General features: G+C 40.0%; 2 protein-coding genes and 3 non-coding genes across 5 annotated transcripts; all 5 read right to left on the bottom strand.

Moving 5' to 3' along the window:
* Window positions 1-39,906: 39,906 nt before the first annotated feature.
* Window positions 39,907-39,978, bottom strand: trnap-agg (transfer RNA proline (anticodon AGG)). Its single transcript has one exon. It is a non-coding gene; the product is annotated as a tRNA-Pro (tRNA).
* A 2,432-nt stretch (window positions 39,979-42,410) lies between these two features.
* Window positions 42,411-42,482, bottom strand: trnap-agg (transfer RNA proline (anticodon AGG)). The gene has a single exon. It is a non-coding gene; the product is annotated as a tRNA-Pro (tRNA).
* Window positions 42,483-53,782: 11,300 nt separating this feature from the next.
* On the bottom strand, window positions 53,783-53,854 carry trnag-ucc (transfer RNA glycine (anticodon UCC)). The gene has a single exon. It is a non-coding gene; the product is annotated as a tRNA-Gly (tRNA).
* A 4,932-nt stretch (window positions 53,855-58,786) lies between these two features.
* Window positions 58,787-62,078, bottom strand: smfn (small fragment nuclease). The gene is made up of 7 exons (XM_076161294.1): window positions 61,746-62,078; window positions 60,617-60,700; window positions 60,461-60,538; window positions 60,134-60,245; window positions 59,943-60,051; window positions 59,478-59,531; window positions 58,787-59,285 (listed from the first exon to the last, which is right to left on the bottom strand). Exons 1-7 carry the CDS (start codon window positions 62,049-62,051, stop codon window positions 59,168-59,170), a joined length of 861 nt encoding a protein of 286 aa, XP_076017409.1. The 5' UTR covers window positions 62,052-62,078; the 3' UTR covers window positions 58,787-59,167.
* An 18,502-nt stretch (window positions 62,079-80,580) lies between these two features.
* On the bottom strand, window positions 80,581-134,284 carry LOC143009246 (kin of IRRE-like protein 3). Its single transcript, XM_076161305.1, has 14 exons — window positions 134,152-134,284; window positions 131,083-131,240; window positions 117,831-117,981; window positions 109,693-109,798; window positions 96,783-96,931; window positions 96,252-96,379; window positions 95,313-95,439; window positions 92,149-92,249; window positions 91,187-91,385; window positions 89,630-89,737; window positions 89,047-89,115; window positions 87,178-87,287; window positions 86,879-86,965; window positions 80,581-82,142 (listed from the first exon to the last, which is right to left on the bottom strand). The coding sequence occupies exons 2-14, from the start codon at window positions 131,092-131,094 to the stop codon at window positions 81,675-81,677; spliced, it is 1,815 nt and encodes a 604-aa protein (XP_076017420.1). The 5' UTR covers window positions 131,095-131,240; window positions 134,152-134,284; the 3' UTR covers window positions 80,581-81,674.
* Window positions 134,285-144,179: the final 9,895 nt, after the last annotated feature.

Raw genomic sequence — 144,179 nt, 5'->3', positions numbered from 1 at the left:
TCGGTAGGTGTGCTGGCAGGAAGGTGGCTAACACGGTGCCACTGTGGATTTAAAGTATCGCTTGAAGACAGTGATAATTTACCTGCAGAGCACCAGACTGTTCTGGAAAATAACCAAGTGACGTTTGCGTACGTGTGTGACGAGAGTTCCCATCTGATGGTGTGGAACAGGTGGGTCCTACAGCGGAGTGTGCCAGCACTGCAGAGGTTGTGCAGATGGAGGAGGAGGAGGAGGAGGGGAGGAAACGTGGGAACCTTCCGCACAATGAGCCAGAAAGATCAGAGCTTGCATGACACCTTTATCTCTCTCCTCGCTAAAAAGCTGTATCCTCTCTTTTTCTCTTATCTCTCAGTCACACCTTCATCACACTCCCTCCATTCTGGTGACCCCACCCTTCACTCCTCTCCTCTCTTATCTTTGCACCCCGTATGATTCATGTGGAGGAAGCGTGATGAAAGATGGTGTGCAATGGGCAGTAAAGGCCCTGCGGGGGCCCTGAAAGTGAACGGCAGAGGTCTTTTCTTAACGAACAAACATGCAAATGAATCAGGCAAATGAATCAGCACAGCATAGTCACACACAGAACTTAAAGGATTGAATCAGAGTTAAGATGAGTTATGTACTGTATAGATGTTGACTCTTTGGTCTACACCCTAAATTTCACAGTAAGCTATGGTTTTGGAGAAAACTAACTGACTAACAAACGGCACTGAATGACCTCATAGGTGGAGGCAAGAGGAAATTCAGTTTGCCCCAAATCAGCTCACTTTGGCTCAGTGTTTAAGCCGTACAGTCGAGCAAATGGAAAACTGCATCACTGAGCTCATTGTGAGCTCAAAAACTATTGGACACGTTTCGCTGTTTTGTTTTCAAGTTTCAAATGCCAAAGTGAGCTATAACAATTTACAGCTTGTCAGCTTTACATTTTAGCCATTTGGATCGAAAAAACCCACAACATTCTTTAGGTATCTCCCATCTCCGTATCTGTCTCAAAGCATTTCTACAGACAGCTTTAAGAAATGAGAGAGTTTGACTTGTTATTTTTGTGTGATGGATTCCAGATGGCTTCATGGACCTGTACTGGCTTCTCAGTGGTAGTAAAGGTTCAGTCAGTGGTCACAGCTCCACATGACGGATATGAGCCTGACAGGCCAATATAGGGCTACCAAGCAGTGTTGTGCGTTGTCTGTAAGATTAAGCAACAACTCTAATGTTCATCCCCAATAAACAACTCATTAAAGTGTAGACCTCCGCTAAGGTCAAGCCAGCCTTGACATAATCTTGCTGTGCACACTATTAACCCCTTACTTCCATAGGGAAATTCGTCCTCGTGCATTTGACGCATCCTAATTATCAGTAGCAGTGGGCAACAACGACGGGGAGGAGATGATGGAAAGCGCACGGATAACGGAACAGGGTGGGCATGGAACCCAGGACCCCCCTGCTGTGAGGTAACAGTGCTGACCCCTGCTCCAACATTTACTATCCAAGAGACAAAGTGACTGTAGTAATAGGACCTCATCGCTTCTTTGTCACAAGATGTAGTCTATCATAGAGGTACTACCTACCTGATCTACCCACACCTGCTGAGCTAAATAAGGTGAGATCTAGAAAGCACCAAGCCTTTGAGGTAGCAGATAAAAACAGGGTGGTCCTCCAGTTATGACTTTGTCTCTCAGGGATGAAATGTCACAGGTTATTGACTGGATCATGATCAACACCCCCTAATTCAATCATGAGATTCAGAACGTTTTGACAAATAAGCCACACCCACTCAACTTTGACCGCCATTATAACATTTGGCCGGATCGGTCCGGACATTCTACACGCAGAATTTTGTGACAATTGACCCAAAGGTGTAGGAGGAAGTATGAAGCAACTGAAAAGTGGAGACATTCTGCTTACAGACAGACAGAGAGATGGACAGACAACTGAAAATCAGGTTGACATCATCCTGTAAGTTCTGTATGTACCCTATGACATCATTGCAACTCCAGTCTACCTGTACTCTACCTCAGGGTCTATGTATAAAGTTCAACAACAATAGTAGGGATAAGACAAGCGCCACCCTTCTCTCTATCTCTCTCTCTCCTCTTTCCCCTGTTTCTATATAAAAAACGATCTCCAAAATATATATAAAAAAAAATTAATGCAGGTGTATAAATATACATTATAGATATGTTTAAAGCAAGTAAGTGTACATAAAGTATCTTGTATTGTAGTTGTCTTTGGTGTGTATATGTGTCTGCCACTACCACAGCTTCTAATTAGGTGCTGAATTGACATTTTCCCTGCAAAAAATCTATTATTCCATTATTGAGTGTGATGCATCAGAGCTTAGGTTTAGCAGGATAATCATCCTCAGTAGCAGCAGCAGCAGCAGCAGCAGCGTCCTTACAGTACACACAGCAGAGATCAAAGTGTGCAGTAAATGGCTGCATGTGTCAGAGCAGCCAGTTAGAAATAAAGTCCTCTGTATAATTCAGGACTGTGTTTTCATCGGAACGATCAGAGGCATGACACAGGCTTCGTGAGAGTTTCTCCAGTTCTTTGCTCACATGAATGATATCGAGGATGTGTGTGCGTGTGTTTGTGAGTGACGGAGAGAGTGTGTGAGAGAGAGAGAGAGAGAGAGAGAGAGAGAGAGAGAGAGAGAGAGAGAGAGAGAGAGAGAGAGAGAGAGAGAGAGAGAGAGATGGAGACATAGATAGAATGAGAGCCAAGTGAATGAGTAAGCAAGCGAGAGATGCTGAGGTTTAAAAAGAATGACACCACAGTCTCAAAGAGAAATAAAGTGGCGGAGGTGCTGTCGTTGCACTGCCACTCTGACGATTGTGTGTGTGTGTGTGTGTGTGTGTGTGTGTGTGTGTGTGCATGCCTAAATGTGTATGAAAACTAAATGGGGAATGTTAAAGCGGACATTATGATGAAACCTCTACAGCTGCATGTGGTAAATCACAACAGAATGCATGAAACCACTCACAAACAAATGAACACAATGAAATAGCATTATGGAAATTTTAATTAAAAAGTTGGCGATTAATGAAGGTCTTGATTGTATTACCAACTAGCAACTGCTGGAAAATGTCCTCCTCTCCACTGATCCTGTGTAGGGTGGTGGGGGGGCTGAAGTGTATCCCTCGGGTCAGAAGGTGGAGAGAGGATAGTTTGGACCAGGTATGAACACGCAATCACACCAAACTCTAATCTCCTCAAACAATTGTCCATCTTACTCTGCTTGCAGGTGCCAAACATTACCAATAGACATTTGTACAGTTGCCGCATCATCATTAGCTGTTTGTAATGACATATAAGGAGAAATAACATCCAACCAACACAGTGAGCTTGTGGAAATGAAGTGTATCGGTGAAGCAGTGTAAGAACTTCTACAGAACTCGTTTCAGGGCTGCTCACCTAACCAAACACTTCCTGCAAATCAGTCAGATGACACCAAATCACTGAGAATTTTTGATATAAATGATATAAAGCATGAAGAGTGACTACACAAGTAACCACAAGTCAAATGATATCTTATTAAGGGACCAATCAGCTGTTTATAGCTGCTCATGCTGCCCAGTTGGAACCAAACCCCACCAATTGATCGCGCTGTGCCTCTGGAAGCTCTTCACATTTAGTATAACATGATACAAATGCGATGTATCTGTACCACTCAATTCATACTGAAGTTCCTCAACATACCCACGTTCACTTATTTCTAAGGAAAAATCTTAGACCTAAAGATTTTCTAAGAGGTCAGGCTTAGTTTTTGGAGGCAGTGCAGCGATCTGCCTTTAGAAAAGATGAGGAGTAATCCTGTTACCATACAATCAAGCAATAACAAACAAAAAGGAAATTAGATACAGCGCCTGCTCACAAGAGAAATGCTGTAGAGCCTGTGTGTGTGTGTGTGTGTGTGTGTGTGTGTGTGTGTGTGAGCCTGCAGAGTGTGTTTGCTGTGCTGCAGTGCCGCTGCTGTTACTCCTCTATTGTCTAATCTTAGGTAGAGTTGAAAACAATGTCACACTGACATCTCCATGTTAGTCAGAGGGGACCCGACTAGCCAGCAGCACGCCAAGGACACGTGAGCGGTGTGTGCACATATACACACACACACCACCCCCAACACGCACACACACACTCACACACACACACACACACACACACACACACACACACACACACACACACACACACACACACACACACACACACACACACACACACACACACACACACGCACGCAGATGGTTGTTATATAGGCCAGTTAGATTTTATGCAAACTTGAACAACATTGATTAGGGGAAATTTGTAGCAAGTAAAGTACTGTATGTATTGTACTTTTGAGTGTGTGTGTGTGTGTGTGTGTGTGTTAAAACGACACCATAACTGAAATATGTTTCGGAAAGACCTTTAACAACTTCTATGCTCATCTCATTGACCATTCAATTACATTCAACAGAAATACAAGGAATCAGTTTGTTTGTCTTGAAATGAGTGTGTGTTTCATAACTGTGCTACAATGAAGGCTTGTTTAATCTATGCAGTAGTACAGTAGCCAGGAAGAGTCTTTGCTGGGATAATAAGGATTAATATTCCAGCCATGACACCAAATCAAGTCCAGGATCACACTTATCAATGTCGAGTATTGTAAAATATGTTGAAACAGGAAATATGAGAGGCAGCAGAGTCGGTGGGAGAGCCAAAGGGAACGTGAAGAGGCCATCCCTCAAGTAGCAGCAAATTTTTCAAGTGATGCAGAAAATTGAAAACTAATCACCTCTATGCAGCACTCCATCCTCGCCTTCATTTATTTTCCGAGCTCACTTATCCCCGTTCAGGATCACAGACCGGGCTGGGGCCAATTCTAGCAGGCGCTGGGTGGAAGGGAGCACGAAGCGGCACGACGCGGCACAACGCGGCACGACGCGGCACGACGCCCATACAGATTTCTACTCATTCTAATTCTACTCTAATTCTACTTCTTCTAAGTTTTACATATTGAACAGGCACACAAAATCACTCCCTGATTCGCTTGACTCGTTCCTTCACTGGCCTACAAGTGGAAGTACTGATTATCTTTACATGATGTGTGAATAAAGTCTTACCTATTGCCTTCATATACAACTCAAGATGAGGTCAAAAAATTTGTATTCATTCAAGTATTCCTTCATACATTTCTATCATGTTTAATTCTCTACATTAGGCCTTATATGTAGCTCAGAGATTAGCGACTTTGCCCGCATTAAACAGTGTAAAACCCAAACACACAGCTGTTCTCTTGGGTTCATTCAGAAATGCTGCAGTATTCTTTTCCCCCTCACTGTGTCCAGTAGCTCTCTTACCTCTTGTTAGTGGTAATAGAAAAGGTCAGTAACACTCCTGGGAAAACCTTTCTGCCTCTCCCCAGAGACACACTGCATGACCTACGGCCTTTCCTGATGGCAGATGTCCAGCTAATTCCAACATGTCTCCTCTGGTAAAGCAGAGGCTTATTGGTCAAAATCTGTCACGACTTCGACATGTGCAAAACCAGAGAAATCAACTTATTGAGCTCTGAGGGCAGCTGCAGAAAATCAAATCCGGCTCGCATGCCTGTGATGCGGATTCTCTCCTAAAATCTTATTCTCCTCTCCGTCACTTCAAATCTGTTTTCACTCCATTGTGCTGTGAAATTTCTGGACAGCTACCCAATTAATTTCCGACCGCTGGCATGTCAGTCCTATCACAGTAGCTAGCATTACTGTTGACATGTTAGAAAGTGCTTCAGGGACCCTCGCTTCATCCTGCTCCATCGATGGATAAACCCATGTGTGTGTTTGGAGGAGGCAGTAATCCATTCAAAACGTATTTGTGGCCTTCTGCGCGGTGAATCCACAAATTTCTCGCTCCGTGACTCAGGCTGCCGTCACAAAGCGAAGCGCGGCTGGTCAAGGTTGTGAGACGGCAGTTATTTTCTGCTTAGACGGGATTACGGCGTCGACGAGCAAGCAAAAATACCCTGGAATATCTGCTGGGAGGAGATTACCTTGAAATGGAAGTATTTAAACGTGTGAATCCAATGTGCGATAAGACAACGGGAGGCTTTGAAATGTCCTTTAGGATACGTTCAACATGCTACAGATGTTTCTGCCAGTGAAGGCTGCGAGCATGAAGAAGCCATGACGGAAAATGATGAAGGATAAATTACCGTTTGAAAAGCTTCTGCATCTCAACAAGGACTGAATAATGCATTATTTCAGCATAGGCAAGGGAAGGGAAAACAAATGATAAGATGCTGTCCTTTGGTTTTAAATGATGATTTAGACCAAAAGCAGGTACATCGGCACAATTCCACATTTCAAAATTGTAGCTTCTGTCTTCTATTTAGGTGCCTTAAAGCCTGTCAGAAATTATCTACTGTGTTTAACAACCTTTAATCGTGCTCCTCATCAGTACTTCACTCCCAGTAGTGCAGTTTGTGGACTGCCGCACTGTACTGAACACTGCCTGCAACTCCCTCACACTGCTGCAATGCTACACCAGCCTGCTGTTGCTGTACGTATAGAGGGAGCATCTCTATGACTGTATGTGTAGTGCAGGATGTATTTATATTCACTGCATAAATCCATATCTGTAAAGCAAATGACCTTTTAATCTGTAGTGCGGGCTACACCTGCAATGTAAGATGTCATTCCGTCACGCACAGCACTTATTACTTAACATTTTAACATCCCATGAGAATGACCACTCTGTAAAAAACCTGAATCAGACAATAAAGAGAAATTCATCTTTCCTCCATCAAGAGTTTGAGCTGCAAGCCAGCGAGCCTCATGTCAATATGTCCTGTGACAGAACATTGTGGCGACTGAGCAGATCCCCCCCATCAGAGAACACAAGTGAATACATCTGACAGCAGACATTCACAGAAGCAAGAAAGCAGAGGAAGAAGCTGCAGACTGCTTTGGACCTAATAGAGTCTTCATCAGGGCAGATGTAAAATATATTTTGCATCTTCCTAATTTCCTTGCTGTCATGATTTCTATCAATGATAGAAATGAAATAGATCAGACATGTTGATCCTATAATAGCTGCAATTCCGTCCGGATCTGATCAGCTACTGGATATGGTAGAAATAAACATTTGTTTGGACAAGAGGTACATTAACAAATGTGTAGTGCAGTAACAGAATAGGGCTATAACAGGATGTGTAACTGACAGTTTTAGTTGGTTTCCTGTAGGCCAGGATAATATCACACTAAAGGACCATCTCTGCATTTTCAGCCTTGGAAAGAGCTAAAGTAGAGCTATGATGTTCACTGTCTGTCCTTTGAGAAATCAGGTTTTTCTGTATGTTTGTCATCATTGAAGGCTTACAAAGAGTTAATAATGAGTTCCTCCTTTTCTTCATATTCATTTTAACTTCTCACAGACATCCTATAATTTGATTCACACATGCCAGAGACAAAGCAATTCAGAGACCACAGAAAGTCATTCAAATCAGATTATGTATTAAATTCCCTGTATATGGGAATGTGTTGCCGGGGAGGAGCTGCGTTCTAATTGGCAACAAGACTATTAATGGAAAAACAGAGACAGTCCTGTGTTTGCATGTAATGTGGTGTCGAGAGTGCAGTTGAGTGGAGAGAGTTAAGAGGATGGACGCTACGGTATCTCTGCCTGTCAGGTCGGGTTTACATGTTTTGAGAGGTTTGTGCTTGTTACCGCTGTCATGAGAGAGCAGGAGGTGCTTGTTATCTCTCATCATTCTAGTGTAACAGGATTACAAAGTCTACATACTTACTGTGCAGCAATTTTTTAAAATTTGCTTTGCCCTCTCAGGCTTTTTTGCTTTTTGCCTTTGTGAAAGTTGCATGTCTTAAGTAAATACATTGACTTATTCATGTATAAGCCAGAGGTGGAGTTATGCCCCCTTGCATCCAGATACAGAGATCTGCAATGTCCCTTGTTTTAAAATGCATTCTAAATCTGTAGCACCCTGGAAACTAAATCTGAAACACTCAATCTTCTCCTCCTCCTACCTAGCACTTCTGTTAAAAGCCATAGACAAAGCCATGGGTATCACAGAAGTATATAAGTAGTGTAGCATTTGGTCTTTTCATTGTGAACCTTGTACACTGCAGTTAGGCTGCCAGGAACACACAGGCGACAGGAACACCAAGGTAAAGAGACCAGGAATAGACATGAGGGAGCTGGTGGCAAAACTGGAGAAGAAACAACACCTGCATTAGCAAAACACACTCCTGTTAAATCCCAAGCTATGAAAAGTTCAACTAAAGAAAACAGCTGTCCAAGCAAATACTGAACCCAAAGGAAAAGCACAAATGAGTACGAGCGCTAATAGAAGCATTCATTCTAATTTGCATGTCTAACAGAGGATGATTTGGCCAATTAACCCTATTCTCTACTACATACATTTAACAAAAAGAAAGAAATAGGCTTGTAAAACTAGAATTTTTTACGACACAATGGAAAAACAGGAGTAATGTAAGGGGGACTGCTGCTGTGGAAGCATCGTCTAAAATCCTTTATGATCGTTTACATGCTTTTACCCGATAACTTAAGTGCTACAACACACAGAAAAATAGCCTTCCACTATAAATATGCTAGCCAGAACACAACTAGAAGTCTTGCAGATTCATGATTCCTCGTCACTATGATGGGGAAGGGGGGAGGGTCCACATCTGGTTCTACACAGTTCATCTTCAAAAATTCACCATTAGCGGTAACAGACCTGTGAGTGCCACACACCTGGTCATGTGATCCTTCATGCTTCATCTATGATGGATTTGAAACTTTTTTGAGGAGCCTTTGCAGAGGGAAAGTCACAGTGACCTGATCCAACACAGCTCATGACAATGTTGACCTCTAGGGAACTCCTGATATCTTAACATAAAGCAAACTCTTAAGATACAATATTCTGTTATTTTCACCAAGAAATCAAATCTAATGATTCGCAAAAAAAGACCCGTTGGGGGCCATCTGTTCCCAATAGGCAAAATGAGCAGAAAAGAGAAAACAAAGAGGGGATTTAGGGAGAGCGAGAGAGTGTGAGAGAGAATGTGTGTGAGTGAGAAGAAAGCTTAGTTTAGCAGAATAGTTTCATAAGCATAGCAGTTCTCTAACCTCAGCTTAATGGGTGACTTGATCTCCTCAGCAAACAGGGATCAATTCACTCTGTTTGCTTTTCATTCCCAGAGAAAATCGCCGCTTCATTCCTGATATTCTCCAGCCTTTGCGCGGTAACGACGCACTCCTGTGCCTCCGTCGCTCCCACAAATCATTCAGTGCTGCTGCGGTTCAGTCAGACAAGGCTGATCCTATTAATTATATCTGCAACACCAACCAATTTACATTAACGCCTCAATACAGAATTTATTTGGTTACATAAGGTCGAGGCTGTTAGTGTCAAGATTCGCGAAGATTTTAAAACCCATTGTGACATAAAACATTAAGCCGGTTTTATTTCAATTTCCAACTCTTGAGAGACAACAGACAATTTGCAGCCACGAAATTGTGTTACATTCCATAATCAGTTGTCATATGTTGTCAGTCCTCGTAGTAGTTGCCGTGCCAACCAGTTTCTGAGGATTTAATGCTTTTTTTTTTTTTAAGGTAGATTGATTTAGACAGTATTTCCGATTATACAGCCGGAAGTTATTTAGTTCTATTTGCCTGTGTTCTGCTGTTCTGCCACCCTCAGGCGTGCACAAGGGTTAGGAAAACTTTTCAGACAGCAGATGTCCCCTGCAGCAGTGTTGTCAGATCGATCAGATATTCTTGATTTACAGTGTCAGAATCAAAAAACTGCATCCGTCAAGTACCCGACAAGAGAAAAGAATAAATCACATTCAATGCAGTGTTGCTTTGTGATATTTAGAAAAAAGGCCAGCATGTTGGTACACTGGCATAAATGCTGCATTCCCTCAAACGAATATTTGTAAAACTGTCAAAACACAATATGGGAAACACAACATGGGCCCATTTGCCATTTGCAATCCTCAGATGTTACTGACGGCACCACGGTGATCCAGATGAGCGTTAATGAACAAGACAGAGTATCGCCTGGGGGGCCTCAACCAGCGTGACACTTGTCTTACATGACTGTTTACTTCAGACAAACCCCGCGTTTCATTCGCAACCAAACTCCATGAGCGGCACACTAAATCACTGCGGCGGCGCACACTCAAGAAAAACGCACCCACACGCATGACTGAGCAGCTTGTAAATCTGCGGGGTGGGTGGAATTCATTATTGCAAGACAAATATTTTGGAAATGAATATCAGCCTCATTTTTCACAGTGAAAACACGGCGAGCATATGGTCTCCATTATCGTAGAGCGGAGTGGTACGGGCTCTCGCAAGAACGAGCGAACGAGAAGATGGTTGCTGCTCTTTGCAGACGCTGAAGGCGCAAACTCAGCTTTAAAACATTTTTGCTCCATAACACAATGAGTTACTCTGTCGTTTAGAGGGGGAAAAAAATCATTTTGAAATATTAAAAAGCGCCCTGAGGCTATTGTCAATGAAATACAGCGATTTGGGAGGATTGGAGGGGAAATGACTCGTGAAATTTCAGCTGACAAATATTTCACTTTTTGTCAAGCCCCTGCAGCTAGAAAAACATCACCACTGCAGCTCAGGGTATCACATGACTCCTAAATAAGCTTTAGTCTGGCTGCAGTCCATGTGCGGTATGAATAATGTGGTTACAAAATAATAGTACCTGCACTCAAGTCTATATTTGATAGAGATGAATGAAAATTGGTCAAACATTGCCTCATGTTTCCACCAGATACGCGGTTTCTAGTGAATAAACACCGAAGGGAAATACCTTTCCTCAAATACATGATTAACACAAATTCCTCAAGGAGAAGTTATGTAAGTAAGCCAGCGTACAGAGGAGTTGTTTATAATGTTTGTGCGAAAACAAAAAGGCCCGAATGACTTCCATGACTGTGTAGACGGCTCCCTGTCTACACAGCCAGTGGCTAGTATGGCTTACATATCTCAGCGAGAGAGAGAGAGAGAGAGAGAGAGAGAGAGAGAGAGAGAGGGGCTTGGTAGTATGGAGAGGTGTAGGTGTTGTCAGCTGGCTGAAGAGGCTCTCAGGAAGAGAAGCTCCCCTATCATCCTGTGCTCAACTGATACAAGCTAACAATTTGTACACACAACACACACACACACACATGCAGAGGCAATCCCAGGCAGATCAAGAAAATCATGTTGTATGTTTGATACCAGACGTTTCTTTTCCTTTCAAGCAAAAAGGTTAATTCAGTTCCTGATCCAAATTACTGACAACTGAAACCAACAGGCTGACTGGTTGTTGTTTAACATTCAGTTCGAGCCATCAGATGGATTTCTGACACAAATGTAGGTGTGAGAAGCTTTACCAGCCAATTTCTCAAATCAAGAAATGAAATCATACATCTGTGTGTCGACATGTGGCCCTGCTGTTTCAAATGGAATATTTAATGCTTTCTTTCAAATCATCAGTGAATAAAATTGTGTGAGTATCCCATCATGGTTTACTGAGCTATACTGTGAAAATGGAAACTGCAGATTATGTTCAATATGGGTTTCGAGGTAATGAACAAGATTATTTGACTTGCACAATATCTGCTTGACTTTAGTAACAGCTTAGTGTTTATTTGATCTCCTTTTCTCATCACCTTCTATCAGAATAGTTGCAGCGTATTACAGTTAAAAGAAAGTGTTTTGCACCACAGGCTGCCACTGCCCAATATGGGTCACAACGCTGATTGCAACACTGTGCATCAAGCTGGGTTTCTAGAAACCACAGGACCAATTAAAGCAATTTACAAACCAAACACTTGACCAAAACTACATCAATAAAATCCACCCTGATAAAACAGGAAAGGCACACTGCAGACCACACTGCTCACGTTTATCCTTACAAATGACACATTGTGCAACTACACAGCTCTCCTACGAAACACACAGCTGTAATATGAATATCTGCATCTTCAGTAGTAGTATAGTAGCTTGTTGTAGGATCTGGTTCACTCAGTGTTTCTCTTCAGCTCTGTCTAAAACATCAAATATCAGGACAATCCTACACCACAAATCCAAATAACAACAGATACAAAACCACTTATGTAGTATTATGAGCTTGACAGTCACTTCTGAGACAGTGCGGCAGAAAGAGGAGGAGAAGGAGGTGGAGAGCGGAGGAAAAACGCGGGGGGAAGACGAGGGAGGGTGGCTGCCAGTGATTGGAGGCCAGTGATTGGAGGCCAGAGCCACAGCAAGATGTCACATCCTAACCTCTGGCACTGGAGACTTCTGTCATACCCGCACTTGACAGATCCCTCGGCCAGCCCCCGGTGTTCAACTCTATAAATAGGAATGTGGGGGAACAGATACTTCTTAACTTGCTGTTTACATGATCAACTCAATGAAGTTGCATTAAGGATGTGACACAGTGCATGTCAGACGATACAGCAGGCATGGCCCTCAGCTGATCTCGGAGAATCTCTGCGATATTTCTGCTGGGACGAACCGCGCCAAGAAAAAAGGGAGGAGGAAAAAAAAGGAGTATCATAAAGGTCACTATGAAAGTGTACTAAAAATAGAGTGTGAAACACTAAGCAACTGGGTGAAGGAGACAAATCCAAGGGGAGAGCTGGAGAGTTGGTGTCCGTCCAGCCCAAAGGACACGAAAACCTAATTTCCTCATCATCTCCTTAGTGCAGATATCCTCGGATACTCATTCATTCAGTCTCTGACAATTAGAAAATCAATTTGTTTCCATCTATAGCTAGTTGTGCTGTTAAATGGAGGATGGGGTGAAATATGAATGTAAAAAAGGCTCAGGACACTGAATTAGCCTCTATTTCATTTTCAAGGTCACAGAAGCAGGCAGTTGTTGGATGATAATAGCTTTCCGCACAGCATGCCTTGGAAATCTTCATACGTAGGTTGTGAGGCTATGCAGCTCTGTCCTGAGGTGAATCATCTCAAAGTCATCACTGCATTGGATGCAAGCAACCTAAAAATCTGTTGCAAAAAAGCTGCATAGTGTGTATCTGAGTATCCACTCTAGGTAATGTAAGGATAAATAAGGACAAGAATGAGGCGGTGCCAAGAGGTATAGCACGCTGTTTTTGCCATGGCCTGTTGAACTCACTCCCATAATGCAACTAATGAAAGTGTGCATCACCCCATGGACAGCTGGACGGCGTGCAGTGGGCCGCCCTGCACTGTTGTGATGGTTTGGGGAGTTTAGGACGAATGGACAACGGTGAAAGTTGTTTTGAATGTAGTAAAAGAAACATTCTCAGAGCGGAGACTGGATGTAGAGCAGTTGCTGGTCCACATTGGGTTTCTGGGTCTAATTTGGGGAGTGACAATGTGCTCACATGTCTGAGATGCACTTTTCAAAGGGTGCTTGTAAGTGCTTTGTTCTAAATCAGTAACTAAATTGTTAAACATTGCCTTTAAACCTTGGTTGAACTGACCCATGGTTCACACTGCTGTAATTAAAGCGCCACCATCAGGGCGATGATCTGTCTTTCTTTTTTGCATGAGTAGTGAGTGCACATGTCAACCAAGTGTGGTTACAGTAGACAAATTTTAAAATGGTAAGGAATATCACAAAATAAAGAGAAACCCCGTTTTCTTGGGGATTTCAAACTCAAAAAAGTTTTAAAATCTGTTTCATGACATTTGGAGTCATCCTGCTGTTGATCAGAGAGGTCAGAGGTGCAACCATAAACTACTACTACTACAACATAAATATATCAACAAAAGCTATTAAAAAATGCTCCAAAATCCAAACAATAAGAAGAAGAGTATGTGCAGAGATTGCTATAGGACATTGAACAAATACAGACATGACATACAGTACATTCCTAGTTGCACACTGAATTTGAATGCACTTTAAAGATGACATCATGGAAAGATGCAGGCTAACCACCAACATATCTTAAGACTTATTTGTTTAAGCATTATGAATAATGAAGCCATGTCTGGTTCTAGACGAGTCAATAGATCAATAATTCATCTTGTAGTTTGTTCAGAATTAATTTGACGATAAATTGCTGTTCAGACACATCAAAGGAAACAAGTAGGCTCAACATGATATGATTGATCTATATGAATATTAATACAAAATGATCAAACATGAAACTGATATTTTCACTCCGACTGAATGAAAAAAGCAATTTTAGACTGAAATATAAGAGCTTAAGAGAAATGTGAAACCAAGAATAAGATTTTTTCTCTGCAGTTTTCATTCAAACTCAAGGGGGAACAATTCCTGTTTTGGATGCCAGATCATGCTTCTAAGGAGACTGAGCAGCTAATTTCAGGATTTGGTTTCATTAGTTCTTTGTCCTAGAACAGTGTGACTGAGACAAAAAAAGAAAGACAAAAGAACAGAGGAATGAGAGAAACACAATACCAAGGAAGAGATATTCTGTGCTTTCTCCTGGAACACTGATATCCGATGTGAAGGTCCATAAAGGATGAGTTGGTAAATATAGAGAAGATGCATTACAGAGCAGACATGTTGATTTGCTTGGAATAAAAAAAGTGCATTATCAGGATTCAAACCGAACAGCGACATCATGTTATGTTTGAGCTGCTTGTAGACATTTTAACAAACATGTAACAAATCCAATATTGCTTGGATTGCAAGTGGTGCAGCTCAAGGCTGCGCATCAGTGGGACATGACAGGCTGACAGGCTTTGTTCTGTGCTTTCCAGCAAGACGACGGTTAGTATGTTCAATAAGTGGACTCTATCACTTCTCTGATGGGGATTCTTCAAACAGAATCTTGTGTTGTGTGTGTGTCAGGTGTTCTCATGTGGAATATTATACGTTAAGCTCGGCTGGAAAAAGTTTAGAAAACAGGTCCCTGAACATACCACCGTGCATGAGTAGGGCACTGCCAGAAATAACTCACTGTGACAATAAAAATGAGATGCTAGAATACCGACGGTCCTTTCTTTAAAAATGGAAGAAGAGGGACGTTTTCTCCATTGACATTTTGCTTTATCTTGTGAACATTTCAGTTTCATACATCTGCTTTTTTTTATCGCATTTTTCATCTTTTGTGTGGACCTCCTATAGCCATATTTTCTGAGAGATCTTATGGTTATGAATTCATTATGCCATTATTAGAATAGTTGTTATTGCCTTTTAAAGACAATCAACACTGAGTCAACACACGTCATTGTATTTTATGCTATAAATATCCATTTGTGGTATTGATTTATTGATTGGGACCTATTTTGCAGAGTAAGCTTAACCCACCTAGTGGATCACTAAAGCTCCTTCTCCAGAAAATGTAGTTAAGAAATGACTGTATATAATAAAGTTTTGCCCTAAAAAAACACATCTGAGAGTGAACATGAATGTAAAGAGTGCACTACTGACCTCTGATGTCACACGCACAATAACAGTCCTACTCAAACACACAATCACTGATCACAAGTGAACTTACCGAGGAGCAGAGGGGCGAGAGGAGAGGCAGGCATCCCGGTATCCAAGCTAGGACAAATCCCACCAGGAGAGGACGGAGCTGTGGAAGAACGTCTGCGCGGAGAGGGCTGCGTGGACTTTACAGTAAGTGGAGAGTGACCTCAGAGAGGAGCGCAGAGTCCCGCATGTCTCCAGCAGCACGCCGCGCCACCATCCTCATTCACTCTGCGTCTTCTCTCTGCTCAATTCTGTCAGCTTCTCCTTCAAGATCACCCTCAGCTTCATGTGCGGGTGTTTCCCCTCTCCAGGACTCACACACTCCGCTCTCTCTCTCTCTCTCGCTTGCTCTCACACACACACTCTCTCTCTCCTCCTCCTCCTCTTTTTCTCCGTCTTGCCCTCTGCTCCAATGCATGGGAATCAAAAGAGGAGGTGCGACCAAGGTGTGCTCGCAGCAGCAGCAGCAGCAGCAGCAGCAGCAGCCGGTCAAAGGGGGACCTCTGCAGTTGTAATGGGTGTGTGCGTGTTACACACTGCGTCCCGACACCGGCATCCTCCTACGGGACAAACGTCACAGTGTGTGGATTCTCCCTCATTATACAGATATTGAAATAAAATGCTGATTTAGATATTTTAAGGATATGTTAAGCTTTGTCAACGTGAGTACTATAAGAGTAGAGCCTAGGAAAGGATGAATATAATAATAATAAAGGTAATACAACATGTGATTATTACACATATTATACATTGTTTAGACTTACAGTATGGATTTATGGAGGGCTAACATTGTCCAGAAAGCATTATATCTAATAATAAATGATATTATATTAATTTTGAGGAGTTTAATATGAGTCAAGGTGATGATACATGGCTTAGCCTAATACGTGTTAATTAGTTAAAACATAATGGGCAATAGCAATGCAAAACATGGTGCTTGTAAAAGAGTCAGACTGAGTGATACAAACATCTTCAGGATAACTTGGAGATATGTGTAACACCAGAAAACATTCAGAAAAGTATAATGAGAAAGAGAGAATTTGTGCACATTTCTGATCAATGACCACATTCGCAGGCGGAGGAGCTTAACTAGCGTGTTGTTTTGTCTGTGCTCTTTTCTCTGACTCCTGGTCCTGCGGGGAAACACGGCCATGCCTCTCTTCTCATTAATTAATGGCTCGTGACACGAAGCACACTCAAAGCTCCATGGTGCAAAAGCTCACAGAGCTCGGAGACTGATAATTCACTGGCTCGCTGTGCACATGCGCACAGTTGGAAACAAAGTGCAATAGCCTCATCAGCAGGTGTGGTCATATGGCTGTAATCACAACACTTTTTGTTCTGCTTGCCATGGAAACGCACTGAAGCCTGTGGCATGAAGCTTTGACCGTGCAATGATTAGGAATGACGCTTGCCAGAGATTTTCCTATATAATATTACAACAATATCTAGTTGCTGTATGTTTTTGAGTGATGTGATTCAATATTATGATATGTTGTACTTTTTCTATGTATTATATGTCTATATGTCAAGTGAATCTTGCTTATAAATGTTAATTGGAGTCGTGTCTACCATCGTTTGACATCTTTTTAGCTATATACAACATTATTGAGTGTCATTAAACGTTACTTGGAAGCATCTTAGTTCGTTTTCTCTGAGAGAGCCTGTCCAAGTGTTGGTGAGAAAGACTGAACCCATAACTGCTCCTGATGTGCAGGTTGGCTCCTTGCATGGCCCGGCCAACAGTGTATGCATTAGTGAGCATGAAGTCATTGTGAAGAGCTTTGGAGAAAAGCACTATTAAAGGTCAGTGTATTTATAAATGTACAAAATACAACTGTAAAGTACAAACAATAAACTCCACAACCCATTAACTGTACACTACATATACACCCACTATCTATTATCCCATTTTCTCTGTATATTTGTGTACACATTAACCTGGGTTGGTTGAACCCCCCCCCCTTATTTAAGATCATCAGTAATTGGATTTTGGCAACATTGATTCCCTGGAATAGATAATGGTCTAAACGTTTGTTTGCAATAAGATTATGATACATTATCGGCAAATTTCTTAGCAATGACTCAGCTTGCCATACTGTATTTGCACTTGTTGTTGGGGAACCACCTCCTAATGGGCAAATTAATTGATTAATTTGGCCCAATTCTATTTAATCAACACAATTCAATCAAATCAATCTCATATCAGAAGTAGTGACATCTCTGTCACATCGACCCTTTGTACTCTCACTTGAGCGCGGTTATGAAATAATCAAGCAGTCTGAATTTCCGATTTATCAGAGCTAAGTGACACCAACACTCTGTGGAATTTCATATCTCTCTCTCTCTCTCTCTCTCTCTCTCTCTCTCTCTCTCTCTCTCTCTCTCAGCCCAGCTCTGAGGGCCCTGATGGTGGGCATGCTGAGCGATGAAGGGGAACCCAGATGAAAGTTTTCAGCGGATTCTTCACCACTAAACTGGTCTGAGATCCGGAGATGGTTGATAGGGCTCAGTTGGAAATCCCTATGACAGGATTTCGAGGCAGTTTTGAGATCAGAAGGTCTTTGAGGTCGATAATTCAAGCTCTGAGTTGCAAGAAATTCAAATATTCTTTGTAATAACTATGAAAAATACTCTCGCCGGCCAAACCAAAATAAATTTCAAGATACTCAGTTTTAACCAAATTAAAAGTACAGTGCTTTACCTGGCTTGGCTTGACTTAACTAAAAAAAACATAAAATGTGAGCAAAAATAATAAAATACAAAAAGAAGGTAAAACTAAGACGAAGACAGAAGACACTTCGGGAAAGGCAGGAGATGGCTAAATCTATGATTGGGTCTTTGTTAACAAGCATTTATAAATATATGGATGATTCTTCTATTTTAAAAATGTTGTAGTATCCTAATAATTGACTTTTGGATCACTTTCTATAAACAATTCATTGTGACATAAACTAGGAATATAAGAGATAACAAGGAATATACAAAGAGTTAATCAGTGAAGATCGCAATTGATCTCCAATAGGGGTCAGTGTTGCTTTATTGCAGGTTTCACATGAATTTGTGAAAATCATAATTTGCCCAATGTTTGTCGTAGAAACTTCAGTTGGATTAATTGTACGTGCGTGATCTCCATGGTGATTACATCCTTATTAACCTCTTGGACTAGCTTGTGTATGTAGCAATTTACGTGTTTAATGTGTTGAATTAATCATCCCGGAGATTCAAATTCTACAGTATGTCTATATAAAATATGAGGTGCGTCTTGGTCGCTTCACCTTTCAGTAGACAAACTTAGAGATGTTCAGGCTTTCATTTGTGCATGTTGGTGCAGCGGTACAGAGGCGCCTCTGACGCCTTGGAACCGTCCAATCTCCACTTGTTTCTCTTGCCCGTATAAAAAGCCAAGTCTGTATTCTACCGGCGTCTTTTCTGTCTAGCAACCAGAACTGAACTACTGCAGTGTAAAGGAATGAACTGATTCATCTGTTTATTTCTGAGTCTTCTCAATTGTCTTGCAACGTAAGAATCTCCACCACAGTTTGACCCCCCTGCTCACAGCGCCAAACTGTGGTGGAAATTCCGGTTCATACTGTAGAATTTGAATCTTCGGGATGCTTAATTAAACACATTAAACACATAAAATGCTCCTAGTTATTTTACCACAACAGACTAAACATAAATGAGACTGTGAAGGTGATAAACACACTTCCCGGAATGTAACAATTTACAATCAGATTGTTCTTTGGAGACAGCGTTTGGCAAGGGGGAACAAGCAACCACTCCTAGTTTTGGGAAAGATAAAGGGGGAGATAGTGTGTTGAACAAAAGGATATTGTGACAACATGTTGACGGTAAAATGTCTTCAAAGGTGTCAGAAAACCAGTTTCTTGGCGCAAAGAAGGTGAAAATAAGTTCAGAGATGAGTTGAAGGTCGTATTACGGCAAGGAGATACCGGTCCTTAATCACATTCTGGAGGGCTCAGTCCGAGTCACCAGATGCTTTCTTAGTGATGTGCCTGTCAAGATTATGTTAATACAGGCCGGTTCCTCCTTTTCAGGATGAAGATTAATTTGGTCACCATCTAGAAAATGAATGAGTGGATGAATTCTTTTGATATATTCCATAATGTCACATCGCCTCTCCTGCAATGTAATGTTGGGTTACCTTTTACTTTATTCATCTTATATCACCTGCCAGCTCACTTGGGTTAGCTGCTGAGATCTTTCATTCTCAGTTTCACAACAGTGGAGGATCGGCCGAGCACTGAATACTGCGCCTGTGAGAAAGAAAAATTTGAGGTTCGGACCTCGGTGACCTCATAGATGGACGTGACACTGCATATAACTAAAGGTTACCAATAAAATCATTAGATCACACCTGGAACAATAATACTAAACTGTATCCTGAGTCTGAATTCTAACAGCAGCACAAAGACAAAATTAACTCCTTAATATTCCTTTTATTTGATTGATTTCCTTACACAATGAAATCAGCAGCCATGGGCAAATGGTGTTGCAGCCTGCAAGACGTTAAATCAAAATTCCCTGCTTTAAAGAAAAGTTGAAGAATTCACAAGTTTTCAAATTGGTTTGGTTCAAGCACATATTACTTGCTTAAGAATCCTTTGTGCCATGTTTAAGATAGATATGAATGTCCTCTGGAAAGCAAACCAGGTATGATTTATGCCAGATTGACATTTTAAGGGTGCAAGAAGATGTGTATCTCTCTTCAAAGCAGACCAGCATATATTCTAAATCAATTATAGTATCATATTCTTATCAGTATAAGGTTCTACAGATCAAATTGTAACCCTTATCAAGATAGTACCTGTGCCAAAGCCAAAAGAGTGGTGAAAACAAAGAAGGATAGGATTTAGAACATGGTTTGAAGAAGGAACCTCGTGCAGTGAGGCAAAAGGTTTTACTAAAGCATCACTGCACTGGCCTATAAGGAGAAAAACTATATTTTCATTAAGAACATGTATAGTGAGACAAATATGCCTGAGTATGTCCTTTAAGATTTGTTTATTCCTTCCAAGAGAATTGACACAAATATTGAAACTCAAGATCCCAAAATTTCCCAAAGTTAAGTAACCAATCATTATAATTGTGGAGTAAGAAGAAGTATTGTTGAGTAAGTAATCCTGCTAACAAACAAATGAAACAAAGTGAAAACAAATCCTCCAAGGTGGAGTTATTACACAAAATGCCAAATATGCTAAAATGTTCCAAGTCCAAACATGTTTCATATGTTGAAAAATGTCAGCCTCCGTCTGCATTGTAATACCTCAAAGATGACAAGTGCGTCATACTGCAGTAGTTTAATATGCAGAATATTAATATGCAATGAGTATGAAATACAGCATGAAGGGAAGTATGGGCGCTGGTCCCAACAAAGCTGTCTCATAATTCTTTTGCCTCCCCATTCTCATACTGGGACTCTCTGGTCAACAGACATATTCTGTGCCAAGCTGCTAGAACACGTATGAATAATGAATGCTGAATGCGCAGTGTGTGCAGTGATGTGTACAGTTTTTGTTGTGCTTTGTTTTTCTTGTACCGCTGCTTTCTGCTTAGAGAGGCAGTAGCCACGAATACACAGAGGGTAAACTGTGCCTACATGAAACACGCAGTGCAAATTGGGGCCAGATGTATTGTTAGTTTGCAATTTGTAAGAGGAATGTCTAAGTTACTAAGGTTGCAGCTAATTATGAATCAGCAAAAGGGCCCGCCTACTTTTTGCATCTGGAGTGTAAATCAGAGTTTACAAGGTGCAGCTGCATGGTGGATTCTGTCCAACATGCAGCCCTCAACAAGCTTGGGAAATCAAATCTAAATTATTTGATATCAAAATAAAAGTACTAATCAATGAAGTAACAAAATCCAAATATTTTTTTAAGGGCAAAATTCAACTTCAGCGATTAAAAGACAAATTTGGGGGTCTACAAAATCAAAGCAACAGGAGTCACCAGAAGAAATACTGAGGAAATACAGTATAAAGATGGCATAATATGAAAAGGCAAAGAAAGGAAAATGTTTTGTGTGATAAATCCTGCGCCACTACAACCGATGGTATTTGTTGAATGCGAGGAAATTGATTTATCTGTTTGTGTGCCATAACCAAATTCAGCATCACGGACAGTGTGCGACAAAATGCGAGCATTCATACAAGTGCGCTAATTTGATTTGCTTGATTTGATTCAGGATTCAGGAGAGTTTATTGTCACTGTGATGCACACAATGGAATTCTGTAAGAGACTTCCAAAGCCAGTGCCAAGTAAAAAAGTAGAAAACGTCCATCCCAAAAGTTCTAAAATATAATAAGACTACAACAGTTCATCAAAATAGATCAAAACTAAAAACAGTGAGTGAACATTAGAGTGCAAACAAGACAAAAAAGTGAAACACCTGGCAAGAAGACAACCACACACAAACATGGTCAACATCTTGTTAACACAACATACACATTTTTATTACATGGCGGCACAAGGACAGTGGTCTAGGTGTTGACTTAAGACTTTGGACATTTGACTTGAGTTGGAGTTGCCTCAGAAAGACTTGATACGTATATCACACCCTGATTTATAAGATTATGCAATAGTGGGAATATGATGGTTTTAGCCATTTAGAGTCAGATTCTTCTTTACAATTCTGAACCGTTTGCCTTAAATTGGGTAGAGCACATTATACTCATATTTCATGGATGACATCAATGTGTGCTGCACTTGTCCCAAATATAGCCTAAGTATCTTTATTTACACTGTACTGATCTAAATCTATGGACTGCATTATCATAAAGCAAGCCATACTCATTTGTTTCACACCACCTGTAATAAAAGTATTCTAACCATTTTTTGTAGATCGCTAACATTTTGTTTCATAATAAACAAATGCTTAAGTAGATGCATTGCTTTACAATGGATGTACATTATCGTTAGTTCTGCACTGACACACACTTGGGATCACACTTGAGACCTTGGAAGGCAATTACTCACCACCAACATAGTAGAAATAAGAATAAGCTTTACAACCTGTGATCTTAATGAAATAAATAGAAATTAAATTACTTCTAAAATCTTCCAAGGCTTTAATTGAAGATCATGTGTCATAGACAGAGTGGAGGTTGTGATAATATACTGTGTGTACCAGTGTCTTAATCCCAAAGGTGCAGCTGTTTACAGCCCTGCAGCTGTATGAGGCTGGAACTGAAGCTGCTGCACTGCTTCAAACGATAATGAAAGAGCCAAAGGCAGACAAAATGTCTATTATTCATTTTTTATTATTAAGTTATTAGTTTAGTTTTCAATTATAACTAATCTGCTTAAGGGGATTTGTTGTTTGAAAGTTCTATGCCAAAATTCTGTATAATGCATTTAATATCTGCAGTTTTGTCTGATAACACCACTGACACCAGGTTAAGTTAGCTAAGGTGCCATTTTATGAGAATAGCCAGACTAATAATGATAACTTGTTGTGCTACAAGGGGTAGTTGACATCATATAATCTCAGATCCATCTTACTTTAGCAATAAGCACCTTCATATCTGTAGTTGGTTTCTGTGTATACTTCACTTTATTGTGTATGAAAAACACAATTTCGCTTTGCTTATTGTGGTTTTGATGAATTCAGTCATTGAGGCCAGGCTCCTTGCTTCTTTTTGCTTTTTGCTTCTACTTTTTGCAGTAGTATGCAGTAATGGCTTTACAATTATAAATGTGCAACACGTAAAGAATGTAATGCTTTAAAATTATGTAAAATTCTATACAAAACTGGCATGTAGAACAGTTAAATAGCACAGCTTTGTGGTCATATGTATAGTATAATATAGAATGTAATAATAATTTAACTTGTTTAGTGAAAACTAATTGTGTCAGGCTGTGTGGGGCTCTAATTGGGCTTCAAATAAAGAAGAAAGAAAGAAAGAAGAAAGTGTTTTGATGAGTTCCCACCGGGTAATGTGGCAATGAAAATGATGCTGCAATGTCACAGTGTGTGCTTTGAAAGACAGCATGTGTTTCTGTAAGTTTAACATTAACTTTTTTTTTTACAAGGCTGCACAAAATCTTTGATGATCGGTCTATGATGAGTGGCTACACTTACAAATCAACAGGGAATGACAAAGGGGACACACCAATCAGTGCCACAGCTGAGTTCAGCCTTTAACAGCAGATGGAACGCCTGCTGTGACATCACTGATTGCGGCCTCCTTCAAGGTTTGATCAAACGGAGATCAATGCAATCATGGCCTGTGTGATTTAGTGTACATGTGCACCTTAAAGGAGTTTCAGAGTACAATCAATGTTACACTTTATAGATATCAGCCACAGTCTGGTGCTGCATTTTTAATGTTAAAAACATTGCAATCGTCATGAAATACCCTCTAAACACATTCAATCGTAATCGTAATCGTATTACTACAAGTATTTACAGAACTATACAAAATCAGCAAGAGGAAATGAAATGAAAGTACTGTGGAGGATGGTAAAATGACTAACAAGAGCAATCAGAAGCAGCATTCACCATTGCACATTAACCAGCAGAGCAGATGGATGATTAGAGTTTATAATCTATCTATCTAACATTAATGACAAGTTATCTGTCATTAATAGTTTCTGAGTGCAAATATAAAGGAACATTTAACAGTTTTGTTCTTGCAAAGACAGAGACAAAGCAAACATTTGTGAAAGAATGCTGGACAAAGGAGTTAGGAATAACACAGTGAAAGTAAACCTCACATCTTTGAGAGTCATTCTCAGAGCTATGATGTTAGACATAATCTAATATTAACCTTGAAATATTAAAATTCCTGGTCAAAGTGATCATTCTTCTTTTTCATGCACCAAAATAACGGAGAAAGATGCGTCTACACGATCAAATGTGTGTTGACTGAAAATCTTCCTGAAATAGCAGCAAGCGGAACAAAGACAGGCTCATTAAAAATGTATCAAGGGTACAGCAGGCCCTGTGTTTCTCCTTGCTCAGGGATTCTTCATGGCTCAATAAAGGCTAAGGACATTATCATCACGTCCTACAATGCCTTTCATTCTACACTTCAATTCCACCATTGTTTCTAACTGCTTTAAGGAGGCTCATCTCGATGTTTAGCACTGTGCCAACAAGATTCTTTTCCATCTGACACTGCAAATTCAACAACAACAACAACAATGTTACGCAATCACTCGTTTTTTATAAATGCATTTTAAGGTACAGTATATGTGTTGTAAATTGTTTGTACTATTCTGAAAAAGATTCGAAAATAATAATAATGATGAATCTGTCACAGTTGGCTTTGAAATTAAGTTTATTTTAATGCAAACTCTTCAGTCCGTATTCGAACACTTCACAAGCTGTCCTGGGATGTAATGATGTTTGAAATGCATCAGTCTGGAATGAACTGGACTGGCATGGTTGTTTTCATATTTGAAAAGGTGCAACAGTGCCGAGCCGAGCATGGCGATCACAATTGTGACAATTTGAAACATGGACGTAGATCAACACAGATGTCCAACCCAGAGGTGTCAAGCGTGTTCGGAATGAACCAGTCCTTGGTTTTTGAAATCTTAACATTATAAAGAAAAAGGGAAATACTCTTTGAGCTCTCTCACTGACTGATAATACTTATTTGAAATTTTAAAGAAGTGTTCATTAGTGACTTAGTCCACTTAGTCCAAGAAGTAATATGACTCTGGAGCATCTGTTAAAGAACAACAAACAGCTGCAGACTGGCATAAATTAACAAACAACTCTGAGGCTTCCTGTCATGAAGGATGAGCACACAAAGCGCCTCTCCTCCTACCAACAAGAAAATAATGCAAGCCTCTCAATACAAGTGAGCAGCTAGCAGGAGAACCACAGATCAGCATGCTGGAACAACAGGATGACTCATCTGAGGAGGAACACTTGCTGCTTTATGCCAACGCAGAAATTAAACAACAAACTAGAACAACAAACAAATCCAGTTAAGCGAGAGAACCATATGCAGAAAATTTGGTTTTACACACAATGGAGTCACATTGATTGTGACTGAATAAACGCAAAAAAACAAGTTAGTCTGCTGCAGCCAGATTGTTTCAGAATGGAATAAAGCTTTACTTTAGAGATTCACTTAATGAATTATACACACATTGAAGTCACACACACTAAACCATAAATAACCACAGGGGAGCACATCATCTCACAATTTATCCAGGAGCTCCAGGTGCTGCTGTCAGAAACTGTACAGACCAGATAGTCATATTATCTGAATATAAAAGACAAGACTGGAAATCAATACCTTAGCTGGTGGACTTAATTAATCATAGCATTTATGCACTGTCCTGAGGTAATTGTTTTTACACAAGTCTATTGTATACTGATACACAGCAGCTCCTCTTTTCGCATTTGAATGTTAATATAATACATGCTGAATGAAGGCTGACTGTGCCATTTCAAGCCAACGGGGTCAGCTGTCCCATTAGCCTGTGAGATTTATGATTGGGTTGGGAGTTGGTTATAAACTATGAGAGCAAATTGTAGCCCAAACCAAAGAGCAGCTCTACGTTTCACTTTAGAGTGATGTAAAAGCTAAGGACAACTGGGCCACTAGGGGACACATTGGGAAAGTGGATGCTGTGGGTTTGTGGCCATGTTCTCAAGCAGTTAGCTGAGCTAGAGTTGTAAAATGGGCTTAATGCTGCATTGGAATGATGTTGAAAATGAGGAAATACCAAATATTCTTCCTGGGAAATTGCAACAACATTTACATTTACGACCTTTTCTGCTTTTTGCGCTTGGAGAAAATGATGCCCATGCTGATGAATGGTAAGTAAACCAGGGGAAAAAAACTTAAAAAAAGTGTTCTTTTTTTTTTCAAAGAATAAAGAAATCACAAAACAATTCTTTATATTATTTCATCGTGGTACAAAAACAGTATAATGATCTTCTGCACCTTCATTTTTAGACTTCTGGGATTTTGCTTTTTCTTCCGAAAATCACTCAAGTCTAGTCAACTCACTGAAGTCTTATGTGCCACTATAACATCTGGTATATACCACCTTCTGATGAGTACACGAATGCAGCATTATATTCAGATATGGATGTGGTCTAGATTGCTTCATGGCGCCTAGGAAAGTAAACATGCAATCTGTATGGCTGGAATACATTTATGAGTTAAAAATCTGTTCTGATATTTACACCATAAGACAAGTAGTTGCCATAGTTTGCCTTTGTTTTCTGATCTAAAAGTGTTTTAGTGGTTCACATGCATGTACTGCAGTGAAAATAATTAGTCTGTTCACTGTTTTTCAAAGTAATGCGCTCAAGATTGATTATTTCTGAAATACTAACAAAACAAACCACAGTTTTCACACCAGTGTGAATCTTTAAATAGCCTCATTAAATGCAGTTGGAACTGACACTGTAAAATTTTACTCTGCTTTTCCTCCCATTGTCATCAGCTTGTGGATGAAGAAAATAATTTTCAATGTAGAAAAACAAGGACAAATGGCACTAAGTGAGTGAAAAAGTACAGCACAATGTTTTTAAAGAGGCACAAACCATGGTTCTGCACAGATTGCAGCATGGATGAATAGCCAGCATCTTCATTAAATCCATGAAACATGACTTTCTTATAAATAAGAATAACAACTGTGGCTGGCTGGAGCCTGGGACACAAACTGTCATGAAACCTCAGAACAATGACATGAATCATTATATTTTGTTTTGCTTGAATCTTGCTGACAATGTTATTTGTCAGGCATTTTTGTCCCGTTTGGAATGATGGACACATTTGTTCCAGTCAGCGAGTTTGTCTTCTGCTGGAATCGTTGTCTTTAGACATCCAATGTTTTATTACGGAGGACAGACATATTCGTTCAACTCACTCAGGGAACATTTCCTCCTCACTTTAGATGATTTTCTCTGTTTTGAAATGGACAACTGCAAAAGCCACAGTGCTTTGGACATGAAGTGAAGATAAATACATGCATATGTGACAACAGTATACATGGATGGTCAATTTGGAATACGTATATTGATTCCTGTTTGATTTCTCTCCACAGACAGTAAGAGTGAATGTGATGAATGTGATTATTCTGAACTGTAAGCCAGCTTTTTTTCCCCCACATACAGCTTTGGAGAAAGTAAGAAGACTTGGCAGTAATTAGTTTAAGATCCTCAGTAACAAGACTTAATTTGCATTCTCATTTAGGTCAGCGGGAACTAACCTCGCCCACCTTTTCACTAACAGGGGATTTTCTCAGCAATTCCCCAGCTAAAACTAGAGCTATTTTATATTCAGCCATCACTGCTGTTGCAGCCAAACCTCACCTCGTATTCTGTTGTCAAACTAATAAGGTCTTAGAATACAATGGTACAATATAAACTGTATGCAATCCATTTTGAGATTGAATAAGTGGCTCAAATTTAAGGCTGCATGAGTGATGTTTGGTTTGGTTATAGCTCCATGGACCTTAAACGACCTGATGATATTAGTAACAGTGGTCACATGAAGCTCCAGCTACTTGGAGATGCTCTTGTAGCCTTTACCTTAACAATGCTTATTGTCTCCCTTGTCCTCTCAGACAGCTGTCTTCTTCTCATTCTCCTGCCCATTTTCAGTTGTTACAATGATAACATCACATCTAGAGTGCCAGAACTGCTGTACAGGGCCATAACCTACCCATTCTTGTTGACAAGCTATAGCATGAGCTCTTATCAAAAGTCATGGACTTAGCAGGAATTTTAAGTGGCATTTGCACTAGATAGATAGAACCTGCTACCACATTGCTAAACATTTAGCAATGTGTATACGACATGGCCAGCAAATTAAGCCGGTCCATGAAAACACACTCATCCATAATTCTCCTCTTGCCATGGTCTTCGAGCAGTGGCAGCGCATCCAAGACACAGCATTGTGTCTCATACTAGCTCATTTATACTTGACTCTGAAGCAAATCTATTGATTAACAGACTGGTCTGGTAGTCATTATAATTGCTTTACACCTTTGAAATTATGATAATTGATTGGGTTGCACTGTCGCTGGTGGACTACAACAGCAGATTTAAGAGGGAGTGTGGTTTCTCACTTAACACAGCAGCTTTACGGCAGCTCTGTGCACTCCACTCAAGGATACATGAAGGAGTCAATCAGTCTATTGGTAAAACATACAGAGCAGAACATGTACCTGTCATTTCACATCACGTTTACACACCATCTTTATCAGTGTGCCTATGAGGGGGAACCAAAATAATACATTTGCTACCCTTTGAATCAAAAGCAGTTCCACGTCTGGCCAGCAGCTGTCACAACTCCAATTGTCTGCTTCCTGCCTGCTTTTCCACCTTTCTTGCCCTGACTGATCATTACTTCCTGTATATATACACTCCATGTTAGCCACTAGTTCCTAGCTCTCTGGTGTTTCTTGCCTTTAGCCTTGACTTCTGTGTTTAGGCCTTATATTTACCTTACACTTATAGCTTTTGCCTTGTCCGCCTGTATTTTTGCCTGATCTGAAATTAGGTTGACTGAGTTTGTGTGTATGTCAGTGTTGAATATAAGAGCGTTTCCGTAGTGACTGTTAGAGCACTTCAGTAGTGAATGTAAGAGCGTTGTAAGAGTATTTCAGTAGTATGCGTGAGAGTGTCTTATAGTCTGTTACTTTCCATCTTATCACTTTGGGAGTCTGCTTTTGGGTCCTTATCCCTGATTCATGTCAGTCTACAGTGCTGCACCAATGATGATAAGAGCTTCAATTCATATGATTCCCATGAATAGATATAGAGGAGGATGCATTTGGGAATAAATTATTTCCTCTGACTATGGCCCTATTAGCCACACACCACCGATCTGAGCAAGTGCTGGTACTTGTTGTTGGCACTGAAGATTTTGCTTTGACCACCAGCAAGATGTCTCCTTTCATCCATCCATCCATTTCCCAACGGTTTTGCAAAGCAAAGTAGCCCAGATGTTCCCTATACCTGCAATGGCAGTTGTGGGGAGAACAAGCTTCACACACCACTACTTTCTTTGCAATCACTCAGCAGAAACCAATAGCGCAACACACTCTCTAGTCAGACTTAATTTGCTCGAGCCACTTCCTGTATCTTGATTGGAGGGAGAGGCTGCGACTCTCTTCTATAGAGGGGAGTAGCATTTACACGACTTTACTCTACCTTGATTATCCAAACAATACTTAATTCATGAGCTAATACATTCATGTGAAGTCGAAGACAACACATTGTAAAACTTTAACAAGTCATGAACTAGCTAGCAATAATGCCAGCTAATGTTAGCCTATTACAGCTCTCAACTTAACATTTGCGGTGATTATGACCACTAACATTATTGTTATAGTCCTTAATACAAACAGATGTCACGGATTTCACCTCATAAGATGCAGTTGACACAGTCAGATTTTACAACATGTAAGCATTTGTTTCAAACCCTGTAATGACATTACGTGGGTATGTCCTTTTGGTCTCTCTCTCTCACTCTCTCTCTCTCTCTCTCACTCTCTCTCTCTCTCCTGTCATCGCAATATTCAGTGATGACGAGCTGCAGCTTGTGGTGATTTGCTTCCTGTCCAGTGGTTGGCTCCTTTGTGCTGAGGTAGACCAGCTTTGCGGTGGCTCCTCTGTGTTATATTGTGAACTCAAAAAGTGCTGCAGGGTGTGAATCCTTGTTATTTTATGATGATGTTGAGACAGGAACTATAGGTAAGAGTCATTGTATTTTTGTTTCTTTATTTTGTTGGGTAAGAATATGCATTATTTAAGCTGGTTCTGTTTATGATTTTAGTACATTCCGTACCTGAAGACTGAAACTCCCTACAGTATAATGTCTGCATGGTTAAATCCATTTCCTCGAGCATGGTTTGAAACCAAAAAAACATATTTGAGCCTTTGTAAATGAGTGTTCAATACAATGTTTTACCACATGACTACTCTGCTATACATGATTATTTGCTACTTTCAAAGATGCATTTTCATTACAACACCATCTTTTGTATTTATGAAATTATAGACAACAAAGAACACTTTTGTTTGGGGGATGCCATTGCCAACAAAACTGAACACTTGAACTGGAGAAGTTCTGTTCCGTTTGGTCCATCAGAGCCCATACCTGCACACCAGCTCTGTCTGCTCAGTATCGTTCACATCCTCATCACAGGTAAACAGACGCTGAATTGATGTCCTCAATAAGCAGACTGGTGATGTTTGGTGCCAGTTAATATTCACCGTCCATGAACAGCTTTCAGCGGCATCTCCTGAGCTGCCACAAATCAAGCAGCAGCAGCAGAGTTTCAAGATTTTATCCAATTCTTAAAGTACATTTGCTCAGTTCTGCTTTTCACAGCAGTTCCGATATCGCTCTCTTTCTCTTCATCCCCAGGAGAAAGGCGCCAGGCGGTACATGTAGGCAATGATGCACATTTTGCCAACATTTAAAACGTTTTATTTGGTGCATAAACTATACACTTTTACAATTGTTCCAACTGGACAATGTAAAAATCACTTAACAATAAACAACAATAAAAATATTTTTCATTTCCATATAATTTTGTCAAAGCCACAGGGAACCACTGGAGATGGGCAAAAGAGCATACATGCAACTCTGAAGCCGCAGGTTGCCAACCCCTGCTCTGTAGAATTACAGAAGATAGACCAGGAAACCGTATAAGGTCATGTTCCTGAGACTGAGGCTGAACAGTGAAGCTGTGGCACAAAAAGAGGAGCCATCTGCTTCGTCTATCACTGCACCCTCAAGTTTGATAGCTTTAAATAACCATATGGTTGTAAAGCAATTCAGCAAGTCAGAATATGTAGTTTCAAAGGTGTGAATTATTGATTGAAATTTATAACATCAAAAACTTTTTTGTTTACTGATATATAATTAATAGATGTTATCTGAAACAGGATGTAATTACTTTAAACAACCCTTTTATGTTTGTCTTTTTTTATTTCACAGATATAATCAAATGCCAGGATGATCCACCAATGCAACCAGTTCTGAAAAAGGAGAATAAGTTTCAAGGCTGCTTGGTACAGAAGCCACCCTTAGCTTGAGTTTCTCAAAAAAAAGTATTTGATTTGCTGTCTGGATTTAAGAAGAAAACATGTTAAAATGAAAGCGGATTTGATCACATGGATGAACTATCAGAAGGCTGTGAAAACAAGGAAAATAAAGTTTAACACTTCAATTAAGTCTGTGTGACGCCAACAGATCTGCATTGTCTGCAAATTCAGAAATGTAATATTTCTGAAACACTCCAACCCAATATTGCTGACAAAACTGCTTGGCTTATTTCAGAGAAGATGAATGGAGGATGTACTGACCAGCACCCCAAAGTCGCCCCAAAACCCTCACTTACTGCAAGGGACAAGGTTGTAATATCTTAACTAATTACTGTGTGTTAAGCCTTGTGAAATGTCCTCCTATCCCTGAAAGGGAACCTTCATTTGAAATATAGCCAGGCCTAAACAAGTCCAAAATAGCAGAGGAAAATAAATGTTTGTGGGTATTGGGTTGGTCTTGCAAAGACTGGTGGGCAGCTGTTTGGTGTACAGGATCATAAGATGATGGATAACAGGTGAGGATGTCAGGTAGCAGCGGGTAGCAGCAGAAACTGAAATTCTGATGTGCAGTTGGAGAATGACAGGCAGACTTGTTGCAGGAAAACCCACAACAGTTGTGCAGATTCCTATAGATAACAGATACCTCATCATGCTGGTCATGGACTAATACTGTAGTTGTAGTAGAAGTAGTTTCGTTAGAGATAAACTACTGTTTACCCTGTGGGGTTTATATGTGCTTGTAATTTATTATCTTTGTCAAATCCTCTCAACTATCCTGGGAACTGTTGAATGTTTTACATCAATTGATGTGCTCTTTGTTATGAGTTTGCTTCTTGCAGTAAGCAAAATGTGAGTCATTAAAAAACAATGAATTAAACATCACCGAACAACCAAACAAAGTCACAAAAACCTTGGCTTTTAGTGTGCCCAACAAGTACACAGAGAAAACTTCAAGGACAGTACACAGAATTCCATTGCTAGGCGTGTTTCACTGGATATATGCACTTAGTATTAACATACTATGATTTAAGTTGTGTTTATCCAGGATGCTGTTTAACAGTTTTCTCAATTGTTTCAAAGGTGACAAAGGTCAAGAGATGTGAGATTCCTATGACTCTGACCACCTAAAACTGCAACAAAGGAACTTAATCGGCCTAATGTGATCAGTAAACACACTTGTGTAAGAAATTACTGACCACTTTTCCCCATCAGCTGTGATCACACTTTGAATTTCAGAAGTTCCTTTTGCGCCCACTGCCACTATAAACATGGGACTTCAAAGACGATTCCAAGGCCAATGAGCCCTCGTGACCGACACGAAAACTTGGGTTGCACCGGCCAGGCATCCCGTCTCTCCCTCTCATCATAAAGGAGAACTAGATTAGTCATAGCTTCAGCCTCAGCTTGATCAAGGGTCAGAATGGGTTGATTACTATTTCGGTAGGAATTTATGTTAATCATAATTAGTTTTAGTAATCTATTTTGAGCTGTATCCTTTCCTGCTTAAACCACGATAAAGTTACCAACTGCAATTAAAGGAGAAGTTGTGGACATTCACTCAATGATTCTTTGTGGACTGTAAAAACAAGTTAAAGGTGTGAATTAGTACTTGAAAAGGTTCTTACAGATTATTCTAGCCGAAATAGATATGAAACATTACCATTTGGGCTTTCTTTCTAGCCACTAAAATTAACCTAGCAATTTACCAAGTGCACTGATCATTAAGAGGAGAGCTGCCTTAAGGTGTGTCTGGTAGAACATATCTGACCCAACCGTTACTGGGTCGGGTTGACCCTGTGTTTTGTCCATCTCCCATGTAGAGAGAGACAGTCACTGCCATTCAGGCCCAGAACACTGCCAGTTCCTCAGGTGAGTAACTTTCTGACATACCGGCACATTTTTTCTTATAGTTACACAAGTCCCGGAAGCACAAAGCATTACATTACATTACATTACGATCATTTGGCAGACGCTTTTATCCAAAGCGACTTACATTACATTACCACCCTTCGCAGAGAGGGGAGCAATTGAGGGTTCGTTGCCTTGCTCAAGGGCACCTCGGCAGGGGCTCGAACCGGCGACCCTCCGGTTCCCAAACGGAAGTACTACCCACTGAGCCACTGCCTCCCTAGCAGCGAAGCAGAGAAGGTATAGGAAATTATGCAAGAAGAGAAAGAAACAATCCATGGAAGGTGAGAAGGTTACATGCAACACCGCGCTGTGAGCTTCCTCACTAAAGAAATACAAAATAATGTCACAAAATCATGCTACAGAAGGACTTGGATTTGTTTGTGGCTCAGTTAGATCCACACAAGTTACAGCAACACAATACAAATTGAACTGAGGTAGATGTGTGTGACTGTGTGTTTTTGAGTCAGCCTTCATTTCCATCTAAACAGGCAATTTCTCATTCGGCGGCAAAATGCATGCAAAAATGGGTTAACAGATAACATGAACATAACGTGTGTGAAGTTAGAGATAGTGGAATACAAATACTAAAGTTCTGCTACTACTGCTGTGTTTCATTGCACAAACACTGACTTTGTCTTTGTTGATATGAACCATAAAACAATCTGGGTAATATATATGATCGCTTTGGCTCTTTAAATGATATCTGGCTCAAAAGTGATGCCTCCATGAGACTTAGTGAGTATCACTGGTGTGCAGCGTGCAGTGTGCTGTACACCCACACGTACAGTATCTGCTATAATGCTCGTGACAAATGACCTGACTCCTGATCACTCCTGCTGGTTAGGTCAAATGCCGGAAGGCACTGGAAAATGAAATAAAAAATATGTTCACAGTACTGCAAGACTTGTTGGAAATGTTTCTCTTTTCCAGACGCAGCAGGGTGAGCCACAAGTATCAACAACCCCTCTCAAGCAAATGGCAAATGCTCCGAGCTAAAACGGGCTTTCCAGATGGTTTCAGTTTTGTAAAAATGAGTGTAAACACTGCTAAAGCAACATGTTCGATGTGCTTGCTGAGCCGTAAACCTGTATGGCTTTTGTGGGGTAAACAGTATTGATCCTGCATATGGATTCAAGATTACTTGGGTAATTTTCAAATCTGTAATCTATTTGCTTTGGTCCAAATACTTTAATCAGTTGTTGATGTGTTTACACTGTGGTTCATTTTGGTTTCATACAGAACATTTTCAAATGATTAAAAGAAGTAAGAATGCTGACTCCAGTCATTAGTCGGGAATGGAGGAAGACAATTAAAACAACTATAATGTAGAAATATAGTTTGTATGTAACACAAAGCGACAGAATTGGCATACATTGTTGCATGCTTGTAGTCATTATTTGGGCTATGAACCAAATCGCTATGTGAGCTAGGAGAATGCAGACAACAACATGTACTAACCTTAAACACTCAGTTTGCTATGCCCTAGTAATATATATACCATACCATACCTTGTCATACGTAGCCCTCTCTGCTCTAGATCAATCAATAGTCTGTTGAGAACGAGTGTGGAACATTTTCACACCACTAACAAAACACTTCAGTGTTTGTTTGTGACTGGACCAAGACCACTCGCTCAAAACGGTCTACACTCAAGTGCAATTGCTTTGTTCAGACCTGCACACATAAATCATACCACAATAAATGTGCCTGAGTCAACCATGCTAACAAATGTTGGTGTGGAAAAACCTTGATACAACATTGGAGAGTGATTTTGTGGGAGTTTTCCGGCTCACACACTGTATGTGGGCAGAGATTCTTGTCACGTATGGATGTTTAATTATAATATTGCCTTGAGTGCTTTTAAGTCTGAAAGTAAAATTGGATCCGGTACTGCTGTGAACTGCAATACTGCACAGTGGAACAATTGTAAGCACTGTTGGGTCACAGTGAGAAAGACCTGCGATCGAATTATTCCTTTCCTTCCTGCGTGGAGTTTGCATGTGTGCTCGGTTGATTGCTCTTTCCACTGCTGTTGACCAAGCAAGAAGATATTAGGTTATAGACCTGGAGTTGGTCCCTGGGCGCTGCACTGTGGCGGCACACTGCCCCTAATAATAAGGATGGGTTAAATGCAGAGGAAGAATTTCCCTACAGGGATCAATAAAGTGTAAAGTATAATTCATCTTGATAGCGTAGGGCGTGTAACTTATTGCTGCTATCACCCCTCAGGTGTAAAAGTGCCCAAAGACATCACATACCGCAAATCTGAACTCGTCTTTATTACAGACAGGCTTCTTCTCCCGTCTCACTCATCATTTATTTGCAATTTCTAAATTTGTAATATGCAGAGACAAGCTAAAAAGGTGTATCTCTGTCCTCTTTTGTCCTCACAGGTGGTGCGTTAGGATGGTAAACCATTTTATCTGGCAGTGTTGCTGAATTTAGACACTGATAAATGAACACAGCAAGTAGAGATATAGGCCCTCCTCTTACGGATTCTCTTGCGCTCCTGTAAAAAGAGATTCATAGCACTTTTCAAAGAACTAAACTATAAAACAACAAAAAATGTGAAATTTGCTTGGATAGGCATGAGGTGGGGATGGCCAATCAGCCTCTCCCGCTGCACTAGGGGGAAAGGTATGGGGATTATAAAGTAAATTCCCAACATCAACATACAGTACAAAGCATTGCAGATCACTGTCATCAGCTGTGACAAGTGGAATTTGATTGTCTGGCAGAAGAAAACAAGTCAGTGAGGGTTGCAGATAGAAGCAGGATTTGTTGTGGCACACGGAGAGAGTGAGAGATTGGGGGGGAGACAAGGAGGAAATAGGGAAACAAACTTGAGCGTGAACTTGAACATGACCATTTCACTCCTTGGTTTACAAATGAGTGGGAGAAAGCAGACATTGCTTATAGAGGAGAAGCAGAGCAAAAATGAATAAAAACCTGTGAAGGCAAAATGAAGCAATGATGCATTGTAGCACAAAGCAAAGGGGATCATGGGATACATGGTCTCGGTTCTGAGAAACATAAAACACAGTTTTGTCCACACCGACAGAGCAGAAACCAAAATCCTTCCCGCAGGCTCTTCCAAGTTCATTCCTCTCCTCTGATGTCCTGGAGCTGCAGCTACAGGATTATGGACTCAAACCCAGGACACATGTCCTTCTGTTCTTATCAGCAATGCAGAAGCTTTTCACTGGTAAGTCAAAATCTCCTATAAATTCCATTGAGTGGAGGAAGGACATTTTTTGTAATATTAAACAGCTCAGGTCTTGCAGAACCTTAAAGCCAAACTGTATTTTGGCGCTATTTAACTCCCCAAAAATCCTCCCTACAGTGATGCTTTGGAAATGCAACATGAATGTTAAAATGCAGAAATAACTATGATTTAGCCACCGTGTGATACTAAAACTATTTCCCTCTTCTGTCCTCAAAACAAGATTAAAGTAAAGAAAAAGCAGTAATTTATTGCTGCTGCTAATGACCATTTCTGCATTTCCACACTTGCACTTTGGAATTGCTTTAACTGGGCCTTTAAGGGAAAAGAATTTAGTGAACAAAGCTGGTGAGGATTACTGCCCTAATGACCTGAGGTGCACAGCTGTTGAATTATTAATGTCCAGCAATCTTAGAATTAATGAGGAAAATGTTTGCAGCATGAATCATATTTATTGAGGTGCTGTCATCTTGTGTGATCATCATTCAGGCCATACACTGTACTCTGTTTCTGTTTGGGATAATAGCCAAAGGTCAGCTTGATAGATATTCACTGTGTGTGTGTGTGTGTGTGTGTGTGTACTCTGTGTAACTGTGTAATTTGTTCCTACTACCTTTGTTGCAGTTGTATGCCTAACTTCCCTGCACTGGTATAGCTTTGGTGGCATGGTGCCAGTCATGCAGCCTTCCGCAGCCCCTGGAACATTTCTATAGGGGACAGCTACTGAGCACACACTTAGACAGAGAGAGAGAGAGAGAGAGTGTGAGAGTACCAAACTTAAGAATAACCAGGATTTCATTCTCAATAAAAAGTAATTAACTCAATTTGTTGGCAGGCCAGAAAGCAGAGGATGTATTATGAGCATATGGTGTGCAAGATGAGGATTCCTAAGATAGATCCTTAGAAAAATATACCAGCCAGGGGTTCCTGTATCTAAGTGTAGGAAAATCAACACCATATGCTGCAAATAGTCCACCTGTCATTTAGACTATGACAACACATGTTTTTAAAGGGATAAACCTGCTGTTTTGCTGTGTGGCAGGTATTGAATAAGCTGTGTATGAATCACTGAAGATAACACATAAGCCTGTATTCATATTCAGAGAACAGATGCTCAATTTGAAATATTTAATTATGTGTGTTTGTGGATAAATGTGAACATTGAAGTCGGTTTCCATAGCTAGCTGTTTGCCATCAGCTATTGAGTAAAATTCTAGTACGGGACTACATGAAACCCCCTGAACCCTGCCAGTGCTTTTTCATGGAATGCAATGCTAAAGTTACTTCCAGGATTGTAGTTTATGGCGTGTTGCCCTATAACATTGGTAGTAATAAAATATTTGTAGCTGAGATCATGCTGTGGAGATTTATGTACATGTAGGACATTGTAAGGTAAAATTGTATTCAAAGGTAAGTGCATGGCCAATATGTTGAGACTTATGTTTGAGACAAATTGTGGAGAATCGGGAGACTGCCCGTTGAACTGATCACACTTAAGCCACGGTGACCGCATTCACTTAGGTAATGGTATATAATTTCAATGTGTGGACCCATTGGAGGTCAGTGTGCTTAATAAGTCTACTACACACATCTTGTTGTAACAACTGCTTTGTTGCATCTTTACTTTGAATCTATATTTTCTGTAAAAGTAGTTTTATATGTATTCTCCATCCAAGGCCAATCAGAATCAAGTTCTGATACAATGGTGCAGACTTTTATTACATAGTTGCAAATCATATCCATTCAGCAGCTCCTTCAGAAGATACAGGCAGGCAGTGGCTTAGTGGTTAGAGCTTCTGCTTGGGAACCGGAGGGTTGCCGGTTCGAGCCCCTGCCGAGGCGCCCCTGAGCAAGGCACCGAACCCTCAATTGCTCCCCCCTCTGCGAAGGGTGGTAATGTAATGTAAGTCGCTTTGGATAAAAGCGTCTGCCAAATGATCGTAATGTAATGTAATGTAATACACCTGTGCACTTGTGTAATTATGCAATCAGCCAGTCATGTCGCATAAGCAGCATATGCAGGCACAGGTCATGAGCTTCAGTTAATGTTCAGACCTGAGACCTCAGTACGCTTGCCGTGTTCCCCTTCATGGGACAGCCCTGCACCCAAGGCCCTGTTGCTGGTGTCAGTATCCACAATGGCTGGCGTCAGGATAAGCTAGGGAAGGGGTGCTCCAGTGAGTGCCTCCCACAGCTGGTTGAAGGATGCACTGCTACTTTCATCTCCCCCTTTGTGTGTCAGTTGGTGTAGGAGCAGGCAATTGCAGCAAAGCCTCGAAAAAATTGGCAATAGTAAGAGGCAAAGGAAACATCTTTGGTAAACTGGCCAGTTCTTAACAGCAATGACTTTCTCTGGGTTAGTAGCCAGGCCCTCACCTCTTGAGAAGTAGCCAAGAAGTGCCATCTTCTATCTCAGCAGGTGAACCTCCCCAGGTCCAGTCACGCTTGCCTGGATTCCTGCCTGGCCGGGCAGGAACACTGTCTTGCGGCAGGCTTTAGGCGCCAGCTCCACCTGGCAGTGCCCAAGAGCCAGCTGGACCTGGTGATGTGGTCCAGAGCATCATCAATGTGAGGCAGTGGGTACCAGTCTTACCAGTCGAAGCGTGACACTGTTAACCAGCCACTTAGCCAGTTACTGTCTTTCTTCTGAACTAGGATGACTGGAGTGGCCCAATGATTACTATAGGGTTGACCCCAGCCCTTCAGCAGCTGACCTTTTAGCTTAGGGAAGTCGCTGCAGTCCGATGGGTTAGGCGTCCCTAGCGTTCATCTCATGTTGCACCAGGGTAACCCGGGTGCAGTCGTCATCCCAGGCAGCGAAGATGTCAAGGAACTTTTCCAGCAGTCCATGCAGCTGGTGTATCTACGTGGTGGAGTGGTGTTGTCATGGAAGACACATCCGACTCCTCCTCGATGGTGACGGGGAAGAGCCACAGTTTCTGACACCTCCACAAGTCATGCATTTCAGTATCAAGCAGTAAGTAAGTATTGAGTCAAAGTAAATATCGTTTAATCACAGTACATAACATTACATTACATTACGAGCATTTAGCAGACGCTTTTATCCAAAGCGACTTACAGTAGTGAGTAGCAAATAGCGAACTCCACAAATGCCATGAGCAAGAGGTGCCATGATACGGCACAGTTTGGAGGTCTGGTGCCTTGCTTTGCGGCAAAGGGGCAATTCTGCCAGCTGGTAGTCCTTGGACTCGACCCAGGGACCCTCCAGTTCCCAAGCCCGGTCGCCCGCAGCCTCAAAACTACATCCAAAGGGCTCGTCCGGGATTTGAACCCGGGACCTCTCGCACCCTAAGCGAGAATCATACCCCTAGACCAACGAGCCACTTGTTTAATGCTCGTTTTTGCCTGGAATTCTCCAGAAAGAGTTGAGAGACATACGTAGCTAGGGAGAGGAAGCAACATCTCAGCTGCTCTGCCTAGTGTCTGGAAAACGGCTGAGGTCCAATCCTCAACGTCTCCAATGATTTTGTCAGAAAACAATGTGGTGTACTTACAAATAGCGTTCTTCAGATGCACATTTGGTGCATCCTATATAAGATTTTGAGCACAAGTCATTCTTAAGCCATGTTGGTCATCTGCTTCATCATTTGTGGCAGGAAGGCACACACACGTGAAATGTCGCTGTATTTTTTTTGCATCACTCAGTCTCCGGTGTGTTCCATGGCATTCTGTGTGGAACTGTGATGCTCTTGTTTCCGTGTGATGACATCAGTGCCAGCTATGTGCATATTTGTTGCCGAAAACAAAACGACCTTGGCTTTCAGTGGTGTTGTGACTGAGTCTTATACCAGAAAAAGAATTTTAATCAGAGACTGGCATGCCTGAGTAAACTATAAATAGATATGAAAGCGTAGTTATAAAAAACCCTCAGGTGTTAGATTAAAATAACTGAAGTCCAGATTAAAGTCTTTAAGAATATCTTATCCTCAGACCCTATGAGCATCTTTGATGGATAGCTCTGGTCTTGCCCTTGAGAGTCAGTAAAGGTATTACATACAGAGCACAGCACACCAATACAGAACTCCCTCACTAACACTTACACATACAAGTATGCTGGGGAAACAGAAACTAACAAACATACCAGGGGAGGTCATGCATCACACCGCAGTGAAAATACACATGGGGCTTTGGTTTGCATTTGCCTAATGAACAACCTGATGCGCATTTTCTTGTGAAAAGTAAAAAGAAACATTACATGGAAATCAGAGTAGGATCTTTTCCCCAGATGAAGGCATGCCAGAGGTTTCTTTACATATCAAAAATATGAATAACTTAAGGTTTCAAAGGAAGGGGGGGGGGAGATTTTAGGATAAACTGTGACCAGAGGAGTTAAAGTAAACATAACAGACTATAGAGGAGGGAGGTGAGACAAAGAGAGGGAGAGCAGTGCAAATATTATATTACAGTGATCTTTCCTCACTGTAGACACACACAGCGGTCATATTCATTTAAAACAGAGATGGGAAAAGGCAGGCACTTAATTAACTCACCTCGCAATAACACAGAAGTGGCATTGGACTAAAAATAGAGAGAATTCATTTGGTTAAACTACAGATACCTTTAGCTGCACTCCCTCTCCTCCCTGTTGCAGTGCGTGTTTAGGGGAGAAAGCACAGCGGGAAACACAACCACATGTCATTATCAAAAGAAAAGATGACTGCAGCGCTACTTCAAGGTCACCATTCAACTTGAAGATAGATGAAAGAGGATTAAACACCAGATTTTCCAACGCAAACAAGCAGACAATGGACTCTCGGCAGAATTAATTTCATGTGTCAGGAAATAATTTGCACTAATTAACCTTGGGATGGTTTCAATTAGCGCCTGGCATTATTTGCAGGTAAACACTATTTTTGAGGAAGAATGAAATGCACGCCTCCTCATTATACACCTAACAGCTCCTACACTCTGTTCCGGGAAGATATTGACAAAAGCAGCAGAACAGAAATATTCAGTAGCCTTGGAAGTGGGTGATGTGTGTGCATCAATCATTGTCCACACATGTGCCATAATTTTAAGTGGGTTATTTAAATTCATTAAAGACTGCGCTGTTGGCTTCTGTGGGATGGGGAACCATTAGAATTGCAAATGATGTAAGCTTTACGACTCTCAGTACTAATCCTTATTTATTCTGAATTTCTGACCTTACGTTTGGAAAACATTCTCCCCACAAAACAATCTAAATAACAACGCCTGAATGATGATCCCCTCCACCTAGATGACAACAACAGTAATTTAGATAATTCCAATTTTTGCGCAAAGCAAATATATAGTTTTGCCTGATTTTTGCGATACGCAAGGCTCAACAAATTTTCCACTATGTGAGGCAAAAACTAAGAGAAGAGGAAATCTCCTGTGTGACTTGACAAACAGTACAGTATTCATGTGTACCTGTCTTACAGCCAAGATGTTGCCGTTATGCTAATGACCCCAGCCTCCTGAATAAATCAGTCGAAGTCTGAAAATCAACTAGATTTTATCTCCTTGTGAAATGTGGTAGTTACTTTCATTAGGTAGTTTCACAACAACACTTTTCTCACAAAGAGAAAGTAGAGCAAATTTACAATGCATGTTTTTTGATATAAGATTTATTTCAAATTATTTTTTATTTGGCAAATTCCATACAAGCATCATTTGAAATGCATCTTGCACCTCTCATAACATATCAAAACACAGACATGCTTTTTACAGAGGGAGAGGCAGGGGAGACCCACGACCAAGTGAGTCCCCTGCCACAACAACGCCACATCCAAAGGGCTCGTCCGGGATTTGAACCCGGGACCTCTCGCACCCTAAGCGAGAATCATACCCCTAGACCAACGAGCCACATTAATGGCATTCCAACCTCGGTTTGAAAGGAGTTTAGGCATTAGGAAGAGGCTGATAGTGTACATCCTCTTTGCAAACAGCTTGGAATTCCCCAGAAAGAGCTGGATGACAAACGTAGCTAGGGAGAGAAAGCAACATCTTAGCTGCTCTGCTTAACATAAAGCCTCCATGACCCAGAACTGGATAAGCAGATGAAAATTGGTGGATGGATGTTCCTGGTGAATTTCATTGAGAAACTACTCAAAATAAATGGTTGAGGATGATGATAGGGGAAGAGGGTGTTACATGCACCCTATTTAACCTGAGCTTAAAGCACCTGGAAAGGACAAAAACGATGCTTGGTTGCTTTTTATTGATTTCCCATCAACTTTTATCTGCATTGAGCCACATGTCCTTGCTGACAGACCTGATGGAGCGCAGATAGATAGATTGTAATACAGTCCCCAAGTGAGAGTAAATGGTGCATTGTCCAGCAAAGTCTGGGCTTCAGTGGAATCTAAATGGGGCTATGTCCTCTCTCCCCTTTATTTGTTTTCTATCCCAATGGCTGCCAGAGCACATATGAGGGCAGACACATTTTAAAGTTTGCAAATGATTCAGTTATTTAATCCCTACTGAGCTTTACTGACACCGCTCGCGGCCCAGTAATCAGTTTGAGTTTGCTCAATGGTGTGACCACTCTTTTTTCGCAAAAAAAGTGTTTCAAAGACTAAAGAAATGGCAGTAGATTTCGGTATCTCACTCATCACAAACTGTTATTACCAATCATTGGAAGTTGTCAGGCAATACAAGTATCTTGGGACAACACTGTGTGAAAAAAATAACTTCGGAGCCTGAAGTCCAAAGCAAAGCTCTTCAAAAAATGTATTATTGAAGGAAACTCTGTATTTTGAATGATACCGCTTTTTTAAGAAGCTTCAACCTCAACGCTGATTTGTTGGTTCAGAGGTCGTAACATAAAAAAACTGTTGGACATTAGCATAACAAAGATGCGTAGCACGATTGTAGTCGCTGATGTTACTGATCTGTCCATTGTGTACACGGTCAGAGTTTGTGTGATCCCTTCTGACCGAGTCACCCTCTTTTTGAAGGTTGCCAGTTGCTCCCATCTTGCCATAGATATACCCTCCAAAATCAACAGACAGAAAAGCTCCTTTGTACCCTCGGCTATTGCTTTTATAAATAACCATTGTATGTAATGTGCAATAAACCAAATTTCCTCTCTGGGACAATAAAGATGTACTCTCCTAGAATCAGAAACCTTTCGTAAAATAAATTGTATTATAATATTTGTCATACCTGTGACTATTTTTTCATTTGAATACTTGAATCATATGGATATATTCAGTGTTGGCGTTGCTTTTCCTCCATCATGACAGCAGCGATATAGCTGAATACGGAGCTAAGCCTTAACTAGGTTCATTGATAATAGTATCATCATCACATCAACCGTGTCATTATCATCATGCATAATGCTATAAAACAGTTACATGCTCTTGCTCTCTATGTGTGTGCTTATGTGAGTGCATGCATGTGTGTGCGTGTGTGTGCTGCATGACAGGCAGAGAGCAGCCCAGGATCCAATAGTGAGATGATAAAAGGGGTCACCTTGGGAGAGACTTGGGCAAAGCAGCAGTAGAGCCATCACAGCTCTTGTAAATGGCAACCAAAGCACATTCAGCTGCAGTCTTGGATGACAGCACAGGACACACACAGGCACATATACACACACACACACACACAAGCACACACACACACACACACACACCACACACACACACACACACACACACACACACACACACACACACACACACACACACACACACACACACACACACACACCATCTCATTCAAAAATCATAGCCGTGAGTAAAGCACTGGTTGTATCTGATTATAAGGACATAAGGGGAGAGCGACAGTATGGGACATTTCACACTCTCACACACACCTGCACACAGTAGCTTGTTATTTCTTATGTGGGGGTTGTTTCCCTTTGAATTTGGTCCAGGTGGGAATGTGAGAACACAGCAATCACTTTCAGGTTTGGACCAAAATACTCTGAGACCTTGTTCAAAGACTGAGACCTTGTTCGAAGAGAGGCTTCTTATATTTCCAAACCAGCCCTGGAGCAATGTGTCCATAATCCCACTCTGCTGGAAAGCATTGTGGGTGATTTTCTGTGGGGAAAAGTCTCTCCTGGACTCATTTCTTGCACAACGACAAACTAATGCTAAAGTGAAGCTTCTGTTCATAAATAAGAGTATGCAGTATTTCTTGCACAACATATATGAGTACAGATCATCAAACGCCTCACCAACTTCATTAATGAAATAGGTGAATTTCAGACAGATTCCATATGATTATAAACAATCTGACACATGACATGATTTTTTTTCACTGCCAGAGATAGATAGTGCATTGCAATTTCAGTGTATATTCTACTCAAATGAAACCCATGTAGCTGCACTGCTTTATTATAGAAATATCAGGAGAAACACAAAATAAACCTCCTAAACTTCATTGGACCTTATGGTAAGGTGGTTCGTAAGACATTAGGTTAAGAAAAACATGAAAACAATAGAGAGACCCAGTAAATCCTGGAGAATTAAACCATTCATGAGGTTGTCTGCCAGCCTCAAGTGTCTGCATGCTGCTTAGGGAGTAGTCTGGCTGGACAGCACCACTGGATCAGCGTTGTCTCTCTGCACACAGCCTTGATTGGGGTGTCAAGCACAGATTCAATTAGATGCAGGTGAAGGCTAATTATTTGCTGGTCTTTAAATAGAACATCTGCGGTAATGAAAGAAATCTGGTGTTGCTGACACCAGAGGGAAATGGCTTCGGGTCGTTGGCATTAATCTGAATTGACCTACAGGGACGGAGCGGTCAGCTGCAGCTCCACACCCCAAAGATGAAGACGGATCACACAGGGAAGGAAGGGTTAAAAGGCATGCGTGATTTCTTCTGTAGTAGCTTGAAGAGTCTTTATAGTGAAAGTAAAAATCTGAAATGTTCTCATAATTGTAATAATAATATATCTAATAATTTCTCATTTGTTTAGGTTTTGTTCAATGAAATTCAAGCATTTTCCAAACACCATGAAGATGATGATTTTTCTGATAAGATACTAATTAATTCAACAGTATAATATAAGGTATTGATTACATTCAATAGCCGTAAACAAAAATAGACCACCAGTGTGTACCCAAGGGGCTTCAATTTGCATTAAACTCCACAATATGAAAGTGTTGGAATAAACAATATATTGAGGATTTCATAGTCTTTAGGTCAGAATTATACTCAGTTTAAGCTACGCAGACACACACTTGCTTTCTTTGAAGACTAAACACTAAATCCACAAAGAGGCAAATGAGCGCCAAAACATCCCCCCTGCTCAGCAACAGAACAGCTCCAAATCTACTTCCAAATTTGCGCAACAATTTCAGAATCATGGTGACAATGGAGTATCTGTTCATTCGCCAAAAAATGTGATTTCCTTGTAACTTGTATTTTTAATAACGAGCTTTCAAAAAAGGCCAAAATGCCAGAAATAAAAGAAGAGTAAATGTGAACCCCCCAAATAGCATTGGCTTAGCTCGCATAAGGTACTAAGCGCATATCTGTTCTTCAGCAGAATACGGGTAATGTGGTTACCTGAGGAAGTTGCCAGTAGACTGTGTTGCATTATTCAGAAGCCCTTTATTTCATTCCCAAAGAGTCATCCCCCTCAGACATATTGTGTATACGTGAGTGCACATCTTTGTTTTTTAAATAAAAAATGTAATTCCTTTCAAAAAGATGGGGAAAAAGCATTTGTCTCTTTGGCTGCCTTGGTGCTGCTGTAGCTGCTGCCCCTGCTCTTCACTAGCTGGCAGGCAGGTGCATGTCAATATTCAATCCATAACGTCACTTGATGGGATGAGACAATCCTATATAGCCGAGGAGTTGCATCAGCACTTTTCTGGCAGGCCTTCCCTCATTGGCCAGCTAAGCTCTGGATTTGCACACACACACACACACTCACGTTGAACTTTACTCCACCGGGGCCTCCACAAAATCAATCTGCAGTAATTTTTCTGATGCACTCGATGGGGCAATGCAGAGGGAGGGGTGAGGAGAGGAGGAGGAGAATGTAAAGGGAGGGAGGGAGGCTGCTATACTTCTGAACAAACAAGAGAGACTTGATTAGGAAACATCACACACACACACCCACATACATGTCCTTGTCAGCTGACCAAATTACCTCACGAACACCTTGAGCTTCTTTCAAATAACCTTTCCTACCACCATGATACACAAATACACTTACAGTACATACACTGGTTATGTTTCACCCATGTTTGTTGGTTTCTTTGTTTGTTGGCAGGATAGCTCGCAAGGTTATGAACTGATTTTCATGAAACTTGTTGGGCTGGTTGAGAATGGGCCAGGGAAAAACATTTCTGGACCTAGATCAGGATCTAAGAGTATTATTTCACTTTTTTTTAACATTGTGAGATTGGATGTTTTGCAACATTTTGGGGGATTTTGAAATTTGAAACTAGATGTTGATATGCCTTAAACTGCAAACCTTGACAATTTCGATCTCTAATGCCTTGGTATCACTACGATATGTATTCAGAATCATGCAAAAATATTTGTTGCTCCCCAGGATCAATCAATAGGACGAAATCCAGAATATCCATCACAATGGAAGGATTGTTTTTGCAATAGCTCATAAATTGTTGATGATAGATAAGTCTTGTTTTAAGGTTATCAAGGAACCAAGAAGGTCAAATAGTTTGTTCACTGCTTTGGGTGTCAGCTGTTTCTAGGCAATAACCTGTTAAATGTAATAATAATATAACAAATGGAGGACAGTTGGCCTTGAGTTATGCACTCAACAAGCGCCCCACGAGTTGGAGGAAGTGAACAGAGGATGACAGGTAGGTGGAGTATGGTCATGATGACCCATCAAGCATGGCTTTAGTGGTATTGCCATCTTAGAATCAAGGTTAAATCCAGCTATTATGAGTAAGAAAGTATCATCAACCTTTTTTTGTTTTTTTGTTTATTATATAACCAAAAACTATTTTCACACAATCCAATGGTGGCTAATAATCCAAATTCTCGTAAAGTTGTGAATGCCACAGCAGTGAGTTATTCATACAGATTGTCTTGAGGATTGTAAACAATACTTGATTTAAAATACTTGATTTAAAATGCACTTTATGTTTACAAACCGGACTGCTGCCTAATTATCACACAGGGAACACAATGTAAAGCTGGTGAGGAATGACATCAATTCTGAGCCTCAGAGGAGACAGTGCTATGGTGGAAGGTAATAAGAGTGGATTATTTATTCTTTGCTTTAAGAAGTGTCCTTGTTAAATTGGCACCGCACTTACATTAACATTTCACTTGCTAATGGATTTTTTTCTATCTGGCTGATAACCAGTGCCTGGTGTCTCGTTATTACAACAAGGCTCAACAGGACTATAGAATTGCAATTTTAAGTGACCATACCAGACCCACTGTCTCTTCGTGTTAAGCTTTTGTCGTGTAGATGTCTGGACTGTTCATGCCTGACATTGCAAATGTCAGTGCAGAGCTTGAGTTCTGTATCCCTTGATTTCCAAACTTTCTGAGAAAAGCACTGACAGCTCACGAATGAGGTGAAGTTGAGGCAGCATGTGCTACTGAGTGATCTGTGTCGTATCAGGATGTCACTGAACAACTGGACAGTTCACGATAGAGTTGAGTTTGTGAAGGATAATCACACTCTTGGACCAATGAGAGAATATTTTAGACCATGGTGGGACACTTGCCACTGAAACCTGATATCAATAAGTTACCACTTAAGCAGAACCAACACCAAGTTTTTCTGTCAACCTTTTTCCAATTGGTCTTACATATAACTGGTTACCTGAAACCAAGGAACTGACAATTCAGAAGGGGACTTCCAGGTTCCCTGAAATAAATACCATAACCCTGGCTGTCCATTGAGTGGAGCTGTTGCACTGGGATAATGGAAGGTACAGGAACGGGGATAGTCACTGTCCTTAAGCTGAGGTATTTTGGATCCTCCCTTATTGATTAATTCTGCAATGAGAAAAAGATAATGGAAGCTTTGTTAAGAAGGCAAGCATGATCAATCTCAAAGACATTGCATGTTGATAAAGTATCCAATTACACGGTAATTTTCAAAGGGCGGTTTGATCCATTACAAGGCTACAAGGCCCAACAAGCTGTGAAAATGTTAAATTCCATATACATGCAGACATATTTGAATTTAATAGCAGGTACTGACTTTAAATGGGAAATTCTTCAGTGTGCAGTTCCTGTTTAAAGAGACACAAATGCTGTTGGTACCTTCTCCACCAGTGAGTCAAGTACAAAGACAATGATTTGGGTGTGTTATGACTAAGATCATTCCCAAAGTGCCAGTGCAAACAGTAGCAGGGGAAACAATGGCTGAGGATACAATATATGCTGATTAAACTGGTAGATATAAGAGGTCCTCATTGGTCCACTTGTATTTACCACAGTGACCTGAACCAGGACCTGGGTCAAGTCGGGTCCAAATTATATATATAATATATTCACTTTTAGTATCTTTGGTGTCGGGCCTGTGTACAGGTAAAGTAGAGATCTGAGGAACATGTTGAAAGATGGAGCATCATGCTGATTTGTGTTCTTTCTCTATTTGGGTCTATTCAGGTTGACCAGATACTAGTCCAGGTCTTTTTATCCTCTGGTCTATTTCAGGGGTTTGTTGTGTTATCAAATGGCATCGACTCAAGGCTTTCGTTGCAATTTGTTTTTATTGAAGCAAACATTGTACATGACATTGCGCATACAGTTGAAGGATATTTTGGAGATCATTTTTTATATAGAAAGAGGGGAAAGAGGAGAGAGAGACAGATAGAGAGAAATAAGGGAGGTTGTATTATCACTACTTGTTGTTGTTAAACTTTTTAAGTAGACCCTGAGGTACAAGAGTGTCGGGTAGATTGGAATTGCAATGATGTCATAGGGTAAATACAGTTTTTACAGGATGATGTCAAGCAGAAATGTAGGCTAGTACAAATCGCATCATAGGTTGTGATAGAGAGAGAGAAGAGAGAAACAAAACAACACAACCCCGCCCTGGCCCGCCTGGGATGTAAAATAAAATGAAAAAATAAGAAAGAACTGTTCGGTGTTCTGGTAATCAGTCGCTGGTCTGGCATAGCCTGTTAATCTGTGAAGTAAGAGAGAAACGGTTGTCATCTCTTACTCAAGGCTTTCATTTTTCTGTCCATCATAAGTTCAACATTGAATGGAAAACTTTTAAAATTAAAGTGTGTGACATTTTTGAAAATTCTACATACATGCTATGGTTCATGAAGAGATGGGGTCTTTACAATCCTTAGGTTGAATGTTCAAATCTGTCTGGAAGGATCAGCAATTCTCACTGGTGGTTTATTTATTCTGTCTTTCTTTCAATCCATTAACCAATAAGGTAGTCAATGTTCTAAATTATTCATAAATGAACATATTACACAAATAAAACAGTAATTCACAAAAGTAGGTGCATAGTAATCGATTACCAAGTCCATCTTTGTCACATTGAGACAATATTCTCTGTGAGCTTCAAGGGGAAAAGTAATGAAAAATCTTTGAAATGTGAATCCTGATGGACAGAAACGTCAAAGTCTACACATACTGTGTAGAGATGATGCTTAACAAGACCACATACTGATCTGAATGAGTAGCACAGAGACAATGGACTATCATTAGTACGGAGAAGGGTTTGATTTCTACCAAAATTCCTTAGGGGCAATGTAAAGTACTCTACAAAAACCAAACACTGCAGTATGTCTGTTCTCCTTTAGGATTAAGACTGGAGGGAATTTGCATGTTAGATCAAAAACCATCTGACTGGCTTTGAGGTTTCTGCTGTGTCTATAACATCATGCATCAGTTGAACAATATCTGAAAACTCCAAAAACAATCCCGACATAAAAAATTGCATAAAAAAAAACTGTGAAGCACTTTGTTCAGAGCTGAAAAGAAAATGAAAGTTGAAGAAGAATTTATACATTGTATTAATTCATACATTATTGATGAGCTTTTTGTCTTCTGCATTTGATCCATCTTAACTGCCACACACACACAAAGCAGCACCCTAACCCATTTACATTAAACAACAGATTAACCAGCTGTAAAGTGTCTCCTTTTCTGCCTGTTTTGTTCTTCTTATGTGCTATGCAATACCTAAAGTTACAGACAAGGCTGTGTGGAAAAAGCGACGTGTGGCCTTTTTGTTCAAAGAGACGTTTCTGCACCACGTTAGTTGTACCATGTAATTCTGCTCATGTGTAATATTGTCATGTGTGTCATGTAGATAACAGTGAGAGAGATTACCACACTCTCACAATTGTCATGGTTATTTAGTATGTAACAAACAAAACATAAACTAACATTTGTGGACCTATAAAAATGTATGAATAGATTTGAAACACAAATAATGTAGGGGGAAGTTTTGCTGTACCTGTCCTTAGAAACCAAAACAATGGAATATCTGCCTTTTCAAAATAAACATTAACAACAATGATCTACGTCAGAAAGGAGATTTACAATTAAATGTTTTAACCTCTTTATTATTTAATGGAATTAACTGAATATTAACTGCTATCAATTTAATTCTAACCGTAGAACATTAATCAAAGCCGATGCAAAACGTCTCTAAGAAAACAATAATGTAACTGCTAATTTGGGCTGAATGACAAATGAAAAAGCTCTCTGTCGTATACAAAAACAAAAAAGGCGCTACAGCTTTAATTATAATAACACCACAGTTCCTCTGATGTAGTCTAAACAAAACATAAAAATGATTAAAACGTACTACAAAGGTGTTATTTACGGCAAGGCTGTTGTATTGGATTGCACTACAACATACAGGTCAGTATTCCTAACCCAGTGGGCAGCGAGTGTGTTCTTACCAGCATTGCACTTCAAGCAGGGTCACATTACTCATTGGGGTGTTTTACCTGAATTGGGCTTGAAGTGCTGGATGATGAAGCATGTTTCATGTGTTGCAACCTTTAGCAGTGACTTTTTCTATTCATGCTTTATAAATTGGACATCTGTCTTCCTCAAAACTCCATTTTTGAGCCTGTCAAAAACACTCCCACATTGAGGATTTGAGGAGCTTCTTCAGTGGATATAAGGCTTTGGTGTCAGAACTTGGAGAGCTACGCTTCCCATAAAAATGCTTCTCATCACTCGTTGGGCTCAAATCCCCAACCTTATTTTCTGCTCTCAGCAACTCTCAGCATTCTTCTGGCCAAACATTTCCTCAACAATGACAGCTGAACTTCATAACTGACCAATCATCCGAGCAACTAGTGTGCTGCTGTCTCACATGGCAGATGGAAGTCCACACTGGAAGCAACCGCTTTGGAGAAATAAATAATTCAGCAAGCCATACAAATGACATTCTTTTCATAGTGTTTGACATGACGGCTTTCCACAGGACACATTGGTTGTTTTTACTGATTTACACCCACTTTCTCACATTTATGTTGAGCAGTGGACATTTCAGAGGGGGAGGGGCATTACAGTGTCATTAACCAGGCCAGGCTCAGCATGCTTGAGATGGTGAGAGGACTATTTTTCTCAACATAAGCAGAAGAAGTAAACACACACAAAACGTGGTAACCACTGTATTCCCTTGTATTAACCAGGCTGTTGAGTGAGGTTTGACTTGTTGTTGTTGCTGTAGCACTGAAGTAGTCTGGTTTTTTTGTTCGGCTTAGATGCAAAATTAAGCCACGGCCCACTTCTTCTACTTCTGCTTGTTGTTATTTGCGGGCAGCATAAAAGATTCATCACATTACCAGCAGCTTCTGTCATCTAAGTTTGATCATTCTGGTGAGTTTTATTGAGAATCTGTATGAGGAACAATACAAGGACAGGATTGATTATTTTCTCCATCTTTACATCTTTAATGGAGAGAACTTGTTGCTTTGGTGTTACTGTACTCAGTGCTATAAGAGAAGACACTCTCACCATTTCAATCTGTTGACCAGCACACGTTTTCTCAGCATATCTTGTCTGCAATATCAATACTTATGCAGACAGAATTTATATTACAATGCTTAAGAGTATTGCTTTATTTTGATAATCAGGAAAATCTCCAAACATGAATGGGCTCATATCTGTCATGTAGGCAAGTTACAATTTATACCATGTGCCACAGGTTTTTAAATCAGGCTGCTTGACATCAAATGAGATTTATCAGCCCTGACCGATCAATATCCAGAGTTACGATGGTAGAGACCACCACTCCCTCAACCTTCTACAGTTTGCTGTAAATGAACATTGATCACCAACAGGAGCAAAACAGAATACTAACACGTTCCCAAAGCACAGTGAGGTTTGGGTACAACAATATCTTGAAGGCTTTTTCTGAGGAGTTGTCAGTGATCCCATCTCCCTGTGAAAGCCAGGCCTCCTCACTGAGCCAGTTTATAAATCAAAGCCGTACAGAAAATTAAAGCCAGGGAGCATTTTATGACTCAAAGAAAGATAAACACACCAGCAAATGGTTATTCTCTCCAGATGACACTTAACAATTATTTGCACTCTGTCTTCATTTAGGGCCATTTTCTGCCTAGTCCACCACCAATAATTCTTCCCTTTCCTGCCTCCTTCTCTCCACTCGGGCCTTGAGTTGATCAATACATCAATGGAAGTGTGTAGGAAAGCTGCTCACACTGACTGCAAGCCTGCCTGAAGTCCTGAAATGCTTTTTCAATGCAACCCTCTGATGAATATCTCATGCAGTCGCGGAAGTAAAATATTCAGCCCCAAAGCCGGTGCCAGCGTCTAGATACCAGAGTTCAAGGCCCCTTTAACCCGCTTTTCACCTCTATCATTAAATTGCAATATCAGTTTGTGGATATGATATATGGGTAATGGCATTTGATGATACCGATTGCATTTACACCTTTCATTCATAGCATTATCTGAATGCTGCCTGTCTTGTGATCAGGTTTCAGAAGAAGATGAAGAAGGAGAAGCAAATGCACTTTATCATCCCAGAGGGGAAATTCTGTTCCTCACTCAGTTGTTGTACAAATTCATGTATACAGGCTTGAAATACACATAAATGCAAACACAGCAGGACCCGTATAAATAATGACGGAGTGCTGCAGAGCGAGGCAGGTGCCCGGGAGGTGCTACCAGTCTACATTCCCTATCCTGTCCTCATGGGATTTGAACCCTTCGATTCCCAGCCAAGTCCCCTGCAGACTGAGCAAAACCTTTGCATTGGCCGGGAATCGAACCCGGGTCAACTGCTTGGAAGGCAGCTATGCTCACCACTATACCACCAATGCTGTGGACCAGTAGTACTAGCAGGCTTTTACATTTTGGGCACTGCCTGTTTGTTCTGTGGCTGGTTTTCATCCAATATAAATTGTTGTGTTCCTTCACAATGTGAATTGGGATTGCTTTATGGTCTCCTTGTGTTCTGTGAGCATTTGCCCCAAAGACCATAACCCAGGTCTTTCTTTCAAGGAACCTGGAAATCCCCTTAATCATTTGGTTTGTAATTTCTTTCAGTTAAAAGCTATCTTGTATAGTTTAGACCCATCAAAATCACTGGATCCGATAGGGCCGTTGGGTTCTTAAGGGTCAAGTCATTCAAGTCAGTGCAGCAAGGTTGTGAGAATGTCACGCTCGGTGCAGCGGCTCAATGAAGGCAATGAAACATTTACACTTACACTTAGAGACCGCGGCACCACCGGCTTTCCCTGTTAGGAGCTGAGTGGCCAACACTGTGTTACCCACTGACAGTCCAGGTGTGACGGATGATTGCCATGCTGTCAGACGGCGCTGTGTTGCTGAGATCGATGACAGCATGAGCGTTGATGGACAGCAGAGACAGGGAGAGACTCCCCTCCCTGTCTCTGCTGTTAAGCCTGACATCTGACATCCCGACCCCAAGACTTTGGAAACGACTGACTAAATCTGCACTTGATCATCTATTGTTTTCTTCCTCTCTTTTATTATTCCTGCCAGTGCTTGTATTGACTTTTGAAGTCCGACATAAATAAATGGTATTATTTTGAGTGTTAAACTGTCAGTGCAGATAAGACAATTGAATTATACCAATCTTTATTAGCAATGTAGCGAATGAAATTGCGCGTAAACTATGACCTGCAGTCATCATCATAGGCCAAACAACCATGCCAATAAATACAAAATATATGTGATTTATTGCAGATTTATGGGCTGATGGGTTTTGTTGCACTTCAATATCATTGTCCTGACTGATACTCACAGTAACACATGTTATGTTCCTTTTACAAATAAAAATACTATGAATTTATCTCATAATGTTTTATTGCCCTATAAAGTATCTGTTCCCCTGCTAAAGGATGTTTAATCTGAGTTTAAGTGGTTAAGAGTGGGTTTACGCTGCACTACATCCATGTTGGTGTTCTGGGACCTGGTGATGTGTCTCAGCAATGAGACAGTCTGCCAATCACAGCACACGTAAAGGCACATGCAGGAAAAAATCCCCCAACAAGTCATGAGGGCATTAAGACAAGAAACTGATTCACACAGCCATGACTTCTCAAGTCTGACAGGCTTTTTGTTTTATCATTTACTTGGGTCTAATAAGAGAAAACCCTACCTACGTTTATGTAAAGAAATCACTTTGAAGGAACAAAACATCCTTAATATCAGGAACAACAGGATGGGACATGTAAGGTCATGGGTTCAAACCCAGTTGAGAAACACTCTGTCCTCTCTATGTCAACAAACCTCCTGATTCTCAGCAACAGAATGAATTGGACACAGGCATAAAAGGAGAGGCGAGTGTTAGTGTTAAGTTCAGGCCCGACACAGGTGGGCAATCAGAAAAGGCCTTTGAGAAGGAGGCCTCAATGAAACAGCAACTTGTGGAGTAGGGGGGGGGGGGGGGGCAGAGAGAGAGAGAGAGAGAGAGAGAGAGAGAGAGAGAGAGAGAGAGAGAGAGAGAGAGAGAGAGAGAGAGAGATGTGTAAAAAGTATGATCCTTAGCTAAGACAACAGTCCTGCAGTAATGTTTTGTGCTGAATGCCATGAGCTAATTCATTATCCTCATGTGGTTACACACATATGCACCGATTCACACACACATCAAAAACATGCTGATTAGGAAGAACCTGCTGATGGCAACCTATTGTTTATCTGAGCGCAGGACATATGGCAGTTTGTCTCCTGATTCCCTCCATTACACCCAGCAGAGCCCGGTCCCTCCCCATAATCACTTGTCTTCATCTAAGTAATCAAATACTCCGAGCTGGGGCACAGATCTATCAAGAGCATCTCTGAGATGATCGGCCCGAGGCTGCACTGCAGAACATAAATCACATGCTTTTGTCTTTTGCTTGAGCCATATGTGGAATACACACGCAGATGACTGCATGCATCTGGCAAAATACACCTAATTACAGTTCAGTGTAGTGCATTCATTTACATAGTCGACATGGGGTTTGAAAGCTCTCTCAGAGCAGTGGGACGCTGGAAGGCTGTGAAAATTTCATCATAAGTGTTGCTGGAGAGAGTGTGATTGAACTCAGAGGTAAACAAATGATGCAATATAAAGGACAAATGTGTTTAGTGCAGAAACACAACACCCTAGTCATAAGCATGAAAAAGCAACGGAAACGCAGCCGATAATATGCATGAATAGAGTAATTACAAATAAGTATAAGACATTATAAGTATGGTACACATACAGTTTGATGGAGTAATAGGGTTTTTGATCAAGAGTATTGAGTCAACAACAAGAGATTCTCAGTATTCTGGCCCGAAAATGTGACACTAATACTACAGGGTCGGTTTCTCTTTGTACAGTTCCAAATTTGAAATTGGTAGTTGCACATCTGCGGTCTGCTCTCATATGATCTATTCTACAGTATGAATTCTAACACAGTTTACTGCAAGACCATAGACTTGGTTTTAACACAGCACAACAGAATAACATTGTTTTTCTTGAGATCTGGAGTAGAAGTTGTTTTCTTGAAAGTATACTTCTAGAAAGATAACATTGTTTCCTAACAGAAAGAAACGTTTTTCTCCAGAAATCTCAAAGAATCTCAAGAAACAGCTTCAGGTAGCCAACAACACCCTGTAGCCTACAGTCTGGCCAGATCAGATGGGGATCCTTGCTATTTCCCTCTTTTCCATTGAAACACATCCATCTATATCACCCTCTTCTTACAGAAAACACTTATATTCACAATTCACTTCAAAGATGCCCTCCGGACCAAAGGTTGTTTAATGTGCTACGCTAAATAATTTGCTAGTCATCAAGTAGTAATACCTGTCTGTCATCAGTGCAGGCTGCACTTAAAGTGGACAAATCAGTCAAGTTAAAGTGTTTGATGATGTCAGCTGCAGACGTTTCCACACAGGAGCCCAGAGTTTAGCCGTGTTACTATATAATGCAAGCAACCGTCTCAACCTGACTGTCAAAAGTTAAAAGTTTAGCTGCACATCAGGGGTCAGGAAATGTCCAGAGTGCTTTCACATCAATGTGTTGGACGCACACAGTCCAGATCAGAGCGCCGCCCATCCATCAACACATCCTGCCCCTGTCTTGGAGGCTGTGTTAGCAGAGGCTTTTCGCCCCCTCTCTTTCATGACCTGCCTTGTCAGATTAAGTCAAGTCTGGGAAGTTGAGATTGAGTGTGAGTGTGATGTCTCGCGAGCACGTGTGTGTGTGTGTGTGTGTGTGTGAAAACCTCAAATTGTTTTGTGAAAAAGAGAAAAATGGAGGATAGGATGAAGATAATTTGGGGTTAATCCATAAATAAATTGTAATATATGAACACACTATAACTACAGACACACAGTCACACGTGCACACACATCTGATTTAAGATGAAATAGAAGCAGAACCTCTGAAATCTAGTATCTTTAGCAAGTAGTATCTTTATTTTTAAATATAGTGGGTCTTTCTTTTTAGGAAGTATAAATCAAAGAGTCTCAAAATCTTAAACTTGATGTTTCAGTCAATTCAAACTAGTCTAGTTTGATTACTGTGGTGATTACTCTGGTGATTACTGTGTAAGTGTGCATGTGTAGCCAAAAATGACACATGATGTTACGCTTTGGTACTTAAATTAGTATATTGTGATGCTTTGAAGAAGCCGCTTAATGTATCATGATCCCTGGAATCATTCAAGGCACGGATCTAAATGTGATGCTGTCTAATGCACACCCTCACCCCTTCACTGATACACAAACACATTATACAACTGTACACAAATAGTTGTACACAAATAGCTACAAAGTGGCTTGAAATAACACAGCTCTGCATCTCCACCAGTGCAGCACAACTTCAGAAGTGCATTTCTGTGTCCATTGATTGGTTTATTTGTTTGTTGTTTGTAGGATTACTCAAATGCTCTGAAAAGGTTGCTTAGGTAGGTAAAATAGCAGCCCTGGCTTCCACTGGGGCATTAACATGTGCCTCCCGGTGCCCCGTTTCTTCCCACACGCTAAACATATGCAGGTTAGGTGAAATGGAAACTCTAAATTGCCTGTGGATATGGATGTGGGTCAGATGGAGTGTGAGAGTTTTCACCTCTGTGAACACTGGATTGGCTCCAGCTCCCAGCAACCCTGCACAGGATCAGCGTTTGTGGAGACTATTATAGACAAATGCTGGGGGAAATCGGACTTCTTCCAGCGCCTGAAACAGTGCACTAATCATTTTGAAGTAATCCAATCTGTGAAAGTTCATCTCAGTCAGCCAGGAAGGAAAATGTGTGGAAGGTGGAGGCTTCTTATAGGGAGAAGCTTTATCAATGAACACCAAAATGTCAGAATCAAACTTCACAGATGTTAGAGGGATGAACGGGTATGGAGCCAGAACTTTGGACTAACAGGGCTTTGGATGGATAAAAAGCCCAATTAAATCTTATTACTTTTGGCTTCATAGATCCAGTTTGGCATATTGGACTGTGCACAAATGGATGAAATGCTTTATGCACCATCAGTGACACATGGCTCAGACTGTAAGCCATTTAATCCTAAACCTTAGAGTTAAACTTCTGTCTAAGAGTATGATATAATTGCTATATCCAGTAATGTGGATGTAATTTACAGTGATTTGACTTCAAGGGCTTCACAGGAATGGCAAACAATTAATAAATAGCTCACCTTTCTGCTGTTAGATTGTGAAAACCATTGTAATGCTCACACTGCCCTCTAGTGGCTTTACATGAAAGTCTATGACTGAACTGTAAGACTGATAAAGACAACGCAGATGGATTTTGCCTGGGAGCACAAAGTTTAATTGGTTTCACTAAAACAAAACAATCCGGAAAATGTGAAGGTCAAGTCCCTGACACAAGTGACTTCAAGATGTCAACAAAATGAAATAAACACAAGATGTCAACAAAGTGACACACAACTGTCATTTATTTCCCATTTAAACTTTGAAAAAAAATGAGGTTTCCTTTAGACTTTGACACAAACTTGCTCCACACAATTGAATCTTAACATTTAACTTTTTTTTTAATTGTGATGAAAGAAAATGATTTTACCGAAGCTAATCCTAAACAGAAACTAAAAGACAAAGTCACAAATCGCCTGGCATTTAAACATGAACCTTATCCATGCAGATTCTGTTGGATTCACACTCTCACTCAGTTGCTGCTTCCGCCATTCACTACGATCTTGTGCTTCTTCTCTGTCGGGGCTTTAAAGACGTTTGCTCTGTAGAACTGCAACTCTCGAATGCTCTCCTGGATGTCGTCCAAGGCTCTGAAATGCAAAATGACTGTATTAGGAATGCATCAGGACCTGTTTCTGATGTTACCAGCGTTACGTGCATCTCACTTTATGTACATACTCTAACTAAATAGTGCTTCTGAGCCTCACAGGTGATTAAAGAATGCCATGCACAAGTGACACAAGGGAGTGTGTGTTGTTGCTCACTGCTTCATCAGCACTTACCTGTGGGAGGCTTTCTTCTGAGGGGCCATCTTGTAGTCTTGTGGAAACCACCGCCTAATGTGTTGATTTAACAAAAACAAACCTCATTAACCTCCTTCGGCATTACATGTCCATCTTACGCCCCTGCTACATTAAGGCGTGTGTCATCTTGTATTACACTTCAGCGGCTCATACTGCAGAACTGAACAGACTCTCTCCTCACTGAATTACAAAACAAAGTCAGTCGGTCTGTATTAAGTCTTATACTAAAGCGGGCGCATTTGCATTGTACACACAAAGTGGTAAATGGCACTAGAGATCATTAGTGTGGGCTGAGTAAATAACAAGGCTTTAAGGAGACGCGCCAGGAAAGCAGGGCTGAGCTGAATAGACGAGGAAAACATGGAATTACGATAGATTGGGTTTATTATAATTGTGAAAAGGTGAAAAGGAAAATTGGAAAAATACAAACGCTCGCTCACTTGCCTGCAAAGCTCCTTGATAGTGCTGACGTCGATGATCCTGTAGTGCAGGTGGTACATGAACTGCGGCATGTATTTGTCCAGGAACTTCTTGTCCGCGTGCACCGAGTTACCTGTGGGAAGAGAACAAAGATGACGGGGATGCAAAATCCAGCGTGACGCTGGAACTGCGACGTCACACACGTGTCCACTCACCGGCGAGGGGACACTGTCCGGGCGGGGTGTGCTGCCTGATGAAGGACAGGAACTCGTACTCGGCCTGTTGCAGGGTGATCTTGCTGTCCCGCACGGCCCGCGTCAGCCCTGACTGAGACACGGTTAGTTCATGAGTTAATCTGTACACACACTCACCTCTTTGACCCCAGACTGACAAAGACTAAAGGCCTGGATAGTTCAACAATGCAATGACATGGATAACTCAACAGGGATGATGATGATGATGAAGAGCATCCTTTATATTTTCTACTTTTTCCTCCCTTAGTGTCGATTTACGTCTTCCAAGCAGTGAGACATATAGCTTACCTTGCCATGGTGCTCTTTACACCAGTCTGACATTCCATCCAGCAGCTCGTCCGACTGGTTTATTATCAGGTTGGGCCCCTGCGATTCAAAAAAGAGACGAGTGTAACTCAAAATGCAAACGGCGGACAGAAGACGACTTTTCTTCTTTTATATTACCTCAGCCAAAACATTCAGCTCAGAGTCTGTGATGATGCACGCCATTTCAATGATCTCGTCCTTCTCAATGTCCAGCCCCGTCATCTGAAACACAGAGACACATTCATCATGATAACAAGGAAGTAGAAGAGCTTTGACATCATTTGGGAATAAATCGCACGGCTAAATTAAAGTGTGATGAACATGATAGTTCTCTTGTGAAGTTATCCTATAATGTGAAGGAACGGGACCTACAGAACATCATGGGAATTGGGGAAGCTATATTGATAGAGAGGTCATGATGGAGTCATTTATATGGAGGCATGGTAACACTGCATCACTGTTGTTTGGACGGGTGCCCTTCAAACTGCGCACTCACTCTTTCAGGGTGCAGGCCGATGTCCGGATACACATTACAGATGCTGCAAGTAGTATCCAACTAATTGCGTCTCCATATATTGTAGGGTTGGGAATTACCAGCAACCTCTCCATATTATATGTCTACTACATTTTTCTCGCAATACAATATGTATTTTATTCTATTTACCCTGTAGTGACTCATCAATTGCATGTATAGGTTTTAACTGTATGTGGGAACCGGAACTAATCAGGAATGCTAAGAAAGTAAAGGTAAATAAGGAAATAATGAAACATTTTGATTTGGGTTAAAATGCAAGGTCACTTCCGCGTGTACAGACCAGCACTGCCTCTGTTCATTGTAACTTTGGGTAATGTGCTTTATGTATCGATAAATTAAACGTTGACAAAAGTTCTCAAAACGTGCCACTAACTCAACTAAGACGGTTAAAAGTGAATTAGCTCGTCGATAGCTTTGACTCGTGAGATATGCCGTTACACTTACACTTACCGTTACAAAATAAAAGTCTTCATTTTTGAAAGGCATCCTGAGCTTCTCATTTGATGTAACGTTCACTTCCCTACGTATTTACACTCCCATTTACGTAGAAATGCCATCCATGACAATTATCCATACGTTCATTCCAACGCTTATACACTGAATACAAATCTAGCCGACACTCAGCAATATCTTCACCATCTCTGACGCTGACCAGGCTAGCTAGTCCATCGAAATCACACACACAGCGGCTTAACTACGTAGTTACGAGCCAATTTTAGCACCGTAGCTTACCTCCAGGTCCACCCACACCATCCTCTGGTGCATAGCGGCATCTGTGTTACCGGTGGACGACATTCTGCTCTGTCTGGTTACTTTACCGTCAAAAACCGACACGTGTTTTGATGCTAGGCGCGTCCCGGTGACAGACGCGAAGAACGGGTTGTTAGCGCGTTGAAACGGTGCGTTTGACTGTACAATACTGATGTATCGTGAGTAGCGCGCTGCCTTGTTGAGGTGGACGACGTGTTGTTTCCTCCTGCTTAGGAACTCCAAAGAGAGGAGTGCCCATGCTGTCGGGGTCCGCAAACACACCGGCATAGCGAGCCGCCTACCGAGCTCAACTGTCGTAAAAATAAAGTGTCATACATAAAGCACCCGCTAGAGGTCGCGCCTCAACAACTTTATTTATCAAATGATCGTGGATTCTGAGCTATTACAAACCAAAGAATATGAGCGTTAAGCCCCTCAGTATAAGAAGGTAGAATACAACAATGTGATGCACTGTATGTTCAAAGTATATGATTTGAGTTGTGTTTGACGGAGCAGCTAGAATAGTGTCATGGTGGTGGAAAAATCGTTTTATTTTGTTTTATTTATGGGTGTCTATGCCAACATTTTTCCAGGAATGTATAGTGGGAGTTGATCTACTTTGAGGTTATCTGATATGATGAGACACAATGAGTAATTTTTGTTGTAGGTGTAGAAATTGCTGGAAGAATGTGGTAAATATCTCTAAATATGAATTAAGTTTTGTTGTTGCCTTTGAATTGCGGCTCTGTTTCATGGTTGTAGTCAAATCAATTGTGATAATGTTTTATTCATACAAATATAGAACAGAACAGACATTTTTAGCTAATTTTCTACCATTTTAAAGAAGCATCTGTACCTCCGTATCTGGAGGGGCAGTTCTCTCTTCCGGCTGTAGATGGGGCCAAAACCATTTGAATGGTTGAACAGACAAAAGTGATGGATAAAAGCCCTTCAGCCTTCGCTTCTGTGTTTACTTTGGCATGTGGTATATCACACTGTAAGCTCTGTCATTTGTTAACGTCAAATAAAATATGAGTAAAATGATTTCCAAACAACAAAGAAAAAGACAGCATTGAATCGAGGGCTTTTAATTGTCCCTTTTCACAGATTTGCTCGTGGCAACTTGATGGACAGAAGAAAACATTTGCAATGACATGTAGAGGAAGATACGTCTGGCAATTAACGTTCTCATAAAACTCTGATTTTCAGATCCTGAGTGCCATAACATCGCCTTTGGTGTAACGTTAATTTGATGCAAATTAGACAGCACATCCCAAATCGGGACATGAGAGGCGACAATGTGAGACAACAAAACTAGATGCAAAAAAGGTTGTGACTAAGATGTCAGTTACGCTGTTAGTATTTTTGTTTATGTCTTGTTTTGAAACGTTGTGGCATTTTTGGAAAATCCTTGTCACAGTATTAGACATATAGTATAGTCTCTCCGTCAGACTTTAAGGCCTCTGATGCATCTCTCATAGTAAACTGATGAATCTCTTTACAGTTGTCAGCACTATCACTGCTTAGCAAGAGGATACATATATGACACACACACATATATGAGTTGACACAGATCACTGCCACAGGGTTCTGCTATTAGCGGAGTGAATGGTTGAATGAATTAATCAATAAATGAAGGCGCTAAGTACCTTTTCCAGATATACTAACCTTAAACAGTGTTCAAGGTTTGCTGTGTTCAGTTTTCATCCACTTCACATTATTTAGCAAGCTTTATACACACTCTTTCATCTTGCACATTTTTTGGCATAGAGAACTTTGAAATCAATATTTTATCTAATTTTTTTTCCCCCCTAAAAGAAGCCAAAGTGGTGTTGCACCATCTTTCAGCTCCAATAACATCCAGCATTTACAGCTGACTAGTTGCAGAATAGAAGATCAAATAACCTCTGGTCCATTACATGACAGAGTCCAAAAATCCTGGAGCTGTACAGCATGGGTCAAAGCTGCCATGACTTTCTATGTAAAACCAGCATGAAAGCAGCGGTGAGGAATTCATCTATACAGGCTATCTTCCAGTGTTGACATTCTGGAAAATTGACTTTGTTCAGGCTTGGCATTTATCACCTATGCTGTCTCGATGACTTCTCTTATCAAGTGACAGCACATGTTTCTCCTGCAGACCTGGAGTGCAGAATAAACATATGACTTTCAAGTTTCATGGAAAATGCTGTGCTGAGCTACTGGTGCTATGATGTGTCACATGCATGACATTTAATGAGGCTGGGCTGAAGGGAGGGAGATATTAGTGGGAGGATGTTACGTGTTTTTAATGGGTAGGGCTGGGGGTGAAGGGTCATGCCACGAAGGGTTCATGCCACTCCACCTTCCTGTTTGTACTACTACAACTAAAAGCAAAGGGTAAGATTAAATTGACTTCTGGTTTCCTGCCTGATTATTATGTTGCACCAAGACACTACAAAGGGGGTTAAATATGTGGGGGAAGAAGTTACAGGAGGTTTGAAAGAAACATTGGAGTGTGTCTGTTTGTTTGTTTGTTTGTGTGGAGTTGCAACGAGCATCATTCCTACAACCGGCCGTCACTCTCAGCAAGAGGCCACACCGTGATGGAAATGATGAGCTCCCCTTCACCTCTGAGAGGCAGCAGCTCCCTGCTAGGCTGATTTTGGCATGAACCAGGTCAGGATCAAAAGAATAAGCGAGTTGGCATCTACCTTCCTTAGCCTGTGTTCGCTCACTGTCTATATATACAGCCTTCTCCAGGGGGAAGAGAGCCAACAGTGTGAACGCTTTGATTGACGGTGATTAGGAAAGAACCCAAAGGGCGAGAAGGCGGCTTTGCTTTAGTCAGCACTAATTGACCTAACAGACCTGCGATAGATTATGCAATTTCAAATATACACCAGCATGTAAATGTAATTAGAGTAAGCCATCTATTCATGCATTTCCACACCTGGCGGACTGATACTGTACGAGTGCAGGTCAGGTCAGGTCCCTCAAATCATCATCCTTGAGTGCAAACTAAAGTGTATCAGTGGATCGATTTCAAAAAGTTGGTATTTTCCTTTTTATAACCGTCCACTGTCTTACCTCTTGCCATACACCTGTGTAGCCATCAGTCGGCAGTGCTGGCTTTGTATCCCCTCTGTCTCCCCTCTACAGGCAGTTTAAGGGGGAATACAGGGAGGCGAGTAAGGAAAAAAAATGATGAAACACAGAGTAACTCTCCTTAAGCATTTACAAGAGAAATATGCCTCTGGATATTAATCTTAGCTTCTTTTTTTTTAACACAGACAGTTTTGTGTGGTATGGTTAAAAAATGGCAAGCATCAAATCACTGAAGATGAAGAGTGACGCTTCTATTTAATATACGACAGTTAAATCTATTTATTTTCTAATCCTAATCAGTAATTTGCCCAGCAGTGTATCATTGCTTTCATTTGTTCATTCATGTCTCTGTAGAGAAATTGATTTTTGAACTATTCCGCTATTTATTTATTGGTTTGCTTATTTGCTCCTTTGTTTACTTATTGATTAAAAGCCTCTCTCACACACACACACACACACACTTTGTTTAGTCAAGCCTCCATTTAGCCTCCATCCGCTGCAGCCTTTACTTTTTAATTAACAGCTAACAAACTGAATGTCTGACCCTGTTGGAAAAGGATGCAAGCCTACAAACACTTTTTAAGAAGGGTACTGTTTGGCAAATCGTTCAACTTGATTGCCATCCTCGTGCGGTGATGCAGTTGTTGGTGTTGTGCATAATTAATGGTAGAACTAAGTATGCAGTTCTAACAAAAAGTAAAGAGATAACTGGGATGGGGTTGGAGATGTGTGTTTTTGAGCAAAATCAAACTGAGTGTTATACCATAAAAGTTGACTTCTTCTATGTCCTCTGCTGAAAAACATCACCTCGCCCCAAACATAGAGATGATCTATGCTCTATTCCATATCATGAAAACTAAATTCGAATTCTGTTGATTCTATTTTTCAAACTCTATAAACTGTTAAAGTAGAATAGTGACCAACCTCTAGTCCTCCTAGGCTTTTTCAGTAGTTTATGCTTGTACAGCTATAGATGCAATATTTGTCATCCATGTCTTGCTGGAGTCTAAACTATTCCCATCTTCTTTTAAAACGCCTATTGCCCAACTTTCCATTCACTTACCCCCCGATAGCTGCAGATTCATATTGAAAAAGATATTTCTCTGCAGAATGCCAGAATAAATGGTGTACATAAAATGAAATATAAATTCTAACTCAAAGGGTGCATCTAAGGTGCCTCAGTCTGCTTTCACAGCCTTGCACAGACCTGAAACAGCTATGAATAAGGTCACAAACAATCAAGTATCAATCAGTATATTGACTGTTTTGATTTTACCACATGCAATTCTTTAGTATTACACAATAATACCTGAAAAGGAATTCCATAGTCTTAAGATTGCATGCATGTACTCAATTACATATTCTTGTTTCACCCGACAGTCTGAGCACTGTTGACCCCCTGGTTGAACTCATTCTGTCACTTAGCATCAAACACAACATTTGTTTGCATTGAATGGCATTTTCGTCACAATTCAAGACTTCAGACTAAACCGCTGATCAAAATATAAACACACTGTTATTGTGAGGGTTTGCTTCTACTGAGGTTTCTTCCTATTTTCCTTATACATTAATGTTTTCTTGGGAGTTTTTGCTCGTCTTCCTGGAGATCTTTGGGCTGGAATCTCCTGATATTGGTCTATAAAGCCCTTGCCTTGCTGCACTCTTGAGTTCACTATGATAAAACATAGTGCATATAGGATTAACGGCACATTTTAGGATCAGTTACAGCTGGTTGGAATTATGTTGCATCTTTACAGGATTATTATCTTTATTTGGATTTCAATTCATCTTTCCAAAGCTTCAGTTGTGAACTACATTTGACTTCGAATTTTTCCTACTGTGGGAAATGAGTTGCTAAATGAACATAAATACACAAGAGAGCGAGTTATCAAAGCAGCTTTGAATCATCACGGCCCTACAACGGAGGTTAAACACGGCTATGGCGGCGCCTCAACATTAATTTCCCCTCAGGCTAATATACTGTAGGTTGTGTGCCGAGACATTTTAAACTGAGAGGTCTTGTAATAATTAGTTTTACAGCCATCAGTAAATGTAATGTTTCATCAAAACAGAGCATGTCGTAGTGTTTAACAACACCACAGAAACAGCTCTGACTTTCATGTTCCTAAGGTTGTGAATGAGCATCCGAAGACATGTGGGTATCAACATCACCGTAACTGATCGCCAGATGAAGGCAGCATTGAGCTGCGGAGTCGTCGCTGGAAATGAAGCTGCGTCCAATTACAGCAAGGCTTAATGAAGTCTATGAAAAGAGGTGGTTGCAAATGACTGTGTGAAATATAGATTTAGTAAGCAACACTGATAGAGACTTGTTTGCCAAACTCCAAATGAATATTGCAAATGGTTCAATTACAACACTTACACAGTCACGCTGCTGGGAAAGGAAGGAGTCTGGCTGTGTGGGGGGATGAACATTTTGTGTATGTTTCAGCTGATATTCTCAATTCATTGAAGGTGTTTGGTACCACCGCATGGGGTGACACAGTAAGTCTCCTAATTTAATCAATAAGGACTCATTAATTTTGGCAAAGAGACCCACCAGAGCGCTGCTGTCCAAAAGCAGTTTCATGGTTGGGTTGCAGTCTTGTAGTGCTCAGGGGAAGAGATATAACATTTATATATGCAGCAGCATTGGTTCACTAACTTTAAGCTTTCGTCCCCCTTAATATATTTCTCACCTTTCAATGATGATTAAATACACACTGTTTCTGGTGATGATGGTTGCTTATTTATTTGAGTGTGATAAAGTGTAGGTTACAAAACTAATACCCTATTGTCCAGAGCGAGAATACTTTTATGAGTGAGGACAAAACTCCCAGATCGTAGTCAAATCCGCTTGTGACCAACAGTGTAAATGTTAAGTCTGAGGTACTTTGGAATTACACCAAGTCTTGGTCAGTAGCTTGGTCCCATCCAAGCGTTTTGGCAATTATAAGCGGAAAATAGAAGAGATGCTTTTCTAGTCTGTGCAGATCTACAAGTCCCTGGAAGGCATTAAGCAATTGCCGATGCGAGCCCGAGAGGAGTCAGAAGCAGCAACAGTGCAACTCCTCCACATTCTGACTCCAGGCCTCTTTTCTTTAAGTAGCAGACACTCCTTGGATGTCGAGCATCATCTGCTTGTTTGGGTCCATATTGGCAGCATCACATTTCTTCTGCACTTTTGCATTTTCACTTCTCACTTGTTTTGGGACTATTGATTTTGGATGTCAGTCATCTCTGAGTTAAGCGTTCTTCTCATTTCTTCACCTAGACTCTGCTCCATTGTGCAGAATGTGAACCATGTCTCAAACTTTGCACTTTTTAGGAGTGTTTAAGAGAGTTTAAAGTTTAAAGGTTTGACTTTATTGATCCATATGGATTAATGATGATCGTCCTCCTACTCATCCTTTGCATTTGACTATTCAGGCAGCAGCTGTAGGTCCACAGTGCAGTGCCTTGGTCAAGGGCAATGGCAGGAGCATTAAACAAAAAGACGCAGTGGGGAAACTGGAGCTCCTGGAACACAAACCCTAAATCTGTGATATAAGTCAAACTAAAATAACAATATGAGTGGGACTGAAAAAATAAACTGAAGTCAAAATAATACACACTTAACCTGACTAAAATACAAAGGTGTTGCATTTAAATTGTTTCAAACTAAAAAGTTTGAGAAATAGGGAAACAGATGAAAGACTTATTTCACAATTGTCATGTACATTTATCATGCGATTTATTTTCTCTGTTCAAAAGATAAAAGGGAACCAACAAAGGGAAACAATAGAGTATATAGATAACAATAAAGAAGAATAAAAATGTGATATATTCTTTTGAAGGCAGGGGATTAAGAACAAGGTTTCATTTTTTGGTTGGCTCCTTTTTGTGTTTTTGACAAACTCAAAACAGGAAAATGAATTTTGATAGAATTGTAAAACAGATCTTATTAAAAGAAATAAACGAAAATAAGCAGCAGAGGAAAAAAATCTTTAAAAAAGAGGAAACCACATCTACAATGGTGTCCACGTTTAGTTGCTCAATATTTCGACTGCATGTTTCAAAGATTTGGAAATTACTTTAAATGCACAAATTAGGAAACAAGATTAACAAATTTGTTTGCAAACAGTTTGAGCAAACAAACTTGGCATCTTAACCAGTATATAAAGTTTTGCTTAAACTTCCAGTCTCAATTGTGGAACAAAGCAATCCAGTTTAGATTTCAATCCAATCATCTGTGGAGGAAATGGAGGGCACGACTCTGTAATCCATTCCCAGGTTAACTGAGGATTGAAATCTAAGGATACACTTGTCAGAGTAGTAAAGGTCAGTATCACCAGCAGGCTTCCCACTGGTTTCCATCTAGGACTCTCAACGATTAGATCCAACAAACTGAGTCACTCCTTTATTCTCAGAGCTGTTATTGTTCTAAGCACAGGGGCAAGAGGAAGGGAACTAAGAAGACATTGGCCGGTTTCGCTTATATGATAACGCTGTTCAGATATTCCTCTTGCTGGCTGTGCCTGAGTCTAACACATTTTACAAAACTGATGAGATCTTTTCATTGCATGTATTTATTCTCTTATTTATTCATTCATACATGCCATTATTTGTGCTTATCTGATATTATATTTTAAGGAAATAAGAGCACTTCCTGCAGTTTTGCCACATGGCAATGATAACTTGCAGACTGATAAAACAAAAAATGTCTTTCAACAACCTTCTCACAAAGCCCCCAAATCTAATCAAGGAAACAGACCTTCTTCCTAGACTATTTGACACCAGACAATAAAACTCTAACCGGAGAACCCTGCACCAGAGCCCAAAGACCTTCTTCAATCACTGTTCAATCAATCACATCTCGCCTGGTATGTCCATTCTGTTTACCCAGGATGTGACCACACAACCAAATGCTCTACTAAATCTCTCCTTTGTTGAAAGATTGGACCATTAACTTATGAGACGTAAGGTAATCAACAGGGGATGTAACAAACTCGACACCATACAAAGACCAAGTACAGGAGCATTTCAGCAGAGTAAGAAACAATAACACACACATACTATACGTACATCCACAGACACTGACAAGACGCTGCATTCTCCGCATGGATCTCTGAGAGGAAAGGGGACCCCTGAAACTGAAATATTTGTATTGTTTTACCTTTAAAAGTGTCTGCTTTATACTGTGTATCATTGTGTGTAAATGTGATCATCGTCTGACAAACATCTGAACGAAACCCTTATAGCAATCCATTATTGCAATATTATATTAACAAGATCCCCTCTTATGTCTTCAAATGAATGTTATGGGTCGATCTGGCACTTCATTTATTTCAGTTACAATAATAAATCTAGATCATGTTTGGTCAGTTAAAATGTCCCTAGCCAATCTAGTATTTCTTACAGGTCAAATGAGAGAAATTGAGACCAATACTTGAGTGAGGTCTTTCAGCGTGTTTCAATATGGTTCTGCAATGCTGCTCGATATGAGTGATCTAAATATCTGCTCCCTCCACTGAGTGTGACCAAGAGTGTAACCAGGAGTGTGAATGAACCATTATCCCTTCACTGAATGTGATCCTTTCATGCTGTTTGAAGCAGAAAATGATCTCTCCACTGTGCTTGATTTGCCTCTGATTAAGACAAGCACTAAAAAGTATAAAATTCCACTCCAGGAGACTGCTCCAACATCCATTTGTTCTATTCCAACCAAAGAGCTCAAGCTGACCACGTAATTCAGCAACAGAATGTCTCTCTGATTTGAGGAAATGACATTTCCATTTTGGAAAAAAGGAAGTTCCAAATGCAGGTCTTGTACACTCATTCAGGTAGAGGCAAAAATAGGTAAAATATATAGACGAGCTCTAACATTACTCCTGCAAGGCGTTAACAAATAGAAGACAACTGTCTGAACATCTTCCAAGGAAGTTCAAACTGCTATCGGTGTAAGGCAAGGCAAGGCAATTTTATTTATACAGCACATTTCAGCAGCAAGGCAATTCAAAGTGCTTTACAATAAAATACAATAAAATCATCAGAAAAAGAAAAGGATAGTTAGATACAAGAAAAACAGAAAAATGTAAAGAAAATTAAAACTAAAAAGGACACTTAGGTACAGTTGAAAACAAAAATGTAAAGAAAAAATAGAAAATGAAAATAGTTTCCCCCGTAGTTGTTTTAATAGTAAAGTAATAAATAAAAACATTACAAATAATTAAAAAAAATATATATGAAAAAAATAAAAATAAATGTTTTATATATATATATGTGTAATATATGTGTATATGTGTGTATATATATGTGTATATTTGTGTATATATATATATATATATATATATATATATATATATATATACATACACATATATAAACAGTTCAACCATTATAACATAACTAATTCCATTTGAAAGAGGCGATACTATTCATTTAACATGGTGGTGTGATTTTGTATTCCATTTCAGTTTCAAGCCATTCTTCAAAAGGCCATCACTCAATAGGAAACTAAATTGTAAATGGCAAAGAAAAGGATTTGTAAGTATTCATTTTCAGTGCTTTTATTTTTTGTGCGTCTTTTAGTGGACCTCCATTAAAGGCAGAGTTCTGTGGACCGCCTGTTTCATTGTTTTTCATGCTGCTCGTAGGTCACAAATGAAAACCTTTTTTTTTCTCTTCAAAAGGAAGAGACAGAGAACGGCTTTATATGTTCACCATTCCAGCGCATTGTTCACCTTAACAGTTCTCTTAACACTGCATCACCTGAGACATCTTGTTGTTGTACCTCAGTGGCATTCTGCGCATGAATGCACTCGGGAAATGTCAATGAGCACATTGTAAATTATCCACTGGCCCCATGGAGAAGTGTCTTATGTCGAGTCAATACTTTCTGTTGCTTAGTGCTGTCTCTTTGAAAGCCATAATTTATGTGGTACTGAAATCAGACATTTGTTGGTCCAAGGTCTTCTGGAGGAAAATAATTAAAAAAGCTGCTACCCATTCTCAAAATTGCCTCAATTTCCATTTGCCTAATTATCAGTTGTTCTCATAATTGATGGGCTTTTCTTTTTGGATTTCACATTATTCCTATGAGCGATTATTATTGTGTATTGAGTTTGGCTGTTGTATTCTGTTTGAATATATGACAGAGCTTTGTTTTGCAAGTCAAGTCTGCAATACAGTATAACTCTGTTAAGTCTTGACTGGAGACTCTCAAGCCAACACACCCAAGTCACAAGTGTAGTCTGACAAATCCTACATAAGGCCTTGCATTATTATTAATAAATGTACATATATCTTTCATGGTTTATATTATTATTCATCTAACGCAACCACTGGAACTGTCTCTGAGTCAAGCAACTTTAGCCAGGATGTCTGTGACAGGCAGGAGTGACAGGGAGACTCTGTGGTACCTTGTGAGAAGGTACCATCTGGCGTTCTGTGAAGAGACCCACGTCCTTGTGTGTCTGTGTGTGTGTGTGTGTGTGTGTGTGTGTGTGTGTGTGTGTGTGTGTATATAAAGACAGAGAGAGACGTCTTTTGTCCAATGTACCTGATTGACATTCCCCATGCTTGCAAGTGTGAAGAATAAAAGACTATGAAAGACTATGTGGGCCGCGAGTGCTTGTTAACAGAAATCCCACTACAAAAGTGAAGTAACATGTAAGTGCTCTCCATGGAAGAGTGTAAGCATTTGTTGATTACATCAAGTCGAGTCTCAAGCAAACAAATCTGTGACTCATGGCCAGGCTAGTCAAGTCAAAACAACTCCTCCTTTATGTTTTTCTTCTTTATTTTTGCACAATGGCATTAATGAATATGGGTTGTGGTCGTGAAGTGAGACGGTAAAATTCCATGACGTCAAGTAAAATCCAATCACTGTCTAAAATAGATAATGTAATAAATTGGTAAGCTCAGATATCAGGTTTCACGTCATCTGTTTCGTCCTCATATCTCAACAAAATAGAGATAGATCATTACCCCGTGACTAATGACACACTGCAGTCACACCATTATCAATGTTGTCGTGATAACATTACGTTATCAATTCTCTGTTGATAAAAAATAGCTTTTAAAGGGCACTTATTCTGCTTTTTGTTAGTCTTCCATCATGTTTATTGTCTAAACTGTCTTGCAAAAGTTGAAGTGGATGTCTACAGAAATATATTGTATAGACAAAACCATAGGTCCTGAACCGCCCTGAATCAATTTAAGAAGACTTTCACTTTCATAACATGTTTATTTCAACATCTAAATGATTTCATTTTACCTGCTGACACACGTTGTCAGACGCACCCACTAAGTATATAGATAGGAAACTAGTTTTTGGCAAGAGTCCATGTTTCCCCCATCCACAGCTGGGCACAGACAGGTGCGTTTCAGGAGGTCGCCTTTAAAGAGAAGATGCTAAGCGATGCTGCTCTATGACCTTGTGCTCAACAGTTAAGTAAGGGATAATGTAATGTCAGCCTGTGCTTAACATATCATCCTGTCTCGCGAAGATCAGCGTTCCATTATCAGGATCACCACTCAGTTTTGTCCACACAATAATCATTTAAATGCCGTGATTGACCAGAATTGAGCACTACAGTGAAGCATTTACTAATTAAGGGTAAATTATGACCCCACGGTAGAATTAGAGGTCTGTCTGTTCCCACTCAGTATGCATAATGGTGCTGTGGTGTGTTACTCTTTCAATTTTGTTCTTTATTTATTGTGAATTTGAGTATTTCAAAAGGTTGTATCCAAAGGTCAAAGGTTGTATCCTGTGTCCTATAGGCTCTTTTCATCAATACAGAGATTCCCTACACATGCCAGGACTCAGCCGTCAATAACTATTTGTTACAATGTTAACTTGATTGCAGATGCTGTAGCTGTTTCATGACAAGAGAACAGCTCTGACCTCAGTATTAGTGAGAGTGTCAAGGAAGGTTGAGATTCACTGCCAGCGTGTTTATTATAACCATGTGCCCACACACTCACAGAGGTCAATGTGAAACAATTAGCCATTTGTGTGAGCATATTCTTCCTCTTATATCGACCATGAATAGAGATCACACAGGTGAACAGCCTCTGGCAAGCCCAGTGGTCAGTCAGGGTAGTCAGTCAATTGTGTTTCTCAACAAACAACAGAATTCAATCGACAATCAGAGGGTCAAAAAGATATGTTCAACCTCTAGAGCTTTGGAAAAGAGATATGAATAGCCTGGAAATAATTATAATGTATACAGTTGTCAGACAAAGAAAGATGTGCTGCAGTGAATATGAATACATACAAATATTAGACAATCACAACTGGCTGAAAGTTAAACTTAAATGTGAGTTATAGAATTTGGTTCCAATCTTATTATCTTACCTACTTCTTGAGTTATTGTGTCATCTCATATAGACGATGTCTTCAAAATCACTACACACTGACCAGTGGATCAGTCTAATGGGCTCAGCACTCCTCAGACTTCACAGCTTGCGACTTGTTCCTGCAAGGCTTTGAAAGAAGCAGCGCTCGGCACTTAGAGCTGGCAGAGCTTGAGGAAAGGAACCTGCACAGCCTTGCGGTGAGATTGAGGAGCAGATGCTGGGAGGAGGAGGCCTGCATCTGATGGTGGCTGAACGTCATCAAAAAGTGGTTCAAAGATGGTTCTCAAACATAAGGTTCTTGTAGAAATTTGTTGTATTTCTTTTAGTGTGTAGCGGCTTTTGGAACACCCTTAAGCTTGAGGCTTGAGTCTTGGCTTGTCAGGCTTTACTTGGGACTTGGTGCGGGACTTGTGACTTGCAAAACAACCACCTCTGATACAAAGCCTCAGTCCTTCACAGCACTAGAGTTCCATGATTTGGTGTCAGTATCAAGATAACTAACATTGCCAATTAGAGCTTCAACATCAGCCGGCTAACCACTAGAGCATCACACACACACACACTATTTTTTTTCTGGAGACTTCTAAACTTAAACATGTAAAAGGCATAGTGTGATTAATTTCAATTTATACCAAGAGTTGTCAACAGTGGTGTTCACTTTCCTCACCTCTGTAGCTCTGCTGTACCAATAATGAGGCTGGTGTATTTAAAATTGCTCCCTTTGGAGGATTTTCACAGGATGGGCTTCTAAATGATCATTCACTGACACGTTTTCCACATGCGCTCCACCCACAGCATGTGTGAGATTAACAGCGGGAGAGATGCTGCTGGTAATGGAATGGGATGGAAAGGCTCGTTCAGTGGAACACAGGAGGGACGGATCGATGAAAGTCCATCATAACATCCCCTGCAAATACAGCACAAGTCATTGTGGAGGAAGGAACGTACATTGTGCTGCGGTCGAAACCAATATATGATAAGAGCTCATCAAAGTGTAACAAATAGGAAAGGGATGAAGAAGAAACAGCTACATACACTATGCTGCACGAATCATTCATCATGTACACTCATCAGCCTGGCAGATAGTGAGAATGTAATGAGATAAAGAGGCTTCCTTATTGTCTCATTACGCAGAAGATCAAAATCAGAAGAAGGGAATTTATTTCAGTAGCCCAGACTTGAATAAATTAACTTTGTGGAGCAAAGGGCAGGACGAAAGGGGGCTCTTAAAATTTATTTGGACATGGACCGCATGCTGCTTTCCCTGAAGGCTGCAAGCCGGAAATGTCATCTGTTGATTTCCCATGGCCCAGAGCCTGCCTTCAACCTTTCATTAATTAAAAGAAAAGCAAATATCATACACCACTAGGTTTCTACAGACGCGCAAGTCTACTGACTGGCTTTGCTGTGCTTTGTTCAAAAAAAAAAGAAAAAAAGAAAGAGAAAGACGTCATTCACTCAGGAGAGGCAATAATAGTGTTAGTGCAAGCTTTCAATGAAGTAAATGGATTGAATAGACACAGGGGTAGTGACAGTCATTTCAGCTATTTTGGACAGTGGTGTAAATGGTCATATTTGTAATATAGCCAATGTCAGTTGCTATTTAATCATCTTCCAGTCCACATTCTCAGGGTAAGTGCTCTGCAAATGCAACACCTAACAATGACAGCCAAACATGCTAGAGCCTCTTCACAGCTGGAGACAATGCTGTACTGTGCTCCAATACAATCACAATTACAGTTTCATAATGTCAGATATGTCACAAAGAGAGACAGTCACCAGCATGAAGCGGCAAAGCAGATATTTACCAGGAACATTACTCACACCACCAGGATCTATAATTCACAGGTACCCTGTGTTTTCACACAATTTTGAGTCACATTGTGCATTGTGGGTATCCATGCGAAGTCAGCGGTCTTTTTTTCCCCTCATTTAATGTTTTCAAGACTGCAATGTGAATAAATTACCTTGTGAACTTCCTCTTGTGCTTCTCTGGTTTCAAAAAATAATGAATCAAGGTTTCATTTTCTACAGAGAGACTGACAAGGACAGGTGAGATACAAGGTCTGCTCATCCTCAGTCTAAAAGACAGCAAATGGGGACTGGAACTGAGCATCACCAGAATGGGATAACGGGCTGTTATCTCCTTGCCATTATGAATTGTCATCTCATCTCTAGACAGAATCCATCTGAACTTCCATTCACCTTCATCGTGCCAAGGTTTGGATTTACCTTCGCAGACATTTTCTTAATCACAAATAATCAGTATTCCACAATAATTTCCCTTTTTAAAGAAGGATTCTGATATTGAATAAAGCGTTGCCACCAAATTTCAATAAGACTGGCAGTTGCTTGCTTCTCTCGGCGCCTGTCTCAGCACGGTATCTCGGACAATGCTCTAAATTGCGGCACATTCCTGAAAGACCATCTTTCCCTTCTTCCTCTTGACCTAGTAAGAAATGTTCAGTGAGGATGTAAGCATCCTGTACAGGAAACCATGCACATCATTAATCAATCTCTGATTTTTCAATTAAAATTAACCAAAACATGATGTACAAATTCATGATGGATCCACACTGACCGCTTTGGGATGGATAGATAGATAGATAGATATTATTGATCCCAAACTGGGAAAATGTTCAATGTTTCACATCATACCATGTGTTCTCTATTAAAATCTTCACTGGTTAACTTATTGTATATTCCTAGATGGTTACATTAACTTTTGGGGCAATGAAGTGTTGATAGAAAAAGATCCAATTGTAAATTAGAATTTTAACATTGAAATGACCCGAGTATTAATTTAGACATCTAAAGTCAAGTTTATAGGAATGGTGCTTTTATTCCACCTGTCTGTATTCTTGTTCATTCATTTGATTGTGTTTAAAACATTTCAATGGGTCATGGTGGATGGAGCAGGGGCCCGAAACCGGTTTAGGCATGGAGCTGACGGGGCTGAAACAGGTTAATAATCCTTAATTCTCCTCCCAAAAAGTGGGTAGGTCCATCAAGGCCACGGATCTTGGCCAGAGAGAGTTCTCTAGACAGATCAAGTGCAAGAGAGAGGGCTCAACATTTGGGAAGACACAGGGGGTAACAGAAAAGGATAACTAATAACTGAAAATACACACACACACACACACAGTAACACAACACTCTTGGCTACGCTCAAGGTTACAAGACAATGAGGAAACTCAAATACTGGAGCAAGAGAGGCTCAGCGAACATGGGGAAAATCAATTCCACTCAAAACTGAACACAGGAGCAAACCATGAGGGCATAAAAAATCTGACTTACAAAACATGAGGAGGAGAGAGGAACACCAAGGAACGTGAACAGGGAATAGGGAACAAACCAGGAGGAATCAGGAAACAACAAGTAGTGAAGCGGGGACGGAACAAGGAGAAATCGCAAGGGACGAGAGCAAGCAACAACCAGGACCAACCGGTAAGAGGAGAGGGAAAGACACAGACTAAAAACACAGAAGGTTGATGACAATAGGCAACAGGTGAGGACAATCACACAGGAGGGAACAATCAGGGAACACCTGTTAGAAAACAAAAGGGCAGAAAGTCAAGTCAGACACAAAGAACAGAAAATCCTATAAAATACAACACTAAACCAACAAAAGAAAAACGCGAAACACAGATCAGAACAGATTGTGGGCATGAACATGGCTTAAATAAAATATTCACTGAGATGAAACTGACAAATACTCGTAGATAACCTCCAACTGTGATGAAAGAAAAGCAGGAATGCCTACATGACTCCTCTTTTATCTCACCCTGTGAATCTATTTGACCTCACCAGGTAGAAGTGGCACACTGCCTATATGTTTTGCTCTCATGTAAGCACATATTGGATATTGGCATCCTTTCACACACTGTCACAAGTCTTTAATATGAGTGTCTAGCGCAGATGCGTTGGGAAGCTCGACTGACCTTCTCAATGCTCAGTAGAGCTTCTCTAAATGTATGTTTGTGTTGAACATGATTCCGCCGGCTGATCCACAAGATCCAAGACACATTTACAAAGTGTGAATGCTAAACAACGCAACAGCAGGGAGAACAGTTCAGTCTGAGCCACCTTGTAAACAAACTCTCCAACACAACGTTACATTATTCACCAGTAGAATAGGGGAAGAGGGCACTTCAGGTCTTTTTTTTTTCTCCAAAACTCAAAGTATTTAAAGAAATTAGGCAAGATGAAGTTGCAAATCTCATATTCCTGTGGTTTTGACACCGTACTTACTTTATACAAGCAGGCTTTGTGGCAAGCCTTTTAGGCTGAAGTCTTTTCAATAGCCCTGCAGGTGGCTTGCATTGTGTACTGTCAATGTGCCTCCATCTGCAAATGGAAAAACAGTCCTACATGTACACTGAACAAGTACACTGACACGGACACACACCGCCTGCAGATGAAGTGAGAGATTCAGTATATTTATATGCACTCTAGGCAAATGTGAGATTAAGTCATATACATGCACAGAATCAATAGGATTCCACATTTACATGATGTGTTGCATAATCAAAGGATAACGTTGTCCTCCTCTGTGAGCAAACGCACACAGGGGAATCATTCTCGGAGTGAGATGATTACATGCCTGAACAAATCAATTTACAATAGTGTAATCTAGTTGTGTTACTCAAAGTACACAGATGTAGCTTTGTTCCCATTTCAGTTGCATTAAGGTGTTCATAGGACACTGGAGGAAAAACGATTTATTGCTTTAATCACAAGATCATGTTTAAACCGCATATAAATGTAGTTATTGATGCTGTTTAATTTTGCCGGTAAACACGTCACATTAAACCTGTATGTAACTGTGTGTGAAAATGGGAAGAGGGAGCAAATGTTTTCATCTCCATAGCCATTTATCTTGTGTAAGAGTCACTGGAGGATGGAGCCCAGACCCCGGCAGTCACTGGGTGGGAAGCGGGGCACATCCTGGACAAGTAAACTGTCCATCACGGCACTAATAGACAGGAAAAAATAAAGTCTCACTCCCGTTCCCGCCTATGGCCAGAGTTTTTAAAAGATCACCTCCCCTGCATTTCTTCGGAGGTGGGAGGGAACCGGAACACCCGGAGGAAACCGAAGCAAACTCCACGCAGAGGGGCAACAAGTGAGAGGCTATTTTAGTGTCAAGGCTTGGAGTTAAGAGTTGCAACTCTCAGGGCGTAGGCATGCATGTCTCCACCCTCAATGGTGCCTGATCAGACTGCATTATTCCATTATAACTAACAACAGAGACGGACGCACCATTTTTACTATTGGCATCATTGATGTTAGAGAACTGGAGGATACAGATATTTGTAACAAATCTCGGAAAACTCTTTTTTATTATTTATTATGATTCATCGTTATTCACTATTCCAACTGTAGGCACCAGGCCCAGAACTGGATTGCAGGGGATAAGCAAGCACACACTGTCATTTGCCTAGAAAACCAAATTTGAACTAGATTTGGAGGGTTCTGTGCACACAATTTCTTCCGTTTCTCTAAACCAGAATGAGCCAGTCTTACATTCAGCACTTTAATGGAAAACCACTTTAATTGTTGGCTGTGCTCAAGCAGATCACAGAGAGCGATGTGTGGAGAAGTAGTGAGCATCTCTGCAGTACAATATCATGGATCACTCCCCAAGCTGTGCGTATAAAGGCTGCTTTGGAACAAGTCGGCGAGGGTTCACCAGCAGCGGAATCAACGCCGATAGATATACGTATTGCTGCTCCAAAATAAACTACATCAATATTAGACACATCTAATTCCCAATGCCAGAAAGAAAGATCCCTATTCAAATGATATTGAGGTATATTGTAGTTTTATTTAATCAAAACACAATGTTGGCACAAAATTCTTCTTTCTGTACAGTAATGCATGTTCACAACAGAAAACCCCCGAATGTAAGGTAGGATTGCGAGACATGACAGTGATGAGATTCATATTATTACACAGTAAGAGTGAGCCTTGTACATCTGTACGTGTTTAATTAGAACAGTACACCAACCCATGCTATTCAGTTATATTCAATTGTAGGACATGAGTAGTTATGCGATGTATCACTTTGTGCTTTCTTCACTCCCTTCAAATCCCTAACCAACACTCTTTAACTGTATTATTGGTGTTCCTACTGGAGCTGTCTGTCATTTCTATTGGCTGATTACCCTATGGATTCTAAATGCTTGTTGCCAAAGAATTTTTATTGTATGGCTGCTTGGACTGATGGCCTATTAAACCACCCCAGGCACTCATATCCTTATCAGATAGGCCAGATCTTAATTTCCTGGAAGAAGTATGCAGACTGATAGTTGTCCTACATGTGTTTGCTCATTATTTCTTTAGTTATTGTTCTTGAGAGCAGTCTAATTGTCAGACCTTCTTCACCAGCCCTTAGCAGTGCAGCTCACTTAAAACAGTGGGCATCAAAATCCCCCCCGGGAATGATCGGGAATCATCAACGTTTTCTTCCCTCCTTGTCATTCAGTAGTAAAATCACAGTACACAAAATGCTGGGTTTTACAGAGCTCTAGTAAACAACACAATATCAGCCAAGTATGGAAATGAGAAACCTGCTCTGGCAGCCTGAAAGTGCTTCCCAGAGATACAGTACACACACACACACAAGCTGCAAGTGTCTCACATTAAATGGGAAAAGTACAGACCTCAATACCTTTGCGCTTGTAAACATCAAGAGGTCCTTTCAGGATAGGAGCTGGAAATAATGCCTCGGAAAGCAGCGGTTGATTGAACGAAAGCCTCTGAAAGTCACCTTTTGTGATGGCGCGTTCACGTCTCCATGCATTCTGCGATCAATTCGTAAGGAATTCACCTTTGCAAAGCGTACATCAAAAGGCAAAATAAGTCTCACAATGTCCGAAAGATTATCGCCATTAAAGAGGCAAAGAATATACAGCACATTATACAAAAGATACTTTAATTCCAATGCGGCAAGCTTTGAAAGTTACCAAGGTGTGGTGGTAGCAGATGTACGAGAAGATGAGTGACGTCTAACCATCTCTCTGCTGTGCCTGCTCACATCATTAACGTCTCCGAAGTATGCACAAGGAGAGGATTTGTCAGATTTAACCATTACCTTCAGTGCGACTGAGCACCCGCAGTATTCTCATTAATAAAAAAGCTGCTTGTTATTTTTTTTTTTACAAGTGTTCTCATCACCACTTCAGAGGTGCGCATGTCAAGGCAGTTTGCGATGTGAACCATAATGGAGGACAGCAGCAAACCACCGTGTTCTTCATTGTTGACGTATGAGCGGAGAGTGCAGACAAATGATTGTCATTTTTTTTAAAAGTTGGCTCGTGATTTTGATGTTGTATGTCGATTGCAGATGTACAGTTTCAAAAGCTCGCGTCTGCAAACCATATCGTGTCCCTCAAAATGCCAATCTCGGTGAAAAAACATCACAGAAGGTAGGTGAGATGCCTTCTTCAAACATCCCGGTCGAGCAGCCACGAGCTGTTAGACATGGGTCTGCATGCGTTTCTGCAGAGGCTTGGTGAGGTCTGAGTTTTGGGAGGACTGCGAGTAGTGGGAGGAGGACGAGGCCGAGGTCTTGCTGTCCTTGTCGAACTGCACATAGCCGTCCTGCTTGCTGTAGCTGCTGACGCTGCTGTCACACTGCGTGTCAATGAAGGAGCTAGAGTCGCTGAGCGAGCTCCGCTGAAACTCCCGCTCACACAGTTCGATGGAGCTGCTGCCCATGCCCAGGACGAAACGTTGGCTGTAGTCGTACAGGCGATTGGGACCGGCACCCAGGGTGTTGTAGATGTTGGTGAAGGACATGCCAGTGGGCACCCGCTGCTTTCCAACAGTCATGGTTCCACTGGGTGGGCTTCGGATTACATCAGGAGTCTGACTGTTGGCAAGGGTGGGGGTGGCGTGGTGCTCATTGAAGGTGTTGACACTGTAGTAGCCATTAGTGGGGTCCTATCATGTGAGAAACATGCAGAAGAGATAAGAAAGATTTAGCATAAAAGAGACAGCATGGAGATAATTAAGAGCCCAGCCTCTTTTTGCCTCATTTGTCAAGGCAACCATTTATATAAAACCCATTTCTGAAAAACTCTAACCCTAAAAGCCATGAAAAAAACATGTGTTTTCTCATTGCATCTACACTTCACATCCGAGTCAAGGTCAAATGTAGCATGGCAAACACTAACTAGACTTGCAAGCAACTTTGATAGGTGTCCAAACCCCCTGACGTGAATGGTTAAGTTGTAAGGGAACGGCATTTCAGATGAACAGGAGAACTTTCCTTGCATGTTAGCACTGTGAAGGAAATTAGTAAGTCTATTTTAAATACTTGGTTTTATAGCGACATAACTGTCTTCAGCAGTCGTGTTTTCTAACACGGTGAGTCTGTTACTATAATATTCTGGTCTAATCTTTGTTGTGAAATGACCGTAAAGCTCTGTGGGGCGCAGTTACTGTATTTTGATTTCTGCACCAATGTGACCGCTCACAGTCGACACACAGAACGGTTCCAGATAAGCACCAATCTCTTCTTGCCGGAGCTACACAACGCTGGTAACATACACTCTTCTATACTGTGGCCATTTATTTAGGGAAAAATTGATCAACGCTCATTGCTTTAGCTGCCAAAGAAGTGGACATGCATGTACAGTCTTCAGGAACACATCCTGATAAATCATGAGAGAGCGAGGTTAAGGGTTAACCTCTCTCTCTCTGTCTCTCTCTCTCTACAAAATAAAAGACTAGCACTTTCCGCACTTCATGCTTGGATCCCTAATTAGAAAAAGAGATGAACATTCTAATTTGTGTTACATGAAAAAACAGATGACATTACATTAGTGCAGTGTTTCCCAAACTTTCGTGCCCCCCTTCTTTAGATCAGAAGTTCTCCCCCCCCCCCCCCCCCCCCCCTGCTGACTGCAGATTATGTTCAGTTGCGGCTCTGGCAACACCAAAAACTTGTGGAAATTGTGTGAAATAAAGAATATGAGAAGTGTCTGGGAGAAACTCTTACTGTGTGTCACAGCTGACCTTGGGAATGGAGAGCATCTATATCTGTGAAAGCTAAAAGGCTGAAACTATAATAATATAACCACAAAGTCTCTGATGAGTTCCTGAATACTTTGAAATAATTCACTGTTTGCTAATTAGTCTCTATTTTGTATCTTTAACTACTTATTTTATCACCATATATTCACGTGTGTACAGTACACACTGTGACTGTATGAGCCCAAGCTGAGAAGCAGTATTCCTTCCTTCCTCCCTCCCTTCCTTCTTTCTTCATTACAGACATTAATTTGCTTGCCTACCTTTAATGGACATTTTATTCCGTCTCTGTTTACATTCTTGAATTCAGGGACAGAATAAACAGTAATTACCAACAGAGTCTTTCCAAAATAGAATAATGGCAGCAAACATATGCTGTTCGGGCATAGGGACATGACAAGTGTTTACATGAGCTTCAGAACCAAAAAGGCTTCCCTTTAGTTGATTAGTCTTGTCTAAAGCTCTAATTGCCGCATCTGTCTGAACCGCACTTCTGTTAGTGGAGAAAAACAAAAACAAAAGCTGAGAAAAATAATCCTCTAATGTGGTCCATCTTTATTCCAGACAAAGTAAAGTTAAAAATCCGAGAGGGACTCTTTTAAAATAAAGCGTCAGTGTCAATGTGCAATTTCTAATGATTTCAGTGTTCATTCTTATTCATTTAGAATGTGTTTGCATTAAATCACGTCTGAAATCCTGATTTCTCAAACTATTTGCTTCATTTTCAGTAGCACTGCATTGTCTTCGTCGTGGCTTTGTGCTGCTCTTTCTAGTTAAATGCCGTACATAGGGACAATGTTTAAAAAGGGGATTGTGTGACGGAAGGCAACTACAACATGAGCCTGCACTGTGGATCTATGAACAATCTTTACTAGATTTTAAAAGGAACATACACAGATCTATTTGTTCTTATCTTCAGAATCAGACCATCATGTCCAAATACACAACCGGGCCTCAAGTGTCATAAGATAAGATAAGATGAAAGTTAAGATAAGATGAAAGTTTATTATCCCGAGGGAAATTACTCGACATACAACTCGACATCACATATCAGGTTTCTGGCAAAACAGCCACGGACACGATGCAATCTGGAGAAACTGCATTACTCTGGCAAAAACAACACTTCCTGTTACTTCAAAACAATACTTTGAAAGGGTTTTTTTTTTAGAATCCTCACAAATGTATACTGATTCATCACACTTACCAGGTGAATAACAAACTGGTTGTCCTACGGAATAAAAATAACAATTCTATACCATGAAAAATATTCTTTCTTCTTTTTTTGTTCTATCAATCATTCCATAACTCATAGATTGGGTTGGGAATCACAGTCTTTGTTATTCACCAAGCGAGTGAGGGAAGGAGGCAAAGATGATGAGATTAGGCGACACACACACACACACACACACACACACACACACACACACACACACACACACACACACACACACACACACACACACACACACACACACACACACACACACACACACACACACACACACTTTCTCTCCCTCTTCGACTCATTGTTGCCCAAATGCCTGTTTAAGGCGAACACACTGACACAATGAATAAGGCTACGAAACGTTTGTGGATATTATTCCCCTGCTGCTACAAAAATAAAATAAAAAGAGTAACATCATCCCAGAGTCTAGAAGTCTTTATTTTTTTCACAGAGGAACTCTATGCACCTGATTTAAGAGACCGGAGGAGCGCCTTAACTTCCAAATTATGGTAGAGCTGACAAATGACGACAGACAGACTGACAGACAGACACATTATCCTACCACTAATGTTCAGGCCTGACTATGGAACACTACTGTATTATAATGGGGAAAATTAGAAAAAGGAGTTTGGCCCAGGGTCAAGTCTGCTTTACTGTATACATCTGTCTTTCACAACACAGAAACAAAGTATATTGCTCAACTTCATTTCATAAGTGGTTTGTAAATGCACTTGGAAGCCAATTAATTAAAAAATACCATCTCATTCAAGAAAATGGATTGCTGTTTTGATGAGGGAGTCACTTGGCCATAGTTTGGTATAATAAGTAGGCACAGGGACTTGGAGGAATTGGGCCTCTGTTTGATTAAATGTTAAAATGGGGCAAAATTGGAACTCGAGTGCGATCGTAATTGCAAAACTCTAATGCTGTATCAACAGCGGCTGCTTTCCTGAGAGTTTCCACAGTTTGGATGATTTTGTGGGTTTTTAATGGCTTTTATTGAGTTTTTTTGTCACCACAGAAAGAAGTTTAGTTGAAAAGCCAAGAAGTCATTTTTCCAGTAAACTGACTGAAATATGACTTTGTATGGATTCAGATGTGAGTGTGGAATTACTATTATTATTATTGTCAGTGATAAGAGCCTGGCTTATCAAACCAGACCCAAATCATCACTTTTTGTAATTGCGCTAATAAAGAAATTTAGACAGAAATGTTATCTCTTCCTAGTTATTTTGTCAAAGGATTTAAAAGAAAAAAAAGTGAGGAAGAGCAGCGCGTATGTCTCTTTATCTCTCCTGTGTGCATGGACCGACCTGCCTGCTATTAAGCCGATTTGATTTTTTTCTTTTTTGTGGAGCACAATGTGTGGCATCACCTACTACTTAAGCTCAAGCTCAAGAAGTCAATGTTCATTGCTAATACTGGATTTTTAGTCTATATTTATGCACATTAGTGGTAAAAATGAATTCTGCCTCCTGCCAACTACACTTGTGATCTTGATAATTGCATATCGCCTGGTGTGAGATATGTGTTAGACTGTTTTTGTATACATTTAGATGCATTCCAGACGCAATGAATTGTGGATTATAGAGCTGTGCAGAGGAATATGTAATTAACAGTCAACTTGTCACCCATCTGCACCAGTTTATACATCTGGGTCATAGTAACAGTCAAACTGTCAGATTTGTTTTCCAAAATTTCTGACAACTTTGTGGCAGGCTGTCTTTAATCACAGGAGCAGTAAATTGGCCATCTGCAGCTTTTTAAAGGGCAACTCCACCAAATTTTGCATTAAGCATAATGGAAAAGGCATTGTGAAGACATTGCTGTGTGAATTCTGGAAAAATGTACTCTGTATTGTTGTATGTGTCAACAACACTATAGTTTATGTAGGGATGGGCTTCCCTCTTCTCTCTCTGGACACGTTTTCATGCATCTGGGTTCATGAAGGTCACTTTCAAGATTTAAGACAACTCAGGAGCAAAATCAAGACCAGTAAACTACATTTAATGTGTCAAACTGTGGCTTTAAAGCGTTCTGAACCGTTGTAGCGATCCATTGGGGACTCTCTGGAGTAGATAAAAATAACTGTTTGACTGGCCAATAACCTAAAATATGCCCAATGGTGAGGACACTAGAAGTCTCAAAAATGTGGCTGAGGTGTCCTCAAAATCCAATTGTGATGTGTAAACAGCCTGTGCTGCCACTTCAGCAAAGCTTGTGTCCTCCCATAAGAATTGTAGATGGGTCGTGTTTATGCAGCGGCCTGATTTGCATGAATTCCATATTGAATGAGACGCTAACGTGCCACTTTTTGCTTCAACAGATTAAAGTGTAATTGGCTCTGCGAAGATGAGCCATGATGTTTCCTCTTGGATCCTTTGCGGTATTGCACTGAATATTCTCTCTGTTTGCCCACCTTGATGTGCTGGAACTCCTTCTCCTCCTCCTGGAGCACCTCCAGCTGCTTCAGCACAGGCTCCTGCTGGAACTCACTACGGTCAATCTGGAACACACAGCAAAATGTTAATCAAGGCCCTCATTACTTTAGATGATGGATACAGTAGTCGGCCTTACAGAATACACCAACGGGACAGCTTGATATGGAGTTGTTGATATCAGCAAACCAACCCTTAATGGAAAAAATATATTTCTGAAGGATCTATATGACACGCTGACAACACAGCCACAACCTAGCATCAAAGTGCGCTCGCTCACCATCATCTGTTTGATGCTCGCGTGTTCCTCGCTCTCCCTCGCTGCATTGTGATCCTTGTGAACAATCTCCACTCGGATGTCGTTTTTTGCTGAGACCACTCCTTTGAGATCTGGAGGCGAGGGTGAGACAAGAGCGATGTGACTGATTGGGCGGTGGCTGATAGATGCGTTGGTCCTGTATTACAGCGGATCCTCTGCTAATGCACTCACGGCGGCTTCAAACGCCACCACTTCCCTTAGATCTAACTGAGACGTGGGTAATGAAGAGTGCGGCGCATACACAAAACTCTTTCTCTCTTACTGCTGTGTGACCTTAGCTTACTTACTGAGCACTTGGAATAAATCTCATCTTTGTACCACTCACTTGTCCCATAATCTCACAGCACAATATTGATCAATATCTGCAATCTAATAATGCAGCTGTGTGTGCCTGGGCTAAGATTATGAATATAGAATGCCCGGCCTGTCACAATGATTAGTTTACTTTAACTCACAGAGGCAACAAGAGATCTACAGCAGGCTTATGTGAAACGATCCAAGGTGCTGTGCTGCACTGTGCCTTTTCTTTTCTTGGCAAACAGCAAGAAACTCCTCACTTTAGAGGAGAGAAACTTTGTTTGTACAGACTGCGTTTATACACTTTCTCTCAGAATACTGTGGCTCTTGTACTGATTAACACAGAGTGCTTGGGTACCACAGCGGAAGGATGCTAAGTGGTGTTGCTGAAATACAGAGGGACATTTTTTTTCATTAACAGAAAAACAAAGCCACAATAGTATTTTATTCTGAGAAATGAATGACGACACAATCGTCTGGGGTGGGTTTAAAAGTACTGTATTTAATATTTTCCTGCAAGTTATCCATAGAAATGTTTCACACACATCTCCATGGGAACAATGTATTTTGTATTAAGATGCAGTCAGATTTACTTTTGAACTAAATGTATTACACCACGTCTGCCACAGTTTCTAGAGGGACAATTTTCTTTCTATTCCTAAATTTGTCCTGGGGTTTTCATTGTGTTAAGGCCAGGTTTGATATCATCTCTGACATTTACAGTGTTTGAACAGAGACTACAACTCTTCATCGCTGTGGTGATCCCTATCTGCTTGTCAAGTAGAAGACTAGAGTTCCCAATTGGGAGACGTCAGACTTTTTATGGTGGCACTTACAACACAAAGGTTCAAGTCTCATGCTGGCCAAGTCCGTTCTGTACAGAGTTTGCACATTCTCCATCTATGTGGGTTTCCTCTGGGTAGCCCATTTTTAAAAAGGTACAAGGAGGAAGGATTGGCTTGAAATGAGAAGCGGCACAGCACAGACAGCATCCAAATAACAAAGACACATATTGATACAATATGTAAATGTGCAATCAGAGGATTTTATCCAGATAACGTCACTTTGTAAAAAGGGCCTACATGCTGGGACCCTTTGTGTTAAGATGACAACTAAATTGGCAGGTATCCAATACTGATCCAATGTATTATGAAGGTGCCCCAAAACACATCTGAGCACAACCATGATCTTTTTTTTTTTTTACTGTTCACATGTTCCAAATGTATTTCCAAAATGGAATTGGGTCACTTGTACCTGGTGGTATAAATGTACATACAAGAACGCCTTCATGAATCAAAAATGCTACTTTAAGTTTAGCATATCCTGACTCGTTACAAGTTTAATGAAATATATAATGTATCAATGCAATAGATCTAATAATGCATCGAATTATCCAACGCTTTGGCTGTAGGTTATTCAGACAATGTATATTTTCATTCATGATGTGATGTACAGTGTGGTTTTATAGTGCGGTGTGCAAAGTGAAGTGAGAATCATTTAAACACTGATGCAGTGTAATTGCTGGAGCCTTACTCTCTGTTTTCACATCTCTCTGTCGTGAAAGAGACACAGGCAAAGATGACATGACCAGATGGACGTCCTCTGTGGAAGGGAGCAGAAAAACAAGGCAATTTTCAGAAACCATGTCAAAGACTAAAACTGTTTTCTTTGATTGTCTGCCTCTAATTCCAATGGGAGTTTTGCAGGCCTCTGAGCTCTACAAGGACATTTCGATCACATTTGGGGTAGGAAGTCCTGCCTGAACACAACAAAGCAAATGGAAAAGGAGGCAAACTTTCTTTTTTTCCCATGAACTTAATCGAGTTTTAATGCTTAACCATTTCTATTTTAAGAATCATCATTTGAAGGCTTTCACAGATAAGATGAAACATTGCTCTTTACAAGAGCGGCGCAGAGGTGAAGTCAACACGTTTCTCTCGCTGACTGAATATGCACCGACACGTAGGAGACATTTCTAGATGGTGTGGGCTTCAGTCACGTTTGCCTGCTACAATCAGCCTGCTACCATCAGCACATCTGTACATCATCCAAAAAACAACCTCACAACCTTCCAGTATGTGAGTTGTCTCCAAGCTTTAATTCAGAAGCGTCTTACTTCTCTGGAATCGGGTGCAGCAGAAAGCGCCTAAAGTCCCCATGAGGATGCTGAGGGCGAGGAAGGCACCCACAGCCACGCCAATGATGACAGCCAGCCGCAGGGTCTCTGGAAAAACACGGGACATTCAATCAGGAGTTAGCTTTGAGATTTCTTCCCTTTCTTCCTATTTCATACACATGTACTTGATGCATACACATAATTGCTTTCATTATTTATGAGGCCAGTGTTTACCCTTTTCAGGCTGAGAACAGTTACCATCATCACACAGGCCTGTGCCAAGCTTTCCCTTAGATATTGTTCCATGGATATCATGATAGCAGCCCTGGATGCTTTCCAGCTGGAAATTGTATGTCCTAGAGTGTGTTTGACGGGCTGGTCAGGAGGCATGACTCAAGTGAGGCACTTTAGAGAAGCATATAGTTCAACTGTGTCCGTGTCAACACTACAGCTCAATCGCTCAAAGACTGGCAGTTTATGTCGCAACACTGAGAGCACAGACATTTGTAATCCACCTATAGATACAGAATATTCCTTACAAAAAATGAAAAGAGAATCTTGACATTGTGAAACTGAGCTCATCTCTGAAGGTAATGAACATAGATGAGATACTAAATTTGTGATTATATCTGTAGAATTAGTGACTTTCCCAGATCAAACTGAATGACCTTTATGCAATAAAGAAGCTTATCTTAGAGTGACTGACCTCACATTTAGTATTTTCTCAGCTATATCATTAAACTCTCCCCGGCAAAGACGCTTTCCCTCCAGCAATAACACACACGTGCACGAACGCACGCACGCAGGAATGCACGCACCCACGCACCTTATGTCACCTTATGTTTACATTAACAGGTTGATATAAGCAATAAAGAAAATTGCCTTTAAGTAGCTATTGATCAGTAACACATTATCCACGAGAAACCATTACCCTTATCTTTACCTAACTATCATTTCTCAATTTTAAATACTTATGAGCACCAAAGCTACAGGAATATATTGTGAACTCATAACACTGATAAAATGTTGTGCATGGTCCTGCACATCATGATGTACAAAGTATTGCATATTAATAACAGGTACAACATTGACTTCAAAACTCACAGCAACCTATGTGGAGTCATCGGGGTTTCATCAGAGTAATCAATAACCTTGATGAAGGCCCTGTGCTTAAATTCCTAAATGAAGTCGTTTAGCGTTTGTAGCGCTGAGCTGTAACTTTCCACAAAGTGTCTGTTTATCTCTGTTTAGTAACAAAGTGTTGAGACAAGGAAAAGTGTCTCTAATAAGACAGGCGCTGCTGTAATGTGTGAACTTGATCCAGGATAACACAACATTCTGATACTACAAAACAACAAATAACCTAAAATGACTCCAGACATCCAAATATGCCGTTCATCTTCAGGTTGGCACTGATAAAGGCCCTCAAATAAGGCATCAATGACAGAGTAACACGAGTAAGAGCATCTAGCCAGGCTTCCTTCAGTAATTACAACCGGGAAAGACATTTGTGATGTGTGTGTGTGTGTGTGTGTGTGTGTGTAAAGTTGTATTCACCTTGTTCTTTGAGACGAATGATCTCAGTGTCGGAGCCGAAGCTGTTCCATGCGGTGCAGTTGTAGATCGTCTGGAAATCAGCGGGGACGATGTTACTCATGGTTAGGGTGGAAATCACTCCTTCCTCCGTGCTGACCGTCTCCACAGTGTAGCGTCCCGACGTCCCGGACTCCAACACCGTCTCCTTCCATGACCAGGCCTGAGGGACAGGAAACACATGAGAGCTTGCTACTTCATTCCAGCATGTCTATTTTGAGACTTTCTTCTCTTTCTCACTTCAGAGAGTAAGTTTGATTTACTTTATAAATTATCTCACACATGCGATTCTTCATTTAACTCATGGTCTGAGTCTGGTTGCCTCCCTTTATTCACAGTATCACATCATTCCTGCTGCCTGTTAGGTGGTGAATACTATCACATGATGTCTACGATCTGTTAGTGTGACGCAATCAAATCTTGGCGTTTTTGCAGAAAAAATTATTGATGCTGATTCTCTGCTCTCCTAAGTGATGAAGAGTTTGACTGGATCAATTCCACGCTGTGCACATATATCACAATACTTCAGGTCTGAAAAGTCCACTCTGTTCTGATTGGCCAGCTGCATTAAGCCTAATTTATTTATTTTAATCCAGCCTAATTAATTGTTAACTTAATTTGTCAGATGTAATATATTTAATATATATATATAAAAAAAAGATAAACATTAAGCGGAAAAACAGTGTTTGCATTAAACATGACAATAATTTTTAGCTTTACATTGGAGAGCTAGGTTTCAAGACAGGCGTGCCATTACTATATAATAATATACATTAGTTTGCATTACGTCCTCAGTCTGCCATCATCTGGGAGAGTCTTGTCCTCTCTTGTTTCTCCCTCCCTCCTGTTTTTGGACTTACAAGATGCACCAAATCTCTCGAATGTGAAAATGAATTAGCAAATGGAAGGAGGAGACGGTGACTCACGATGCGGTCAGGAGGTGGGGTGCTGCGGATGAAGCATTTGATCTGACCCTTCTCGCCGTAGAGCACCTGCTGGGTCTGGGTGCTGGAGATTGTGGGAGGACCTTTGGAGGCACAAACACTCAATCAACACAATAAAAAACTTTCATCTCCCCACTGTACATGCGTTAACTGCTCTGAGCGGGGGCAGCACCAAGGGCAGAGGCACGCCCAGGTCCCACTTACAGTAAAATGAAAGCAAAATGTCACAGACAATCTTTTATCTGCTTATTTTAATACTTTTCCTTAGGCCTCCTTAGCACAGGGATATACTGGAGGGTAAAGTTATCTTTTTTTTCTCTTAACTCACATTTATAGGTATGATCTGAATCTTTATGATGTAAATGTAATATACACCATAGAAAGTAGGACCAACTGATATTTTGGAGCCTTCAATTTTTCATACATGTCATTATGAGGTGACTTTACCCTCCTGAAATTCCAATCAGCTTTAAACACATTTAATGCAAATATGCAGAAGGTGGTTGTTTTGCATACCAATCTACATAAAATAATCAATATGGTACTATTACAATTTTAAAATGTATCTTGAATGAGGAAAATTCTGTACTAACAGATAGTGTTTGGGTGGTTTGTTTATAATGTTTGTTGCTCAGTTAATGTATGTGCATGTAAAACATCTGATTAACCTGATTAAATGAACAGGTCAATTTCTTTTTAAATAGACGCAATAATTTGATTACTCTGCCTGGTGTGTGCTCTAGGTAACAAAGATTAGAATGTGGGATTGTAAATCAATTTTCTCAAGCAAATCTGATCCACTGGCTCTGCACATGCATTTCCCGCAAACACACAGCAGAAACGAAAAAACAAGTGGTGTAAATGTATTTGTTCATTTCTAAATTGGATATTTGGGAAATGTGTTTCAGTTGTTTGGTCCGTGTCACTGTGACCTACTCAATAGTCCAACACTGTACAACACAGTTTCTCAGTTAGACAATTAAGCTACTACATAAATACACTGTATATGTCGGGTCAAACAACTATGAGCCACAGTGTTGAGAGAGATAGAAAAATATTACCAGTGTTCAGACGCTGTTCGGAAATATGCAGTTAGATCTGAGATATTTTAGTCGCATTCATTTGTGGCAATAAATCTGATATGAGACATCTTCCACTCAGACAGACGTCTAAACACACTAATTACAGTTTTATCACGGTTTTCCACTCATGTCCTAAAATGTGAAATAGTTTCATTCTTTCTTAATCATGTGAAAGCAATCATTGCGGCAGATGACCAAGCGGCAACTGGTGTTCTTGTACTTGCAGACCTTTAAAAATGCTTCAGAAAGCAACCATTTGCATAAATATTTCCGTCTCATCTGCATCTGTTTTCGGTTGTTTCAGGTCATAACAGTGAAATCGCAGGTGTCAGATATGAGCCACATTAAAAAAAGAAGGTGTGAAAAAATGGGCGTCAAGAACTGAAAATAAATGTAAGCCAAAAAGCTGAGAAAGGAGCTGCGGCGCTGTGACAGCATGTTTCCAAGGTGATTTTCCAGTGGTGGGTAGGTGGGATTTATGTATATAAAAGAAGAAGACATGCTTTTAAACTGAGTGACGGCAAAAAGAAATGAAGGAGGGTTCATGAGCAGATCAAAGGTTTTAGGCCTGATGGGTGGTCATTGTCACAGCTTACATGCTTGTCACCCAAATATGTTTCCACCACTTGGAGTTTGGATGATTCCTTTGGTTTGAAAGAGACTGGGGGTCTTTGAAATGCTCTGACATCTGGTGTCTATGCTGCTACAGAATGACAGGCCTGACACTCATAGAAGCTCTTGCAAAATGAGGAACTGCTGACCATGATAAGTCAAAGATTTCCTTTTCTTCTCTCAAATGTGCACCGCTTTCCCTAATCGGGCCTCCTGGGGGCCTGGAGCAGCACCATTCACAGAAACAAAACATGTCCTTATAATACAGAAACAGACAAATCACAAAGTACGATATATGGAGTTAAGTGGAGGGGAAAAACTCATAATTGCATTGTATGATCACCTTTTACGCACCACTGTTTCCACAAAAATATAATGAACCTCTCCATACGTCTAGCATTTCCTCTGTTGTAGCTCTACAATGCATCCACAATATCTTTTTTTTTTCGGAAAGTTTTGTCTCAAAAGTACAAGCCCTGAGCTCAGTGTGTGTGTTTCTTTTGGACCTGATTCTGCACACGTGTGTGAATGAGCTTGTGCATTAACTAACAAAATATATATTATAAATAATTATAAATATATATGCAAAATATACAATATTTCTACATACTTCATCAATTGTAGGTCAAGCTTCTTTGATCACGAACTGAATAGTAATTTTGTCATTGAGTAATATCTTATTTTGGTGCAAGCCCGAGAAAATAATCCTTTCAAAATGATCGGAAACCACTTTAAGTGCTCCTTTAGCACTTAAAGTTTGGTTGAACCGTGATGAATTTTCTCTGTTGCTGAAGAAAGTCAGCCGCAACTAAACATCTCATCAATATGTTCTCTTTTTGCCAGAGTGACCTTCTTTCTAATAAACAGCTGTCCGTTTGTTTGCTATGCACCGATTAATTCAAAGGTTGGAACAATTCTTTATTTGTCACCAGTGTTCAGGGGTTGAGGTAAAGGAGTGGGACTCGGCCGTTAGAAATCAATCGACAGTAATGGTGTCACATGAATTCTCAGCACTGCAGGTGTAAAGTGGACGATGCGCTCTTGTGGTTAGGAGGTTACTTTAATTTTCTTTCAACTTTGCCTTTTGCTTGCTGCTAATTATTCCCTGGAAGACCTAACAGACACTCAAGAAAACTTTCAAAGAGGTGCACTCACTATAATGGGACAAAGTAGCTGAATGGACATAATAGCAATCTGACGCAAAATGATAATGAAGTTCAGGATATATTGGTGTTTCTAATCACACACGAAAAACACAATTTGTTTCCCTTCAGTGCAATGTAATGTTTGGAATCATCACTTTAGCCAAATTTTCTCCCCTCAGCACTTCAGAAATCTTTGCCAGGTTTCTATTATTCATGACGCTTCTTCTTCTGAACTTTTCGAGCGGATCAAGAGCAGAGTGGACAAAGTGCCATTCACATTCAGTGCATGATATGCCATTGTACTTACCATTCACCGTGAGTGACACCTCCTTCTCCCCGGCACCCACTCGGGGGACCACAGCTCGACACACATACTTCCCGGCATCCTCCTGCTTTACTGCTCTCAGTGTCAGCGTGTTCTTGTTGCTAAGCACCTGTGTTGTGTGAGGGGAAACAGTTTCAAAGGTCGGAGGAGTCGCTTGTCTTTTGAGTCTACCTGAACAACAATTACAATGGCCCAAACGGATTGCAGCGGCCAACCAGCTGCGCAACACAATACAATGTGTAAGAGATGTTACACCGTCTGCGGAATGAAAGAGGTGTAAGGGTCTCAAGTTGACTTTTGTCAGTTTGATACTTCCAGAGTAGTGTTTCTAGACATTTGAACCACATAAAGCACTGATTGATTTAGTTGTAACTATTTTTCATCCTGAGTGCTTTATCATCTACATTACAGGAGCTTTATTTATGTCTTTAAGCCTTCAGGGATAACTATGAATAGCTGCTGTAGCCTACTTTGAAATAAAACACTGTTCTAGACTAGATTAAAGTACAACATTGTTTTACAGATTTGTATCATTTTGAAACATCCACATAGGTGAAACATTGTCTGGAATGTCCTCTTTATACACACTACGGTGAATGTGAGCCATATTTATGTCCTGACTTGAACCTTTCCATTATGTACATCTTGATGACATATATATATAAGATCTGTGGTTGTTTTTGTCTGCATTAGAGGGTTAAACATAACATTGTTTGTTTGACACTATGCTTAATCACAACTTTTAGACTGAATGCAGATCGTTTGTGGTCCCTTGAAAATTTCACCCGCACCGACAAACGTTTTCCAATACAAGAGATTTTAATGAATCCAACAAATGCTGCAGATTTGTTGTAGAATGAGGCCCGTTAAGCATAGAAGCCCGACTGCCACATGGAGGTCACTTGAATAAAGAATGCATACCACTCCTGATCCGCGTTTCATCCACACAATGGTTAATGAGGGGTTTCCTATCCAAGCGCAGTTGAAAATGGCATCAGTTCCAAGGTCCACTTGCAGAGACTGAGGTTCTGCTGCCATCCTGGGCCCAACTGAAAGACATTAAGACAACATTAATTTGAAATAAGTACTCTACATGCATCGCAAGCTAATAATCTGAAGAAAAGATTGAATATCATATATGTGCTAATGTAATCTTGAGGACGTAGTCTTGTGTATTTTTATAAAGCCACTGCTGTGCCTGTTGCCACATGCAAAACCGATATGATAACAGTATTTACTGGAAGGAACTATCTACTGGCTTAAAGAGCCCCATCTTGTCACAGCAGCTGTAATCTTGATGACTGCCTTGTGTCGAAAAAGGTGGGAAACCATGTCATGCAAGTTTATCCGAGGAATAAATACAAACAGCAGATGCTGCTCATTCACAGCTTTGCAGTTACAAATTGAAATAATTAGTTCTGAATTCATCTGTGTTCTGGTGCTTAGACTCACAATAAACATCCACGTTACGGCTGATGTTGGTGTTCCCCAGTGCGTTGGTGACCTCACAGGATACAGGCTCAGTGAAGAAAGAATGATCAACGACAACCTCATAGGTGTCACCCGACACGTCCGGGATCACATTACCACCTTTGGCCCATCTGAAGTCACCACAGACACACAAGATACAACAAAATAGATGGTTTACTCAATGAAACGCACACCCGTCTCATTATTACAGTTGGCTGAAAGCGTTTCACTTTCACTTGTCCTCTAGACATGGGATAGAACAAGAAAAAAATGATTGTCAGAGTCCATGAAATTCAATGCATTCATCCAATAAATTAAATGCCACATTTGAGCTAACAATTTTCAAAACACTGAATGCGTTGCAAGTATGCATATTACCCAAAGATATTTATGTCAAGATTTTAGTCCTATGCAGACAGCAAATATTTCTCAGGGGCAAATATGTGAATATCACAGTTATGCGACTCTTCTGTGACAGAGCCCGAGCATTCAGATGACATTTGGAATCACAGGGGATATTCTTTTATCATAATGTAAGATCTGTGCAGCAGTTGTAATTGATAGAACAGGTACAAAGAATTTCTTGAAAACTGTTACATGTTGCATGATATGGCTATGGGATCAATAGAGAGTTATAGAGGCAGATTTCCTTGAAAACACAATTCTGAAGACAAGTGTGATCATGGACAGACATAATGGATTTGTAAAGTTATAAGATCGGCCATTAGCACTTGCAAATCACACATTTATGTCCCAGCTTAAGACACTCAACATCTAAATAGGGGATGTGAAGTTGTTGTATATTATGAAGAGGCATCATTCTTTAGACGGCAATTATAAGAAGCAGTATAAGGCATCGTTCATACTTGCTCACACACGCACCATCAAGCTCAAACACATGCGCCATGAAACTCATTCGCTATCAAACACACTGATTTTTACATTCACTATAATTAGGTTTTACATGAAATATTATATTCATACACATACACCACTAAATCTCCTTTACATATCACATACGTTTGTCATACATGTACAAATATAAGAGACTAATCTAATTATAACATATTATTATTGTTATTATTATTATTAGTAGTATGATATCATAATTTATCCTTTGTCTCTTACATGGAGTATAGTCTACATAGTTTATAGATTGATCCTTTTAGTTTGAGTCCTTCTGTAGTATGATGTGTGTGTGCAACTTTGATGGTAAGTGTGTATGAGCTTGATGTGTGTGTGTGAGCATGATGGTTCGTGTGTGAGCAAGTATGAATAATGTCTAATACGGCCTCCCATAAGACACAATGCATGTGCCCACCTTGGTGAATAAATGTCCTTGAGCAAGTCACTATATCTCTGTAAACTTCTGTGGTTCCTGTTGTATAGCTGACCCTGGTATTTAATCCCAATAGAGGTGGACAAAAGCATCATTTCCCTGCAGCAAGCACTACTGAATTGTAGACGAGAAGTATTTGCAGTGTGAAAGTTGGACGATTTCATGCCTTATCTCATTCAAGAGAAACTAAATATAGAGAACTGGACATGATATTGACATTTTCAAAAGAAACGTAATTGCACCACTGCTTCATGCACAGGGGTGTGTTCTTCTAACAGTACTTCCTCAAAGGGGGTCTCAGTGTGAGTGGGAATGCTGGGTTCAGGCAAGTCAATTCTAAAATCCAAAAGACCAAAATGTCTGTGTCAATGTCTCAAATAGCTTTTCAGGCCCGCTCACGGAGAAGTTCCGACCTAGACTAAAACGATTGCACTCTAGGAGTCAGCATAAGATATGTATCTACATATGTAGACCTTTTGTAGAAAAGAACTGATGGGACCTTATTTCAGATCTGGGAAATCAAGAGGGAAGCCAGTCAAATCTGAAAGGCCTCCGAGTGGTCATTGGGTGAAAGGCTACCTTAAACTCTGGCCTTACACAGACTCCAAATCTTGTCATACTCCTATTCACACCTCCAGGTGATTTAGAGTTTACAATTCACCAAAGTTGCATGTCCTCAGAGGTTTTCCTTTCCATTTTAGTTAAATATAACATCCTTAGTGTTCAGCCATGCTCCCATTTTCTATGTTCAAGGTTACGATTATAGGAATGGTGTAGCCTCCCATGGGGGGAAACATACAAGAGTTTGATTCAATTGAACTAAACCATGTTCAGAACTAAGCCATGGAAAAGTAGCTGTTCCTTATGGTTTGCCAATTCTGCTTCCAACTGAAAAGTAGATCAGTTCAGTTCAGTTTCTAAAAGTCAGATGACTTTACTACATGAAATCAATCGTCTAACATTTGCAGCATAATCTCCAGTACTTCCAAACTATCAGAGTTGTGTTTCATTTTTTTCTGGTCCACGACTAGAACGTCCAAGTCATTTTGCTGTCAGAATACACCCCGCTCTACATTGTCCCTTTCAAGACTTGCCGACACACTTCTCCGCAGAGGATTTTCAATTTTTGAACATGCCTCTGTTCACCGTCACTCTTCTGTCTGCCATAGCGCAGCACAGTCCCCTGACACATCCGGTCACAGAAATAGAGGTGACCACCTTGTCAGACTACCAGTTGTGGTTTCTTCAAAGAAATCAAAAGCATCACAGAGCGACTGCAGGAGTTTGAGCACATGTGATGTGAGTTGTGTTGGACGATATCGCAATGAAAGGACACGTCAAGCTACCTTCCAGACATATTTGATTATCTTCAGCGCTGTCTTCTACCTGGTGACACTGGCAGGTTAATGTTTCAGCCGTTATCAGCACTTCGTATTGATTTAAAGCAGACTGTCAAGAAAGACATTCTGCAATAGTTTTTCATGGATGAAAGTCAGTCATATCATCTCTAAAATCAATTGCATTAAAGCCACATGCTTTCTCTATAGTCTTTGAAATTTGTTGAAGGAACCAAACACACTATAAGCCTGCCAGAGGTCATTGTCAGTAAAACTCAAAAAGGCTTTATCCCCATTTTTTTATTATAAATGGATAAAAATATCTTCTGCTCCTTATTTTCCTATTTCACCTTGTCACATGGAAAAGGACATTAAGGGATGCAGTGATCTGTAATAACCAACTGTAAGTGCATGTCCTTAAAAGACCAAGGGAGTCTGTCTACTCGCTTATCCTTCTCCATTATCCTCTCTTCTTGGGGGATGATGTCAAGGAGTTCAAACATATGTTTCTGGATCAGGTGCATTGAGAGGTAGGACGGTAGAGAGAGATGAATGAGCTAATTGGCACTATAAGTAACGCTTCCAGTAAGACCCATTCGGTGGCTGTCTGTCATTTTGCGTTTGATGGCCAAAGCAAAGGCATGTTTTCAACGTTCAAGGGTTTCTTTTTTAGGAACCCAAAGGAAAATGTGTTGACTTGCTGTTTTGTACTCCTGGTGCACAAACATGAAGTCTCAACTGAGCTGTAGATATAATTTTTTTAAATCATACAAAAAAATAATAATAATACCGTAATGTTTCAGAGCCAGTATGGTTGAATAATTTATAATATAAATAAATCTTTGACGAACCTTTCGTTTAAGGTTAAATCCGAAAAATTATCTGACAAACAATATTTTATTTCTGGCATATTAAGGGTTTCTAGATACATTTAAAACAACCTTGAATGAATAAAACAATAACAAAGCACCGGTGAGATGAATGTTTAATCACAATCACCTTGAAGTTTACATGGGGTTTCGCCAAAATACCGCCAAAGAATAGCTGCAACACAAATAGAATTAAATGGCTTCTTCTAAAGACCATGCTGAACATGCCTACAAGTTCATAACTTTGCGTTATATTGCTGACAAACGGAGAGACAAACCAACCAACACAGACAATCGCAAGCCCCTGTTTGAGGTAACAAAGCTCTTAAATAGTAACATAAATCAACCAATCATCCATGCCTCTATTTGCTGTATTTAATGTTGCGTGTAGACAGCACTATTATACTCTTTAATCAGTGTAAACAGAGCAGGGTCAAAGCCAGCTATGAGGGCATCTCGGTAATTACCAAAAATTATTCAAAAGAAAAATCGGCTATGTACTGTAACTGTATAGCCAGGGGTGGAAAATGTCTCCTGTCTGGCAGCTGTGTGTGTGTATGAGTGGAGATTGATTGCACTGGCGCGGCCCCTCCCACCCACTACTCCCCCAGATCCTCCACTGATGTGACGTGGAACTGACAGATCTCAAGCAGCTAACCCAAGTGAGCTTGCAGATGATGTACCACCGCATGTGATTAAATAAAAGGTAACCTCACATAACCTCACATGACCATAACCTTATTGCTACAAAAAACTTTCACAAGAACGTTATCTAGAACATCAACATAGCCCAAACACTGCTAAGTTAAATTATTGTCGGTTGTTAAGTTATGCTCTGCCATGTGAAAGGTCAAAATGTGGCTCAGAGCCAGCATGTCCAATGAATGACTCACAAGACTGGCACTAATGTAGGTTCACTGGGAAATGAAACCAGACAAGGAGAGAGTTCTCAGGCAGCGGGATGTGTCTGGCCACAGTAGGATCCAGTTAGCTTTCCATAGAAAGATTAGATTGTGAAGTTGTCTCTGTTGCTTTTGCCCTGACTGGTGATAATAACTTCTGTGTGTCTGTATCTGTTTTATTATAAGTCATTTCAGTGCAACATGAAGTGAAGATGTGGGGCGGAAATATACTGTCAACATATATTCATCTGTATACACACACACACACACACACACACACACACACACACACACACACACACACACACACACACACACACACACACACACACACACACACACACACACACACACACACACACACACACACACACACACACACACACACACACAGAATAATGGTTGTAATAGATAATGCCTGTATGTGTTGTGAAGTTTAAGGTTTGCTTTATTGTTGTATATACACAACAATCTATATATGAACATACATAGTTTATATAACAATAAAGCAAACAATAGACTATGTTTTTATCCTTATATTTCCTTCATTCTGTCAATACTGAGTACTAAATACTCTTATTTACACACAGTTCTGTCACAGTCTTGTTATTCTTGTCAGTTTACCCGCATCAAAACATGGATACGGTCATTTCCAAATTGGATGCAATGTCATGTAAGCAATTAAGCTGTCTAAATTTTCTATCCATCTAACCTATACAATGGATGGTGAATAGCATATAATTAGTTGGTGCTTTTAAATCATGGGAACCTAGAAGACATTCAGAGAGGCTTAACCTCTGCCAACACTGAATCAGGTGGTGATCATAGTGAGGAATGGAATAGCAAGACAAATATGCCTGGAAACAAATGGCGATCCATGGGGAAACATCTTGTTTTCTTCAAGAAAAAACCTGGAGGCAACACACACACACATGTAAACAAAACAGACCAGAAAAGCCAGAATCAGAATGAAACCCAGGTCTTTCCTGTTGTGAGGTGACCAAGGCACCGTAACCCCACAGACATTTTCTATTCAGTCCGCTCAAGACCGAGCCAGCTGGGCTACACTTTCTTGAGAAGAGAGTAAATCCACTAGAAAACAAACAACAGATAAATAAATTCAGATTTGTGTTTTTCCGCCCGCAGTAATCATTGATGATAAACCCTGTATTTACAAGCAATTAATTTTTCTCTTGAACAATATTGCTGTTCTGTGTACATATTGTTCAGTTTCACAATTCTGCTGTGAAACTATGTTGTATAAATTCTCATAAAGGAAAAACAATTAATAAAGTTTTAGAGCTTTGAGCGCTTGGCAACAACATGATCCACTCCAGTGAATATTTTTGTTTTAATATGAATGAGGAAAGACTATCCCATTAAGTTCAAACACGAGCCGAGTCTATAACAGCATTAACCTTTACGGATCATCATCAATCTAAATCACAGGTCACAGCCAAATACTATCTTGTGATGATTTATCTGTGAAAGGCATGGATTGATTTCGATATCCTGTGGCTGTTCCTGTGTTGAAAAAAAAATCTGCAGATTTAATTCCAGACAAAATAATTAATCTGCAGCTGCTGTGGCCAAAGAGACTGTCATAGAGTAAGTGGGGCTACAGTAAGTGGAAGCGCATTCATCTAAGAAGACTTCACTGTCTTCACTAAAACAAACCTGTAACACCAGGATGCACAGTTTGGGATCATGATACCACACTTTAGACTGATGGTTGAGTAGGAGAAGTCTATATGGCTTAAGGCATAGGTCACAAAAGTGGTCGCCAACTGGTGTACAGTGTGGATTATACTGTATGTTTGAATACAGCTGCAGGTCAAGTAACACACAGCACTCCAGCTACCTCCAGGGAAACACAGCCTGCAGCAAGTGAGTTCATTTAATTGCATGTTACAGCTGCACTTATGTTACAAATGGCAAATACGGCAAAAATCTGGACACATTCCTGCTGTTTCTGTATAATGTGTTGTAATAATCATTGTGTATCCATACTAAAGGATTAATAACTATACTTGCATGTATTTTTGGATTGCCCTGCAGGTGGAGGAATGACAAGCACAACATTCACAGCTACCACACTACTGGCCTGCAGACGCCACATCAACTGGAACATCTCCTGCAGCACACAACTCCACCGAGGCAGCACCTATAGGTCCTGCTGACTGACCCGTCCTGTCTGATAATGGTGAGGTTGAGTTAGTCACCAAAGGGCCGCATCACATCTGACGGGACTCTAGGTTTTTGTTGATTTCTCTCATTTTTTATAGTGTAATATAGTTGCCAGTGTCCACACTTGACATTGATATCTTCAGAAATGCATTGACATACACATACAAACACACACATTAACATACACACATACACAAGCCTGTAAAACTGAGGAGATTCCAGGTTTTTGTGTGTGAACAGACTGAGTGATTGGCTGGCCTTGTGCTCACATCAAGTGGATGACAGTTCAAGCTTAACCAGCACGACCCAGCCTCTCATTAGACTCTAAAGTGACAAATGAGAAACCAGAGATGACAACTTTGCTTGGGAATGAAAATCCCTCACCTGCTGAAGCAAACGACACCATGTGCCACAGCTCCCAAAGGAATTGTCGCCACTTGATTTGTGAGCAACAGCAACTCATTTCCTCCTCTCTTCATCTGCTTTCTCCTCCTCTGTCCTTCCTGTCACATCTTGCTCCTTTACAATTCAATTCATCGCCACTCCTTCGTGTCTCGCACTCCTGTCGATTTTTCCTGTTTTGCGCTCCCTCCTTTCATCCATCACTCCTTTTCTTCACATTTCCTTTGCAATGTTTTGAAAAACAAACAGGCAATAATGAGTCAGCTCCTAGATTCATCCTGCCAGCCTGCCAGACAGCCAGAGGTGTGGAAGAACTGTGTATGGGCTTGTTGAGATAAATTGTCGCCCCATAGTCCCCCCCCCCTGCCCTGCATCTATCTTCATCCCAAACACCCACGAGTCTGTGAAGCAAACATTCACAGACAAGCAAACGATAGTGTACAGGCTGGCATACACACACAGCATGAAGAACATGACAAGCATCTATAGCAAATGCTCTAATCTCGATCACTGTGAGGTATGTTACGCTGATATTGTTATGTGGGTGATAGTGTAGAATAAGATTGTCCCTTTCTGTCCTCCATTTGAATCATGTCTCCCTCCTTACTCAGTCTGGGTGAAAGGTTATGGTAACGGTGTTGTGTTGTTTAACAATTGAGGACTTCAGCATCTAATATTGAGCGCAATCAATTCTCAATTTGTCACGTGAAGTAGATCAGAAGAGTCTAATGTCTTACACCGAGATAAAGTGACATATTGATGAGGAGGCTAACTGATGAGCTGCTGATGTGGTGAGGTCATTCTGAAAACGCTCCAATGTAGATGCATCATTTTCACGACCAGAGCTTCATCAAATCTGGTCGATTCAATTTAGTTTAACTTTATTTATATTGCGCCAAATCACAACAAAAGTTATCTCAAGGCACAGTCCAGCATAATAGTAGTTCAAGCATGTTAACAGCCTCCTTGACTGAAGACAAACGCAGGCGTAAGTGGTAACAACCGGACGACTGTCATGTCGGCTCAGTTTTGCTTTGGAGCATGTTTATGTTCACATTCTCATATAATTATTAGAATTTACTCTGCTTTGAACTGAGCCCAGGCATTTTTGTTTCACATAGAAAAGGTTATTCCCTCGACCAGCAATTAAAAGGTGAATCCAATCTCTCCTTGCATTTGTTTTCCATTTTGATTGCTAGCGGTGACATAATTCTGTCAATCAAGTTGATTAGATTTTGAAATGGATCCATGTACATAGGTTTTTTGTTACTTTCTATAATCAATATTGGCTGTCTTTCGGTTCAGCTTGTCAGCAGGATAATGAGAAAAGTTACAGTAGAAATTTTCATTAAACCTGATTTAGCACAGGCCATAGAAAAACCCATTCAATTATTGATCTACTTCTTGATCCAGGAACCTATCTTTTTTTTAACATTGCAAGAGAGGTTGCTTTCAACACTGTGGCCATTGTTTCGAAGACTTCTGGACAAAAATCAATAAATAATAAGGTCTGCCATCAGGTCTTTTGACATTTATGCATATATGGTACAGCCACTATACAAGGAAGTTGTAGTGTAAAATCCTTTTCTACTCATCTAATTTCAAGTTAATGAAGTCTGTATTTATACTGGCACAGCAATGAAATCAGAAGTTAATGGACCTTGGTGGTGTTATGCGCTTTATATATGCTCTTCTATACACAAGTTGATTCACAAACAAGAATCTGTCTTGCTTTCCCTTCATTTAGTTTTCACTCACAAAAGCAAAGACGGAATTGATAATCATTGGATCCCGAGCTTCCATCAAAATGTGATCAGTGCTGCGTCTGTGGTGCAGGACACGTGGATGAATGAATAACCAGCCTGATGGATGGAAGTAGACTGATCCAGCAACCGACGATTCCCTGACTACCTCTAATGATGTCTATCCCTCGCACTTTCAGTCAGTCTGGGAGGGAAGATGAGGAGGAAAAGGAGGAGAGATGGAGAACATCTGGAGCTTATGTGATAAGGAGGAGCCATAATCAACTTACTTCTCACTACACCACACACACACACACACACACACACACACACACACACACACATAAACAGTCAAAAACAACAACAAACAACAAAATGTCACAGTCAAAAAAGGAGAGAACCCAGGTGATCTATAGCAGGCTCTACTATGAGGCCGTGAGAAAGTTCCAGAAGAATATGCCTGTTGCCGTGGCAGCCTTCAGGACATGCAATGACTTACTGAGAGGTACTAATGAAGTGAGGCCGGAAGAATATCTTACTATATTTAGTCAGTTTACGTAAGTTTAGTTTTTGTAAGTTGTGACAAGGCTTAAAAGTAATACAGTATATTTGAATTCAACAGAATAATTAAACATGTGTCTCTACAGGCGGCGTGGTTGACCGTGAAAGGTTGTGTGTGTTATCTACTCTTTCATTTGATCCTTTCTATGAATAATGACAGCTCAACACACTATTGAAAACAAGGAAAATCTTCCAGAAGTTTCCTTAGGCTGATCATATCATAGATTTATTTCCGTCTCATGGCTACCCTGATCAAACCAGCCAAGCTACCTACACAGGGTAGGTCAGGAACCGAACAGCGGTGTGAAGCTTCCTTTAAGACATTTGGCCAATACAATGAAAAAGTTAGTTGACTATATGGATACAGGGCTTATACACATAAATTCAGGTTACACAAGCTGACCCCTACCCATACTCCTGACCGTAAAGTAGCATCACCTATAAATGGTCAACTTCTGATTTTTTTGACACACTAGTGGCACCTATCACATTATGAAGACAGATATATGTATTCTTATATGTGGAAATACATCTGATATATATTGGATGTCTACAAATAAAACTGTTATACAAACGCACAGCTCAGAATTGACTACTCCAACCTCCTCACGTCATTAATTGGAACAACAATCACAGAAACACATGCCCGAGATGAAGGGAATGCTCTAATCCAGCTTGTTTGTCTTACAGTGCTAGTATTAAGCCTTTAAAGATGCTATTTCTGTCTAATTTGCATTCATTGCTCTGTTAAAGAAACTAAACTCGTCTTGTGTGCATGCGGGTTGTTTCAGGTCTATGCTGTATGAAAGAACATACACAGGAAAAGATGGTGTAAAGATGCTATCAGATATGGGCCAAAAACGAATTGGGCATGAAGTGTAACCTGTCTGCACACCTTCAGTGCCCGCCTGAGGGAAAGATCAGATTCTGTGTTGGTGAATGTGAAGGACCTGATCCTCAATTTTGCTCTAAACATACTGACAAAAAAACAACCTGTGTTGTGAAACTGAATTAAACCTAAAAGTAACAATCTCATCTCCCAGCATTTACTATTGAGGTAACCTTGGGCAAGGCAATTAAACATTTGTTCCACTCAAGCTGTTCAATGTGGTTGAGTGTGGTTGTACTGGGTTCACTTCCATCTGGGAATACTGCGTAACCACATGAATATGAAACAGGCCTGTGCAGCACTTCTTTGATAAAGATATACTTGTACTTGAAGGGCTTTTACTTAGAAGCATTCAACATATAGTATATACTTATTGTCCTGATGCTTGCAATGGCCGAATTCCAGGGCTATGTATTATGAGTTGAGGATGAGAATGGCTTATAGGTGGGTGTAGAGAAAGCACACAGCGCTGCTTTTCACATGCAGAAGACCTTTAGCATGTGGCATCAATGTGACTCCAATTTCAAAAGGTTCTGACACAGACTCTCGCACCAAAACCACCTGCAAAGTGGTAAAAATACACTGAATCTACTTAACAAAAAATGTGTAATTGCAGTTACAGAAAGGTGATATGAGTCGCGAAATATAATTAAAGACTGTCAGTGCACGAGGTGTTTGTTGTGATGTGGTATTTGAATGAAAAATGTTAAGAAGAAGAATTGCTTCGGCACACTCAGATCCATGCAGGTTCAGAAGAGTTTAATCAAAAAAAAAAAAAGTTTCAGCCTAGGAGACATGGGAGACCTTCATCAGGGCAACAAAAATAGTGTTGCTGTGATTTGGCGTTCCATTAATGAAGTTGAATGGAATTGAATTAAGCACAATTTGAATTTAGCATATTAAAGAGACTGTATATACATATACTGTAGATGTATACTGATTTCCATGGTCTTACTTTGATTATGAGTCTATTTTTGAAATCATTGCAATGCTCTAATGTGCAAAGAAACACATGAATCCAATCCCGACTCCCTGGCCTTGAGTTAAAACAGACCACTTTAGTAGTGTAAGGCCTGTTGGCTAATTGCTTCTCTTTTGTGTGTTACGTTATGTCTGCGTGTTACAAAAGTAAAGTCTTTAGGGCAGTTCAGGACTTATTGGTTTGTCTTACAGGGAGCAACTCTTTTGAATGAACGCCAGATTTTGCAATTTTCTAGACTTGAACAGCGTGGGTCAAAACAACTAAAGCTTTCAAAATGATGGAATGCAAATCAGTGTGAGTTTAGCATATTAAACATTACTAGGTTGGGATTTTTTTTTTCGGCAAGTCGTGTTCTTTCTTTCAATTCTGTTCCACTCTGCAGAATGACCCCAGTTAACATTCTCCCTCTGCAGCTGATTTTTCCTCTCTTATGTGTTTGTAACATGTGCTACATGGCTGCCTCGGCCTGTGGCTCAACCACACAGAGTGCATGTGTTACAGTTGGCCTGACCTCCTCTCTCTAGTTAATGCATTGAGGGAGAGATGGCTGCCCCTGCGCGGGCACACAGGCAGATGGCTGAAATGTGTGGCAGCGTCTCAGGGCTTTCTGCCCATTTATAATCAATGAGATGCCAGCTGCTGTGGGAGAAATGTGTATGGAGAAGGTGAGCAAGTGATGCAATATGTTTTTCATTTTTTAGACAGCCTGGAGTAAGTGATATACAGTATAAATCACGTGGATAGTATATGGTACATATTGGCAAATCCACATTATTAAAAATGGTAATACCTAAAATAGGATGATGGATGGTGACTGTCTGAATGTGTCAAAATAGATGAGAATTACGGCAAAGTTTGTGTATAAGATGTCATAAGTAAGAAATGTTGATTTTTTTTTATTATCATTGGCTCTCAGTTGTTGCTTCATTAAAATTATAAATAGTTATCCATATTTGTAGAATGATTTTTAAAAAATATATCAAATGCAGTTTATATTAAAGCGAGTGTATCCTTATGGTTTAAATGTGAAATAAAACCAAATGATCCACTATCAGGTCTTTTGCACACCACACCACTGTTTCAAGCACAGTAATGATTCTGGCTTCTTTTGTTTGAGGTTTGCTGGTTGAATTACTGGTAGATACACTGATAAAAGTAATATTACCCCTTCTGGCGTAGAGTAACATTATACTTATTATATCGTGAGTGAAATTCTGAGCTTGTCCCAAGCCCAAAGTGTATCTTGATGTTCGCATCTGAAAGGACGTGAGGATTTGGGTCCCGTTGAGGTCGGTCAAAAGCTCTAATACACAGGGAGTTACCAGCAGATTAAGTTAAGAAAGCTATGATGTATTGTTTTCCTTTAACTAAAGTTCGTGTTCCAATTATCACTTCCTTTATTTACCAGGTCTACACATTAAACACCATATGCCAGGTATAGAGGTCTTTTTAGAGAGAAGAACTGCACAAACAAGTTCTATGACTGAAAGAATTTATTTTAAGCTTCTCTCTTGGAAACAAAGTGGGAAGGGACTACAGCAGCTAGCAAAATAATGTGGCAGGGCCTGTGTTGCTGCTGTGAGACATAAATAACTTCCTGCATTAGAACACAGATCAGAGTTGAAAATCTTATCTGTGATTACAGTGCAATCTAATTGTGAAGTGAGTATGATGAAGCTGACCTGTAGTAGATGACTGGTGGGTTGGCTTTGGCAGCACAGTGGAACTTGACCAGGTTTCCCTCCAGAATAGGTTGAGGCTCCACAGTCAGGTTGACAATGGGCAGGTCTGTAAGGGAAGAGCAGGAAACAGCATGAGGTGCACAGTAACAGAACTGCAAACTGATCAATTTAAAGACTATTGACACTGCAGATGGTTTTCTGTCCACATTCTGTAACTTCATTTAGAGTCTGCATTCAGAGCTGTGAGAGTCTTTGGCAGAGAGCAAAGGTGTGGTAACAGGATTTTGGTGAGGGCAGGGATATGCAATTGCTACATGGTTGGAAATTGGCACATGAGTAGAAGAAATGAGTTGTAAGAGGAGTTCCCATTAGTGGCGACCAATCCAGTCACCTTTTCTTTGCTTTTTATATATTATATGCTATACCATGAAATTCAAATGATATCCGACAGAAATCCACCACAGAAACAATTTCCAACAGGATACTTGTGTCGATGTGTGGGAGTTCCCGAATCCCCAGGATTGACTACATTGCATATTCAATTAACTTAGTGAGATCTGTTGCCCAAAGCAGAAAGTTAGGAGGATTTCAGGCACAGAGCCAACCAGAACCGATGGCAAGGAAAGTTTGGCAGCAATAAGCGTAGCATCCACCAGCCTCCTCTACAATCTCCATTCATGCATCAATAATCTCATACTCATACCCTGAATAACAATCGTTGACATTACATCCCTGTGTACCGCATTCTGCAAGTTGATTCTGCAAGTTCAGTTAAACATTTCTTTATGTGAGAAGATACAAGTGAACCTGAACTTGGATTGAGTTAATTTGCTTTTAAATCATTTGATTAAAAAACTAAATACTACCAACACAGTTTGGACCTTGTGATATTGTCAAAGCAAATGTCCCTGATTTTGTACACAAAAACCTGAATACAGTTTTTTCACAAGCTAAATAGTGCTCTCTGTGACCAGTAATGAATGAATTTGGTGCATAAACCATCAGAATCCTTGAATAAAATCTAAAATACAGGTTAAATATAATGGATTACCTACAAACCCTTTTGGGCTACAGCTAAAACCTCTCCATGTAACTCTTGGATAAATAAATAATGAACCAGTGTCATCAATGTGATAACTCTCAGTGGTCGGGGCTGATACTTCTGCTGGTTTAATACAAAATCCAATTATTCCTGCAACAGTCCTGCAGTCGGTGCTGTAGATCACTGTCCGCAATGAGCTGGAGCTGAGATGCAGGGTGGAGGTGGATGTTGTCACACGTGGAATCATACGATGCTAACTGTGTTCCTGCCCCAATGTCTGTCAGATTGAGCGAAATAGAATACCTATAACAACAAAACTACACGTCTGCACTTGTCAAATCTCTGGTAAACAAAAAAAAATCTTTCTCAGAGAATCAATAGCATCAAAGGTTATGAAAAAAATAACCTTCGAATGCACTGAGAGTGAAATGCCTTTGAAAGCACAATAACACAGTTCCTAGCATTAAATTTGATACACAGGGAGTTTAGTTCATGGACGTTCAGAAAAAGAAACCTGACAAAGGACAGGTGGTTGATTTTAGCGCATTGGATTTGTCATTGTAATAAACTCTGGCACTTTCAAGGCTGCCACTTGATGTGAAAAAAAGACTGAAAGGTACAGTACTGCAGCTAATAAACACAGTAGAAGTGTTCTTGGCTTATGCAGTGGAAGCTGTTTCTGTGGGATGCGTTTAAGTTTCTTACTTCACTCGAAAACCTTAAAGATAATTGATTTTGCCAGTAGATCTCCCCCGCAGCCTGTAATTGACTTTATTATGCCGCATGTGATCAATAACAATTTTCTTTAAAGCATTCTCCGGCGTAAAAATAAGAATTCCTTTGAGAACAATGAGGAGATCAAGTAAAATCTATGAGGCCTTAACTTACGTCTTAAACCTTGAACTACAAACAATTAAGCTATGTATATTTGACAGTATATTTGGTAAAACTGCAGCTTTACATACAGTAAGTGTATTGACTTAAGAAACACAACACTTTAGACAATGTGGTCAATTTTACCCTGAGAGCAGAGGAATAATTATAATGTTGACGTCCTGTGTACACTTTTTCTCTGTTGCATCCAAAAAAAGTGTATTCAAACGAATGTAAGCTGTACCAAAGGCAATTTAACATATACACCTTGATTCAGCTGTATAACCTCAGAAAACGCTATTAGGACAGAACAAGAACAGTAACCATCGAACCCAAACATGATATCAACAACTAAGAGGCACATGACGAACCAGACCTCTAAAATAAAGGCAGTATTTCTATAAAACAGTTATTTTGACTTTAAATAAAGGCTTTCATTTTGACATTGATTTGAAGATAGCTAGATTTGCTAACTGGACTATTCTCAATGTTAATACAATTCTAATAATTGACTGTTGGATGTCATTCACTCACTTTCTATAACAAACTCATTTCAATAAACAAAAACTGGTTTATTTATGTGAATATACAAAGAGCGTATCAGTGAAGATGGCAAAAAAAGGACACATAGTATGACATGGAACATTCCAACATTCTATGTGCATCATTTACTAGATAATATGTGCTTTACAAGATGGAGTTTACAAGATTGTGTGTGTGTCAACAGGCCAGTTCCTCCTTCTCAGGGTTATTGTTAGGTTTGGTCACTATGTAGAAAATGAAGCCTTGATTCCCTTAGATTCCTACCTAACCGTTCTATTCAATGAAATGCCCAAAATAGCTGAGTAAACAAGGAAACTCAGCCTTTCATTAAAATCAAACCTTTCAGCAAGAATTTGTTTGTTGCATTTCTCATACAGCCTTTAATTAAAAGAACATGATTGGAGAACACTAACCCTCTTCAAATTTGGGATAAACACTGAAAGAATTTTTCTGAAAGGATATTTCTTTTATAAGTTTTTATCTGTTTATTCTTCCCAATCATTAGACTTGATTAGACATGATCCATAACACCATATTCCTCCGAAAGTAAACTAGAAATTAGTGTGAATGTGAGCGTGTGTGTGTTTTCCTCTATACGTTCTGAGATTGTAATAATGAGCTCATGTTAAATGACTGGTTGATAGTTGTTAAAGTTGCTCTTCAATTGCTACACTGAACAAGTTATTTTTTCAGCAAAGCCACCTGGTTGTGTTTTGCAGAATAACGGGGGATATGGAGGCCTGATAGTCACACTTTGCAGTTCTGTGATTTAGGATTACATTTGACATTTCTGTCCATTTTTATGTACCAATGAGTTAAATAGCCACTCATTCCATCCATTCTCTATACCCACTTGAGCCGAGTAGAGTATCACAGATGGGGCTAGAGCGTATCCCGGCATTCAACGGTGGAGAGCCAGGGTACGCTCTATTCGTTCAGAACTACACACACAAAGGCCCCAGTCGCACTTGAACCAAGGACCTTCTTACCGCAAGGCACCAGTGTTAACCACTGAGACACCATCCCACCCCCATGGTCAATTTTCATTTGTCAATACACAGTATGATGGGGTCACACTAGTGTTTTGCACCTACACAAGCAGAACCCATACAAAATATCTGTTGGATTTATGCATTATGTATTCAAGGGTGTTATACTACCTCATAATATCAAATATATATAGTGCAGGGAATGGAAACTCATACAAATGGATGTAGAAGCTGACTTACATTTGCAGATTGAAAAATGAAGCAGTGGAAATACAGCTTTGTCAGTCACAGAAAAAGAGAAAAACAGCATCAAGGGATTACAGAAACTTTGGGCATTTTTTAAATTAAGACATGAAAACAAGATGCTCCAAGTTCAAAACAAAGCCTCGCCTCAAGCGCCACCTCAAAAAACAAAGCACAAGTAAAACAAACAGACTAATTCTCTTAATTGAATTAGTTTTAGTTTTAGGGATGACCTAAATATCTCATATGTTTTGATGGTTTACAAACATCCATCATTATACAGAATTACAAAATGCAACATTATACAGTACATATTGAATCACATTGTTTTGTTCTTATTGTTGTCTTGTGGCTGCAGGTAGAGTACATTTCAGGAAGTAGAGCAGATGTTTTATGCCGTGGCTGAGTTATTTGTTTGTGAGAACAGGCATGCATGTATGCTGGACTAAGGTGATGATTTGTGCTAGAATTCCTGGATTGGATGTAATTAATACAATGAGGCACTAAAGAAAGATTATTTCAAGACACCAAACCCACTGGATGCCCAGATCCTAAAATGTACTGTTGTTGCTAAATTACAGGGGTTTCTTTTTCTTACCTCAAGCTGAGCAGTAACATGTCTAACTAAGTGTGTAAGGATATATTACATACATTACAATCAACTATCTATGGAGGACTAGATGAGATGACATGGAATGCTGACACATAATACTGATGTCAATGATAATACACAATTCATAGGCAGTAATAAGGAAGCATAACATTGCATAATAAAGATTTGTCATGCTTGCAGTTCTCACCCCTGGACTAACTCATTCTCATATTCACAAACCCAGGATTTATGATAATCTTCAATAAAGGCTGAAATCTATTTAGTACAATACATTCGGGAGTTTGACACCTTCACTCTGCATTTAGAAAGACAATTATATAAGGCCTGAACTACCCTGGAAGCTTTGCTTTTGATTGGTCCCTTTCCTTTTCGTACGTTTATGTCAACATGTAACAAACACACCTGCACAGAAACAGCATTGGTTGTGGGGCTAGTGAATAGTGAGTGAGTGTTGAGCCAGCTTCCATATTTCACATTCTGTGAATGTTGCAGCTCAGGCCTTATGCAGCTGGTCAATAAAAACAGCAAAGGCTTTTGGGAGGGGGCATACATTGGCGGAGGAGTGGGAATAATAGATCAATGTTTGTTTGCACAATAAAGCATTGAAAAAGATTCTTAAATGACAATGAGAACATGGAAATCTGTCTGTAATGAACGTATTACTCGTGTTTTAACCTTTATTCTTGCTGAACCTCTTTCAGCCCCTGAGCCTGGACCAGCAATCCTAGTCCAGGGCTGTTTATAGTGTGACTGTGGCTGCTGCCTCGCTCACATATCATTATTAACTGCAAACTTAAAGCATCCGTTTGTTTGGAAAAATCAAGCCAAATATTATTATTGTAGATATACTTTGAAAAATCTGTGGGTAATTTCGATGTTGGTAATCTCCTTTGACACTATGCTTAACTAACTGTTGTGGCTTTAATCACAAACAAAGTTGGGCACAGCCTAACAGGGATCCAAGAAGTACAAAGAAGGAAAACACGTAGGTGTTTGTCACAGAAACTAGACTCTAGGGAGAACACCACTCTGTTATAATTCGGCTTCACAGAATGATTCTTTAAAGTTTGTTGATACACATGAGCGAAATTAGCATTTGTAAAACGTGTGTCCATGTGATGCCTGTGGGGATCTTTGTGGACACACCACATCTGCATTTTGGCTATTAATTATCAAAGAAAGAATGCATTATTTAACCCACACTCCTCCTCTTTGTGCAATTACCTTTCAAGCTTCTCCTTTTCTTACAATTACCCAGGGACACAGTCAGCCTCTTGGCTCCTTTGTGCCTTTACTCCTACAGCTCATTGCAAGAGGAAGAGGAGCCACAGAAAATTAAAAGGCCTCTATAAAAGAACAAACTTTTTTAATTGCCAGGCCTCATTCTCCCTGTGATACTCTGGGTTCAGAATTAATTGTGATGCATTTCATATTTCATTTACATAACAGACAGATCATCATACATATGTATAAGGCGTTGGAATCACTATCCTTGATTTACTGGGACATAGTAAGCTGTAGTAATTTGTAGGGGACTTGTTTTATTTACTTTACGTTGAAGCAGCAAATATTGTACAGGTCAGTTTCTCTCAGGTTGGCTTGTTTGGCTGGAGAATAAAAGGACGAAATCTGGTAAGAGCTGGTTAATTCTGCATCAAATCAAACAAGCCTTGCAACTCAAATTCGACTCCATTGACTTGTGAATTTTCACTTTGAAAGACTTGATACCTTACCTATACAAATGATGAAATTATATCAGATCATATTAGGATAAGAAAACATTATGATCTAGGACCTATGACTTGACCTGAACTTGCCTGTATTGAATTGAGACTTAAATGTCTTTAATGTCAGAATATGAAATTTACTTACAATGTGTTAGGACAAAATAACTTGGTCTTGGCTGGTTCATTCCGTGCTCCTGCCTTGGTATGCACTATATGTCAAAATACTCTATCTACACGTATACATGTGTGTCATAATAACCACAGGCGAAAGTAAAGTGTTGGTGGGTGAAAGTAAAGGAAAAATGGTGGCATTCATTGCCGACATGAGGAACAAGTTAATTGGTAGGGCATCATGTTGCTGCAGCTGTTGCTGTTCTCTCTATTTTGGGTCTGTTTAGCTTCAGGTCTATTACTGGTACAATCTGACTGTTTCTTCTTTTCTTATTTTAATTAATGCATGTCAGGTTTGCGTAGGTTTTCCAAGGGTCTTTTTTGTCGCATTTCCGGCTATTTTCCCCCCCAATATGGCTGGACAGAAACCGTTTTAGTCAACAGTACATACATAGAGGCTGAAACTCGACTACAGAAAATGCTGCTCCGAATTCCCGTCCATGTGACAGTCACATATGGGAGGTAGAGTCCCATCGTGGCCCTGACTGTTTGCCTGCCCTATGCCTGGTGTCCTGGCAGCCAGTCTGGCAGTGCATGGTGCTGGGTATTGGCTGCAGTGTGCACCAGCTGCCTCCAATCAATATTAACAGGCAGCAGTTAACATTGGCTGCCCCCAATGGTGAGGTGCTGTGCTTTCTAAGACCCTCAGGAGTCCCTGCAGCCTCTCCACCTTGACAGCACCATCATCACTTATTCATCCTGCACCTGTCCACCCCCAACCCAATCCTCCTCCCCGCTAATTCCAAACAGTGGCGCTCATGAACTCAATGCTGCTTTTTTTTGTTTGTTGCTGAATTGCTTTTTTTTTTTTGTGTTTAAAACCCTCACCACCACTCCACGGCTTACATGCCCTCACCTCACAACTACAGCGTACAGTATGCACAAGTTAAATTAAACAAAGAGGGGCATATTTAACCATTTGGCTCAAACACAGCATTGGGGATGATTTGGACTAATTTGAAAAACTAATGGTGGAGCCATTACTGCAAAGAGCTCTCCCTTTTGCTGTGGGAGCAGAATGGATTGACTGTTTCCTGAAGATAGGCACATTTCAGTGACTCTGGAGGTGTTTTGTCAATGGATGCCAGGAAACTGTTTCCGCAACTGCTGTTACAGTTCACATTTGCTCAAACACACAAGATGAAGGGTAGTATCAAACATTTATGCCTCAACTCTTGACTTACTCCTAAAAATGGAGCAGCTACTTTTGTTTTGCATGACAAAAGGATTAAGTGCCTTTCTTACAAGAAACACAAGAGCTGTTAATCAGTTTGTTCACACACTTCATTCTCTCCAAGCTACTGTACATCCTATGAAACCCATTCCCTTTGCATGGCAAAAACGAAGCAGAAAAATAATGCATAAGGAGGAGAATAGATCTGTCAAGAAAAACACATTTGAGAAAAGCATTTTATGCTTTATTAGTCATACTTAATACCTTTGAAGAAGCTGTTAGAGAGGCAAAAGCCCTCTATTCCAAATCCATATCTTGAGGCAAACGTTTTTTTGTGATCAAATAATATCATCTGACAATTTAATTATTCATAGAAAGGCTCAGTTTTCTGTGTTTGGATGCCACTATCAAGAGGGAGCGGTAGAAAGAGGAAATAAAAAGCATGCACAAAGCACACACGGGTATATTGGACACACTGTCACTGGCCAAGAGCGTAACATCTGCAGTCTCCATCAGGCTAATTATGTGCCATTGTTTTCCTGCACTTTCTTCCACTTCCCTGCAGATTTCCTTGTATCGAAGAAAACCAAGCTGACATTGATTTGTAATTTTAAAAGCGCGCATAACAGTGCCACATTATCACTTCCTATTAAACTGCAGAATGTTAAGTGAGAGGTCAGCGGGATTATGACATATTTCACAATTTACGACGCATTTCACTCATCATTTCATTCAAATGCGACAAATTGTTACTTGTACTTACGCTGAATGTCGATTGTGACTGTGGCGTCTTTTCCGTTGGGGGCTGCCTTGTTGGAAGCGCGGCAGGTTATGTGCTGACCGGTCTCAATGTTGGAGGGAGACAGGTAGAGTGTGCTGAGTGTGCTTTCCCTCTTACCGTCCCGCAATAGGGTCTAAAAAAAGAAGGGAGAAAAGAAAGACATGATCCATAAAGCTGTATTCCTACATTGTCCATGCAAGAGCAACAATTTGTGGACAAATAAAGAAGTTACATGGTGCATTTATTGAACTATTTATGCATTTATAGTGTGTTTTCATCTGCATCCGTTTGTCTGTTTGTCTTAAAAAAAAGAACCAGATATATTTGAGTGAAGTTTTGTACATATGGGGTTTAGGTCAAGGAAGAGTTGAGAGAAACTGTAAGTCATGGAACTTGTTGACATTGACTCACTGCCTTCCAATTGAATTATGCATGTATTATCTTATCTTATAGAGGGTTGAGATTGTGCAGTACGCTTTCAATAAACCTTTATGTTTCTGTATAAAATGTGTAAAGTGTACTTATCAAACAATATATTATGTGGAAGCCTTTTTATTTATCAGGGGAATACTGCCTTGTCTAAACACAATCCTGTGCAGTGCAGAGAGAATAAGATTATATGCCTAGTGAGCACTTTGAAGGCATTTACAGTATTTATTTTCCAGGTTCTTCCTCTTCGTCTTTGCTTAATTCTGCACTTCACTAAACACTCTCAAGACCACTGAATGGGCCAGACACATAATAATCACAAATATACAAAGTGGAAACTATTAAGCTTTTAAATCCTCTTCAAAGCTGGGCACTGGTAAAAGGCTGCCACACTCTAAAGCAGAATCCACACATTGTCTAAGGCTATTATATGTTTCAACAGTTGAACACACTACTGAGCTAGCTGTATAGGAAATTATCTGAAGAAGAATCTGTAACTATAGATGAAAATTGTTTCCCAGAGGGCAGGAAAGGCACGTAGCAGCGCATTTATTTGTATGAGTCTGCAATGAGTCTGATGCTAAATCAATCTTCAGAAATCTGTTAACAGCATCTGAAGAGTTTTACTGAGGAAGACTTGAAGGTACATGGTACTAACAGCCATTTTCTCATCTCTGTCAAAAACACACAGGCCATGTTCGCTGATGATGTCATCCAGTAAAAGAAATGGAGCAGCGTATTGAGACTACTTAGAAACATCAAAGCACAACAAATAGCCAATGCAATTTAAGGGCAGTGCAAGATTTCACAATGTTCAACACATTTTATCTTTCTACTGTATCAAATGGACTGTACTTATAAAGCACTTTTAAGCAAAGCGCTTTACAGACATGACTTCATCTTCACCCATTCATACCCTGACCCATGTGTTTGCTTTCATGAATGTATAGTACTGCCTTCTCTGCCTTCTGAAATCTGTTTCATAACAAGAGTAATGGTCCCCCTTTGCAAAATCCAGTTAAAGATTTAGTTAAAGACAGTCTTCATTGCTGCACAAAAATATTTTTCCAAAATTCAAGCTTCAACATCAAACATCCAAGTTGCTATTGTGTATGAATGGGTCAGGCTGGTAAGTGCTGAAAGATTGTCATTGCCTGCAGGCTTTGTTGCCAGAAACAGTGTGGTGCAGAGTCCATGCAACATTAAAAGAAAATTTACATCAGAAAATGATGAAAATTATGCAAAGATAAACAAACAAAATGTTCATGGGACTTTGGGTTTTGGCCTTTGACTTATTGAATTGAAGAAGAAGTGCAGTGTCAAACATTCAACCTTAATTCAAGAACTGAATTTTTAGACTCAGCTCAGACTCAGAGTAAACATTATTAGAGCCAGTATAAAGGTAAGAATTTGTCCCATGGCTTCCCCTCATGTTTCATTCTCTAGCCCAGACTTAAGACCCCTGTATACCTCATCAGAAGTGGAAATTCCAGGCAAAAAGACCTATTGCAAGGCTCAAAATGCAGTGATCAAGATTATAATGTAACTTTTGTGCATCATGTATCAGGGGCAGAACAAACTGAAGTTGTAGGATGTGTCCACTAACTAACAGGTGTCTTAGTCCATCAAAAGTACAAATGGGTTAATTGTCTGCCGACTGAAGCAAGGTTTGGATTCAAATACAATTTGTGTTATTTTAGCATCACATTGGTCTTTTGTGTTTGTGGTGTTAAGACATAAACAGCCATATCTATTTTCAATTCCTTACCCAGACACTAATTATGATAATGACAAAAACACGGATTTGTGTGAAAATAGGAAAGTGTTCAGCAAACTCTGAAATGCAAACAGGAAGGTCAAAGATAAGAAGTCCTCTCTCAGACCAGAGGGGAAAACCTGTCCCCTTTTTTAAATTATGGAGCCGGCTTTAAAAGATAGGCTGAGTCTTAATCCCTCTGGGAGCTATGACTCCACAAAAATAAAACCCAGTGTCTGTGAATGAAGAGCAGGATTAGGAGGGCCGAGAGAAGGACGAAGCTGCTGACATCACCTTGTCACCAACGAGTAAAAGAGCATATACACGTGACAATCAAATTGAGACTTTCTCTCTCATCCAGGTCAATGTGGTGAAAAGACATTCAACATTTAACCTTCATCGTTCCTATGCCACACATAATACATAAATTTAACTCAGATCTGTTGTAAGGTGTGAGACAGTGGGTCATTTTCTTTTATCCTCCATACTAACACTTGAGCAAAAAGGAGAAAGAGAGAGAAAGTGACACTTTATTCAATTAAGGCTTGATTCAGACATGGTGACTTAAGTGGTACTGCTTAAGTTATAAGATCTGTGGGGGAAGATGTGCAGGTGTTTATTGGACTGTGTGATGTAAAGGACCAAAAAAGATTTCAAAAAAGGTTTTAAATGACAACTAACACACAAACCTGAATTTGATTTGTATAGAATTTTTTTTTTTATATATGTAGCATTGGACATTATGGCTTGAAATAAAGTGATAGCATTTGATCCTGACTGCTCAACAAAGCCGGTGGAACTTGCAACCTCATCATATTTTCCTCTGGTAACATAATCGTGAATTTGTGCATATTCAAATACAATAGGGCTTTCAGATTTGATGAACAGTTTTCACTTCACCTGACTTCTCTGCTTACCCTATCAATGAATGGCCACATTTATCAAGAACATGGAGTTGAAATCAAAAGGTGCTGACATAAGCCATTTTTAAAAGTAACCCAATTTTCAAATTCACAAGTGCTTCTGCTCAAACTCAATGAGAACACATCACTGATTTGATTTGACATATTATAATAAACCTGTCTCCCCGCAAGATGAATGTATTTCATAAAAGAGTTTGTGATGAATGATGAATTATGAATAGCTCTTCTGCTGTTCATAATAATTTTTGAACCGTGTGTTTTGTGATCTTTTTGTGGCTTCTTCCTTTGTTTAAAAGCTAAAACTAAATAAAATAAAAACTGATGGACACACACAATTTGTTTTAATTATTATTATGAATTAGTTATAAATATATAAATGTAATTTAAATGACCTTGTAAAATGACAAAACAGAACTTGACTTGACTGGTCAGACCAACCTAGTTCACAGTGATCTATACACTCGATTGTCAGTTATGGTTCTGCTCAAAAGCACCTGATCAGCTCTTGATTGTCAAAACACACCTGATTAACTTAATAGAATGAGTTGAGCACAGGAGGACTGATGAATGCTGCTGACGTGTATAGTTATCAGTGCCTGATAACTATACACGCAAAAGGCAGCTATCTGTGGGTTTTGGTGACCCCATGACCTTTTTACCACCTAAATAGAAACAGAATACAAAGTCAAATATGTGCAGTCACTGTGCCAACTGTTCAGAATTAATGCAAGCATGTGAGTAAGACAAAATGGACATCCAAATTGTTGCAGAAGTCAGCCAGGTGGCTTTCAACCTCCCTGGACGTCTCAAAATGAAGCCAATATTTAGTTGTGTTCCTGTGTTAATGTAATTCTGCGTGGGTCTGTTGCTGTCCAGTTTCCCGTAAGTGTTTACACAGTGACTGTAAGGGGACCTCAGGGCTTAACCTTATCTTAACTTCAATATAAAAGGCCAAAGATGATGTTTTAACCACCGAAAGTAACACTGCATGTGGTCCAATGATGTTCTCTGGTCTCACCCTACACCTTTCGAGGGCTGATGGTATCGCAAATGGTGAAGGAATGTTGTCTCAGACCTCTGACCTCTTGGGGAGGATACAATGAACAAACTTGTGAATGCAGTCACACATCTTGTTCTGTTGTCAGAAGGTGTTCCAAAGAACCAGTGTGGCTACATTACATTACATTACGGTTATTTAGCAGACGCTTTTATCCAAAGCGACTTACATTACATTACCTCCTATTACAGAGGGGGGAGCAATTGGGGGTTTTGGTGCCTTGCTCAGGGGCACCTCGGCAGAGACTCGAACCGATAACCCTCCGGTTCCCAAGCGGAAGCCCTACCGACTGAGCTACGGCCTCCCCTGGTTTATGGCAAAAGTATGTAAATGTCCAGGATAAGGGATTTTAAGATGCCATAGGCCTTCTATAGCTCTCTCTTGCTCTTACTTTCTCTCTACTTCCTTTTCTATTCTCCTGTTCTCTTTGATCAACATTCCCTGGTTTGATTTAGATTATGTCATCATTTGTTTCATTTGGGGTTTTGCTTTGCATTCTCTCAGCTGTTACTACTGTACCTGTAACTGTAATGTCAACTATCAGCTCATGTTAATAAACTATTCACCATTGATGTAAATTCTGTTGTGCCGTGCCTCTCACAGTGCCATTCTTATGAATTAATGGAGTCAGATAATACAAAGTTAACTCTCTCTATTCATATTTGAGGTATTGAGGGTTTTTCATCCTTCTGTGTAAACCTAAGATGTCTCAAAAATTAAGGAATGAGTTTTGTGGCACATTAAGGAGCTGAATGACAATCTGTGTTTATCATTTTTCCAACCCACCAGTGATCTAATTTATTGCTAGTGTGGTATAAAAATCTACTTTGAGTGATATGAAATATGGTGTAATCCAGCACATTGAATTACATGTCAGCATGAGGTAATGCGGCTGATAGGAGAGGAGTTAAGAAAATGCATGTGGTGCTGAAATCTAAAAAAAAAATCTATGATACACTGCACTGAACATCCAAACTAATTTGTTCGTCCTTGTCAGCTAGTTTGTTAAGCTTCTCATCTGAGGGAAGAAATTTCTTTGAGTATTCCAAAAAACATCTTGGCATAAAGTGAGAAATGAAGGCAATAAAGCAGATAATAGAAAAGTGTGAAATGGAGCAATTATCTCTTGTATGCACGGCTTCTCAGAGCAACTGAGAACCTCTCTAACTGTGGTCTACCTCTCCTGGCACAAGCATTCAAACACAAGCTGAATCAGCTCCACTGTGGCAATAGCATAAAGTAAAAGCCTTTAGGGTACGAGTGGGCTACCCAGTCCCACTGGGGCACCCCTGCTTCCCAGCCAGGGGAACAGAACAATACTGATTTTGTTTGATGGTAAGTGTTTCTACAACTTGACTGTCCAGATTTCTGCTGGATCTGAGAACCAATCCGGTCCCTTGGGAGATGGTCTCCTGGGTATTCAGGGTATTCACCACTATATTCATCACTTTGGGACCACACTAGTTGAGTGTGACACAAGGAGGTACATCTGGTAATAGACAGGAAAGGAGTAGATCCCTTCCTGTCTGTGTGTATGAACCACTGTGGCCTTACCTGAGACTAGAATACAAGTAATTCATGTCTGGGGTTTTTAAAATATTTCTAATTATCCTTGTAACTCTTACTCTGCTACACATTCACATTTTACCTAGAAATGCCTGTTATGTATCTATGGTGGTTGTTTTAAAGAAAGTAAGAAATCTGTATTACTTTGTCTGTTTGCCCTTCCTTCTCCTGTTTTCATATTTTATAAACACACGGCAGCTGCTTTGTACGGGTCACATACTATAGTGGGTGAAACAATGGAAATCTGTGCACAGCAGTCAGTATGCACAGATGAGCAAACTCATTTAGCAGCAAAAAGTTCCACCAAGACATTTCTTTCTTGCATCAGTAACATTGTGTAGCATAGTTGTGAAAGTATTAACAATAACAGTGACAATCAGCTGACACCGGAGCTTAGAAGTTTAGAAGACTCTGTGTTGTTTGTTGCAAAAATATATATAAAAAAGTCCTTAAGTTATTGTGACTTAAGAGTCTTAATGTTTCATTTTGAGAATTGATTCTAATTTGAAGGTCAGCCTGCAAAAGTGGGATGTAGCTCTGCTTTATCCAAGCAAGCAGGTAGACTTAAGTTCTCCCAAGGCTCACTCATTTGTATTTCTCAAATGCATAGACATACAAACACAACATATATTTGATCTATTTTTGAAAAACCCCGACACAGACTAACTGAGCAATTTCCTGACAAAAAGTGTTTTGATCAAGTGGAAGTAGAGCAAGCTGAAAATAAAGTTACATTCGGCCCATTTAATGGAACACAAATGGGTTGCAGGAGAATTAGCTTTTGATTAGCAATGAGTAGAGAGCACAGAGTATGGCTCTGTTCGATCAGCCAATATATCAAATCACTTTTTGATTTTCAATAAATGATGGAAAAGATGAGTAACATAGTTTTTCAAAAATCAAGTTATTAGTTTGGGTAACAGCCTGCTATTCTCTTGTACCCCTTAGCAAAAATACTGTAGTTGCTCACCTGTGATCACTGTCCAAACAATTACCTGTTAAATGTCATAATTGAGAGACAGAGCAATAGTTTGGCAGAGGTATGAACTCTACCAGTGCCCCCCTAGCTTGCCGATTATATTCAGAAACTTTTCAATGATTTTTCCATGCTGTGATTAGTGTGTTTTTCATAAATATGCAAAAATCTTAGAATGGTTGGACTTCATTTACTGAACCAGTTCAGTCACAAGTGACATGAATTCGGGTTGTTAAAAACATTGATCATACTTGAATTCCATACCCGCACATGGCAAAGTTCATGAAGACATACATGTTAAGATTTTACACATCACCAAGACATTTCTTGGTTGGTGTGTGTCTGATGCCTGAAGTCAACATTGCAATTCATGTTAAATTTGGAAAGACTCTGGAAAAATCAGACCTCCACCTCTGTCACGTGAAATATACAATAGGAGTTGGAAAGAAGAACCAACTCATCACAAGCTGAAATAACAAACTGTATCCTCTATACAAATAATTTCTCTTAACACTGTTTGCTTATCAGTTTCCTCAACATCTGTTCAGCAGGAGGTCACTCAGATGAATGTGATTCATTCATTATAGACTACAATGGATTCCTTTCAGATGAAATGACATGAACATTAGTAGGAAAACCTCATTGTTGCCAATATTTAGTAGCTAAAGGATATTTTCAAACACAAACAGAATTTGTGAAGAATTGTGAAATGTGAAGATGTGAAATATGATGTATGTGATACAGATGTATATAGATACAGGTTATTATCTATACAACAAAAACTGCATGTTGTAAAGTCTACCGCCAATCTAGAATCCAATGGGACTGTGATAAATAAGTGTACGGATCCCTGAGATGAAGAGTAGATCACACTCTGTCAGCTCTCCCTTTATGTCTGTTGTGTTAGTTACTGTGAGCTGTACATTTCTGACATTAACAGACACTCAAATTGATCTTCAATATCACACAATTGATCCCCCCATGCAAGGCAGCGGGACAGAACCATGCCAACCCCCTATCTAGGATGCTAGACATTGTCTAGCATTCTAGGGATCTTGATAATTCAACATCTTCTCAACTAAATCACACATTTGATATCACATAGAGTCACACCATCTGAGTAATCAAGTATTACGACATCACAGCACACTCTCACTTTATTTTACCAGAGCAGTAGCATATGAAATAGAATTAGCTAAAATAATGGCTTCGCTCAGAGGTCGACTATGTTAAGACGGTTTGGCTATTGGCTGTTGCAACATTCCCACAAGTCTGATTTCCATTGTAATGAGTCTCTTTTCCATTGCCAAAATTGCCTGGCAATATGTGATGATTCACAGTGACAATGGATCTTAGATAGTAAGCAGTTGTGAAGGGTTTAAATGGTTTCAAAGGACTTGTTGTTGCAGTTTGTTCTGAAATATTTTCTTGAATTCAAGGTCTTTGAAATATATTAAAATTCAGGGGCTCTGGTATTTCCGCCTTCTACTTTCCTCCATTTTCCTGTTTGGTCTATTTCTCCTTGTGTTAATTAGTTTGAATAGGTTTTTTTTATGGTCGGGATGTCACTTGCTGAGCTGGATAAAAGAGAAAAAGATGTTATTAGATGGATAGATATTAGATGGATTCATAACAATGCTGCCTCCTACTCACACCGTTTCAGTCCTCTTCTCTCAAAAGAGTTGACTGAAAATTTCACACAGTTTTTATACCCTGTCTGAAATCATATACTTGATCTGATGGTCCATAACCATAAGGTGTTAGCATCAATGCAGTCTTGTCCGTAGTCTGCTGTAGTGAAGGTGCTACCAAAGTCTGGAAACCATAACCAATGATAAAAAATTGGACAAGGAGTGTAGTGCAGGGTGTAGATCAAAAAAATGTAATTAAATTAAGATAAAAGCACAAATGAAACTGTGTTTGTTCAACTCTTAATGCTTTATGATTTGATATCTTTCCTGGAAATTGATAACTGGATTTGATCATGCAAAACTTCCACCAGCAAATGGTGAAAAGAAGAGCGACATTCTGATTCAGTTATGTTAATAATACCTTCTGAAATAACAACCATCTGAGTCCATGCACCCTCGTGTATCTGAAGTGTAGTGTCCAATGGGACGTCATTTGCTGGACAGATGGACTGTAAGAGCTGAGGCACTGAAGTCATCTGCTGAGCTGCTGGGCAGTTCACTTTTCTGTCATAATATGTTTAAGAAATTCTGCTATGTAACATATAATAGATTATTTAAGCATATAATGTAAAGTATATATATATATTGTATATTAATTAGGTAGAGATCTTGACCTTGGACAGCTTGGTAATTGCCTGACACATGTTTAACTAATCCAAGTGAATTTAGCATAATGTAGTGTAGAAGCAATACATCTTAATAGCGTCATTGTACATTAGTACCTGCAGCAAAAGAGCAACAGACTTGATGAAAGCTTCCACCAAATAGCCAGTATTTTTAGATCAGTCACAAACATAAACTCATGTCTCATTTTGAATATATTGAGTCTATCAAGACATGGATCGCTGGGTCCACACACTAATTATAGGCCCCTCTTACACATGGCTACATTTGCATATGACAAATGAATGACATGAAGTGATTCTTTGAATTATTAATAATCCCTTGCCTGAATAGATGCAATTTCACTCTTAAGGATAAACGTATCTCTCTGCAGAGTGCAGATAATGTATATGTGAAGGCAGAGCAAATAAATAAATGCAGACTTTCATGCATATATTACGTACCTTAAAACACTTCAGGGCATTAAGGACATACATATAACCTTTACTTTACGTGTAGACCTCCTTCTAAAATCACATGTTCATGTTCCTGCTGTCATCATGGAAGAGTAATGTAATGTAAAATGCCACATATGGATTATTGATGACAGAGAATGTGTCTGTCTTTAATAAACATGTTCAAGTGACTGGGGCTCTGGCTAATTTATGAGTTTCTAATGAATGGAGAGCCCTAGCGCAGGCCTGCCACAGCTACAGAGCAAAATCAACTGAAGCCAGATCACACAGCAGGGGAATCTGCCTTTAAAAGTACCCCTTACTTTTTGAGCCAAGGACTGAACAAAGTGGACACACTGCCAATGACATTTATAATTAACAATGTTGGAGCACATCCCCAATTTTGTCATGTTTAAAGCATGAAGGGGGCTGCATCTCTGCATCTCCCCCTGTGGATCAAATTAAAAAACGCTCAGCTGTCATTAAACTACAGCAAACAGTTCCATGTTGGCTGTGATCCTGTCCCGGGATCATCATCTGATTTGATTTAGCAAAAATTAAAATCTCCACTATTTGAGATGTCAAAAAACAACCGCTGCTTTACACACCACGAGTGTTGAGAGACTGAGGGACTTTTGTCGGCAAAACCATTTTAGATCTTTGTCCTGTCGCTACTGAATTTACAACCGTGACGAAAGCTCCATGATCAAAGAGTTGGATTAGTTGTATGTGAATCAGTGTGTGTGTGTGTGTGTGCGTGTGCGTGTGTGTGTGTGTGGAACAAAATCACAAACAATTGAGAGAACATGACAACTGTCTTATTGAAAGTTGTGAAATGATGGTGAGGTTCCCCCCCTGTGTTTAATTCAGTTTTGGTGTAGAAAATGAATCCTTAATTTTTGCCTTTAGTATTCCACAAAGATGTTCCCTATGCCCTCTTCCGCTTTTCTGACCATGCTGTGTATGATTGCATATGACAATAGCTGGAACCTGGCTTTGCAAATCCCTTTCCAGCACACATTTCCAATTTGAGGAAAAAGTCACAATCATTCAGAGCTCAAAATGTGCAGCAGTGCAAGCCAAAGAATACACCCAGCTGCCACTGACCAACATCACAGCAAGCTGCCTAGGCTCTGAGCCCTTCGTGATGAAAGTTTGTCAAAAATCAAATCCACACAAGTCACGTTAGCCGGTTTCAATCTGTCGCTTAGTTTGTTTTCAATCACCATAATGACCCTTATCAACAAATAGATTAAGTACACAAATGTCCACTTTCATCCTCTTTTAGTCATCGTTATTAGACACCAATGTCTGAAAAGGGAGCATGGAAAAAAAAAAGCACATCACTGACTATCTATTAACATCCTGCAGATTGAAAAAAAGGAACCTGACAGAGTTAGTGGCCTAAACAGTTAACTTTCAAACTGACAATAAAGTATTCCGGAAGAAGAAGGCCAATGCTGCAATGAACATTGTGAGTTCAAAGTCATTGAGCAAAGTACAGGGACAAGCCAATGAAATTCAGTAGGGTATATGCAAACAGGGCTCCTTTCTGTGGCTTGTTTGTGCAATATCATTTTAAAATTTGCCGGCCCAAAAGTGTGTTACGTCTGTCTTGTAGTTCTTAGCTATTTTGTTGTGTTTTAGCCAAATGAATGGAGGAAGCATGTGGCCTTTTAATGTTTTTTCTGTATAACTAAAACCTTTTTATTGTATTCTCTGTGTGACTATTACATCTGAGTGAACTCAGTACCAGAGTGGTGTTTAATCTCAGCAAGTGCAATAAAAACAACACTGTGCAAGGCCACTGGGACTCTACTGGCAGCCATCACCCAGGAAGCAAACGTGGTAAGCAGGGAGGCACTGAACGATGACTTTGGCAGCTGGTTAGCTGATGCAGGCTAATGGTCCTGACCATAGTCCCATCCAGCGTACAATCATTGGATAATAAAAATGGATAAGCTCTACAGTCAGATTGCTACATGGCAGTTCATTAGAGACGCTATGCTTTGTGAACCGTGGCGCCGTCAGAGGACCCACAACGAGCCTATTAGAGTGGTAGGGTAGACGATGGAAATGTGCGACCGCAAAACAGAGTGTGTTAAATCTCTGGGTTGCGGGGAAAAGCAGCCCTTATTTAACAGTCAGGGGGTACGTACATCAAGTTAATATCTTAATAATGTTAAGACAACGTGAAATACAATTTGCATTTTATCTATCAGAGAACTGCAGTGCTTTATGCTGAGCTTTGTAACTCCATAGTAGGTATTTGCAACTGTAACATAAAGCTAAACAATTGACAATTACTCAAGGCAAGAGGGCTCCAAAATTACACAGTGCTTCTTCAAATGCACTATGGTGAAACACAAGGTACTTGCAGTGATAATTATACAGTATATTGTCAATTGAAAATATCACAGATCACGGTAAAGAAAGTGCATATGAAGAGACACATACATCGGCTGTTGCTCTCTACGTTATGGTTTAAACAACTCTTTATTGATTAGATGTCTTGAGGAGACCTTTTCAGGGGTAAAGACATAGACAGAAGTACTCATGAGGAGTGAATAGACTGCCCACTGGACAGCGAGGATCATTCTCTGCATGTCTAGTGTCATCACTATTTCAGCTACAGCGCTATCACTGAGGTCAACATCTTATCCATCTGACATGACAACAACATGTACAAGGCCAATCTTTCAAGGCGTATTGAGTCTCAGTGTGGAATGGCAGGGTGGTCCACTTGTCAGTAAAAACACCCTTTAACTGTAACTAACGTGCAGGGCACTTCCAGCCCCTGTAGTGTGGTTTAGTACAAAACCTGCTAGAATATTTGTTGTTTTAAGCAAGGATGTGCGCCGGGCCGAAGCCAGGCCAAGAGGTTTGCATTGCTGCTTGCTAGAGGAGCCATCTGACAAGTGGCTGACGGGCCACAGCTAATCTGATACGTGAATGACCAATAAGAGTGATTATTAAGTGTTAGTTATCACGGCTATTTGAAGCTATCTAGAGATTAGCGGCAATAAGATTGAATCTGTAATTGCTGCAATGTGATGAGAGAGGGATTGATCAGCTTGCTGTGAGACAAAGTGTGTTATTGTGTGACAGTACTGGTGGGCTGCAGTAGTGGTCAGTGCCGGGGATCAGTATAATACAGTATATTGATTAATGTATAAATCAATAATGCAATATTTATTTACACTCTTGCCTCCTCTGCTGAAATGATCAGCATCAGTCGTCCCTGCTTTTAAGGAAATGCACAAGAGGTGCAGCCAAGGTTTGGTGCAGCCATTTCTTTTCCAACTGTACTGTACTGATGTGGATACTACAATAAGTTATGGGTACCAGCGACAGATGTGGTAGGCTTTCCAGTTTTGAAGTTAAAGTTGTGCAGGCAGTGTACAACCAAACAAGAGCGTGATAAGGGTACGTTGACAGTCTGCTCTACAGGGTGAGGGTGCAGTGTGCCGAAAGAATACAAAGAGCCCAAAGAGGAGGTGGAATAACCTACAACAGATGATGGGACTGTCATTTAGCTATAACAGTTGTTGTTGTTGTTGTTGCTGTTGTTGAGCAATGTCAGCAATCAAGGAGTTGTATAGTATGAATGCACTGGCTTTAATATCTTGGTTTTTCCTCTATGAAATCTAGGGACACACCACTATTCTTATTCACTTCATCAGTTGCATCATACACCTTAATAGACCTAAACATCATTTATGTAATTTAAACACACAATACCAAAACTGCAGCCAGAGTGGGCTGCATCCTGTCTTACCTTAGAGTACATGGCACCACTCAGGACGAGGCCATTACGGATCCAGATGATGGACGCTGCAGGCTTGGCGTTGTCAGCGTGGCACGTGAGGTTGAGGTGATCCCCAGCCCGTAAACTCACGACAGGGGCGCCCACGATCACAGGGTCATCGGGAGGAACTGTAGGGGGAGATTTCCAACTTAATCCTTTTCAAACATTTGAGACACAAGTATATAAGATCTGATGAACAAAGAGCTTTACACAGCGATGATGCAGCCGAAACGCTCTCATTTTGTGTAGTAGATAGTAGAGTTGTAGTTATACAATGTGATAACCAAAGAGAATTAAACTTGCCAAGAAATTTCACCCACTCAGAAACAGGACTAATTGCATGGGAACCCACACAAAAGAATCTGATCTGCATCAGAGTGACTTGGGTTGTTGCCCAGACTACAAAACAAAGAGCAGTCCGATGAATGTGCCCTGCCAACAGAGAAGTGAACTTTAGATGCTGGGATTTCAAGGTCCTAAACTATTGTTTGACCTACATGGTTTTAAAGAGCAAAACACTTCGGTAGTTGTTCATTGTAAGTAACCAAAGCAACGGATCTTTTTTCAATAACATTTTTTTTCAAGTGATTTTAGCACAACTGCATCCCCCTGAAGTGTAGAGTTGATGGTTTTAGCAAGCAAATGGGGTTTATTTGACTTTGCATAGATAGAGCTTAAGTCTCGGGATTTCAATCCAATCGGATTAGACGTTGAACTTAAAGTTAATTGCTGAGAAGGATTGTCAGCTGCCATTTCCACATAGTACATCCTTGGTAAGCAGGGCCTGTATACAATGTATATCACATGTATGTCATTTAATGTATAGGACAACTATTTGTTTCAGTTTTAAGGTGACCGAATTGGATGCATTAGATGATTCTAAGGTGGTTTCCATACCTATTGTAAAAATCTGGTCCAAACTAGTCAATGGATTGTCACGTTTGTTGTATTCACCCTTTGTCTGGTTTGGTTTGGTTTGACACAGATATTTCATCATAACAAGCATACGCAGGTTGGGAATATGCATTGGTGTCTGATTGATCACCCACACATCTAGATACTGAAGATCAGTAATGTTTCTTTACATTGAAATTAATGAATTAAAAGCTGTTGAAGTGGTGCACGGATACATTTACTTCTAATTTTGGAAAAAGTAGTAAAACTGACATCAGGTTCCGGTGCTGTTGGAGCGGCAGCCAGCAACAGTTTGTGCTCTTACTCTTTCTAGCCTTTTAGCTTTTTTCTATTAATGTTATTTGTTTTTTTGTCACTAATCAGTTACGTTAGGGTTTATAAAAAATAAATACATTTAAAAAAATATATTATTTCAGTAATTTCCCTCGGGTTAATAAACTTTCATCTTATCTTATCTTATCTTATTAAAACAAGAAATATTAAAAGTAGTAAAACTATATAAATATAAATATTACATTGAAATCTGTAAGTTTTCCGAGGGAGGCCTGTCATTGGTAAGCTGCAGTTTCTAGTGACATTCTGGGGTGAGAGATATTGAAAGTGAACTGACCCGTGTGAGTGCTGTGAACCAGCCCACAGTTTGGTGATGTCGTCCTCATTTTAATTCACCTATGCTTTCTCTGTTGACTTCACAATACCAGTAAATACCAAATAAATGAATGCTGTCAATTAAACAAAAAACTCAACTAGCAACTTTGGCTGCTCTCCTTCCGTGGAATGCAAAGAGGTCAGGCAACAAGTCGAACAAAGGCCTTGTGATTGATCTGAATTTAATGAGTTTGATTGGATTTGATTTTGATTTCGCCTGGATTAATCAATTAATAAAATACAAACCCTTGAAGTGGTGCCCTGATAACGAGTACAAAATTCATAATTCACAAGTCCTATTTCGCTACAAAAGAAAAATCTAATCTTAGATGCAGCATGGAGCTCGGATTACTTTCTCATATGAAACTGGATCAGATCGCCAAGGATTTAATTCGAACTTTAGTGGATTATTGATTGAGCACTCTGTTTATTAGGTAGCATAACTGGGGCAAGTCAGAATCAAAGGCAACATACAGACAGCACATCCTGAGTGCACGGAAGAAAGGAAAGGAGAAACTAAGTTGAGTAAGAGAGTGATAGACGGGGAAGTGCCGGTTCAACACCATTTTCTTTGCACATGTAAAAGTCAAGCTGCACTTCACAAGTACTGGAGTCAGTAAGTGACATAAGTTTCCACTTCATTTGGTGGTAATGTATTCTCTCTGTGCTTTTTCTCCGCAGAAAAAAGGTTCAACCTATCGGTAAGTGTTCAATTCCCTCCTCCACGATCCTTTCAAAACGGTGGCAAATAATTTGGCAGTGTGTAGTGATGACAACACGTTTTCACATTTGGATCTGTACACTTGTGCTTGAATGTCATGTATACAGGCTTTATTTTGCTCACCAAATAACCTCGAAAATATTTTTGAGAGGATGATGAAGGGTGCTGCAGGTAAGATAAAACAGTCTAATATGACCTCTTTTCTTCTTTGAAGGCTCATCCTGGTCCTTAAGTACTGTGCATATTTAGCAAGTGCACAAAAGGAATCAGGTGTGTGTAGAGTAGAGATGGATAGAAAAGTTTTTTTTTTTGTATTTACACGAACGAGAGAGAGAGAGACACACAGACACAGACTTATGCACAGAAGCAGGCAGGTAGTAAGTGGAGCAGTCCAAGTAAGCTGATGGAAATATGTATGTAGAATAATGGTTCATAATATGGTATGGCTTTGCAGGCAGGTAGTATTTATGTCACTGCCATAGTGTGTGGCTTTTTGGATTTGGCTACGAGTTCAAGCTAGCTTTGAGAGCTATCGCAGACACCATTGTAGTTTTTTTTCACAAAAGTTGCCTGTTCTGTGTTCTTGCTTTGAAGTGACGGGCGTTTTGTTTGGAGATGGCGTTTAAGCTAGTTTGGGACCATGACACTGTTGTCAAGCTTTTCCCCACACACCAAGCATGACGGAGTCGGTGCACAGTAAATCCAAAAGAAAGTATTGCATTGAAAATAAATTCGCTGTATATGCTTGAGCTCACCGTTTTTGCTTTCTTTTGACCACCACTCATGTTACTCTCTTCATCTGGGTTAGCATTTTTCCAGGGCCCAGTTGGGAGTCTTCATTTTTCCTTTTTAAATATTTATCCATTGCCGTACGTCTTGTCACCGACACCTCTCGCGCACATCACTACTTCTACCGTCTTAAATTTACAAGGTCATTATTTCGCTACTGCCACCTACTGGGCAGGTCAGGTCAGTACACATAGACGAGGATATATATTATTTCGCCATTGCAGGCACAGCTTACGATCTCTCACGCACAGTGGTTGAATATCACTATAATAGACAACTAAGTAAAGTAGACATGAGATAAGACTATATTTGCGATTACAGCTCATATAGAAATTGAACACTTGTGAAAAGTAATTACAGAAAAAATGTCACAAATGTTGAAACAGAGCCTTCTTCATTCCAGATTCTACTTTAAATACACACTTTGATTAATTCACACCACAGCATATCCAGGCTGACTCGTATTCAATGACAAAAAAAGTTACTGCTGATAATTAATCTTTCTCAGAGTGAGGTATCATTTATGACTCAGTGAAAGTTGACCTTATCCTGTTGTCACCAAGATCTGCACACAAAATCATTTATTTTGAAACTATGAACCGCTAGAACAAAGTCACAAACTATTTCAAGTAATTATCCAAATACATTGTTTCTATTAGAGTGACATAAAATAGTCATTAAACCTGCGATATGAAGTATGGGGTTTAACGCAAGGGTGATGAACTGACAAGTTCAGAATCAAGCTAATCTCCATTCACCTGAGGCCATCTGGAGAGGTGGAAGTCTTACAGGGGTTAAATCAGTTGAGTAAGACAATAAAGATTTTGCTGTGAGTAATTTGTCCATCTTCTAACTTACCACACACTCAACGCAAATCAATGCAGCTGATATGCAACAACAACAAAGAATCCTTACAATTCCCCAGAAAAATCAGTAATCAACTCGTTGTTATTAAAGCGAGGCAATGACGAGCAGTTCACATGAATAGCTGGAGATAAAGATTCCAAGAACTAATAGATTTATAAAGGAGAAGTGGATTGTGATTTGTGAGCTTGTTGTATTCTTCTAAATGTGTCTGACTGTGCAGTTACTTATTACATCATTACTTGCAGTTTGTCTTGTTCTTATCTATATCACGCTCTGCTGCTGTGGTGACCCATTTTCCTCATGGGGATCATTTAGATTTCATCAAATCTAAATTAAGCTAATGGAAGTTTCCATTTGGGCCATGGGGTATAATAATTACATGGGTTAACGTCTGCATTTGCTTAGAATTCAGTGATTTATAGTGCAAGAGCGTCAAAAGCCATGTCCTGTAAGGTAACAGTGAGACTCAGGCGATATTTATGTTTTGTTAGTTTAAATCAATTTTTCCAACAGGGTAATTGTGTCAATTAGGTTTCATAGAGAGAGTCTCTGCCTTCATTACTTCCCATCTTCCCTGAGGTCCCTCAGGGCTCATGAGATCGTTTGCCTCCCACTGTTCTCACAGAGTTCTGTTATTTGGTCATCATCATCAGTTTGATTCAGTTACACATTTCCAACCCTTGTTAAGCTGACAATGCTCAAGTGAACTTCATCTCCCCCACTTGACTGAATGAGACCTCCAGGTAGATAGATTTGGACAAGCTTCAGCAGTCTTCTAATTCTAGATCATATTCTGCCGGAAGAATTCTAACAAAACCAAATAGAAGCCAAAGCCTCATTCAACCAAAACCAAAGTGGTTACTGTATCTATAATTAAGTTACTCCATCCCTGAGCATGTTTAAGATAAGACTGAAGGACAGCTCATGATCCCAGATCTTGTCCTCTCCAGGCAAACTAATATAATTTAACTAATATAACCTTATCTTTGCTGATTTGAGGTTTGGACATTTCAGGTTTACTGGAAACACCACAAATCTCAATATTAGCACTGAAAACAATAAAGAACATAGACTCCACAAACTATTCAGTGATAGTTACTGGATGTAACAACATTATTGTTGTGGTCTCACTAGTAAATCTGTGTATGTATGTATATTGTTAGTGTTTGTGGAGGATGTAATATTAAGTGTTATTGTTGTATAATTTGTGTTATAATTGTTTATTTATGTTATGTAGATGAAGGGGGTATTTGTAAAACTGATTTCTATGGCATCATCATGTCATGCTTTTATTCTGCATTATCAACATACAAACTTTATATGACTTGTTTTGTTTGGAAATCAATTGTTCCGTTGGATTTATGTCACTGGGAATGCACAGTTAAATATATGTATACAACAGCATTGTCTATTTTTGTAATCAATTTTAACAGAGGCTTACAGCGCTGGATCACAAAGTGTCACAAGGGTTTTTACATTCCAGGTGTGGGTGAACTCGACTCATGTGGCTTCGAGTCAACTTTGACTTCAGTAACTAAAGTAAAGTAAAGTAAATTTGCTGTTTTGACACAATTGAAGAATATGAACAACGCTGCTTTGTGATGTCACTTCAGCCTTAAACTCTAACGTTAAGATGTTATCTTCGCCAAACCAAAGATACAGAAATGAAACAATAAGTAAGTTAAGTTATAACAAATAGAAATACCGATTCTTCAAAGCATCAGGTTTGTTTAGAACTCAAATTTCAAGATTTGGACTAGTGCCAAGACTTAAGTCGTACTTACAAAACATCTGTCACATCCTACTATCCCAGCCAAAGTCAGTGTCATGACTTATTTCCAACTTGTGCTTTCAGACTGAATAACATTCATTTAGGCAATGTTTGCTAAACATAATCAACCTGCCATCTGTGTGTTTACGATAGCTGAAAACCATGAATCTATTCTTCAGCCTTGCACTTGGCTACTACCTGTCACCTTGCTACAGGTATTCCATGTCCCTGAGTGCCCTTTGGCTTCCACATCCTCCTTCCACTGTTTACAAAAATACGGTTTCCCACACCCACATTCCCCCAGGTATGCAGAGGCAAATATGTTTCCATATTCTTATTATCACACACAATAAAAGAAATTCTGTAAGGTAATGATAATAGTAAGAAAGCAATAATGTCAGGGTGGCAAGATGTATTTGGTTCACTGTATGAATAAATGATGAGGCTACTTCCCCTCTGCTCTAGGGTGAGGGGCGATTTTTAATATCTGGCTCTCTGATGCTGAATCAATGATCTCTACAGCTAACTGTGAAGCCACATTTACATGATCTAAACTCTTAAGACTGGTACAAACCATCTGTCTGCCACTACTTGCATCATGATGCCATGTTTGCTTTGGAGTTAATTGCTAACGTTTTCACATTGCAGTAAAGTCACACTGTCAAAGATAGTGGAATCGTTGAGGTGACCATCGAGGTGGTGCTGGGGCAGAACACCTAACCACCAACACAATGATCTGAGTTATTACACTTCTATGAAAAAGCACCATACTGGAGGCTATATGTTTGTCACAGAGGTCACGTGGTATATACACCCCCAGGGTACAGAGGGGTTAGGAGCAATATGTTTACTAAACAGGAAGCATAGAATTGAAAAAAGCACAAAATAGGTCTAGATATTGATCTGGAAGGTTAGATTATATACTTGGACAGAATATGTATATATAGATTCAGAAGATGATGCTGATATGTGTTATATGATATATGCTTCTATTGATGATTGACTATGTTGCTCCCTAGACACAACAAGACTCCACTCACTACCAAACCAGTGCTTTTATGGCATCTGGTGTGATTCCATGTTGTTACTTTTTTTGAGATGGGGAAAGATGTTTGACTGCCAAATTTGCCAACACATTCGGTGCATAGCTCAATGTGATCTGCAGAAATACTTGGGTCTAATCTGAAGCATGTCTGACAATCCTTGGAACTGCTAATCAACAGTTTACTGAAGTCTTTACTCCTCAGCATTGCCAAGTTTGTGAATGAGACACAGCCAAATTATTACAAGACAACATTAAATCTCAGTCTGTGGAGACATTTTAAGCACATCACAAATCTTTCACAAACATTTTATGATTACACAGCTTTTGGTGAAAAATAGATGACTGGTGTTTACACAAAACAATAAAATAGCCACCAGTAAAATGTTATGAAATCTAATACAATCAGCACCACAATAAATTCTACCTATGGGGAGCATCATGTTGAAATTTGTTGAGACAGTGTCAGGGAAATAACAGTCAAAGCACTCAATAGAGCCTATACATACAGAAAAATATATATATTACGTGGAAATAACTGTAACTATTAATACAAAGTCAAAAATGTGTGCATACATAAAATAGGCATTATCTTGGATATATTAATCATCTAATAATTTATTATATGTATGATTATAACTATAATATATAGCAGATATTAAGTCCACCAGATCCACCTTACACTGGACCAAACTACACATATTGACTGGGTATTGACTTGATTGGGATAATTTAGAAGGTTTTTATTATGATTGGTGTGTTGCTTTTTTTTTAAAAAAAGGACAAATATATAAACAACACATGACAAAATTACAATACAAATTGTAAAATGTATGACATGTTGTGATTATATGCAACAAATGTGTTGTCAAATCTTTTATATTGTTAAAAAAATCTTGGCCATCTTATTGTGTTTGGAAGGAAAGTGCATTATGTGACCTGTGAGCTCTCTGAGGGAACTCAGTCCATGCATATTTTAATTGTTTACCCGTATTAACATGCACTGGTGGATCTCTGGTGTGCCTTTGCATCTTTCTGAGTGAATGCAGCCAGTTGGTCTCCTCGTGTGTGGAGAGAAGGATTTAAATTCTGTTCAGTCTTTGCAGGGTAGCACAAGCTATCGATGTCAGTCGACAACAAGCAACAAATCAAAAAAAAGGGGCAAGAATGACATTTTAATTAAATGTATTGTTGAAATATATGTGCCTGCTGTCTACCTGTTTGTGGCTTTTAAATGTTTTCATGCCTACTGTATATAGTTTGGTCCAGTTCATTCAGACTAGGGTTGATTTCCCTCAAACAAAGCAATTCCACTCTTTTCTGCAGAGGTGCAAGTGCAGGGTTGCATAAGGTGGCTATGTTCTGATTCCAAATCAATACGAGAGCAGTTCATTTGTAAACGTGTAAATGTATTGATCCAGAAGAGAGAGAGGGCTGTTAGAACATACGCTGTTGAAATAGCTCTTCAGATGAAAATGTTTTAAATGAAATTTGCTATATTCCCCTGTTTAACCGTCTGAAAGCAGAATGACTTCTTCACACCATCTGCGTCACATCGTGTGAAATAATATGTATATTTTCCACATGTTGTCTTCAAGTCTAATCCAGTCTTCTGCCGCCATAGCTGTGTTTGCTACAAGGACTAAATGATGACTATGGCAAGGAAAGTATCCACATGTTGTCTAAGCCATGTTATATGCGTGGGTGCTCAGGCCTAGTCAACTTTTTCCTGTGTGAATTTCTTGCTCCCACTGCTTGACATATTTCACCAATGAGTAAAGTGCAAGTTCTCTCTGTTGTTGGTATGATCTAATCCTAGATCTAAAAACATTATACAAAGCTGATGATCCTGTATTTTCATACAAATGGGTTGAACATTTCACTACACACACATTTTTCCACACATAAGCATGTACTCCACAGCTTAGAATTCTTTTGTATTGATGCTATTGTTATGCATTCCTCTGTGAACAAAGCTTGCCATCTGGAACACAGGAATATCATTAAAAAATATCAAGAATGCTCTGTACCTAAAACACCCAAATTCAAACTGATCATTAGCCATTACAAATTCAACTTTATCAAGTCCCTGAGTTTAACAAAATCTTACCTGTGTGTGGCATTATTATCACACTAAATTAAGAATTCAGAACATTAAATTAGTGTTCTGACCTCAGATAAACGTTCTGCTTACTTTAGATACTGGAGCGGAATACTGTAGTTGCTCTGGAGATAAGAAGGTATTATTTAATTCTTGTTGACCAGCACACAGTGAGGGAAACAAGATCGTATCCAGGTTCTCCGAATTTCGTTTTCTAATTAAACTTTGAACCAAAAGGACAAAACAAAACAGTTCTTCACCATTGTTATCCTTGTGATTATCAATAATGATAAAACCTATTATTTGTGGCAGATTGAATTGTGTTGTACTGCAATTGTGTTATACTACATCACATTTAAAATGACTGAAATGTTATTATCTACGTATATGTATTGATTTATGATTGTTATCCAACTGGGACTTTCTGTGGGGAATTTGCATATTCTCTCGGTGTCTTTTGTTGCTCTCTTTAAAGACACGTAGGCTAAGTGAAATTGGAAATTGGCTGAAGGTGTGAATCTGTACCCAAGAGTGCTGGGAGAGGCCCCAGGGAGATAGATAAGGGATGGCGCATTTTCTGTATTTAAGAATGAAGAAGGAATAAAGCAATTTTGCCACGGCAGATATATTTTTTTATCTGATCTCACTATAAATTAATAGCCCAGTAAACAGATCCTGCAAAAAATGAAGGTGCGGTAAGTAAGAAGAGATGGAAGATGAGACGGTTTGGCTCAGCCTGCTGTTTCTGTGACGTGAACTCAGATAAGCAGGGGAAAATGGATGGAGTAAGTAGGATTTTCACTGGCTCATAGGATAAAACGATCACATGCAGTATCTGTTGTGTCTAAATAAAGTTGTTGATCAATACTCTTTCCAGCAATCAAAACTTGCTTCTACCCTCTTTGCCCTTTACTCAATTTTCTAATGAATACCGATGCGGTGCTGTGACAACCCAGATAATCCCTGTCGCCATTTTCTGTCCATTTGTCGTGAACAGGGCAGGACCAGCCTTGCTACGTCTTCCCCTGACAGGACACTCTGCTTGACACTCTTAAGTCTACAAATTTAAACTTGGAGTCCTGGCCCGACAAACTCATTTCTATATCCTGGCTTCAACATCATCGACTTGCAAAATGTGTACAGGGAGATCAAGGATGTGTGATAGAAAAGCAAAGAAGGACCTCAGTGGATAAAGAGCAAAGCAGTTGCATTCAAATGAAGACACAGTGTTTTCAAGTGATCTGAAAGCCAGTGGAACAAAGCTTCATATGTCATTTCTTTGGCTCTTTTTTTGACAACAGTCTAGACTTCAAAATCGGATGTAGGATACAAGATTGAATAAAAAGGTAAGTTCAATCATAGCAGAACACACTCATCACCAAGTTTAACGTTACCGTCATACAGTCCCTTTTCATTGTCCTTTTAAGAGGGGTTATTTCTAATTAAGATGACCTTTAAGGCTTTCAAAGGTCAATCTATTCATAATGAGGTCAAACTGTTTCTGATTCTCTCGCAATTTTGAACCTTGCCATTAATGTTATTGGCTGGAGCAGTCTTCTGCTCTCCTTCTACTCAAGTCCTACAGTACAGGCTTTCTACAAGGGTCGGCTAGGGTCCACATGACACACCTTTCATCAGCTGGTTGCATCAATTGGACTAGGCGTGGATGTCTTGCACCATATCTGTGCAGACCTGTCCGCACCTAAAAGCACCAAGCTGCAAAAAACTGCGATGGTCTCTTGCTTCATTTAACACCAGGATGCATTTTGATGTGAGTAAAAACCTCATGCAGCACCCTTGGAGTACTTTCCCTCTGTCTTTTAACAACTTTTAACCAAACTTTTCCCAGAGCGATCTATAATCTTGATTTGTGTTGTTCACAACTACAAAGTTAACCTAAATCAAAGGAAGACCATAACATATTTTGCCCAGAAGCACTACTTGTGATCTAGGTATTTGCAATGCTGATTTTATCAGTACAAGTCTCTTGGAGCTCAGAACATCAGCTCAGCCAACGGCCAAATCATTAGGAATCCCAGCATGACAAACACTCCCATTTAAAACATCTAGGGATCCTTATTGACACTAGCTACACCTTTAAAAAGTATATGGGATAGTCAACAGCAACCTGATAAATTTATCAGATATCAAATTACCAGCAGCTACACTGTATATGCACTCCAGGATTTTATCCCACCTCTCATACTGTCTAACAACCTTATTACAAGCCAAGTCTCACCTCAATGAAACCATTTCATAAGCTCAACAAACAAATGAAAGTACTGGACAAAATAACAGAAATCATATCATCAATGCAATAGCATAAGAAAAACACAACCTGCGGAGCTTTAATAGCTTGCTGTTTAACATTACTCATGATCTTGCTCCTCCACTGCTTAAAGGGTTCATCCTATCTTGCAGGGTCAACCAGCGTATCCACCAGGGGACACTATTTATTCCACCTCAGGTCCACTTAGTTTGGCCAGACAGCCTTCTCAATTAGAGCTTCAGGAGTATGGAACACACTACCTCCCACTGTGAGACAATGTGGTACCTTTTGTAGTTTCAAAGGAAAGGTGGCAAAAGGCAAACCAGTTGTGTTAACATTAAGGCAACAGCGGCCTCCAATCTGGTAAATAATTGACATATCATTTGTTGCAGTATTGTATGTACATAAGTTTCTCTTTTATGCTGTTTGAAATTTGTATTTTGTACAAATGTAAAGCTTTGATCGTGAGTTTGTGCTTCCCAGGGACTGCAGAGGAAAATAAGCTCGGTAGCCAAAAGTCCGGTGCAAAAGCTTGTCGTACATGGTCCCTGACAAATAAACGAATAACATCAGGTAAAAGATAGCTGTGGCCCTAACATTTCAATGAAGGTCATTGAGTAGAAGAAGTAGAAGAGGACTAAAAGACCTTCTGGGAAGTTGCATCAATGTCCTTGTCTGGAAAAGAAGCATGTGGTTATTGTTGTCATCTCACGAAGTCTGCCTCGCAAATTCCAAGAGCAGATGCTTGAATTGAACTCTTCAGTGCAAACTTAAACTGAAAGGATTGCAACATGATTCTTTGCAAAGTGCCATTTTCACACAGAATCACAAATGTTAAATATCAAACACAAACAATCACGAAACCTTGGATGCTCTACACAAGTATTATTTCTGTGACAAATCCTTATACAATAACTCTTGAATTCAGTCGTTCTAAAAACTAAACTACTTCATAAATATCGGTAAATTCATAGGCTGAATTTTATTGCCTGATCTGTATTTCAGACTGCAGAGCAAAGCTGTTGTTGTTCATATATGTATATATATATAGAGAGAGAGATATATTAAATATACTGGATGTGTCAGTGGAGTGCCGCCAGTATTTGCACCAATCCAAGGATATTGGCTGAGGCTACTATTTATGTAACTGGAGATCACTAAGCCAACCAGTCAGAAAAGACCTTGCATAAATCTTTGTATCTCCCCTTGCAGTGCATCTGAGAGGCTGCAGTATTGCCCCCTCTTGTTTCCACATTAGTATACAAAGTGCTGCCCGCTGCTTATTTTCCTCTGACAGGTCACACTAACAAGGACTAAGGCTGTTTTCACATCAACGTCACTTGCTAAATCAGCTGTAGATTTCAACCTTTTGGAATTGGATCTTTTTGTTTGTTTGGATGCACATTAAAGAAAGCACCGAACTGTGTCATGTTTATTGATGTGGGAGATATTGGTTGAGGAATACACTTTTATTCAAGTTCACCGAGTTGTGATGTAATTGCTCTTCTTAACGTGGTACAACCAGTTGATTGCCATGCAGCATTTGTAAAAACATCTGTACAGATGTCTGAGATGGTACGTCATATGCTCAATGTCCTGCAGAGGCCCCATGCTTCATGCTGCGTCCCCTGGAGGGCAAGTAACTATAATGCTATATTGGACGTTTGTGTCACTGTAACTATGGTATTGACTGCTTCCCCTCAATCTGAGGTGTGGATTTGACAGCCACACCACAGTCACATTTTTCTCTCAAATCTGCTGACACTGTTCCTGTGCCCAGGCAGTGCAACATGTAATATGTAAGCAATTACGATCTGTTCATCAAACTGTTTATAAAATCTCATTATGTTTACCAGATTTGCCTCCAATTCCTCAAAATGCTAATGGTGTATTATAAGCTGCATTTTCATTACGGATGATAACTGGACTGAAGAATTACTTGGA

This window comes from Genypterus blacodes, unplaced genomic scaffold (genome assembly GCF_046128005.1).
Source record: "Genypterus blacodes isolate CSIRO-AG114 ecotype Tasmania unplaced genomic scaffold, CSIRO-AGI_Gbla_v1 ptg000111l_1, whole genome shotgun sequence".
NCBI classification, from domain to species: Eukaryota; Metazoa; Chordata; class Actinopteri; order Ophidiiformes; family Ophidiidae; genus Genypterus; species Genypterus blacodes.
The sequence above is the reverse complement of the archived record's forward strand: the minus strand, read 5'-3'. Positions and strand labels throughout refer to the sequence as shown.

What these genes read in the sequence shown, in the direction of transcription:
- smfn (XM_076161294.1), bottom strand. Translation starts at nt 62,051, where the DNA reads ATGCCGGTGTGTTTGCGGACCCCGACAGCATGGGCACTCCTCTCTTTG. An exon ending in AGCTGAATGTTTTGGCTGAG is followed by an intron (nt 60,539 to 60,616) that starts GTAATATAAAAG and finishes TTTGAATCGCAG; the next exon opens with GGGCCCAACCTGATAATAAA. An exon ending in CAGAAGAAAGCCTCCCACAG is followed by an intron (nt 59,286 to 59,477) that starts GTAAGTGCTGAT and finishes TTTGCATTTCAG; the next exon opens with AGCCTTGGACGACATCCAGG.
- LOC143009246 (XM_076161305.1), bottom strand. An exon ending in GGTGTCACTCACGGTGAATG is followed by an intron (nt 92,250 to 95,312) that starts GTAAGTACAATG and finishes GTGCCTCCAAAG; the next exon opens with GTCCTCCCACAATCTCCAGC. An exon ending in CGAGCATCAAACAGATGATG is followed by an intron (nt 86,966 to 87,177) that starts GTGAGCGAGCGC and finishes TGTGTGTTCCAG; the next exon opens with ATTGACCGTAGTGAGTTCCA.